Consider the following 144,179-nt stretch of genomic DNA (forward strand, 5'->3'; position numbering starts at 1 on the left):
TCCGGAATGCAAGCTCACAGCTACGCGAGCCTATCCACACGGCCGTCTCACTCGGTTGTTCAATTCTAGGGATGGGCTTGAGCATAGCTGAAGCAGCTAGAGCTGATGACGTCATTGCTCAATGCAGGTCGAGCAGTACTCGAGCAGTAGTATGGCCCGCCACATTTGAATGATTTCCTTGCACTAAATCAGTTGCGTGGCAATCTTATTTGCTCTTTGATGTCAAATACCACATGTTCGTGGTAAAAAAAATTAGTTTATAGGCCTATCTAATATACTGAATTATTAATGACTAATCCACTACAAGTACAAGAACATAATACCACTCCTATGTGTCCAGTGACGCATTTTCGCCACAAGCAATATATCTACACATTGTGAGATGTAATTTAAGAAAATCATGAAAGTTCAGTTATACCGTAGGTATCCTATCGGACTCAGGACTTCAGTTCTATTCAGAGTTTATTATTATTATTATTATTATTATTATTATTATTATTATTATTATTATTATTATTATTATTATTATTATTATTATTACTATTCTCCCTCCTGTCCCTTTCCCTAATTAGCATATACGGCAGCAAAATAATTATAAATGGAATGGGTACAAATTAAATATCGAAGGTCCCATCATACCAATGGTGTGTTGTACATAAACACGTCTTCGTGTAGGAGAAATAGTAGTCTGTCATAGCACTATAATAAAACTGAAAAGAATGTATTATTAAAATGATACATCCAATGATCAGAAGAACTATAAATTGAAGTAACGACCAAATAACGACAGGAAAACCACAGACTTATTATCACTATGCAGAGCTCATCTTCATGTCGAGCACTCAGTTCAATTTGATAACAAAATGTTATTCTTGTTATATACGGGTTTAATAAACCGATGCGTCCACTACGACTTATGGTACGTAGGCCTACCGGTTAAGTACTTTTGTAGAATGCTCGCTAATTACTCTACGGTACTACAATGTAGTGCCGGAATGTGAATACCAAAGAGAATGAGCGAAGACGGAAGTGTGGCTCGAGTCACAACACACACGCCCTGCTTAGAGCGCAAGCACGCCTCCATCACGAGGGAATTTTGTACTGCTCGATCTTGCTCGACCAAGCTCGACACACCACTTCGTGACGTCAGCACTCGAGCAGGCGATCGAGTGGCACATCATTAATTATTCTCAAATAGTATCCAACGTATAACAGTATAAACCGCTTTACGTCAAAGCGACACAGATAGGTCTTACGGCGACGGTGGGATAGGAAAGGCCTAGGAGTAGGAAGGAAGCAGCCGTGGCCTTAATTATTGTACATCCCCAGCATTTGTCTGGTGTGAAAATGGGTAACCACGGAAAACCATCTTCAGGGCTGCTGGCAGTGGTGTTCGAACCCACTATCCCCCGGATGCAAGCTCACAGCTGCACGCCCCTAAGCGCACAGCCAACTCGCCCGGTGAAAATATAGTAAAGGTTAAAACGGATGCACTGATAATACGCATATGTTTATCGCAACGTCATATAGGAGTCATGAGAAAAGAATTAGATTTTTCTACACATTATCATGCATGTTTAACGTTTCAGAGTAATACTTATGAAAACAACAATATTTCGTCGAGCCGCCACGAGCTGCACGCCATGGCATGGAATCAAACAGACATTGAATGTCTGCTAGGGAAATTCCTGGACAGACTGCTTGCATGTAAATCCACAGGTCACAAATGCTGGCTACTGGAGGACTTCGATGGGCTAGTTGTCTACATATTCAATAGGCAATATATCTGGCGAACGAACAGGCCATGGAAGGAGTCGGATCTGTTGTGCTTCAAAGGAAGCTTGAAAAATTCTCGAGCTTTGTTTTGCTGGGATATAGTGCCAGAAATGCGCTGAAGAAATGGTATGACTTTTGCCGCAACAACTTCCCTGATGTACCGGTTGCTGGTAAGGTTACCCTCAATACGTAGCCGCCAAGATTGTGAGCGATACTCAATGGCGCTCCACACTTCCACGCCTGATGTTTGACCAGCACGACTGTTCGTAGCAATGCATGTATGACGATAACGCTCACCAAGAAATCGTCCAACGCATTTGGTAGTCCAACTTAAAGCGGGAATCGTCCGAAAAAGTGTGCATGCCACTGTATGTGTTGACGAGCTGATTGGTGCCCGTGACGGCGATGGTGCAGGGTCAATAAAATTCACTGAAAAGGACTGCGTGCAACCAGTCCTTTTAAAAGCAGATGTCATCCAAGAGTGGCAGCAGACAATGTCGTACCGTTTCAGTGCTGGGTCCAGAAATGTAAAGTTATTCTGCACTTGCTTGCAATATCCCTTTCAGACGTACGTTGTTTGTACGTCAAGAACTGACTAAAATGCTCCTCAATACACATATTAAGAGTTTATTTTACAAAATAAAAACTAACATCCGAAAAACAGGACCCACACAATTGTGCGTATCAAAATTCAAAACCTCGTTGTATCACGTACGATGGTGTAGCTTCAAAATTTACGTTCACTAACCAAAGTACACACTTCATTGAATATATTCCGGTATTCAGTAAAGCTTCTAGATTAATATAAACGCAGTAAATAAATACTTACTTTCGGCACTACTGCTTCCTGCCATCTCGCCGATCAACTGTGCTTTTTAAACTCTTCTTCCTTCGCCCTGGCTGTCAAGCGCATACTAAAATCAATTGAAATACACGCCACGTGTCCTGCACAATCACTGCAGTCCGGTGTAGCGCCGAAAAAACATCAAATACGGTCAGGGATAACTAAAATACGAACCCGCACAATTGTGCGTACTCGGTCTGAAAGGGATACCCTACTTTGCGTTTACTCTAAGTGTTACATATGTTTCTATCGCCCTTTATGGCGATGCAATGTTCGTACACTTGAGTGTATTTCTCTTCATTAGTAGGTGTAATCATTGGAAAGATAAATGATGTCAAGGGTATAATTTATATTCAAATTTGTAAATGTACAGCATCTCGGATTGGAACTTTCAGCTGGAAAACCACGTAGAGTCAGGAAGGGTATTCAGCTTTAAACCCTAGGCCAAACGTGGAGGCAGGATGGCTCAGTGTCCTCAGGAATATCTGGGATACATTTCAGGAAGAAACAGAGTCTAGTTTTTATTAAATATGTTACGACAAAGATGAAGAATGAACATTTAGCTTTCACGACCACAATAGACTTTTACTTTATTAGGTAGTGGTGAGAGCATTTATTATAAGCCGAAAAATGTTAGTAGAGGGAAAAGGGACAACCTAACACTGGTGGGTACCAAACCCACAAACTTCGGATTTCACGTCCATTAAACAGTGGCTAAGGCCATTCTTGTTCTGTTCTGTTTTGCAGCCTTGAGTTCGTGATCGTTTTGCAAGCGCTTAACCATCAGAAATTTCTTTGAGAGGCCGTAACAGTTGGAAGTTACAAGGAAACGGGTTTGGGGTTGTATAGTGAGTGATCAAGAGCCTCCTACCACTCCTTCACTAACGATTCTAGCGTGAAGTTTGAAACACATTGCTGTGCATTGCCGTGAAGAATAACAACATCGACTATGACATACCGGGATGCTTCCTCATTGTTGCTTGAGTGTTGATGAGCTCGAAATTGTCGTCGTACTTGTTCACTTGGCGCGCAGCAGGCTTGGGAGTGGGTATCCACCTTGTGGCTTTACAATGATGTAGTTATAAGACCTAATATTTCTTATGTAAACATGCCATTGAAGAAGGGGGAAATCATGGGTTTATTTTAAAGAATTCGCTTTTCTTGTTCGTATTTTCTTACCTTACTTCTCCAACATCTTGTGGGGTCGCAGGTGGGATGTGTTACACATGTAGATCTTGCCCAGTGCTACGCTCGGGAGCCCTTCCTAACGCCCTAAAGCGATGTAATCACTAATCACTAATGCACGCTACTGTGATAGTTGTGTGTAAATGAAGTGAAGGTTTGAATATTAAGACGGATACGAGATGTCCAGTCCTCTAAACCGAGGAAAAAACCAAATACGGTAAAAATCACCCTCTGAACTCAAAGCCTCATTGCTGACCATTAACAATTTAATTTCGGCTCATTGTTCAATTCATTCATTTACCTTTCGCCGAAGTTTATGTACATGTACTAAATTGTAAAAATATGTTCGTTTTTCAGTACTAAAGAATACATTCAAGTCCTGTACACACTAATATACAGTATTTTCATTTTTACTGTCAGAACATTTTAAGCAAACCTTTTTTGAGTTAAAAGCTTTATTTCGTGGATATATACAGTATATGTACGTATGTCGGAATCGTTGGCTGAGTGGTCAACGTACTGTCCTTCGGTTCAGAGGTTACCGGGTTCGATTCCCGGTCGGGTCGGAGATTTTAATCGCTTCTGATTAATACTTCTGGCTCGGGCACTGGGTGTTTGTGCCTGTCACATCACTCTCCTCTTCATATTCATGCAACACACCATATTAACAACCACCACAGAAACAAGTAACAGACATCACATCCTTCCATATAGGGTTAGCGACAGGAAGGGCATGCGGCCGTAAAGCAGAGCCAAAACCAAATGTGCTACACGGTTCGCACCCGCGACTCCACTGGTGTAGGAAAAGCGGTAGAATAATAATAATAATGAGAAGAAGATATATATCACCGTACAAGGTCAGCAGCGAACAAGAGACACCTCAGGGTTGCTCAGTAAAGACTGGCATGAAATAATTACAGTGAGCGCAAGTGGCAGAAAAATAGTAACGATAGTTTCGACAGTGAAAACGGCGATAGAGATAGAACGTTTACACACGATTTCTTCAGAATAAAATGAAAATTTGCCATCCTGACTAACTATGATGATGTGAATGATCGCTATGTTAATTTGAATTAAGCTCTTGAGGTAAAAAATAGTTCAAACAAATGAGATGATACAGGCAAATTTCATCCTAACCTTTCTAACTGAATTGAAATGTGACGATAATTTCGTTCTTGAAGAGTCTGAATAATTAAATTATTTCATTATTTCTTGAGAAACTAGGCTGTCGAGGAAAAATACTCGAACACATCTGAAAAATACATCGAATAATCGTAAGAGACTTGAAATATAAAATATGTTATAAAAATTGTATACATTCAAAGTACTAAATTTTCTTGTAATGAACATTTCACTTGAAATTACATAGTGGGAATTTAAAATTAATTTTGATAAACAATTTAGTTTTATTTCAATACGCTTTCAAAGTAGCTCAACTTAAATCGAGACTTCAAATATATATCTGTTTAGAATAGGTTATCTATTAATTAATCAATCAATCAATCATTTAAAGTTAAGTGGCCATTTCAAGTAAAACAGAAATAAAATAAACATTTCTTCTAATGACCAAAATTAATCATCAACGCTGGAACATGCACAACAACGTAGATCATAATCCCTACGCATAGGAACACAAATAAATCTGTCCACGTGGCACACACATAACGTCTGAAATAAATCACTATTCCTAATTACATCTCCAGCAACTACAAATATACCACAATTCTACAATTCAACTACTAATAATAATGTACAGAAGAAATATACTACAATATCTACAAGTTATGAAATACTACTCACACTCTCCAATCACTTTACTCCGTAAGTGGCAGGTACAAATGATGAACATGGTCCTGGGTTCGAACGATTATGAATTTAGTTTCGCTTTTAATTGAACAAACACATGTTCTAATTTACTAATATGAAAGAATCCATCCCATAATCCAAATAATTCTCGGTAAATAGCCAACAAACACTCCTATACTTGGCAGCTGTCAGTAACTTCACATCAGGATAATTTCATTCTCACAGTGACAAATTCTACATTCAGGAGTACAACTATAAGGCGTATTAATATTAAAAACTCTGCTAATGTGATCACGATCACGTATACACGAAGACACTGATATTTATCACCTATGACATTCAAATCCCGCACATTCATCTATATACACTGACTGACAGAGCAAATGCAACACCAAGGAGGAGTGGTTCGAAAGGGATGAAAGTTGGGGGGGGAAAAACAGAGACGGCACGGACGAATAATTGATGTTTATTTCAAACCGATATGCAGGTTACACAATGCGCACGGCATCGACTCAGTAGGATGTAGGACCACCGCGAGCGGCGATGCACGCAGAAACACGTCGAGGTACAGAGTCAATAAGAGTGCGGATGGTGTTCTGAGGGATGGTTCTCCATTCTCTGTCAACCATTTGCCACAGTTGGTCGTCCGTACGAGGCTGGGGCAGAGTTTGCAAACGGCGTCCAATGAGATCCCACACGTGTTCGATTGGTGAGAGATCCGGAGAGTACGCTGGCCACGGAAGCATCTGTATACCTCGTAGAGCCTGTTGGGAGATGCGAGCAGTGTGTGGGCGGGCATTATCCTGCTGAAACAGAGCATTGGGCAGCCCCTGAAGGTACGGGAGTGCCACCGGCCGCAGCATATGCTGCACGTAGCGGTGGGCATTTAACGTGCCCTGAATACGCACTAGAGGTGACGTGGAATCATACGTAATAGCGCCCCAAACCATGATGCCGCGTTGTCTAGCGGTAGGGCGCTCCACAGTTACTGCCGGATTTGACCTTTCTCCACGCCGACGCCACACTCGTCTGCGGTGACTATCACTGACAGAACAGAAGCGTGACTCATCGGAGAACACGACGTTCCGCCATTCCCTCATCCAAGTCGCTCTAGCCCGGCACCATGCCAGGCGTGCACGTCTATGCTGTGGAGTCAATGGTAGTCTTCTGAGCGGACGCCGGGAGTGCAGGCCTCCTTCAACCAATCGACGGGAAATTGTTCTGGTCGATATTGGAACAGCCAGGGTGTCTTGCACATGCTGAAGAATGGCGGTTGACGTGGCGTGCGGGGCTGCCACCGCTTGGCGGCGGATGCGCCGATCCTCGCGTGCTGACGTCACTCGGGCTGCGCCTGGACCTCTCGCACGTGCCACATGTCCCTGCGCCAACCATCTTCGCCACAGGCGCTGCACCGTGGATACATCCCTATGGGTATCGGCTGCGATTTGACGAAGCGACCAACCTGCCCTTCTCAGCCCGATCACCATACCCCTCGTAAAGTCGTCTGTCTGCTGGAAATGCCTCCGTTGACGGCGGCCTGGCATTCTTAGCTATACACGTGTCCTGTGGTACACGACAACACGTTCTACAATGACTGTCGGCTGAGAAATCACGGTACGAAGTGGGCCATTCGCCAACGCCGTGTCCCATTTATCGTTCGCTACGTGCGCAGCACAGCGGCGCATTTCACATCATGAGCATACCTCAGTGACGTCAGTCTACCCTGCAATTGGCATAAAGTTCTGACCACTCCTTCTTGGTGTTGCATTTGCTCTGTCAGTCAGTGTATATAAAGTAACTTGTCCTCCCTGACTGACTGACTGACTGACTGACTGATTCATCATCGCCGAGCCGAAACCACTGGACATAGAGAAATGAAATTTTGGGGATACATTCATATGAACATGTAGGTGCTCGCTAAGGGAGGATTTTTGTATATTCCGTCGTTAAGGGGGTGAAAAGGGGGGGTGATTTTTAAAATGAGAATATCCATATCTCAAAAACTTAAAGGTTTAGAGTAATAAAAATTGGTATTTGATTTCTCCTTTAAAAATAAAGAAGCACGTATTTTTTTGTTTTCGGGAAATCCGATGAAGGGGGGTGAAAAAAGGGGGGGAGGAAGAGTTGAACATCTTTTATGTGGAGACTTATATCTCAAAAACTGAAGACGTTATAGTCATAAAAATTTAAATTTGGAACCACCTTTAAAAATAAAGAAACACGTATTGTTTTTGATTTTGGAAAATCCAAATAATGGGGGTGAAAGGGGGGGTGAATTTTTAAAATTATTGTATGTATATCTCAAAACTGTAAAAGTTTTCAAACGTAGAAATTGGTATTTAGTATCACCTTTCAAAATAAAGAAACACGTATTTTTTTGTTTTCGGAAAATCCCAATAGGAGGGGCGAAAAGGAGTGAAGAATGGATTGAATGCCTTTAATGAGGATACTTATATCTCAAAAACTGAAGATATTACAGACCTGAAAAAAGGTATTTGGGATCTCCTTTAAAAGTAAAGAAACATGTACTTTTTGTTTTTGGAAAATCCAAATATTGGAGGGTTGAAAGGGAGGTGAATTTAAAAAATGAGTTTTTCTATATCCCAAATCTACATATTTAGAATCTTCTTTCAAAATAAAGAAACACGTAACTTTTTTTCGGAAAATCCCATGAAGGGGGTGAAAAGTGGGGGGGGGGGGTTGAACACCTTTCATGAGGAGACTTATGTCTCAAAAACTGAAGTCATGGAAATTTAAATTTGTAACCTCCTTTAAAAATAAAGGAAAACGTACTTTTTTAGAAAATCCAAATAATGGGGGGGGGGTTGAAAAGTGAGGTGAAATTTTAAAATGAGTGTATCTATATCTGGAAACAGTAAAAGTTTACAGACGTAGAAATTGGTACTTAGAATCACTTTTCAAAATAAAGGAACACTTATTTTTTTGTTTTCGGAAAATCCCAATAGGAGGGGTGAAAAGGAGTGAAAAATGGGTTGAATGCCTTTAATGAGGATACTTATATCTCAGAAACTGAAGATATTAACAGACCAGACAGTTAGTATATGGAATCTCCTTTTAAAATACAGAAACATTTACTTTTTTGTTTTTGGAAAATCTAATTAATGGGGGTTAAACAGGAGTGACAAATTGGGGTGATTTTTTTTTAGAAAGACTATATCTATAGTATATCTCAGAAACGTACAATGTTACAGACGTAAAAACTGGTATTTAGAATCTCCTGTTGAAGTAAAGAAACAGGTATTCTCGGAAAATCCAATTGAATTAATTGTATGAGGATACTTACATCTAATAAAAATTAAAGTTGTTACAGACGTGAAAATTGGTATTTAGATCTTTTTTAAAAATAAAACGACGCGTTTGGGGGGGGGGCGAGTGTGAAAAGGAGTTGAATTCGTTTCATGAGGACACATATCTCAAAAAATGAAGATAATCGGTATTTTGAAGATCCTTTACAATTGAAAATGAAAACCTACAACCTGTTTTCCAGTCATTGGCGGGGCAGGGATGTAATGAATGAAACTTATATAGGCTGTTATCACAATGGGGTCGCCACTCCCAAGGTGATTTATTAATGAGTGATAAATGCTATGAAATGATAATGGAGAGTGTTGCTGGAATGAAAGATGACAGGGAAAACCGGAGTACCCGGAGAAAAACCTGTTCCGCCTCCGCTTTGTCCAGCATAAATCTCACATGGAGTCACCGGGATTTGAACCACGGTATCCAGCGGTGAGGGGCCGACGCGCTGTGAGCCAAGGAGGCTCTATCCTTTACTATTAAAGAAACAAATATTTTCCCCCGGAAAATTCACTTAAGGGGGGGGGGAGTGTGAAAGTAAGTGAAAAAAGTGAATTATTTTTATGGGAATACTTATATCTCAAAATTGAAGTAAACACACGTGATCATTGGTATTTGGAATCTCCTTTAAACATAAAGAAACACGCCTTTTGGGGGGGGGGGGGTTGTAAGTCAACTTAACCGCGGTGGGGTGGAAACGGAGGTGGGACCAATTGCTTTTACTGTTCCTAATGTACTTATAAGGAGCCTCCGTGGCTCAGGCAGCAGCGCGCTGGCCTCTCACCGCTGGGTTTCGTGGTTCAAATCCCGTTCACTCCATGTGAGATTTGTGCTGGACAAAGCGGAGGCGGAACAGGTTTTTCTCCGGGTACTCCGGTTTTCCCCGTCATCATTCATTCCAGCAACACTCTCCAACATCATTTCATTTCATTTGTCATTCATTAATCATTGCCCCAGAGGAGTGCGACGGGCTTCGGCAGCCGGCACAATTCCTATCCTCGCCGCTAACTGGGGGCTTATTCATTCCATTCCTGACCCGGTTGAATGACTGGAAACAGGCTGTGGATTTTCAATGTACTTATTCTGATCATAACCCGATCATTTTTAATCTTTCCTGGGTTCGTTTTCAAGAGCCATCTTTTCCTTTGGAGAACCTTCTTAGATTAAAGTAGATTCTTCTGGCATATAAATAAAAATTTAAACACATTTGAAATAAACGATAGGAATGAGATTGACCGTGCAATTGTTCAACTCTTAATAAGGTCAATAATGCACGGAAGTGTCATTCGTATCGCCAAAAGTCCTGCGTACTTGCCTACGGGCGACAATGGTGCTGGTCATACTATCATCATTGACAATGGCAGCAGATGTAATTTACCGCCAAGTAGCGGTCTTGCATCTTGCTGTGAAGTCCAGAATAATAATAATAATAATAATAATAATAATAATAATAATAATAATAATAATAATAATAATAATGTGCGGACCGCGCTGGAAACGGCTCCTGAACGGGTAATGACTACGATTGCAGTCCGGCCGCCGGTTCAGTACTGCAAGGCACCCAAGACGACACCACGCCGGATCTCCTCAAGGATATGATCCACATTAAAAAAGCTTATAGGAAAAGATGGCAAAGATTTAGGGACCCAACTGACCGGATGGAATACCTGGACCTAGCCCGGGAAGTACGAAATCGATTGTTGGAAAGAAATATTGAAAAATGGGAGGAAACTTGCCGTAATCTATTAGAAAACGAGTCAGATCGCGAATTTTGGCGGATTCTCTTAGAAAACCACTCAGATCGCGAATTTCGGCGGATTAAGTATAAAACAATAAGCATTCAATTATAAATTTCATTATAATGCCGTAGCGAAGCACGGGTATCTTGCTAGTCTAATATATCACCACATAGCCCAACACGCGTCAGAATTCAATTATCGGAGGACTAATTATAACTCTCATATTAAATAATCAATTAATTCAAGAAGTTCACTCAAGAAAGACTCACAATATCAATTACTGTAATCCATTACGGTATTTCACATAAAACACGTGGTCAGAAAATAAACTCTAATTTTTTAAATTGATATCGAAGACTCAATCTAACATTTATTGCCATACACTTTTACTAAAGCACTCCAGAACTGAACGATTACCTGATATCTGAATTAACATCTCGATGACACTGAGTTCGATCACCACAAGGCGTGAGTGTAAGCTCCAAATATTACTGTAATATTACTCGAAAATGAAAAATATTACCATATTAGATTCAAATTACTCATGTCAGTTCTCAAATAGCATAACATTCTTTAAATGTTTGACGATGACCGAGATAACACACGGATAAACTATCAGTGATTCACCGCTGTCATAAGAACGTAACGTGTAGTTACGAAAAAAACCTGCTATTCCGCGTGAATAAAATATTCAATGTTCGAAATCCACATTTTGACACAATTCAGATTGAGAAGTAATTAACAGAAGAAGTATAAAGGAAATAATAGCAAATTATTAACTACAAGTCCACACCACAGAAGTGAGTAAAAATACAAGTACATAGAACAAATATCTAGTATAAGGGCAGAAGTTTACAATGAAGGCCGCAAGGACTAGTAACACGAGCCACCGCTAGGTTTAGGCGGGGCACGCGAGTCCACTGTCCCACTAGTAGTGCTGAGAGAGAGCGCCGAGAGGAACGGCAATGCTGCCAACTGTTGCTTGGGAGCGCCGAGAGCTTTATCGTTGGTGTTGATTATTGTTTTTCTTGCAATTTTCTTTGCATAGCTTTGTCTTCTTGCTGGTTTGCAATGGCTGTGTGTTGATGTTGTGACATTAAGGTAAACAAGTTTTCAAGCGATTATAAGGAGAACCAGACTAATTTAATTCTGTTCCTTGAAACACATAATCTAATTACTACCACCAGAAATTGCGGCAAGTGTGGTCGCAGTGTTAAATTGTGTACCTACAGAAACAAATTGTTTTTACGTGCCGTCATCGCGTACAAGGCGGGAAAGAGTGTGGGTGGAAATAGACTATGAGAAAGAACACATTCTTTGCTAACTCCAAACTTGCGATATTTGACATTTATCTATTTTGTGTCCTTTGGTGCAATCTGCCCAAGCCTATCACTCATTTCATCAAACAAGAATTAGGTTTTCTTCCAAGACTGTTGTGCACTTTTTGTCGACAGATGTGCATTCATTGGGTACACACCAACAAGCTGAAGATTGGTTGTCCCAACGTTTTCGTCGGAATCGACGAAAGTTAGTTCAGGAAATCGAAACACAACAGAGGACGACATACTGAGGAACAGTGGGTGTTTTGCGGTGTTGAACGGGGCAACTGCAAAAACTTTTTTGTTGTGCCTATTGAAAGACGCGACAAGGATACGTTGCTTGCAGTTATTCAAGAATGGGTTTTGCCAGGAAGTATTATAATCAGTGACTGCTGGAAGGCGTACGATTACCTGGAGGACGAAGGTTTTGTACATTTACGAGTTCATTGATAGCGGTCGCAACGGGCGAGTGAGCAGACGCAATAGGATGGCATGCCTAATGAAGGCCACTTGTTCACACACAAAATATTGAAAATAGGTGGCGCCACATGCAGCATGGGAGTTTCTCGATTCCAGGATTTGGAAGGAAGAAAGCACACTTTGTTGGGTATCACTCTTACTCTTCAAATCCAACTTTCCGTTAGAAATTCGTGTGCACGAGTTTTTTAAGGCCGCTGGTGAACTATACCCTTCTCTCCATTAAGTGAAGTGTAAGTTATACCCTCCTCTCCATTATGTGAAGTGTATGTTCGTTTCAATGATTAATACATATTTTCTTGCCAGTGGCTTTACGTCGCACCGACACAGATAGGTCGTATGGCAACGATGCGATAGGAAAGGCCTGGGAGTTGGCAGGAAGCGGCCATGGCCTTAATTAAGGTACAGTACATCCACAGCATTTGCCTGGTGTGAAAATGGGAAACCACGGAAAACCATCTTAAGGGCTGCCGACAGTGGGATTCGAACCCACTATCTCCCGGATGCAAGCTTACAGCCGCGCGCCCCTAACCGCACGGCCAACTCGCCCGGTTTAATACATTTTGAAGTATTTGAGGAAAAGTGAGGTTATCGTGATTTCTTGTATTTTATATATTAGGCCTATTTCAGAACAGCAAAGGCGGTCTGGGGGCCTAAGCTCCCAGGTAGGAGGATTCGAGGAAAAGTGAGGTTATCGTGAAGTATTTATTGCATTTTACAACTACTAAATGACATTTTTCTTGCCATGTGGACAGTATGCGCCGCGGCGATAGTAAAGAGTCTCTGGAAGGGACTGCGGCCCCGTAGAGGCCACTGTTCTCATGACAGAGGTTGACTTGGATGTGCAAAAATGCGTTAAAGCTAGTAAATGACCTTTATTTCTCGCGCCGTGACTCTTTCAAACTTCCCTGGCCGCTTCATAATTTTTTCTTTTGCAATGGTTGGTAACAAAATGTCGGACTCATCCTAGGTGTCAATGACGTCATCCTCTTCCATACGTGAACCAATCACCGTTATAAGCAATGGACTATGGCGTCTAAAACGGTACTTTTAGTTATAAAAGAAAATCTACTTCTGGGGGCGGGCGGGTTGGTCCCTGGCAAGCATATTGAACACATCTCTCTTCCACAATAATTTTAGGTGAGAATAGCAGCATTTAAAGTAACTTACCGTGAAATAATCCTTGCGGCCCTCTTTGTAAATTTCTACCAATCCTGGACGCAGTTTCTTTTCAAATGATACGTACCTTCTCACAAGTGATTGATAACATTCGACGTCTGTTTGTTTAGCAAATTTATACTTTTAAATAATTGAATCATGTAAGCGAGCTCACTTCCATAAGTAACTGTTTGACTAAAATGTGAGTAGCTCCAGTCGGGCGTCGAATATGTCCCTCCAGCGTCCACTGCGACGGCCAAACTTAGAATGAGAGTTCGTTGCGGCAGTGAAAACCAATTTTCGTGTGTTTTTTTTTTTTTTTTTTTGCTTTACGTCGCACCGACACAGATATGTCTTATGGCGACGGTGGGATAGGAGAGGCCTAGGAATGGGAAAGAAGCGGCCGTGGCCTTAATTAAGGTACAGTCCCAGCATTTGCCTGGTGTGAAAATGGGAGACCACGGAAAACCATCTTCAGGGCTGCCGACAGTGGGGTTCGAACCCACTATCTCCCGATTACTGGATACTGGCCGCACTTAAGCGACTGCAGCTATCGAGCTCGGTGTTGTTTGTTTGTTTGCGTGTTAGTTTGATTTATTGTGATCTCACAGGAAAATTGCTAAGCAAGAATTCTCGAAACCGAGGTGTGCACTAGAATGTGCTGTGCATTATTTGATTAACATAAGAACGTTAAAGGGACAAAAACAGAAAACAATCCGCTAATATTAGCAGCATCGAAACACTGTACATAAATAATCTGTGTAAAATATAAAGCCCTGTACTTTATGTTTCATGCGAGTTTATAGTGCGAAGAATAATACTGGTAATACTCGATATTCGCAATTATTACATGTTTTTACAAACCTCCAAGTAGGTCTATCTCTGGAATTGCCAGTTATACCTAAAATCTCTACATAGCAAAAGTTATGCGAACTACAATTTCTGATCATTTATGTCTCATACACTTTTGTACGTACGAGTTATGAAAACAAAGTTAATCACGACTTTAAATTTTTACCGCCAAGTCAATCAATGCTGAACATTGATAACATGGAAATATCGTTGAATCGTCATGGTAACGTGTTTATTGGCGATGTCTTGACAAGGTGCAAATCCACGTAGTAATCAGCCCGTATTCATCATGGAGATAATGACGATGACATCGAAACTACAAGGAAAATGTGAATAAGAAGAAGAAGAAGAGACGTGAAAGGAGGAGAAAATGAAATACTCGCTTGACTACGGCTGCCCTAATATCGCCCAGCATTAAGTAAACAAATGTCATGATCTATAGCGACCTAGGGCCCTGAGACTCATCAACATTGATTATCTTTATTGTTAAGGTGTGCTCTGTTTCTTCTGCTGCCACTTATCATGGCACCGGGCGAGTTGGCAGTGCGCGTAGAGGTGCGCGGCTGTGAGCTTGCATCCGGGAGATAGTAGGTTCGAATCCCACTATCGGCAGCCCTGAAAATGGTTTTCAGTGGTTTCCCATTTTCACACCAGGCAAATGCTGGGGCTGTACCTTAATTAAGGCTACAGCCGCTTCCTTCCAACTCCTAGGCCTTTCCTATCCCATTGTCGCCATAAGACCTATCTGTGTCGGTACGACGTAAAGCCCCTAGCAAAAAAAAAAAAAAAAAAACTTATCATGGCTATGTGGCATTAAGAAATCTAACCCGACAACGACAATTAAACGACAGCTAGCTATGTCTAAATTCTAGGTTTCCATGGTTTATTCGTATCTCATATAAAACTTGTCATGTCAGCACAATGTGCAGTTTCACACATTGTGTCATTTGATAGTTAGTGTGAATAAAAACGGGTATAACAGGTGTCTGTTAAAATATTATGTTAGAAAAATTGTATTTCTATATAATAGTATTAATATTTATACTAAATATGATAGTGCGAAAACATAAATAAATAAATAAATAAATAAATAAATAAATAAATATCATCAACCAATTATATTAAAATGATATGGCCTAAAAGTCGTAAGTTCAAGTAATTCTCTCTAAATTCCTTCCAACGATTTTCCAAATATCTCATCAGTTGGGTGTAGTTTTCCTCCTGGTCTCTGTTGATCTTCCGGACTTCACTGCGGTACCAGTTTTCGTCCATGTGTCGTCTTTCTTGGGAGCATTTCAGGCTGGCTGTTCTAAAGGGCGTTATTAATCTTTCTGACCTCCACCTATCTTTCCGCGTAAAACCGAACATTTACCTCTCTACAGCTCTTTGAACTGTTCTGAGTTTTCCTTAAGTGTCCAGCCAGAAGTCAGAACGCAGAGAATGCACCAGTCAGAGACCGTTTACTTCAGATTTGCAGGTATATAGTGTCTAGTGCTTATTTCGAAATTCTGTAGTCAATAGTCGAAGTCGCAAGAGCTCAATACTCTCTACTCCTATCTTGTTATATGTCAGTATATAAATTACAACGTAAAACTCATCTTCATATTTCTAGAATATTTATTGATTTACATCCGAGTATTTACCACTTAAAATTCAGTGAAATTAAAATGTTTGCAGTTCAGGTAAAACAAATTTAAGCAAAATTTAATTTTACACAATAGCATTCATTCATTAGTATGAAAAAATGTTCACATTTTTGAAATCCTTATGATTACTTGTACCAATTTTATCAAATTTACATTATATACTTTTTCCAACAAAATGTGTTTACATTGTAAATAGTAAAATTCATTCAATATTTACAGGATTCTTTTACGGAAATGATTTAAAGGCCTATGTTAATTACATACTCCAAGACCTCCAATATACTGCATTCCGTCAGGAAATAACATTTATCTTAAATGTTACCTTCCATATAAATGTTATTATATAATTTATGCGCTACTAATAATTTTCTAAAAGCTACACTAAATTACATATGTCAAAGAATATAGCCTAGAGCATATTGTTATTACAAATAAAATACAGTGCCATGAAGAATTTATGGCAAAAATCTTTAATAATACTTTCAGTGATGATGACAACAATATGTAAAGATAAATGAAGCATGTAAATAAATTACGGGTCAAGCGCCAAATTCGTAGTTTCGAGATGATCAACGAAAACTCCATAGCGTGTGAATAAAACAGTTTGGAGAGTTGAAACATGATTAATGAAAAATATGCATTCAAAGCTTTTATACTATAAAATACACTAGTTTATTCTATTTGAATTAGTTTTCGTGTAAAAGGTAACATAATTTGAAAAATTTGAAACGGAATATGTTCAAATGTGGTAATATTTAAAACGATTCAAGCTCCACAGCATAAACTTCTTCATTTCACTAGGAAAATGTTACATTTTATCATCATTACTAGGAATCGTGTCATTTAAGTACTATCTTTCCTTCATTTTTCCAGTTCACGTAATGAGGTAATTTTAAGAGCAATTTACTTCAATAAGTCCTAGTAAAATTATTTATATTCATTTTTATGAAAGGAATTATTTTAGACAAGTCCCTCTTCTTCTCTTTCGACAGACTCTTTGCTTCCTGAAGTGCTTCCAACGCTGCTTGCCCAAGATCAAAAGATGAGAAAATGTATATTTATTTAAAATCTTCCATTTCGTTTAGTGTCGATCAAACTTGCAGCACTCCCGGATGTTCAGTTATCAGCCTGATGCACTGTGGTTTGAAAATATGAACTTGGAGACGTTAACCTATCTGTCAGCAGCTGATTTGAAATTAAAGAAGTCCTCTTGTTGCATAGGAGTCACTACAAAAAGGATTTAAGTGTTTGGTATCCACAACGAAATGCACTGAATCGTTCGGGAATGGCTTTAACAACGAGAATCGCACGTTTCAACAGTTAAACATTGAAGCCTAAGCAGGTTAACCAATCCTCGAAAGATACATTTCATTGGTGAGACAGAAGGGCATATTCCATTGTTCTGGCACTGGGCTCACTATCTGACATCATGCTTGATGGATGACGCATGTACCATCTTCTGAATTTTTTTCAAAATACTTGCAAATGCTTTAGCGTGTGGGCCAGAATGTTTACAGTTATTGGTGATGGTGCATATACCGTTATTTTAACATTAGCTCGATGTTCAATATTTGGCGCTGACCCGTTATTTACTTACGTGCTTCAAATGTTACAGAAGACAATAAGAGTATAGGCAAGAGGAGCATATGGCATAATTGGACATTTACAAACATAATCTTCTGAAATAAGGCGATAATTGTTTTCATCAGATTACAGAGGAGAGTGTTTTCTATTAAAAACTAAATGTTAACTCACAGAGGTGGTACCTCCCCATTAATTGTAGTCCAGAGCAGCATCCAGTTCGCAAGAGTGTTTCCTTTTTAATGCTGATCGAAACTTCTCAACTTTGTTGGCCACATCATCGCCTTGATGAGCCAGTCTTTCATTGGTTTGAAATAAATTCCGGCGTACAAAGACGAAAGATCAGCTATACTGTAGCTGGGAAGTGACGGAGAGGAACAGTGGCAACCGGTGGACCCTCAAGTAATTTTTCCCAAAAATCTTTCGCACTGATTCAAGGCTTCCGCATGAAAACAGACTAATTCACTGCTGCCAACCCCCATAAACACCGGATGAAATCCAGAGGTCTCAAATGTTACATTTCAGTATAATTATTTTTTTCTTCTTTAAATATAAACAACAGGGCAAACAAGGTCATAAATTATTACTTAATTTTATTGTATATTTGTATGCAACCAAGGAGATTTGGCTGGCACATGCATGTATAGGAATTTGTGGGGACATCCTTTACTACTACATTGCTATGGACTCTGCCCAAGTGAAAACCTCTTCCTGCATACTTCCTCCCCCCGAAACCATCCAGCAGCGCGCTTCCCCCTTACCTCTCAGCCCCCTCACCCACACTATATCCTCGGACGGAAGCTCGACATTCCGTGCCTTATCTTCAACCTGAAAACTAGTGAACTGCGCGCTGAAAGTCAATCGCCTAAGTTAGACACTTATTGCCGAATAGTCTTCCTTATTGATGAGAATTTACATTTTTGCAATGAAATGTAATTTTCTTAGCGTCGAGTCCAATATTTGACTTCAAATGTCGAAAGAAAAAGGAAGAACGCCGTCTGGGAGTTTTTAAGGGCCGTTCGCTTCTGGAGAAGAGTGAACAAAAAATGAGCCTGAGTCGTTGAAATGCACTACGTGAAAATAAGTATCCCTTTCCCTTGCCTGTTTTCACTTAGTTTCATTATAGTTTATTTTGCAAGTCTCTGTATTGATGAAAATTGTTTCGATTGTATTAATTTCGTATACTATTGTTTTGTGTGTAATAGTTACAACTACAGTCTTATAAAGGAATAAAACTCCTCCATATTGTCTGTTTAATTTAATAGCCTAATCTGATGCTTCATCCCAATGACGAGCAGAAAAGAAAATTGCACTACATGGAAAGAATTAAAACATTTGCCTTCCACTCATCGTATAGAGTAATACTGGGCTTCTAATTAAGCAGAGATATATGATTAATTTTAAATATAGGTTACGATTTTAAACCTATCAAATTGTTTACTTGATCTCGACCTCGCTAGACTCTGAAACTTGTATACATTGACCGCGATCAAAAAAGAGTAGGCTGCCAATCAACACAAGAAAATTGTTAGAACCAGATAGGGGACTGGCACTGGCTGCGACAGTGGCTTTGCAATATTCCACTGCCGACAAAAATCCACGGTTTCTTACAACTGCAAGATTTCGTGCACTCGACTGTACTCAGTTCAATGCGGCATTTTCCAAGGGCCTTCCCGTCGCTTGCCTGTTAGCTCGCTGCTTCCTCCTTATGTAATACCCAACCATTCCTGCGCTTTCACTAAACCAACTATAGCTTCTAAATAAATAAATAAATAAATAAATAAATAAAAAATCATTCATGAAAATTACATTTATTATTCTCTTTATATACACTGTGCGGCCAAAAGTCACGGGACGGGGTGTCCCATTAGAAAATGTGCCATTTATGACCCCTGAGCGTAGCTGAGCAATCTGTCACAGACACCAGTGTCGTGAAGATGGCCACACGTCACGACTTTGAACGCGGTTTGATCATCGGTGCACGGCGCATTGCGGAGATCACATGCGAATTCGGGTTTCCGAGGTCAACAGTGTTGAGGGTGGATCTTCAATATTTTAGGGAGAATGTTACCACGCGCGTAAACCGCCACACAGGAAGACTACAGGTGTTTAACGAACGGACATCACATGGCCTCTGCAGAACCATAGTGGGCGCTGGACGGGCCACTGTGAGTCAGATCACCGCCCAGTTCAATGTTGGGAGGCAGGAAACCATTACTACAAGACTTTAAGGACCGGGTGAGTTGGCCGTGCGGTTAGAGGCGCCCGGCTGTGAGCTTGCATCCGGTAGATAATGGGTTCGAATCCCACTGTCGGCAGCCCTGAAAATGGTTTTCCGTGGTTTCCCATTTTCACACCAGGCAAATGCTGGGGCTGTACCTTAATTAAGGCCACTGCCGCTTCCTTCCTATTCCTAGGCCTTTCCTATCGCATCGTCGCCATAAGACCTGTCTGTGTCAGTGCGACGTAAAGCCAGTAGAAAAAAAGGACTTTAAGGAGCCAACTGCATCGCACGGGCTTCACCAGCCGACGACCTACTCGCGTCCCTTTGCTGAAACCTCGACACAGAGCTCAACGACGTGCATGGGCCCGCGAACGGACCATGGAACAATGGTGGCGTGTGGTTTGGTGCGTTTTAATCCCGGTTCCAGTTGTATCGAGCTGATGGGCGCGTGAGAGTGTGACGTATGCCTCATGAAGCTATTGATCCAGCGTGTCAACAAGGTTGTGTCCAGGCGGGAGGTGGCACAGTTCTGGTCTGGGCGGCGTTCTCATGGCCGCAATTAGGCCCCATTGTCCGGCTGCAGGGAGCGCTAACAGGTGCACGTTACATGGACATTCTTTCAGACCATCAGCATTCCTCTCTGGCCCCTGAGTACGCTGTTGGAGATGCCATGTTTCAGTAGGACAATGCGCCATGTCACCGCTCTGTGGTGACAGGCAGGTGGTTGGAGGAGCACTCCAGTGAAGTTACGGTCATGGATTGGCCTTCCAGATCTCCCGATCTTAATCCAAGCGAGCATATATGGGATGATGTCGATGCTGGTGTACGCTCCATGAACTCTGCCCCAACTACACAAGACCAATTGTGGGTAGTAGCAGTACAAGATGCGTGGCTCCAGATCCCTCCAAAACGATACCAACACCGTATTGCTGCTCGCGGAGAAGCAACTCGTTATTAACATCACACTCAGTGTCTTCCCATGACTTTTGGCCACTCAGGCTATATTTATATTATATTCTATTTGTATTTTAATAATATTATTGATATGACAATTTATTTTGATAACGACCCATGATTAATTACAAAACGTATCTCTACTACGTGGTCCAGTTTCCTGATATGGAGTCGGGGATGAGGAGAGATTAAATTATATGGCTAGTTTTTGGAACCGCATTCAACTATTGAAAATTTAAACTATGGAAAATATTGTTTCAGTCCCACCTAGCCTAAAAATATATTTCTGTAAATTACTAAGTAAAAACATGTAAACTTTTTTGTTATTATTTCGGATATAATTTGGTTTTTTTCAATTTTAATCTAGTTTATATTATTATTTGTGTCTTTGTAGTAGTTTTCATTTTAAATTCCACTCCATTGTACCTTACTAGTTTATTACACAGCTTGAATATTTTTCAATTTTATCTTTTGAATATTATGCACACGTGTCATGTATATAGCCCCTTAAAGCGAGCTTTGCTCGTTGGAGCCATTCCTTAAGAAATAAATATAAAAATATTCAAGTTCAAATCAACGCTCATTTATTACACAAGTATTCGGCGGATTCCAGCAGATACTTCAATGCGCTTAAGGATAGTTCGTGTTCGTGACTTCGTCGAATATCGCATGCAGATGTGCGAATGAAGAGCACCTACAATCTTCAGTCTTTCAAACTTTCCAGCATTCTGAATACACTGGCGGAAAAAATAACCAAACACCAAGAAGGGGTTGTGCTAGATTAACGAACGCTGGTAGGCGTGTGTATATATCTGAAATATGACGTTGTTTCCAATTTCCCAAAAATCGCATTAGCGTGGCGCTAGTAGCGGCCCCATGACGTTGCACATCAGGTATGCTTTAAATACGGGCTGTACTGTGCGAGAGCGCTAGTTACCTGTGAGATTGGATGGAGTGACTGTTAGTGGATCAAGTCTATACGACGACGAAGAGGCCATTGTCAACAGCTCACTGCGGTTGAACGAGACCGTATAATAGGGCTACATGAAGGTAGATTTTCCTTCCGCGCTATTGCAGAAGGACTTGGCAGGAATGTCTCCATTGTGCATCCGTGCTGGCAGCACTGACCACGAGAAAGTACGCTCGCAAGACGACCAGGCTCCGGACGTCCCCTTACCACCACCGAGAGGGAGGACCGCCGTATTCGGCGTATGGCTGTGGCACGGCGGACTGCGTCTGCAGCAGCAATTCGAGCGGCAGTTGGCACCACAGTGAGGCAAGGAACTGTTCGAAATCGGTTAATTGAAGGACAGCTCCGCGCCAGACGCCCTGCGACGTGCATTCCACTTGCCCCAAACCACCACCGCCAGCGACTTCAGCGGTGTCAAGCGAGAGCTCATTGGAGGAGGGAGTGGAGGTTCGTTGTGTTTTCCGATGAAAGCCGGCTCTGCCTTGGTACCAATGATGGCCGTGTGTTGGTTACACGGAGGCCAGGTGAGCGCCTGCATTCCACCTGTCTGCGGCGTCGACACACTTGACCTACACCGGGAGTTCTGGTCTGGGGAGTTACTTCCTTCGACAGCACGAGCACTCTCGTGGTTATCCCACGCACCCTGACTGCATATGTGTGCGTCCGTCTGGTGATTCGGCCTGTTGTGTTGCCATTCATGAACAGCATTCCAGGATGTGTTTTCCAACAGGATAATGCACGCCCCTATGCCGCTGTTGTAACCCAACATGCTCTACAGAGCGTAGGTTTGTTGCCTTGGCCTGCTCGATACCCCGATCTGTCTCCAATTGAGCACGGATGGGACATCATTGGACGACAACTCCAGCGTTATCCACATCCGACATTAACCGTCCCTGTATTGACCGATCAAGTGCAACAGACATGGAAACACCATCCCACAAGCTGACATCCGGCACGTGAACGACACAATGCATGCACGTTTGTATGCCTGCATTCAATAGTCAATTGATTACACCGGTTATTAATGGACCAGCATGGCACATTTGCGATGGTTTTCTCGCACGGTATTAACCCGTAGTCGTGTACCCTTAATCAGTTAAATATGTTACCTCGGCAAATATATTGCCAACATTTCTGTATTCTACATTCATTATTTCATGGTGTTTGCATATTTTTCCGCCAGTGCATTAAAATTTGATGCACTTTCTGTATTTCTTTTTTCTTAAAATCTTTAGGGATGCAACTCGGGACAAGAATTAAGACAAGTATAAGGCCTGACTTGCCAACTGGTCCTGGAAATCGGAAACGGATAGCCATTACTATTTCTCCAGATGTGTGTATTTAAATTAGCTGGCCACGATGACGATTTTCTCACGTTATTGTGTCAAACAACATCGATGTAGATCGTCATCCGTGTTTCCCCTGCCAGTGAAAACGATGAAATATACTTGCGATATTTTCTACAATTTAGTCCTTAGCTAAGTACATAAATACATAATTTATGGACTCTTTCTAATTCCAAGTAAATAAAATGTTGTAAAAATTCCTTTATATCAATCCAATAATCCATCTTTCTCGAAAAGGGGAAGCATACGTTTCATTGCATTCACGTAAGCTTTGTTTTCGTACATATTTGCATTCCTTCCACTAGAGCCTTCACTCTTAGCCAGAGCTCCTTCAAAATCGAAACTATTTTCGGGCTCCAAGATAACGACAGGTAATAGAATCGTTGAAATAAAAAACCCAAGGAAAGAATAGTCTTTAAAAATTTTCCGTAGCTGCTCTAGCGATATCGAATACTTGGAACAATCTAGAATACTGAGTGTCTCTGTGAAACTGGCATGGTAAATCTGTAACAAGCTGTCTATGTGGTTAATTCGAACTTCCTCGCTAGCACTAGAATATAAGAAATAATGCAGGTCCAGAGCAGGCGATGAGAAGTGCGAGAGCTGCATATCCACTAATCTCATGTCTTCAGGAGTACTGTTTGAATATTTAAACATCATATTGTTGCACCACGTGTCTCCATGGCAAAGGACATTGAGCTCGCCTTCCTTGCGAGTATAACATTCACTAACGCGATGAAATATGGTATCTACCAGCTTGTTCAACTTAGGGACATATTCCTCAAACCCTGGCCACTTAGCCACTTCCTTTCCCAGTGATCGTAGAGCATTTTGATAGAATGGTGTTAATATTTCTCTGGAGTCTGCACGAACTGGGCAGCTGAAACACTTAACTGCCTCAGGATTCTTATCATAAAGAGCCAAGGACGAGGCATGAAATCGAGCGAGTGTTTTCATAGCCAAAGTGCAATGAGCTAGGTCGAACCCTAGCTGTCTCGTGGCTAGAGTAAATCCTGACTGTCGCAAATCCTCCATGACTATAAAAGGAATAGGTTCTTTGCCATGGTAAAGACACTTCGCTGTGAAAGGCGTATATACACCTGGTTTCGCCTGCTCTAGAAGTCCGTGCATTGCTGGGAGTGTCTCTGATAACATTTGTGTTTCTTTGGCATAAGCATCAAGACTTTGAATAAGTTCTTCCCGCTGACCACCCAGTGGCTGACACTTGACGATCACACGGCGCTCCTGTGAATCTTGCAAAGTAGCTTTTATCCGATACATGTAACTGAGGTAACCGTCTCCGTCAGCGTTGGCCATCATAACCTCGTAAGATGTGACGGTGATGGTAGGATCCCCATCTTCTGACCTCAGAACCCTCTGGATGAAGTCCTTGTCCAACCAGGATGGCGGTCCAGGACGGGTGTCTTCTTCTGCCTTCACCATTATCTATTAGAGATAAATTTGCCTGCACAGAAGAAAACAATATATTGTTAGAAAATCATGTTCATGAAGATTCCTTTCTTTCTTTCTTTCTACTCTTATTAATGGTATGAATCCATATTAGGTAAATAATATAGAAGCCAACATAGTGCAGATGATAAAACACTCGCTGGGATAGGAGACTACTTGCCCAATGTCCGTAGTTTACATTTCGTAAAATGACCTGAGATATCAGTCAGGTTTTTTTTTCTGCTATTCGCCTTACGTCGCACCGACACAGATAGGTCTTATGGCGACGATGGGATAGGAAAGGCCTAGGAATGGATTAAGGTGTGAAAATGGGAAACCACGGAAAACCATCTTCAGAGCTGCCGACAGTGGGGTTCGAACCCACTATCGCCCGGATGTAAGCTCACAGCTCCGGGCCCCTAACCGCACGGCCAACTCGCCCGGTCAGACAAGTTTTAGCGCCAGTTACTTATTAGGTTTAGGGGAATTATTACTCGCTGAATGTTCCAAATCGACACGCACATCCTCCTTTATTATTATTTTCTTTCAGTGCCACCTTTCCGATTTTGTATAAGGTATTTGGGATGACCTGGCTGCCCTTCCTTCAGCCACTCACTGGTCCTAGTGAAAATCCCGCCAGAAGTCACGGGTATTCGAACACTGGGATCTTTCGGATCGGTTGAGCGCGCGCGCGCTTAGCTATTAGCTTGCATTCGGGAGGTAGTAGGTTCGAACAACTCTGTCCCAGAAGTCCTGAAGTTGGCTTTCCGGAGTTTCCCATTTTCACACCAGGAAAATGTTTGGAATGCCTTCATTAAGGCCACGTTCACTTCCATCACATTCCTAGCCCTTTCCTATCCCATCGTCGCCGTAAGACCTTTCTGTGTTGCTGCAACGTAAACTAAATTGTAAAAAACACACACATCTATATAAACAAAATCGTAACGACTGTGTGTCTGTATATTGATTATTTCGGCTAAATGTCTTTATAGTTAACTGTTTCAGGTGTAAAGATCAGCGTCCACTTATTTCTATTAACTTTGGTGTCTGTCTGTTTGATTTCTTATAAGTGAGAAACTACTGGACATATTTCAACCCAACTTCATATTCACAGTCCACGTAACCAAAGGTAGATTTTGTTATACGTACCATTTCAAAATCTCCGAATGGACTTAGGGTTTATAAGAAGACCGAAACTGTGATTTTACTCTCCCACAAACTATCCACGATCAATCTTTGAAAGTCTACCAACTTTAATGGAAATCTAAAACATTTTTCTCGTGTACACTTCTACGATAGGAGGACTGCTAGGGAGATATTATTAACGGAATGTTTTGTACTCAAAGTCCTACCGGACATTGCCCAGCAGCGTTTGCGCGCAGTGCTGATTTCTTATAACTGGAAAATATCGGAAACATTTCAACCACACTTCATATCTAGAATTTCACCTATATCTAGAATTCCATGATAAATTATAACGTTCATACCATTTCAAAATCCTGAATGGAATGGGGGTTTATATGGAGACAAAATCACTTGTTTTACTCTGACAAAATATCCACGAGCAGTCTTAACGGAAATCTACAAAACTTATTGAAAATGTTGTTATACATACTTTTACGACAAGAGGACTAATAAGCGAGATATTATTAAGGGAATGTTTTACAGTGTAAATGCCAACGGACATGATCCAAAATCGGTTGCGCGTTGTGCAGATTTCTTATAATTGGAAAATTACTGGACATATTTCAACCAAGATTCATATAGGGAATGCACCTGTCCATAGATAAATTTTAAGGTTAACACCATTTCAAAATCACAGAATGGACTGGGGTTTTATAGGAATATGGAAACAGTGATTTTACCCTCCCACAAAACATCCATGATCGACCTTAATGGAAATCTATTTCTACAATTATTTTTTTTTCATGTCTAGAACTAGAAAGGTCTGCCAAGGCATCAGCCCGGAGGCTGGTTGGACCACAAAAGGCTATGCAGTTATAAGGAATCCGTAATATCCAATGGCGGCGCTATAATGAGACGTATAAAGCAAGATGAAGAGCCGGAAGGTGATATTGAGAATCACCCTTACACCATCTAGACGCACTAGCTATGTCCTAAATACCGTTACTCAGCACCACCCATACATTAGCAGCTTCCACACTGTCACAGCCATAAATCTAACTAGGACTCAAGAGGAATCTACCAGTGTCAGAAATAAACACAGGCGATACTGTAAATTAGCTATGTGAAGATCGGTAACACAGAAAAACCGTATTCGGGTCTAGCGATAGTGGACTTCGTACCCACCTTTCCGCGAATGCAAGAGATCAGTTATTTACTAACCCAAGGTAAGGAATAACTGAAGTTCTTTAACATGTACCTCTGTCAGACTTAAAATAGGTGACCATTAATACCATGTATATTTCTATTCAATTATCTAGTATACTAAATTTATGAATCCGCAATTATTTTCAGGCACATTTTTCAATAATGTAACATTATAATTAGATTAAAATTGGTGTTACAAGCGAACCACCTTTGTGGCTAAATCTACCTTCGGATACTGTCTAGTAAGCAATTCTAAAGCAAAAAGGGAATTTTATAAACTTTGAATTTTTTTTACACATGTTGTTGTTTGGGTCACCAATCCATAGATTCGTTTGATGCAGCCCTCCATGCCCTCCTGTGCTAACTTTGTTATTTATACGTAACTACTAGATCCTACATCTGCTCTAATCTGGTTGTCATATTCATTTTGTATATACGATGTAAATCCCACGTTCTGTATAGGTAGGTTATTATTACATACTCTGTTATCACAAAGACGCACACAAGAAATGCTGTCAATTGGTACACTGTTTTATTTACAAATTATTTACACATTATACACACACAGCTAACAAACTGCCATCATGAACAATACACTGTTACAAAGAAACAGAAGAAGACTGGAGACTGCAACACTTGCATGTCAACCAACTACCAACGTAACAAATTCACATACTCGATTAACGACTTGCACTCATAACTCTCACGAAAACAACTCCACTCACTCCTCCAGACTGCCTCTTTATATACTTTGCCCGGCCAGGCTTCTAGAAGAATATGACACAACATGTTTTGTCCTTAATTTCGAGAGACTCCAATAACCTATTTACAATGAGTGGATTTTTCTGTAACTCTCTAGTTCCAAAGATACGTTGTTTTAGACTATGATCGTGAGTTGCACAACATTGTATTGAATTTATACATATATATACAAACAAAACCAAACCAAACTCCATGGAACTACAGCCCTTGAAGGGCCTTGGCCTACCAAGCGATCACTGCTCAGCCCGAAGGTCTGCAGATTACGAGGTGTCGTGTGGTCAACACGACGGATCCTCTCGGCCGTTATTCTTGGCTTTCTAGACCGGGGCCGCTATCTCACCGTCAGATAGCTCCTCAATTCTAATCACGTAGGCTGAGTGGACATCGAACCAGCCCTCAGGTCCAGGTAAAAATTCCTCACCTGGCCGGGAATCGAACCCGGGGCCCCCGGGTAGGAGGCAAGCAATAATATAATAAAAAATTATATACAATTAATTACGTGTTTCTACAATAAACTCATATTCATATACACACGGCAGATGTTTCATGACATAACCTCACAAATAATACTGTATATTTCATCGTTGCTCGTAAGTTTCAGTTCTCATGTGAACTGTTCTTATACTGTATGTTGTATTGATTCGAGTGTGCTCGTTGTGTTGGGGACTGTTCATAACTTATCGTCGGCGGTCGTGTATTAGTTGTGATATTCTTATTATGTTTTCATTTGTGCGTGCCATTCATGAGCACTGGTTCTAAACATTTTGTCGGTCGTAATGTGCACCAAGTCTGTTTGGACACTCCCCGTTACTACATCTACTAGATCTGTCGTCACGTGTTTAGGTCATGACTCATGACTCACTGGTTATCATTCATGCGTACGAGTTGTTAATCTCGACATGGAAATGGGAGCAGAATACTACAACTGGAATTGTGCATGTGGACGGCGTAGCAGAGGAGAGGTGAACCAAGGTCGACCTTGTGCTGAGCGAGAACCACGGAAGGAAATCAATGAGATCCAATCTTTTGGTCTTCCTAGGTCACAACTACTAAGACAAACGGCAGTAAATTGTAAATACAACGAAGATATTATCGTCCAGTTTAAAATACGGTTGTTTTGATTTTGTACCTTGATTTTCATAGTGTCATTTTATTTTAATACAAAAATATTAATTAACATTCTTTTACACCAGCCTAATTGCACGTTTTTATCAATTTTCTTTCTTTTTCAGGAGATATCAAGTAAGGCCCAGTCAACAAAATACCAGCTCTGCAGCATACGTACGCGACCTGAGATAAAAGCTCAAGGCTCTACCACTATTTTATTATACTGGTATTATCAATATTGAGGGATCCTTTGGTGATCTCTGGCACCCATTTACCTGAATTTTTGGAAAGTTATGAATGATTATTATTATTGTTGTTATATTATTAATAATATTATTATTGGCACATTAAAAAAATCCTGAGCAACAAAATATTGGCACCTTGGCGTCTCCCAAAACCGGCAAAAGCTAGTTAATGGGAAGTAAAAGCAATAACATTATTATTATTATTATTATTATTATTATTATTATTATTATTATTATTATTATTATTATTTCAGACTTTATGATGGTGGGTGGTAGATCAGATCATAACATTCAGAATGTAGGTACACTTTCAGAAACAAACGAGAGTTTGTCAAGAGGCTATGTCTACAAATCAATTCTTCCCGTACATCTCCAGATATTACATCTTGTAACACAGCGAGTTTTGTCATCAAAGATGTCTATAACAGAATCTTTTTTTTTTGCTAGGAGCTTTACGTCGCTCCGACACAGATAGGTCTTATGGCGACGATGGGATAGGAAAGGCCTAGGAGTTGGAATGAAGCGGCCGTGGCCTTAATTAAGGTACAGCCCCAGCATTTGCCTGGTGTGAAAATGGGAAACCACGGAAAACCATCTTCAGGGCTGCCGATAGTGGGATTCGAACCTACTATCTCCCGGATGCAAGCTCACAGCCGCGCGCCTCAACGCGCACGGCCAACTCGCCCGGTTATAACAGAATCATCGAACCCCGTATTTTTCTTACAGATTTTCAGGAGATTCTTCTCAATTGAAATTAATGGCAGTTTTGATGATTCTTGTGTTTGCGTACTTCTTAAATAAGTTTTTATCCGCTTCATAGCCGAGAAAGGTCGTTCGACACAGGCACTGGTAGGAGGAATAGTCAAAATTAAAGAACAGAGTTTAGTTACTTCAGGTAGTGCCACACTTAATCCTGAACGTGTTAAATATTTACAAAGTTCCAGAATACAGGAAACTTTTAAAATCTGTTGATGCATAAAGGTTTTGAGTACCAGTGTGATGTTTGGGACATCACTGTATATTTTTAATTATTGAACTATATATTTAATTGATAAGATGTATATATTTAATCACTGATAGGTCATTTTTAAATTAATATGTATATATATATATATATAGGGTTTTAATCACCCATTTCAATCATCATTTCATTTCTTTGTATCGCGGCTATAACGTATTCTGAACGAACAAATTATTGGGTAAAGTATTTCAACATCACGCATATTTATAACTTGCAGTAAATTTTCCAATAGCCGTTGTGAGGTGACCAGAGTCAGCAGGCTAATTTCAGCCCAGTTCCAGGAAAAGTACGTCATCGAGGTTACGAGAGATATTACCCTCTCCACCTCATGAAGAGACAGTTGATACATTATTAACACCCACTTTTCAAACTCCGCTTCGAGACGCTTTATTTCAGCGGGAAAGTTCAGCCTATGTGAATGAACGTAATGAAGCAACGTGATGGATTCACAGCAATACAAGGGAGAAGGGATGAGACCTCGAATCTTACTGGACCATGTGATATGGCTGATGGAAGGAGACTTTTAAATCGATAAATACCACCGACAAGGGCTGGAGAGGACTTTCGGACTTTCTCATTGATATTCTTATTCATACTCTTACTACGATTCTACGTCTACACATCGGAGAAGATTTTAACTTAGTTCACTTCGCATCTGAGTATATTCTACTCAAAAGTTACTCTCACTGGGACTTGTTATCTCAATGACGAGAGGTAGTCAACGGGAGACCGGCTTTGACTAGTATAGGGCAGGAGAGCTCTTATTATGAATTTAGCTACGCTACTGTTCCGTAATACGGAAGAATACGAATGTATTCTCTCCATGAACATAACCCATGGTGGTTTTGCACTTAAAATTAGGACTCATTACGACTTTATGTAAGGAGTACAATAGGAAGTGTTAAGGACAGGAAATGTAGAAGTAGGACTGGAATCCAACAACAGAGAAGGCAGCCGGTACGAGATCCACACATCATCAGCTTCAAGACAACAGAGTCTACATATGGTGAGCTTATGGCATAAGTTACTGCAAGTCTTCGCGCAACAGTTCATTTTTAAAATTAATTTCATTCAATTTTTCTTTTGCTTCCGTAAGTTCAGATGTCGTTAAAACGCCGTTACGTCACGTTTTTCATCTTAATAAATAGCTGTTCTAATTTGTATTTTATGAAATGATTATTAATGATCCTTAAATTCCAAGTTAGTGTACTTAATGATTTGTGTTCCGTTCACCTCACCCCTGGGAGTTTTTTGAGTCTCATTACGCATTATTATTATTATTATTAATTATCTACTTTTGTTTTCAAGCCATAAGCTTGAAGACTGGCGCCCTTGGGATACTGTTTATGGAGAAACAATGACATATCATTTATTTATTTTAATATTAAAGTGACCCGCCACGTTATAATTTTGTCATTCATCTGTGGGCCAAGTGGGTACGTCACACCAGGACGTTGCAGTACATACTACATGATTTAACGAGAGACTCGAATGGCCGAGCAGGAAAAGAATGTATGTTTCAAATAAGTCAAAATCCAAAAAAGAAAGAAATTTCAAATTATTCACTCCGGAAAAGCGATTGGTTATATGTCCAACCATTGTATCAAGCACTTCACAATACAGTCTACAGTATGCTTTCTTTCTAACGATTTTCACGGCCGGGCGAGTTGGCCGTGCGGTTAGGAGCGCGCGGCTGTGAGCTTGCATCAGGGAGATAGTGGGTTCGAATCCCACTCTCGGCAGCCCTGAAGATGGTTTTCCGTGGTTTCTCATTTTAACACCAGGCAAATGCTGGGGCTGTACCTTAATTAAGGCCACAGCCGCTTCCTTCCCCTTCCTAGGCCTTTCCCATCCCATCGCCGCCGTAAGACATATATGTGTCGGTGCGACGTAAAGCAAATAGCAAATATATATATATATATATATATATCCTGATTATCATCATATGTAACATTACGAAGCACAGAAAAAAGCTGGGATGTTTGTGTTAAGTCCATGGCCTCATCTTCTATCACAGCTACAAATGGTGCTTCGTTGATCTCTTCTTTTATTTTATTTAATAAACAGCTGAGACAGAATCAATTAAGTCGTTTTGGATACCATGGGAAGGACCAAAAAAAGCAGGAGAGGTTTCCAAATGGTTCCGCAATCTTTCATTATAAGTGGTTCTATAACGGAGCAATTCAACAAAACTTCCTCTATTAACAGAGTCGTGGTTTGCAGTATGACTCCTAAAAGGCAGCTCTTGCTCTGCCAGGAAACAAACAGCATCTATTTGACAAATAACTATATACCTGTTTGCTTTAACTTTTTCATTATGTTTATACCGATAAATTCTGAAGGCAAGGCTTAGGAGTTCCTCTATTCTAGTGCTACCGAAGTCCGACTCGTTGGCTGAATGGTCAGCGTTCTGGCCTTCGGTTCAGAGGGTCCCGGGTTCGATTCCCGGACGGGTCGGGGATTTTAACCTTAATTGGTTAATTCCAATGGCCCGGGGGCTGGGTGTTTGTGCTGTCCCCAACATCCCTGCAACTCACACACCACACATAACACTATCCTCCACCACAATAACACGCAGTTACCTACAAATGGCAGATGCCGCCCACCCTCATCGGAGGGTCTGCCTTGCAAGGGCTGCACTCGGCTAGAAATAGCCACATGAAATTATAAATTATTATAGTGCTACCGAACTTCAGTACAGCTACTTTGGAATTGGTATGGTTTACAGACTGTTCATGTCGTTTCTTTAATACATAATAACTGTTAACTTGTCGTCCAGACATTCGGGTCTGTTGAAAATAAAAGGAAATAAAAGTCAAGGCCAGCAAAACAAGGAACACGATTTCTTACAGCCACACAGCCAGGTATCATATGTGTACCAGGAATCATTAAAACGACGCAATTTGCCTATTCTTTCTGCTACCATAGCTGATATACTAGAAGTGGGTCTCCCATTGTCTATGATATTTTTCTTAGCAGAAAAGATTCTGCCAGAGAATGAACGTGGTAACAAGTCCTCACTAACACAGTCGCATTCGTCCTCCATCATAACTGAATCTCCCTTTAACAACAAAAATGCCGTTGCAGGTACAAGACATGCTCCTAACGATCTCCACTGAACACTGCATATGATTACAGTTAAGTTAGCCTCTCGATTGCGGCAAACATGCGAGTCTAATAGCCAGATGGTCATCTCTGTGTCATGTTTCCGAAAGCATTGAATGCACAAGCGCGCCGCGTTTGATTTCAAGCTCCTTATGTATGCCTGAGAGAAACGGCAAACAGAGCGCACAGTCGGGATATCTACATCGTTTGACAGATGCGAAGCTTTCGTCAGTTAATGTTTTATTTATACGGAAGAGAATTAGGCTTTATGGTTGTTATACAGTAGTATACGCTATTAAATAAACAACCTGGCGTGTTAAGATGTGTTCTATGATTCTATTTCTTATTTTTTGGTTTCCTTTGCTGTCTGTTCTATATGAACATTGAAAAGGAGAGGGGACAAATTACAGCCTTGCCTTAATCCTTTATGGGATGCTGCTCATTTTTATATCCCTCGACTTTTAACTCTGCAAACTGATTTTTGTACATATTGTAGACAATTCTTCTTTCTCGATATCAGATCCCGATCATCTTCAGAAGCTCAAATAGCTTGGTCCTATCAGTGTTATCGAATGCCTTTTCTAGATCTACAAATGCCTTGTACTTGGACGTGTCCTCCTTAAATTGACCCTCTAAGATCAGACGTAAAGTCAGGATTGCTTTACCTGTTCCTACATTTCTTCTAAAGCCAGGCATCTTCTCCCAACTCAGCTTCAATTTATCTTTCCATTCTTAGGGCAAATGTTAAAAATAATAACAAGTAATAAACTAATGGTACAGTAGTTTTCACACTTGCCAGCACGTGCCTTCTTTCTTCTGTCTAAAATCGGTTGGCACTTCTCCTGTAACGTACATCTTACACACTAACTGAAAATAAACTTGAAATGTCTGTTTCACCTAAGGCTGTCAATAATTCTGAGGGTATGTTATCAATTCCATGTGCCTTGTTCCTACATAGGTCCCTCAAAGCTCTATTGAATTCTGACCTCAAAATTGAGCCTCCCATTTCATTAAAATCAACAGCCTCTTCCTGTTCCGGAACCTTATCATCTACTTCTTTCCCTTGATACAACTGTTGAATATGTTCCTACCACCTTTCTGTCCGTCCTCTTTCCCTAGAAGTGGTTTTCCACAGGATCTCTTAATGTTCATACACCTAGTTCTTTCTCCGAACGTTTCCTTGATTTTCCTATATGCAGCACCCGCCTTTCCTATAACCTTCAACATCCCTGCACTTCTCATTCAGCCATTCTTGCTGTCCTGTCTTATCTACTTAATTTTCAATCGCTGTATTCTTTTCTGCCATCCTCATTTTATGCGTTCTTGATTCGTACTTGATCTTGCATTTCTACATAACCTTTCTTCAGCAGCCATGCACTCATTCATCATGACTGTCTACTCTTCATCTGTGTTTCTTCCAGCTTTTTCAGTTAGTCCTTGTGCAATATGTTCCTTGAAATAATCCCTCATACCCGTTTCTTTGAACTTGTCTAGATTCCATCTCCTTGCATTCCTTCCTTTCTTTAGTATCTTCAGCTTCAGATGACATTTCGTGACCAGCAAGTTGTGGTCAGAGTCCACGTCTGCTCTTGGAAATGAAATGCAATCCAACACCTGGTTTCTGAATCTCTGCCTAATCGTAATTAAGTCTATTTGATACTTTCCAGTGTCTCCAGGACTCATCCACATGTACAGACGTCGTTTGTGGTGTTTGGATCAAGTATTAGCATGGACTAAATTATGATCTCTGTATAATTCAGCCAGCCGACTTCATCTTTCGTTCCTTTCTTCCATTTCGAATTTTCCTACTGTATTGCCTTCTCTTCCATGGCCTACTACTGCATTCCAGTCCCCCGTAACAATTATCTTCCCGTTACCTTTTACATATTCTATTAAATCTTCTCTCTTCACATATTATTTCGTCATCTACTGAAATAGTAGGCATATATACCTGAACTATTGTGGTCATTGGTATGATGTCTATCTTTACGACAATAATCCTTTCACTACACTGGTCGTAGTAGCATACCCACTCCCCTATTTTCTCATTCATTTTAAACCAACGCATGCATTTCCCTGTTTGATTTTCTGTTGATAATTCTGTAGTCACCTGACTAAAAATCCTGTTCTTCCTGCCAACGCACTTCACTCATACCAACTTCCTTTTCAGATTTTCTAACCTACCACAACAAATCAAACTTCTAACATTCCACGCCCCCACTCGTAGCATGTCAGTAACCATCTTCCTGATGATTGTCCCCTCTCGAGTAGTTTCTACTTGAAGATCCAAGTGGGAGATTATTTCACCTCTGGAATATTTTACCCGGGAAAAAGCCATCATCAGTACACCATTCATACAGAGAGACCTGCTTGTCCTCGGGAATTAGTTTCCCGCTGCTTTCAGCTGTGTAGCAGTATCAACATAACTAAGCCATGTTAAATATTATTATAAGGCCATACCAGTCAATCATTAAGATTGCCGCCCTTGCAACTTCCGAAAGGCTGCTACCCGCCTATCGGATGAGCTATTCGTTAGTCTGGTGTCTCGACAGATACGCATCCGATATGGTTGCAACTACGGTTCGGCTATCTGCCTCACAGGGAAGCACAAGGCACCCTATCACGGCAAGATCATAGTCATATGGTTCATAAGGAAGAATTTCACATATAGTCATTTAATTGATTGATCTTATTAATGTAGCATGTGTGCACATATAATATCTCTTTACTAGAAGTGGATAATGATCACACTCGAAACTCGGGAGACTTCGGTCGAGAATTTCGAGTAGTTCTCAAGACCGATTTCCGGTTATGCGATTTGTGCGACATCCTAGTAACTACAAGCGGAAGCGACACCCGAAGCTTCGTAGCTGGTATATAATAATAATAATAATAATAATAATAATAATAATAATAATAATAATAATAATAATAATAATAATAATAATAATAATAATAATAATAATTGTACCGGGGGTTACACCTTCTCCGGCCCGCGAAACTGCGCGCATTCTATAAGGCCATCTCTGTAATCTACGTTGAACTAATGCATTACTAGATACTTTCGTTTTCAACTGCTAGATGTCTCTATCATCGGGATCAACGATAATAACTAATTATTAAAGGAAGACTTGTATTTACTATTGGCTAACCTTAGGTTTTGAAGATTGTTTTGTTCATGTATCAAAATTATCAACACTTCTGCTGGTTCTTTCTTCAATAGTAATCAACCCATCAGAAATTTGTAAATATTTTCTCTAGCCAATCAAAAGTAGGAATTTAGCCTATCAGTAAAGAGTTCTGGAAGCTTTTCCTCAAAAATACTATAAATGCTGGGTGTTTTATGACCGTATTGTCTTCTTGCTCCAGTTAATTTAGTGCGGCGTGTCCTAAGGGAGGCAGGGGCCGCGGACGGCATTCGGAAGGATCACCAACTCAAGGTAATGGCTGAATAAGAAAACATGTGATAGCTCCTGCGGATAACTTGAGGGGAAGGTTTCAACCTCTTTCTTTTCATGTAAATTTCTAAACTTGGTGGTTTAAATGTAGAATTTTCAGCAAGTCTGAGGAATCCGTTCTATTCCCTACTGGGAAATATGTAGTGTAGGAGAACAAAGAATTACCCTCTGTTGATTCCCATTCAACTTGGCATGGGGTGACTAAAGTTTGGAAACCTATAAAATTCTTAACACTTATTTGGTATTTAATGTTTCTCATGTAGTCACCCCGGTGTAGAATAGGCTTAGCCTCTGTATCACTGGGCCATGAGCCCACTTAGGGTTTTAAGCATTTCTAGAAGGAGTGCAGGTGTTTCGGTTCCTTGCATTTTGTTTATTGCCGGTTACAACCAACCTTTTCTTTTGTCATTAAAGCCATTTAGTATGGGCAACAATGCCCCGAAAATGTATTGTGGTTCTGGTGCGAAGTCTCCTTGAGGGACAGAAAGTTACAAACTGTTGAGCAATAGATAAGCCCTCATCAGGGCTACCTTGTGCAAATACTTTAATTAAGAACAACCTGTACGTTGTAAGTGCGCTATTAGAAACTGATGCCTCTGCGAGGCTGGACTATGATATAGTTGGAGCGCACACTACCCTACAAGTGTGAAGGATAAGAGCAAATCGTGCTCTTGCAAATCTTGTAACTGCCAAGAGCAAATTAGCATTTGTAATTCTCTCAAGTTCTGTACCTGAATTTTGGGCTTTAAGTTATTGTTATTGTTGAAGCTGACGAGCTTATCATATGATTGTTATTTATTCAGATTTTCTATTTACCAATTGCAAATTTGAAAAAAAGGAAAGAAATAAAATTTCAAATTTTGTGTTAAGTTCTGGGCTGGTTAATTCCTTGTCAACCCATTCACCCCTCACGGTTCTTACACCTCTGTGATCTACGATATTTCCTTCATAATAACAATTGTACCGGGAGGTACACCTCAACCCCGCTCATTCAAAACAAGCGCCTTAATGAACTCCTCTATCGAACAAAAGGTGAAATTGCCACTACAGGAAGTTGGGACATTAATCAGAAGATGTCACCATTGAAGTATTGAGTAATTGTGTTATTGTGAAGTTGCCTAAACTGACAGAATTTATTCGCCTTGTGTTTGTTTACTTCAAGAAGTTTGAACTTTTCTCCATAGCTGGAAGTACAAAACTAAGGTCACGCACTCTGGTGCGAGGAAGAACTATTTGTTATTGAAAGAAATTTTGTGTTTATAGGTTTTCTCAAGTAAATTAACTTTCATTTTTTTAAAATATATATTTCAAGGTTTGCAACACTTCTCTCTCAATCCGTAGTTTTTGAATGTGACCAGTCACTAATTTTCTGTACTTATTTTTAAGCCTATCAGAGGCTTCTTCTTGGTTTTTTAGTGTACAATTTTGAATTTGCCAATAAAATTGAGAGGATGTGTCCGGATTACTCCAGATTCCTCTCGAACCTTCCCTTCGGGTATATAAGCTGAGGCTTTTCTGGCTACCTTGTCTATTGATCGTCGTCTTTCTGAGCGTGTGTGTTAAGACAGGAGGCGGGGCGCCTCATTCATCGGCACGCAGAACAACAGCCAGGTAATGGAACGAAAGCAAACATCCAAAAAGAACTAGCCATAAGCTCTCTCTAGTGAACTTAAATTATTATTAATGCCGTAATAATAATAATAATAATAATAATAATAATAATAATAATAATAATAATAATAATATCTGAAACCCATCGAGACATGCCGGTCAACGGGATAAATATTTACTGAAGGATTTCCTTGTACACGACGTTCCTTGTACTTTCCTTTTTTATTATTTTCTTTATGTCGCTTCGACACAGACAGGTCTCATGGCGACGATGGGATAGGAAATGGCTAGAACTGGGAAAGAAGCGACCGTGGCCCTAATTAAGGTACAGCCCCAGCATTTGCCTGGCTTTAAAATGGGAAAGCACGGAAAACCATATTCAGGGCTGGCGACAATGTTGTTTGAAACCACTATCTACCGAATGCAAGTAGATAGCTACGTCACCCAAACCATGCAACTATTTGCTCGGTGCATTCCTTGTACAGTTATCTTTTGGCACTATTGCAATTTTAAAATATCGCCCTCTTGCATTGTAACATTGAACTGGCCATGGCTGAAAACTGGCTGAGGTGAATGCAGACCTTCATGTTCCTTGAGGTTTATTGGTCGTGATACACAATACGAAGCGAACTGGAAATTGATGCCTCTTGAACAGGTGTTGTTAAGTCAATTCGAGCGATTAGAGCTCTCTATCCAGCTTTATCTCCGTTTATTATTCCCAAATCTAAACCATTTTTGTACCTACTTCTTAGAATTAATATTTATCTGGTTCCGTTTAGGGTCGTTCCGATTTCTAAGGAACATAACTATGGCTCCAAGTTTTAGAATAAGTAGTCTATATGTGGAGGCAAACCATTACTTCCAAGGGATTGAAGAATTATGTAGGAAATTAACTTTAATCTCCAGTATTAATCTGTTGACAGTAGTGCATGATTTGGAACAAGCAGGTATAAGCCCCATGACTTTCAAATTAATTAAGAATGGCAACTTTCGAGAAAATAATGACATATTTTGCAGACGTGAACGTTTTGCTACAAATTTCAATCATGACATCATCCAGTGCTAAAATTCCGATCGGTAGTTCAATAACATTTGATCCGTCACAATCTATAGAGGGGTAATCGCCGTTGTGGAAAAACTCCGAAAACCATTTTTTGTTTTGCCTGCATATTTTTATATAAGCGGCGTGTTTTGAATAGGGATCAATGAGGAGATTATTTAATACAATTATAAATAAATAATTCTTTGGCGAAAATCATGTGGCCAAACAGGCAAAACCATTATGAAACCTCCCCAAAGAACAGTAATTTTCCCACCAGAAGGAGTGGAATGCCGTTCACCTGTGGTATATTTTAGACGACGATTCACACACATTAATGAGTGAGTGACTATTTGCCATTGGGGCTCTATCCCATATTGAGCCCTGCTAATCGAATATCATCAGGTGCTTTGGAGTTTAATTTTAGTGCAGACACCGAACTCTCATTTAAATTTAGAGGAATTTCGAATGTAATGTGTACTGTTCAACAGGTGGGCAGCAAAACAGAAGCTATTCCTGTCCACGAAGTACAGCTGATTAGGAAGACGTCTGACTGCGCATGCGTGCTTATCCCTTCCCTACTTCTCCATCGTGACACATGCCTCAGCGCTCTCACGGTTCAGCGGCCTTGGAGCAGTGGCGATCGCTTTGGCCAATCAACATTTCTTATCTCTTTAGTAATTTAAAAATATACGGCAATAAATAGTTATGCTTTTAAAAACACTCTACAAATCTACAGGCCAAGAGCTTTCGTCAGAATGCTTTACGATGTCAATCGGTTCAGCCAATATCTCAAAGTCGCAGTCACAAAAATCAGCCTACTGTTTCAAATATATAGATAATTTAAGTCCCACTAACTACTTTTCCGGTTTTAGGAAATGCTGAGCTGCTGGAATTATGTTCAGCAGGAGTTCTTTAACGTTCAGAAAATCTACCGACACGAGGCTTCTGCATTTTAGCCTCTTCAAATACCATTGGACTGAGCCGGGATCGCCATCATGAGCCCAGAAGCCCACCGCTCTACAGCCTGAGCTACTGAGCCCGGCTGGTAGCTGGCTACTGCGTGATATGACGTCCTCGTAAAGACATATGGCTAAAACATGAATGTCATCAAAACACTGTGTATCGTCGCCGTAAGACCTATCTGTGTCGGTGCGATGTAAAACAACTAGCAAAATAAAACACTGTGTCTGAGTTTTGAATACTTGGAAATGCAATTTTCATGTAACGAGCAAAATATCACTTATTTTACTTTTATTTTTACCAATAATGCCTCTTTGGTACATATTGCATTTCGAGAAGTAGGCAGACTTATTGAAATATCCATGAACTCAGTATTTTAATTCCTGTTTGTGTCGTGAATTAAATAACTTCATGACTAGATGAGAACCTCATTCTAGTGGAAAGTAGCAGTACTATAGTTTTACAGCTGGTAGGCTACAAGAGAACTGTTTCTTTATGCGATTGTATTTTTTAAAATAACACATGTGAATAGAATCCACATTTAGTTTAAAACGTGTGGTGTGTTAAATCGTATTCATGTTTTATCAAATTGATTATGAGTGGATTTCAAAACAAAATAAACAAAAAATCCTCAGTTGTGGAATGTGGAACAACAGAATGAGATCTGTTTATAATCTCATCTTAAAGTCAAAAAGCAGGTACTAAGTATCAACATTATTTCCACATTAGACATACTTTTAAGTTATTATCTTTAGCTGGAGTTGCAAAAGTCGTGAGGGCTAAAGACAGTAAAATTATGGCTACGAAAAATGTATTCAGTTTTATTAATAATATGCATTACATGTGTGCCGATTAATTTTGTCAAAAACACTGTGTCTGAGATCTGAATAGTTGAAAATACCATTTTCATGTAACGAGCAAAATATTATCATTTTTAAACCAAAAATTTATCTTTGTTACATACTGTATTTCAAGAAGTAGGCAGTAGAGCTCGAAGGTTGTAGCGAGCGGAGTGGCCGCGCTATGGCTATGGAATCAAACTGTGCATTCGGGAGACGCGTAGGTTCGAACCCCATTGTCGGCTGTCCTGAGAATGATTTTCAGTGGTTTCCTATTTTCACTCCAAGGTAAATATCGTGACAGTTCGAATTCATAGGTCACAGCCGATTCCTCCTTAAAAAAATTCATTCACTATGATTCATTTCATCTTCATAAGTTCATCAACTGATGTTGGCGTCAGGAAGGGTATGCAGCCGTAAAAATCATGTCATATAAATTCATAGTGTTTCGAAGAAAACAGAATTAAATAATTCTGGTAAATAGATCCTGGTAATGTCCCTTAATAATATTAATATGGATTTGTAAAATCATTTGCATCGATTTAATAGTAAAATAAAAAGATATTAAGTACAATAAAATGATACATTTATTTTAAATTTTGATCCCATGTGGCCTCCGGAGATGCCTGGTGTAAGTCTTCATCGTTTACGCCCATGATGATGATGATGATGATGATGATGAGGTAGGTAGAAGATGAAAGCCGGTACCGGCACGTAGCCTACAACTGTCGCGTGACACCAAGGGGTCTGATCTAGGCTTAACATTCTCATCCGATGGACGAATCACCATCGACAGCGTCATATGCCCTCACTCCATATGAACACAGCGAAGAGATTTTGAATTGAACCCAGGCTTTTGGCACGATATCCCTGCCGGACATCATCCTGATGGAAATATTTTTCCACCAATGCAACTCGAACGAGGTAACCACAGTGGTATACCATGAGCAATCGACTCCTTAACGATTACGGTCACCAGGTGGGCTTATTTCAAACTGAAATATGCTGAGGCATAACATAAGAAAAGGAAAGAAATTATTGATGTAAAGTCAGAATACTTGTAAGGAAATATACAAAATTAACTTAGGTTCATGAATTAGTAGCACTGTTCAAAGAAATCGTTCAATATACCTGAACATATTGTTGTCATTCCTTCATCACTTACAATTAAATGGTATTTACTGTAAAATATTTCAGCATCTTCGCTGTTGGTAGGAACCCAAAATACTTTGCAAAGTAACCTGGACAAACTGAGTTCAGCTTGACAGCCAACAGCATTTTCAGGCAGTCTAAGTGGGCACGAACGCCACAGTTCAAGTTTCCAGAAAAAGAATAAAAATGAAGTTTAATTTGGAAAAACGTGGCGGTTTTGTAATACCACATTTTAGAAATAATTTCGCAATTGGTCGCGTTTTCAAAAACATTAAAGAATGATTTTCAGGTCATGAAAAATGAAATACGAAAGTACAAGCATTTGTAAGAATTTCGCATTATCACTACTTCAAAAATTCACTACCTCTATTAGTAATTTATTACTGTATAAAATTCCTCGCCATAGTGATTAGGGTCCAATAATGAAAACTCAATCGGCTCAACATAGGTGTAACATAGAGTAAACCCAGCTATTGCAACAGATGGCACAATGAGTAACTAATGTTCGGAGTTCTCCTTACAGCCGATAATTACAGATAAAGCTCACTTTTTAATCTCAGCCTCTCGGAGGTCAATGGCTAACATTTTTATTATTTCACACATAGCTAAGTGGTTTACTTTCAGATTATATTTCTTATCGTACAAGAGTGTCTTTTATATCAATTTGCACCTGAACCACGGTCACAGATAAGAATCAGACAGAGATTAATAGGAGTAAACATTCACATTTCCTCGATGGTGTAGGGGAAGCAGGCTTTTATAAACCAAACTAACATTTTCATCTTCGAATGACAAGCTAGGGGAATTTTCACTGACAACACCAATATGTATAATCTCTAGAAAAGAATGAATGCTCGGCATTTTACATTCCTCATGTTTGATATTTTATCAGAATTAATTATTATTAAAGTATAGTTCACCTCACATATGGACACAAGCCATGCGAATACCATAACAGATATTGCTTCTATAGGTTCACTAGTTTCTATGAAAAGTGTACCTAAGAGTAATTTATAAAATACCATGCGCTCATGCTTTCTCTTATTTCATTTTGATTTGGCTGTACAACGGATAGCCACGGAATTAGGAATTTCCTTCAACACTTGTTTTCGTAGTAAGGGATACAGTTCGTTAACTATTGAAGCTTTGATTAATATCTAAGTATTGAGCCGTCCCGACTTCATACAGGAGTAAATTTGAATATTAGGTGATAGATCTCATAAGATTTCCTTTAATAATACATCAGCTGTTTTCCTCTTTACATGTATACGTAGATCAGCGAGTTGCTTTCCCTAAACCCTTCCCGTCACGGGGCTTCTTTCCTTCTTCACGAATTTTAAAACATTCCTTCGTGATAAATGAAAATACAAAATTAGAAGCATCTTTAAGAATTTTTCGTAATCTCGCTATTGCCAAAATTCACCACCCCCATTACTAACATTTTACCCATGATCTTCCTGGCTCTAGTGGTCAGTCAAATGGCGATAATTCCGTGCCGATAACTCCTAAGCCATTTATTCGAACTTCTATTACAACACGATTACTGAGGTGCATAAACAAATTACTCTGATAAGGATTACGGCTTAATCTCAAAATATTGTTAGTAAATTTTCGCGTTCTTATTTTTACTGCAAACTTTAACATAAAATCCCTTACTGTGTTAAGGGTTAAAGTTTTACTGATATATACCGTTGCGGACTATTTTATACAAATGTTTATGCTCTAAAATTCTTCGACTTATACTTTGGGTATATCGTTGACGGAAAACTTAGAGAGCATTTGAATGGCCAATTCCTTGATTTCCTTTATAGAAAAGACCACTACTTGAATCCTTTTTTTCAAATATTGGTATTTCATACATCTAATCATTCCACAATAAATGATCTATAATTAAAGAAAAACTACATCCAAATGCATTAGGCGGTTCTCGAGATCAACAAGCATTTACAGAAATACGTGTGAGAGACCTTATTCTATAACTAACTGCCCGCCCGGGCTTCGCTCGGTCTAACGATTACAAAGGCTCTAAATTTTTATAATTCTTCCGCCTTAAAAAATAGCACATATCTTGTCAAATTATATTGTACATACTTCAAAATGATATGTCAAAGGACCACATGGAAATGGTGAAATTAGGAAGGATCTAACAGAGAGAAGAAGATCAAAACAGACTGAGGCAATGAACAGCGACAACACACTCTAAAGCTCCTATTCACACATTAATGTATAAGAAGCTGTGATAGAACACAGAAACGCTTCTGACCTTCTTGCAGAAGCACGTTTGATCGTATTGCTGTAAGTTAGACTACTGACGGCTTCTTCTATAAACACAATGAACTGCTTCAACACACGATAAAGTTCCTATATATACATTAATGTGCATTATTTCTACAGAAGGAATTCATCAATTTTACTGAAGTTTCTTTGATGGTGACGGTGTTTGATATTACAGGAAGAGGGCCATGGCCTTGGCTAGGATCAAGTTTTGTTGCAATCCTTGCAATTCTAGGCATTTTAAATAGCAGAAGTAAAACTTGGGTGCTATTCACAATCATTATGGTGATAAGAGTATGGAAATGTGGATCCAGTAACCATAAGAGTATCTAGATAGAGTAGTTCTGTCTATGAGTTTTGCCTAGCTGAGTGGCTCAGATCCTGGCTCAGTTCGGTGGTATTTGAAGGTGCTCAAATACGTCGGCCTCGTGTCGGTAGATTTTCTGGTAAGAACTCCTGCGGGACTAAATACCGGCACCTCGGTACTCCGAAAACCGTAAAAGTAGGAAGTGGGACGTAAAGTCAATAACATTATTAGTATTCTAAGAGGTTTAAAATATTTAAACAGAATCTCTTGCAGATAGCCAAACAACATGTTGGCACTATTGGAAATCATTATGCTGAGAAGAGTACGGAAATGTGGATCCAATAAAAATATGTTCGCAGGTTAACGCTAGTTAGAAATCGGCCTTGTAAATAGCGAAAGCACTTTGGTGCTACTCACGATCATGATACTAATACGAGTATGGAAATGTAGATCCAGTAACTGTAAGTATCTCGCAGATTAACGTAGACCATGAGTTTCAACTGTTTAAACAGAATCTCTCCTTGGCCTTTCCCACACTCACGCACGTGCGTACTTCTAACACCAGGCCTGTATCCTAGAACACTTGCCATGTTTACAGCCGGTAATTTCTTGATCCGCTTCCTACAGTGGGGGAGTGTAGGGCCAATATTTCGAAAAAAAATTGTTTTAGAGCCTTAACACATAGTTTAAGGTGTCCCAGAGGAACCTACCTACTGTTCTTCTTCGCATCGTTATGCTTAAAATGAGCTTTGTCTCATCCTTATACGACAAATTCGATATTTCGCCTGTATAGGCTACGGTAATATGCCACAGGGCCCAGATTACTGTTCTCACAGGAACCTTTGATATTCCGAATGATATTACCCTTCAAATGATGAAAGAAATTTCAAAATCGGTTCCGTAGTTTATGAGTTAACTCAAAGTCTCTTTATATTTGTATAGATACTTGCCGTAGCCTACTGTATGTATATATGGTGGCATTAGCCCAAAAGGTAAGGAAATGGAGATTATGATATGCTACAATACACAAAATAAACTTTGAATCGAAATATGATGTTATATCTCTCCAAAGTATGAGAAGAATGAAAAAATAACGTAGGTCAACTGTTCGCTCCTACTAAAAGTGTAATTTCCATTGGTCACAGTAGACCTGGGAAAGAGCTGCTGCAAGAATCGGTAAAGGAAACGGTAAGCATCCTATGAAAATAGTGGTAATGAGTGTGATTTCATAAAAAATAGATTACCTTCAATGTTCAAGATACGGTCAAGAAATAACAATATCTTTTTTTTTTTGCTAGTTGTTTTACGTCGCACCGACACAGATAAGTCTTACGGCGACGATGGGACAGGAAAGGACTAGGAGTGGGAAGGAAGCGGCCGTGGCCTTAATTAAGGTACAGCCCCAGCATTTGCCTGGTGTGAAAATGGAAAACCACGGAAAACCATTTTCAGGCCTGCCGACAGTGGGTTTCGAACCTACTATCTCCCGAATACTGGATACTGGCCACACTTAAGCGACTGCAGCTATCGAGCTCGGTAACAATATCACCAACTACTGGATACATACCTAATTCGACAACTGAAGGCGTGGTCTCTCTCGTTAAGTAGCAACGTTTTTGATGAGCCTTTTTCAATAAAATGAAGAGAAAATGTTAGATTAGACCGGGTACAGCCCAGAACTTAACTATACTTACGGCATATTGAAACACTTCGAAGAGAGAATAAATTAAGTTTAAAAGTTTAACCAAATATCAAACAGAACGTTAGAAGAATGTGTAACATCAAGAAAACATGGAAAGGCTTTCAATTCAGGGAATTAAAATATGACTGAAGTCACTCGATCCAATGTGGGAATACAAAGTACTGAGTGAATTTTGGTTGCTGTAAAAACCTTGGAATGACAGTATTTTTTCTTGTTACTTGTAAGATATTTGTGTAACTAAGTTGTAAACTGGGAAAAATATAGGCCTCAGTAGGAGTTAAAATCTTAAAAATTCCTGATTCGTTTGGCTTGCAAGTGAAGATAGTCTTTCGATTTTGTTACAGCAATATGTATCTTGTATCTTAAGATGTGATAACAGATTGATTATAACAAATATGGTTCATTTCCCTAAAAATATAAACATAAATCGATTAATCAGTCAATCTCCATATACGAACTTCTTCTTCTTATTCTGCCACATTTCCTACACCTTGGTGGTTGTGAAGTATGTAGCACATGTGGATTTGGCCCTGTTTTACGGCCATCTGCCCTGTATGGAAGGATGTATTCACTATTTTTTCGGAGATGTTTGGTAGTGTGGGGTGTTGTATGTATATGAGGAGTTCATTGAGACAAAACAAACACGAACACCCGAGTCACAGGGAAAAAGATATTGAAAAAGCTCAACTAAAATTCCCAAACCGGTCGAAAATCGAATTCAGGGCCCTCTGAGCCGAAGGAAACGAGGCTGACCAATCTAATAATAATAATAATGTTATTTGTTTTACGTCCCACTAACTACTTTTTAAGGTCTTCGGAGACGCCGAGGTGCCGGAATTTAGTCCCGCAGGAGTTCCAATACGTGCCAGTAAATTTACCGACACGGGGCTGTCGTATTTGAGCACCTTCAAATACCACCGGACTGAGCCAGGATCGAACCTGCCAAGTTGGGGTTAGAAGGCCAGCGCCTTAACTGTCTGAGCCACTCAGCCCGGCACTGACCAATCAGCAAAGGAGCCGGTCTACCTCCATATGTAAGCTAAGCCACATATAGCATTCTCTCGGAGTTATTTCCGAAAACTAAGTTTGCTTTCTTAAGATAGAAAGCCATTTTTGATCTTATTCCACCCAAGTGGTTAAGTGTAGCTCATATAATGTGTAGTAAAACCGCCTATGGTACGAAATAACACAGAGAAGACTTGTTGACTCGTATAGAGTCAATTAAAGTCTTATGCAAGCGGTTTTAATTACAGAGCATCGCTCGAAGTTGAAGAAGGACGAGTCCAAGGTTATGAGAACCTGCTAAGTCATTCAGACGGAGATAGGGAATGTAAACCAAAGGAAAAATGTTACTCCCTTCCAATTATTTGAAATAGAATACGTGATATAGTTAGAGCCCTGCGCTGATATACAAAATAGTATTCACATCCGCTCCGCATCTGCACTTCCTCCATCCGCATCCACAATCGCGAATGGTGATCCGCGAATATTGCAACTATTTAACTATATTACGCTCAAGGTATTGAAGTGGACAGATCTGTTATCATAATAAAATAGGCCTGATACGTGGCACCAGTCCCATACAGTGACAGGTTTATGAGGAACGTCCTCTTGCGACAACTAGTGAAATATTGAGCGGTTCTCTTTCGGAAACTTCGTTCCTTACTTTCACTAATTGCAGGCAAGAGCCAGTTAGACTTGGTCACATTTACGGCTTTATGGACTCAAGGCTCTTTATATATCACCATTCCCCCAAAACCAATATCAAAGGACGCTTCACCACAAGCAAACATGGCTGCATGAAATATATGAAAGACTGACTTGTCGAGTATACCTGAGCGAAAATCTATAAACATCATTATTTAGAAATTATCAGCAAAATTAGCAGCATTGCCATACAGTTTTCATCCGCCAAGACACTAACATCGCGGATAACCGCGGATATCCGCATCAGTGCAGGGCTCTATCTACAGTTTCGATATTACGCTTGCGTCAGTAAGCGTTACCAAAACATGGGCCGGCTGAGTGGTTCAGATACGTTCAAATACGTCAGCCCCGTTTTGGTAGATCTATCGGCACGTAAATGAACTCACGTGGAACAAAATTCCGGCACCTCGGACTCTCCGAAAACCGTAGAAGTAGTTAGTGGAACGTAAAACCAATAACATTATTATTATTACAAACTCATGGAAGTTGTAAGATTGAAATAATATTTAGACAATATGGGTGGCGATTGCGCTCTGTATCTCATGTTAAAGGAAAAGCACCAATGTAGCTAACAAGAAGTGTGTGCCATGGTCTTGAGGTACTAAAACCGCCGTGCCGCGTGGCTAACAATTAGAGTAACTCAGGACTCTCAGGAGGTGTCTTGAGAATTGTATCAGTCAGTTCTACAACAAGAATTAAACCAGATAACGAACATTTGAGAATATTGTGGTGAAAAAAAGTGTGATGAAAATATTTCTTTTGTAAATTGTAGTGACGTATGGCTTCAAAAGTAGCGATAACACATTTTAGATGACAGAGCGGCTTGTCAGATCCCAGAAAGTCAAACATCACCAATGTTGAGCTTCAAAAGGCTTATCAGGAACTTGTCAAATTTGAGGTGGCCGAGAGTCATGAGGCGAGGTGCGCGATACTGCAGCCCCAGCCCAGCACATCTACTGCCTTAGAGGAGGAAAATGATTTGGAACTCGCGGGCATGAAGATGTTACATTTATTTAGAATAAAATGTCAACAAAACCCATACTAGAGTAAGTTCCATAATAGTTACCATGTGCCACGTAGTTTAAGAATCGGCCATGACCCCTACACATACCCGTACGAATTCCGTTGAAAGTAGTGAGAATGATTGTTGGTACAAATAGGTGGGAACAATGACAGGAGGTTACTCGCAATAAGGAGATAAAGGCTAAGTTAGAGATGAACTTGATGGATGAAGCTCTACGTAAGAATATGTTTCAGTAGAAGAGTCATGCGAGGCGAAAGGAGGAGAATATCTTACCTAGAAGAATAATGGGTTCAACAATAGAGAGTTAGAAAAAAAGAGGGTGACAAAGGTGGCAATAGTTAGACTCGGTTTTTAAATGTAAGTGATGTGTAACCAACCGAGACTACAGAGCTAAGTGAGAGTTGTAGAGGTGATCAGTTAATTCACAGAGGATTTGCAGACTGAACGCTGAACGGCCTAACATACTACAGAATGTAGTCAACGGTAAAACTTCAGAATTGGATTCCTCATATAGAGGACTTTTGCTTAGCTAGGACAATCTCCCGACTTAAAACACACTAGACTTTTAACTTTGGTGATGTGTAAAGTCTGTTGTGTGTTCGACTGTTGTTGATGATGAGATCATATTTAATACGTTAACAGTGCGTATTCTGTATAACAGTGCAACAAGACTGGGAATGCTGGATTCAAAATTCAAATTCATATTTAAATGTATTTCCTTTAACTGCATTTTACAGAATAGGATACGTCACTAAAAAGCACCCTATGCTTAAGGATGCAGTAGAGATCAAAATGTTAAACTAGCAAACGTACCCGTGCTTTGCTACGGTATTCTACCTCCTACACGGATTTCTACGTAAATTACTGTACATCAGTGTGTAAGATTATATTCAATTCCATGTCTCTTATCGTTATCCGAGAAACAACACGGGGAGGACCCAATACCTTGTTTCCGAAGTAAGGTGCGCATTGGGGAATTTTGAGCGTTATGGCAGACAACGTTTTCTACTGCCATTCACAATCGAGTTCGGGAGTTTCTACTATGATGGCAGATTCACTTGCCTACCGCAATTCACAATCGAGATGGAAGTTTTTGTTACAAATAAGGCCCCTTTTCCTAATGCCAGTGACAAACGTGTTGGAGATATTTAATTATAATATTAAAATGTAGCTCTATCTAACGTATAAGGGATCGAGGTACGACAAAAAAGCCATAGGACCAAAGTTGTAGATCTCTCTAAATTGTTTAACGATTGTGTTATCTGTTTGGTGATACGACTTACCGTTTAGCCAGCAATTACCCGAAATGAAGGTCTGCGCCGTCATGAAGTTGCCTCCATGTTTCGATATTTTTCGGAGCCAAAATGTTATACATTTGAACATCTTGGAATGTTTCCTCAAACGAAAATGTCCAGGTTTTGGGATTAGCAGTAGCATACATACGTAGTAATACAGTTAAGAAAGTCGACATTAATTGAAGATAATAACTTAGGAAAGCCAGATAGGACAAATGTGTAAATACCAAGTGGATGCACTGGAAAATGAAATGTTCCTCACTAAATTGTGATGGTATGAGTTACGAATTTAAGAAAGCGGTAACAGGGGAGAAATTTTCGCGCAAGGATTCTCAGGTAAACATGTACGAAAATGACTTATGGTGTTTTACTTAAGTCTAGGCTAAAGAGGCTACACCCCGCGATACTGTTGAAATATTAACAGCCACCCTTAGTGCTATTCGAAGACGATTGTAACCTCCAGCGGTATTCGGCAAATATCCCGCAGAATGGCAGCTTGACGTCTTTTTGCATTCTACCCAACAAACAACCACGAGTTTATAGGATAACTAGCTGATGTACCCGTGCTTCGCTACGGGATTCTCAGAAAGACTGACTTTGTGGTTTTCCTAACTGAAATCAACATAGGTAATTACAAAAACGTAAGTATGAATGTAGCGATTTAAAGCAATGCTATCATATAAAATACTCGATCAAATGGAAAGCCGCACGTTTTATCACTTTTAACGAACAGTGCTGCGGTTAGATTGTGGTGCCAATCTAATAGTCCAAAGTTCCAGAGCTGGGATGACCAGGCCGCAGATTGCCATGAACACACATCTGCCATTATTCCGTTAAATATGCACACTGTTCATTCCAATCAGTGCCTCAGAGTAGGGATTGAATAGCCCGAATGCTATGATGATCCAGTGTGTTACGTACCGGTAGTATCAGAAAATTTATAAACCAGGGGAATGGCATGCTAAAGAAGAAAGTTATCAAACTCCCCAGCTACTTCCCATCAATATTCAGGCAGGCTGTTACACTCTGTACGACTGGGCGAGTTGACCGTGTGGTTAGCGGTGCGCAGCTGTGAACTTGCATCCGAGAGATAGTGGATTCGAACCCCATTGTCGGCAGTGCTGAAGATGGTATTCTGTGGTTTCCCACTTTCACACCAGTCAAATGCTGGGCCTGTACCTTAATTAAGGCCTAAGGCACTCCTAGCCCTTTCCTATCCCATCGTTGCCATAAAACCTATCTATGTCGGTGCGACGAAAATCAAATAAAAATACTCTGTACGCAGCAGTAATCCTATCTACCGGAGAAGAGGGGCAACCAGAAGACACAAAGCACATCACGACAAACAATGGTCAATGTAATGGTATTGTTGATCAATGTTATGAGCTTTCTATATTGTAGGCCTTCACATTTAGTTTTCTTTCAACTCTGTGATTTGTAAAATATTTTATACCATAAACTTTAGTTTCTTATTCTCCGACTTTACACACCGATTTTCATTAAATACTGTTTACCCATTTTCTCGTTACTCGGTGCTGATATGGACTTAGTAACAAAAATCCAAATTCATGAATATCTTTGTGATCATAGCCAGTACGGTAACAATGTATAAGACATGAATAATAGGAAATTTAATACTATATAATCTTAGTTGTGTAGCATTCACCGATTACACCTCTAATAAGAAATATTTGAGAATTACATTTTAGACCTTCCCCTAAACTACCATTTCACTCAGTGTGAATAAAATAATTTACAGCCTAGACTATAGCGACTTATTTCCTGACTTTACATACCGATTTTCATCAAGATAGGACTACTAATAACAACAATATTTGAGAATTAAATTTTAGGCCTTCCCCTAAACTACCATTTTTCTCAGCGTGAATAGAATTATTGATAGCCTAGATTGTAGCAACTTATTCCCATACTTCACATACCGATTTTCATTAGACCGCTAATAACATAAATAGTTCAGAATTCAATTTTAGGCCTTCCCCTAAACTACCATTTCACTCAGCGTGAGTAAAATGAGTTACAGCCTAGATTGTAGAGGCTCATCCCCCGACTTCACATACCGATTTTCATTAAATTCTCTTCAACCGTTTTCTCGTGATGCGTGTACATACATACAGACAGACAGACAGACAGACAGACAGACAGACAGACAGACAGACAGACAGACAGACAGACAGACAGACAGACAGAAATTACGGAAAAGCAAAAAGTGCATTTTCTTGTTACTATGGACATGACCGATACAGAAATACCATTATTTTGAAATTCTGAGCAATGTACAGAGAAAACTGTTATTTTATATATATAGATGACGAAATTGGCATTACGACACTTCCTTGTTGGCAAGCAGCCAGAGACGTTTTCATAATAACCGGTAGATTCGTTGGCGTTCTGCGTCGGTATCGGTCCCTTCATGCCGACACTAGTTTAATCGAACCCACGCGAGGTGAACTGCACAAAACGGTCCGATCATACAAATATTTTCAGCTACATACCGTGATACAAAAAATAAGGAACAACGGACACCGGTTAATGACTTGTCGAAGCCACTGGATTAATTTATGACGCTCCCTTATATCACCAGAAGTTGAGTTAGAATCACGTAGTCGGATCGAAGCTTTATAACAAAGACATGAACCGAACCGTCAGTCAGTCAGCAGTCAGTCGGAGAGTTAGCAGTCAGTCAGTGTTACTTTCTCAGTACGATCAACCGTGTGCGTGTCCAACCGACTTCGAGTGAACACCAAGTCAGAGCTTACGTCAGTATAATTCGGAAATATAAGTGAATATTCATAAACTGTACTGAGTCACTTTCATTGTGGAGAATAGGCTTTGCCATTGCCTAGGACAATGTACGACTTCATGAGACGAGGTGTAAATACGACGTCGAGATAAAAGTAGTCAGTTTGTTTTAAAAATGTGGGGGTGGACAAGTTAAAATTAGCAGAGACTAACCCAAGATTCTTAGCAGATAGAGGAGGGAACGTTTTGGTAAACGACACGCTCTTGTGTATTCACCAGTCCCGAAGTTCGCTAGCCTATTCTTGAGCTCATTAAGGACATTCCTTTGACCCAACAAGCAGAAGTAAATGAACGAGAATTCGTAAACAATTGCTAGCCAGCCTACTAGGACAGGTATTCGGTTGACCGAGAATTTCAAAGGCCATTTCATTTCCCGCATACCAGACCAGCTGATAGGGAACTACTTATCTGCAGAACAGCATCACACCACCATAATAGAGTGAGAGTATCACCGGGTGTGTGTTAGGATACCAATTAGTATGAGAGCATAGAAATATGATGAAAAACAGTGTTACGTGTGCGCATAAGGAGTGTGTTATCAGTGTATAAATAATATGCCATTTGAATATACACCAATATTAACAATGAGAACGCTAACATTTAACATGGCCTAAATCCAAGGAAGGTGCCGAGGGAAGCCATGAGATAGCCCGACGACGCAGCTTGGATGATGTGAGTACCAGATAATTGAAATGTTGTTTTAATTAATATATAAATAATTAACTGTATCCGTGACCACGCTGTCATCCGATAGATATAATTATGCCAATTTTTTATCTTATGTTTTAGAAAGTACAGCAAAAATGGCTTTAAATGTAAATGTTTAGGTCACGTACCATAAATTACGGGCATGTAGTGAATTAATGTTGAGGGCCCGACATTGAATCATTATCTGCATAACGTGTATGATTTCATTATGTTCAAAATTTTTGGGATATCTCCTGTGTCGCTTAATAATCTAAAATTATATTTCCCGTGCAACTAATTTGTAAACCATAGAAAATAATGATAAGAAGTAAAATAATAATATGTTTTGTTGCGATTGAAAGTTTTAGTGATGGGTCGCGACGATAATAATAATAATTGTTATGACATTTTGATGATGTAATTAACAATAACTATTTATGGAATTTTGTGAAGTCCGATAATAGGAATAATGATGTTGCAATTTGCGTTACTTAGCCAATTCTAAGCTATGAATTTTACGAAGTTTTCAACATGACGTCAGAATAGGTGGATATTGATGTCCATGGAAGGATCTGTCATTGATAGCCATGCACTAATAAAATAATTGGGAACGTATAAGAAATAAATGATAAATGTTTGTGTTGTTTACATAACAGTGAGTTAATTGATACAGTGCTGACCGGATGTGTAGAAATGAGTTATGGTCTGATATAAATGAAAATATCGAGCAACAAGCAAAATTAGAAAGAAAGAAATCCCGCAAAATGAGGACAATGTTACGTTGAGGTACCAGCGAAAGTAATCCTGGATTAAGTGATGAGCTACGCGCCATTATGAGAGTCAATGCCACGAGTAAGGATGGAAAGAATATAAATAAAGCTCCGATCAAATAATAAGAGGGAAATAGTAATAAGAATCCATGTTGAAAATAAAAAATGAAGTAAAGATTGACTAGCCGCTCTGTAATAGAGAAAAGCAGGCGTCTGCTTACAAATGTTCGAACACAGGATATAAAGACCGCCATAATCATATCCAGACGCACTGGAAATATTTAGTTGATATTGAATTGATTTCAGATTGTGTTCTCTGATATGAAGGAGATGTAAATTAATACCCAAATATTTAAACTTTAATTACACCTGTAAATAATAATAATAATAATAATAATAATAATAATAATAATAATAATAATAATAATCAAATGATAGATATTTTTCTCGGGAACATTTTGCTACGGAAGTTAAATAATATTTATGTCCATGTTTTTTGTTTGACCTTTCATTCGTAAATTTATCATGGAAGGATTGTTATTGGGTAGCTTACGAGGATCTATTAACCGGATGTATTGTCCAGCCTATTTAATTTTGTTCTCACTCTTTCGATTTTAAGCGATATTTCAGACTTGTTTAAATTATTATAGACTCTATGATATGAGATAGTCGGACTTGGTCACACATACACCGTCCACAGTGAGACATTACCTAGCCACTGTGACGAGTGAAATCAGCAGAACATTCAGTAATATTCAGTCATTTGAATGACAGGTGCGGTCAGCATCTTTGATGTAAATAACGATCAAATTGGTATGTGATTGTATTGCTCTGTGTAAAAACTATAGGTTAAATATGATGGGTGTCTTCTCTTTCAGAAGTGTATTTGGATGTTAGAATTAGGATAACAGAGGCTTAGCGGATCCTTTCTCGTGTCATTTAGTTTGTTTTATGGACAACGTGGGAGGATTCACACACGCTGTAATTTAAATATGTCAGTAACCTTAGGAAACGAAGGCAGCTTGGTTACGCCTTTTAAGACATCATTTCGCTTACAGTATGCAAGCAAATATCAACTGAATAATTAAATCACTGAACAGGCCTCTGTAAAACATGTAAACAAATAGAACTGTGAGTGTAAAGCTGTATACTTTAATATGCTTATTTAATAACTGGGTAAAATATCCGCAAATCATGCAGACCTGATCGTGGTTAACATTTGAATGTGTTAAATGCTAACATATAAATGTTAGGCAGGTCTGTTCAGCTAATTTAGCTAAAAAAATTAACTTAGGGAATCCATGTTGACAACGCAGTGATCATAAAATGTTCATGGACAAAGTTTGTTTGAGCATTCATCCGATACCAGGTCAAGAAATGTCAGTTGAGGCCATATCTAATTTTATGCTAATTTAGATAGTAGTAATATAACAGGGAGTAGTTAACTCCCAAACTGAGATGTGTTCTCAGGAAACTCCTGTCATATATTGGAGTAGTGGAAATTCATATAAATCAATGTAATTATTTATGATTTTAATTTTGGTAACTTGTCAATTAACTAAAATTAACTTTAACACTGCTCAGAGTTACCGTATGTAACAATTACTTGATTTGACACTTTAAAATGAATTATAACTAAGGTTACGTCAGTCATTTAATCAATACTGCGCTCTTGTGGAGTCAGCAGTTAATTTCAATTTAATTAATTGTTGCTTATGGCGTAACCTAACCATTGGTTGATATTTTTCGGTTTAAGTAAACTTAATGATTTTGTTGTCCACTTAAAATTTATGGAATTTAATTAATTTCACGATTAGAATAAATTAATTAGTAAAAATTGAATCTGTTCCATTCTAATTTAGTAGCGATAGTACCCGTAGAATCTAGTTCCCTTATGTACCAACTTTAGAAGAAGAATGCCGAACCGATCGCGCCCAAACCAGATGAGAGTCTCCGAGCGGTAAGTATATTTTATTACAGAGCACCGTGGCAGAACCCGAGCAGATTACCGCCGATTTGACGTTTCCAAGGGTACAATACATCGCATTTTCTTTTATGAATCAGAATTTCCATGTAACAATGTGAAACACGTTTCAGATTATCAGTACACAAAGTTCAGTTTTGTATCATCATTTATATAATTTAGAATTTGATAGGTACACAGAAATATAAAATTATATACAGCACATGTTTACATCTACATGGTATATTTGAAAAGCATCATAATTCACCTATACAATATAATATTTTGTTTGCTAAGTACGGTACTTTAAAATCTTTTCTTGAATATGGTATCTGACAGCAGTTTAATTCCCTGTGGGAGTTTATTGAAAAACATAACTCCCTTTGTAAAAGCATCCTGTTCAGAAAATTGCTTCCCCTTACTCTAAAATAGTTGCTATGTCCTCTGGTTTCATACTTATGTATGTTACGGTTGGTTACGACCTTCTGTGTGTTATTCCTTACCAGTAGGATAACTTTAAATATATACTGTTAAAATATTGTTGGACTGCACTAACGTCGCTTAAGGTCCGATAACTCAGATGACTTGAGTTACGCATACCGTAGAGCTGAAGTTTGGCTCGGTTCGTAACTTCACGATTGTTTAGTGGGAGGGGGAGGTAGCTACCCTCTGTCTATAAACATTACCTCCCTAGAGTTGTTTTTAATGTGATCCAGCATACACAACAACAGACGCTAAATACTCAGACCAAACGTAAAACAATCACTTCAGTAGACTACGACTTTTCCAGGCAGTAATGACCACACATAAAAAATAATTAATACTCTCTTTAATAACGCTATGACGATGGGCAATGTTTTTGTTCTCTGCTCCAAAGAGAAGATTAAGCATTGCCAAAAGACTAAGAAAGTAATGTAGACGCTTCTTGTATCTGAGTTGCTGTGGGTTAAATAAAGTAGGTTAACTGTGTCTGATATTTTATGGAATATCTTGATCAAGAATAAAACATTAATTGCTTTAATTGTAGGCCTACTTAGGGTAAAATCTCAACGAAGTCTAGATGTAAGACTAGCTGATTCCGCTAGCCGTACAGCAAGCATAGGTCGTGCACGCAATGACGCTTCTTTCCCGCTTGCATCACTCAGCTAATTGAATTATGTCAGACATTCTTGAGTTCGTGAGATGTTGATCAAATGCTTCTCTCTTAATTTGCCCATGGATTCAAATTGCGGAGATTAATTAACTTAGTTAGATAGTCATGTTTTGTCCGCCTCATTGGCTGAATGGTCAGTGTTGAGGCCTTTGGTTCAGAGGATCCAGGGTTGATTCGGCCGAGTCGGGGTTTTTAATCGCGTCTGACTAATTCTTCTGACCCGGCGACTGGATGTTTGTGTTTGTTCCAACATTTTCCTCTTCATATTCAGACAGTACACTACACTACGAACCACCACAGAAACATCCAACAGTGATTACATCCTTCCATACAGGATTAGCGTCAGAAAGGGCATCCGGCCGTAAAACAGGGCCAAATAAATAAATAAATAAATAAATAAATAAATAAATAAATAAATAAATAAATAAATAAATAAATAAATAAATAAATAAATAAATAAATAAATAAATAAATAAATAAATAAATAAATAAATAAATAAATAAATAAATAAATCCATCCATCCATACATACACACACACACACACACACACACACACACACGTGTGTGTGTGTGTGTGTGTGTGTGTGTGTGTGTGTGTGGGCACAGTTAGCACCTGCGACCCCACAGGTGTAGGAAAAGCGGTAAAGCGGTAGAAACAGCTGAAGAAGAAGAAGAAGAAGATTAGATAGTCCGGTTTTAAAGTTGTTGATTTTTACAAGAAATCTGTTCTCGAGAATATCATTTTGATCCAGAAAAAGGAAGGAAGTTTTTTTTTTGGTAGTATCATCATCTTTTTACTACTCTTCGAAACTTACCTGAAAGATTACATTTTATGAGAATTGATATAGATACATTCAACAGTCTTCCTAGTCTAACTAAACCAAGGAAATGGCTGGGTGGTTTTGGGTCACGTAGCTATCAGCTTGCATTCACGAGATAGTGGCTTCGAACCCTACTGTCGGCAGTCCAGAAGATAGTTTGCTGTGGTTCCCCATTTTCAAACCAGAAGGATGCTGGTGTTGTACCTTAATCAAGGCCATGAGTGCTTTCTTTCTACTCCTACTTCCGTATCCCATTATCGAGATAAGACCTATCTGTGTCGTTACGATGTAAAACAAATTGTAAAAGAAAGTGTGTAACTAAGACACCACGCAGAAAGGAAACTTAGAAAAATTGTTATAAAATCATATTCCTACTGTTAAGAATCATTAATTATCGTTAAGCTATTTGATATGTATATAAATTAATTTTACTCTAAGTGGTTATTGCATGTTTATTTATTTATTTACTAGCTGTAGTACCCGGCACTGCCGAGGTATTTTTTGTATGTTCTCTTTTAGGAATTGTATTTCCCATTAATTATGAGTGAAGTGATATTCTGAAGATTGCTTCATTGTGATGTTGATTGATATTTTCTTTCTTTCATTTTTCTTTCTTTATTTCTTTCTTCCTTAATCCGTTTACCCTCCAGGGTTGGCTTTTCCCTCGGACTCAGCGAGAGATCCCACCTCTACCGCCTTGAGCTTCAGAATTTTGAGCGAGGGATAAAACTGGGGTGGAGGACCAGTACCTCGCCCAGGCGGCCTCACCTGCTATGATGAACAAGGGCCTTGTGAGGGGATGGTAATATTGGAATGGATATACAAGGAAGAGGGAAGGAAGCGGCCGTGGCTTCAAGTTAGGTACCATCCCGGCATTTAACTGGAGGAAAAGTGGGATACCATTTCGAGGATGGCTGAGGTGTGAATCGAACCCCCCTCTAGTCAGTTGACCTCCCGAGGCTGAGTTGATCCCGTTCCAGTCCTCATACTATGTTTCGAATTTCGTGGCAGAGCCGGGAATCGAACCCGGTTCACATTAATCACTACACCATAGAGGAGGACAGACTGATAATTTACTAACTCTTTTGTAGTTTTAGAGTTATTGTTATGCGTTTCATTTTTTTTTTAATTATTTGGTTCTGGGTTAAACTTTGTCCTTGTGGTAGTCCAGATTGTATGGGAAGTTGTTGATCTTTAGAAATAAGTAATGAAAACAAGTGATAACTGTATGTACTTACGCGTCGCCCTATAGATATGATGTGCACTCTCACTGGGACTGTCACCAATCAGCCTAGCGACACCGAAAACTGTGGACCTCCCGTGGACGTTTTTTCCCCACACCTCAACCCCCACGTGGATGGAGGCTGAACTTGGACTTAAACGGCATCCAAAGTGTTTCAATTCAGTATCTCTTTTTTTTCATGTAGTAAGTCATATGTGAATCTCGGTCAATTTGGATAATTTATTTTCATCCCTTCTCGCCCCCATGTCGATGGGGATGAACATTTACTTAAATGGCACCCGGAATATCACTATTCATCTCAGAGACCTCGAAAACTGTACATTCGACAGTAACATTGTTCGAGGATGGCTGAGGTGTGAATCGAACCCCCCTCTAGTCAGTTGTGTCTTACCCCCAAAGTATACTTTTCCTGAAAGTAAGCCATTTGTGTGTCAAGTTTAGCTGAGGTTTCTGATTGTTTGTACATAACCCAGCTCCACCCCTAGGGGTGTTACGAGTGTCTTACCGCCGCAGTATCATTTTCGAGATAGTAAGTTATGTATGTACTAAATTTTCTTTAAATCGGTTTTGTGGTTTAGGAAGGCCATCCCCGCGGTGTAGGGGTAGCGTGCCTGTATCTTACCGGAATGCCCCGGGTTCGATCCCGGCCAGGTCAGTAATTTTTACCTGCATCTGAGGGCTGATTCGAGGTCCACTCAGCCTACAAGATTACAATTGAGAAGCTATCTGACGGTGAGATGACGGCCCCGGTCTAGAAAGCCAAGAATAACGGCTGAGAGGATCCGTTGTGCTGACCACATGACACCTCGTAATCTGCAAGCCTTCAGGCTGAGCAGCGGTCGCTTGGTAGGCCATAGCCCTCCAGTGCTGTTGCGCCATGGGGTTTGGTTTCTGTTTGATTTAGGAAGAGTGCGGACAAACATACATATATTTAGTGACATTTAATTATACGAGGATTGGGGCAAAAGTCGTAGCAACTATTTTTTTTCTTGTAGATACGTGAACGGATCACAAACGTATATGTGTCGTGTGGAAGTTCTGCAGGCATTGTGTGTATGCAGAACAACAGATAGCTCTGTGGTAGCTGGTAGTAGCGCAGCAAGGTTTGTGAAATCAGCCAGTTGGTGAAAGTCGTACGAGATGGAAGTAACCCGTGTTGAGTAGTGCGCTTACATCAAAATAGCCGTTCTCCGAGGGAGAAATGCGATGGAATATCACAGTGAATTAGTGGAATCCCTTTGGAGTAATGCCCTACCATACCGTACAGTAGCACGATGTGTAGGAAAGTTTCAGCAAGGACGTGTGTCAACCAGTGATGAGCAACGTTCGGGACGACCTGTCAGTGTGCGGGCCGACATGGCACGTGCCGTCATCGAGCAGCTCCTGGATGAAGACAGGCGATGGACGCTACTGGAGTTAGAGAGGGCAAGTGGCATCGAGAAACGCACCGTCCACAGGATATTGTGTAATGAGCTCCAACTGAGCAAAATCACATCGCGGTGGGTACCGCATGCACTGGCGGAAGTTGAAAGGTGGGTGCGCTATCCAATATGCTCCGACCACCTTGCACGCTGGCAACAGGACGGCGATCAATTCTTGTCACGAATAATCGCCATCGATTAATTTTGGGCCACGGCATACGAACCAGACATGCTGGATCACCAAGGAGGCAGAAGGTCCGTCAGAATCCTTCCCCAGTCAAATTGATGGTGATCGTCGCGTATGACTTCAGGGGTGTCATTGTTTGCCACTTTGTTCCACATGGCAGAACAGTGACCGCACAGTACTACAGGGACTTCCTGGTGCGACAGGTACGACGTGGCGTTCGGGAGAAACGTTCGGATCTTGTGGACAGTGCAATAATCCTGCATGACAATACACAACCACATAAAGCAGAGTGTGTAGGGAAGCTACTGCGACGTTGGGGATGGGAAGTACTGGAGCACCCACCGTACTCTCCCGACATTTCAACTTGTGACTTTGATCTCATTCGTAAGATTAAGGAACCCCTACGTGGTAGGCGGTTTGCAACACGAGAGGGCAATGCTAATGCTGTGCGCCAGCAGATGACCCGATTCACACTTGGTGCGGCAAATGCTGAGGCAAATGGTATTCAGCGCCCCCCCCACATCGTTGGCAGCGTGTGGTGTCAGTAGCAGGGGACTACTTTGAGGGTTTTTAGGCCCAGGTTTGTCATGTCAACTTTATGTGTACTGTGTTGTCATTCTTTTGCACCGGGAAGGCCATATTGCCCTGTATATTACCGTAATAAATTAGTGGGTTACGATATGTCAGTGCTATTCATTGTCGACACATGCAGTTAACACTTTGGCCTTTCGTCTGTATATGTCACATTTTCAAACCGAACTGGTATCTTCAAGAAAAAAATAGTTACCATGACTTTTGCCCCAACCCTCGTATTTGAACTGTTGGCCTTAAATAGACGTACGTATTCATTTTACTAGTTTATCATGTGACTTGTTTTACGGACTAAAACATTGTATTTAAACTCTTCGTCTAGGTTTCTTGCAACTGGAGCGGTATTTAAGCACCTCCTTCCAAGCGGGGAGAATGACAGGACTCGTCCAGAGGGTTAGTATATATAGACTGTAAAGCGACCAACATGCGTCAACGTCAGTGTTTTCAAATGCAGGGAGAGACAGCGAAAATTTACCGCACTATTTAGGAGACTTCGGGGGAACAAATTGCCTGCAGCCCATCTCTAGACTCACTGGTAACGTGTAGCAGTGTGGGCGAACGTTCAGTGCCATTACTGTAGGTCTAAATTATTAGTGAATAAATGAAATTCGGAAAACAAATGTAGATCTTGCCTGTCACCAAAGGAGCTGTTGAAAATGATGCCCATCGTTCACAATACAAATGCTGCATCAGCGTAAAAGAAAATTCCGAAACGCCCTTTGTATCTCCGCCTGTGAAATTTCACGTATCGGTCGTCTGATTTAATTCCCCAGGGCTCGAGAGCACGTGGATTGTCCTGCTACACTTTCTGTTTTGAAGTTCCACAGAAATAAAAATAACACACACTTAGAGAACGATGTGAACAAAGTCCACGACCAATTATTTGCTCATCGAACATCCGTTTTAATGCACGCATTGACAAACGAATTGTATAGGAAATGGCGATTTCCTACTGAAAATAGGGTGATTGCTGTATGATTTGCACATGACGTTCCGAGTTTAACCGTACTATGAAAAAAAAAGTGTGGTCAATTATTCTGCGTGCAGTAATGCTGCAGAAACAAAGATTTTCTGATCGGACTATCCTGAGACAAATTTCATGCTAACACAAATAACACTGAACAACAAAAGTAGGAAAGCAACGCTAATAACGTGGGGATAACAAGAACTTTCCACCGGGCGAGTTGGCCGTGCGGTTAAGGGCGCGCAGCTGTGAGCTGGCATCCGGGAGATAGTGGGTTCGAACCCGACTGTCGGCAGCCCACACATTTTCACACCAGGCAAATGCCATGGCCGCTTCCTTCCCACTCCTAGCCCTTTCCTGTCCTATCGTCGCCATAAGACCTATCTGTGTCGGTACGATGTAAAGCAAATTGCAAAGAAAAACCAAGAAAACTCTCCACTCGTAAACTTGACATTCACGCTAACCATGCTCGCTACACAACTTGACCACGCACTAATTCCCCGCCACTCGGGAACAAAGCAAGCGTTTCCCCAGTCCACCTGACCAGCAGCACCGGCTAAAGTGGAGGTAACTGTTCACTGCCTCTCCCTCTATTTCTAAACATTAATTTCCCCCGTCAGCCGACCATTTGTTATTACCCTTAAACTCTTGCCAGAATACTTCATCAGTCTGTTGTACGGCTTAGTTAGAGGTTACAGAAGTCATTTTCTGAGCTTTCCTTTCACACAACATCCCTTTGCCCACTACGAATTACTACGTTGCTACACGATTCACTCAGCCTAAACCAAAAATGAGTACCATTTCACGGTGAGTTAGCCCCTCGTTTGTACTCGCGTAGCCTGAGCGGACCTCGAATCAGCACTGAGATCTACGTTAAGAAACATGACCTGCCCAGGAATCAAACCGAGAGCTTCCGAGTAAGAAGAAAGATCGTTACCCCTAGACCGCGAGGCTGACTTGATAATAATAATAATAATAATAATAATAATAATAATAATAATAATAATAATAATAATAATAATAATAATCCATTGTTTTCGGTGTTTTCGGAGAAGTCGAGGTGCCAGAATTTTGCCCTACAAGAATTATTTTAACTTCCCCCACCCTCGTAGCCTTTTAGGGCCTAGGTCTTCCCAGGATACTGCTACCCAGCCAGATCGCCTGCTATGTGATCAGCCTGACAGAATCCTCTGCCTTATTGCTTGGATCTTGACCGCGTTGTTTGCCTCTCGTATCAGACAGCTACTCGGTTTGTCCCACGAAGCTGAGGGAATGTTTCCAAATCTCGGCCAAAAATTAAAATCCCTGTATTGGTCGGGAATCAAACCCGCGGCATCGGTGGATAACAGGCAATCTAAAGACCCTACACCACAAGACTGGCATAATTGAAGGTCTCCAAATTCCACACACATATGAGTAGTGATCGAACCCACCAATTTGGAGTCAGAAGGCCAAGTCTAGCGGTCTAAAGAGTGAGCCACTTCTCCCAGCTTTTTAAAAATAAAACAGCAAGGTACTTCTACAGAAATTCCATCAATTCCGTGGTTAGCATTCCAACTCTAAACTAAATACAAGGAGGACGAAAAAAATACGAGTAATATGAAATGAATTGAGACAGCTTAGAGTAACTTACGTTCATAGAAGCTGCGGACTGACACCAGAACTGATGCGAAATGATGAGCTCACAACAGCATTATAGTCTTACTTCATGAAAGTGTCCTTGAAAGAGCCTGTCATCTGTTTTGTTATTTGCCTTGCGGGCTTATCATGGCTCGCCTCCCATCCTCAGGACTCGAGATACCCAGAGCAGTCGTTGGAATTTGAGGTCCGCCGCAGTGGATTAACTTTCATGTTGAAAGAATCCTTTCAGGGCAAGATTCCGGCATTCGACATGTCTAAGGACCGCCAAGAGATGCTATTTGCTTTACGTCGCACCGACACAGAGGTCTTATAGCGACGATGGGATAGAAAAGGCTTAGGGATGGGAAGGAAGCTGCCGTGGCCTTAATTAAGGTACAGCCCCAGCATTTGCCGGGTGTGAAAATGGGAAACCACGGAAAACCATATTCAGGGATGCCGACAGTGGGATTCGAACCCACTATCTCCCGGATGCAAGCTCACAGCTGCGCGCTACTACCGGCACAGCCAACTCGCCCAGTGCCAGGAGATGAAGAAACATGAGCCCTTCTTATTGGTTATATGTGACCTAAATACTTTTACGTAAGGTTACCATATTCATAAGCGTCCGGCTCCGTGGCTAAAGGGTCAGCGTACTGGCCTTCGGGTCAAGGGGACTCGGGTTCGGTTCACGGCTGGTTGGACAATTTTAATCTTAATTGGTTAATTCCAGTGCCTCGGGGAATGTGCGTGCGCGCGCGCGCGTGTGTGTGTGTGTGTGTGTGTGTGTGTGTGTCGTCTTTAGAATTCACTTCAATTGTATAAGTTAATTTCATTAATTTACATTTAGTCCGCCTTTGTGGTGTAGTGGATAGTGTAATTAGCTCCCACCCCTGGAGGCCCGCGTTCGATTCCCAGCTCTGCCACGAAATTGGAAAAGTGGTACGAGGACCGGAACGGGATCAGCTCATCCTCGGAAAGTCAACTTGTTAGAGGAGGGTTTGATTCCCGTCTCATCCATCCTCGAAGTTGTTTCCTGTGGTTTCCCAATTCTTCTCCAGGGAAATGCCGGGATGGTACCCAACACAAGGACACGGCCGATTCATTTCCTCTTCCTTACCCACCCCTTCCAATATTCCCATCCCCCACAAGGCTCTTGTTCATTCATAGCAGGTGAGGCTGCCTGGGTGAGGTACGGGTCCTCCTCCTCAATTTTATCCCAGACCAACTGTCCCACGCTCCAGGACACTGTCCTAGAGGCGGTGGAGGTGGGATCCCTCTCTGAGTTCGGGAAAAAACCAACCCTAGAGGGTAAACAGATTAAATAAATTAATTAAATAATAATAATAATAACAATTAGTAGAACAATATATAATATACTAGTTAGTACTATATATATAAATGGCTTATTATCAAATATTAAAAAAGGGCAAACTGAGTGCGGCTGAAGGTCGAAGAAGACCGAAAGCCAAAAATTTAAAAAGTTCAAAAATCTGAAATCTGTAAATGTTGGTGCATTTTGCGAGTCCATTAATGCGATTTAAGAATATGAAGAAAAGAATACCGATATATTTCATGGATTAGGAGTAATATTGGTGTATCGTTATTATTATTATTATTATTATTATTATTATTATTATTATTATTATTATTATTGTTGTTGTTGTTGTTGTTGTTGTTGTTACTGGGTCACCCGTGGACCAGCAGAGGTGAAAGAAGGTGCCGGGGTGAATGGGTCTAACTACTATGTCAAGAAAGAATTTAAACTGAAATGGAAGGTTATATATTTAAAAAAAACAAGTTAACAAAATTCTCACTTAGTGAGATAACAATGATATCAGGTACCATGACAAAGATTAGACAAAGCAAGAAAACCCAAACTTTAGTGACTTTAGTAACCAGAGCTTCCAGCCCCTCGCTTTACATTTCCTGAGCTCTCAGCTCAACTTTACAAAAGATTACAATTTTACACAAGGGCAGAAATCCCCTAACACATGGAGCGCCGGCTCCCAACTCACAATATCAAGCCTTCAAAAGGCATTCAGTAATCTTACTTTCAAAAGAGCTAACAGGCTCTCAGTTTTCAAGCCAATTCAAGGCAACACCAAAAATATCGTACACCTTTTTGGCCTTCCATGGCCCAGCTTACAAAATGAAACAGGGGTATTTCGTTCCCAACCTATAGGACCTTCGTGTAAAAAGAAATAAGAGTTAAATAAATGTCCCGAACACAAAATGAAAGGAGGCGAATACTTGCACTCCCGGATATGAAGTCTTAAAACCTAAGTGGCGCTAGGCCGATGAAACAGGGCTATTCCCAAACTATGGAGGTGACTCGTATACGAAGGAAATTTAAGACATTACGGAAAGGAAGAAAACCAGTTGTAAAACGTAGTCACCTCAAACCAATATGCAGGGGAGCTCGAGAGGGTACGTCACTCTCTATCCCCGATTTACTGTTAAAGGTTGATGAAAAATTACATTAGCCGGCAGAACTTACATTTTAGAGGTTGGTTACATAGTTAAGGTTTCGGACCTTTCCGTCAGGTTAAACTGCGGAGCTAGCAAAGAAATAAAGATGTTAATTGGCCATTACCTTGCTGAAGAACTGCTGCCTGATGAAAGAGGCGCCTCCCGCGCACCCTGCTTGATACACACACTAAGTTAGATGACGATCAAATGGCCAAGAGACGTGACAAAATCCACAGTTTATATACCCTCGGGGAAGGTTCGAGACTTTTCATGAATAAACCAGCCACACCCTCTCAATTTTATTGGATAACATGAAAAGTGACACTCAGAATCGAGGAAGAAGCCTGTGATAGGCAGAAAATTAATTACAGAAATTCATGATTGGCTAAATTCAAAACTGGCGGAAAGAAAAGTCAATATTGCCAACCCAAAAATGAATGAACGAAATTTAGTAAAGAAAAAACTTATGAATACAAAACTTCTTCAGAAAGGTTCCTTCACTTCGCACCAGAGTGCATGATCATAGTTTTTAGTAGAGACATCTATGAGAGAATGTCCAAACCTCTTGATAAATGAAAAACAAAACCAGTTGAAATTTACACAGTACTGGAAACTTCACAATAACAAAATTACGTCGAATTATGTTAGTGACATCTTCTGAGTAAAAGTTTAAGTAGGTCTAGTTTCAAGTTCACAGTTTCTCCTGTAGAGGAGTTCTTTTAGGCGCAAGATTTAAATGCGCGGCGTTGGGGTGTACCTCCCGGTACAATTATTATTATTATTATTATTATTATTATTATTATTATTATTATTATTATTATTATTACAATTTGCTTTACGCTGCACCGAAACAAATAGGTCTCAGGGCGACGATCCGTTAGGAAACGACTAGAAGTGGGAAGGAAGGGGCCGTGGACGTTTACCTGGTGTGAAAATGGGAAACCACAGTAAATCATCTTCAGGGCTGCCGACCGCACGGCCAACTCGTCCAGTAATAGTCTTCGCGACTTATCACTTACCAACCCTACTGGATATTCTTTAAAATAACCCCACACGATTTCCACACACACAGTTCCATGAAATTCCGAGATAGTGAATTTCGTAAGAAGGCAGGACTGTCACCGCAGTCACGCAGACATTATGCTTCTATGATCTTTTAAACAATGATAACTATTAATAATGTCATTTGCTTTACGTCCCACTAACTACTCTTTTAAGGTTTTCGGAGACGCCGAGGTGTTGGAATTTTGTCCCGCAGGAGTTCTTTTACGTGCCAGTAAAGCTACCGACCCGAGGCTGACATATCTGAGCACCTTGAAATACCACCGGACTGAGCCAGGATCGAAGCTGCCAAGTTGGGGTCAGAAGGCCAGCGCCTCAACCGTCTGAGCCACTCAGCCCGGCAAATAATGATACTACTATACTAACTTGACCGAAATGCAGTCCTGTAACCCAATTTACCTGGAAAGAAATGAGTCACCCAGGACGAGAACGGCTAGTTCTGTGCTTATTTGAAGTTGCTAGCCTGGTGAAGCCCTTGTAACGCAGACCCTCCGACAAGGGTGAGTGATATCTTTGCGTAAGAAAAGTGTTCGTGTTGCAGGAATGTTGGTGACAGCACAAAAAGTGCACTCCTCAAGCCAAAGGAATTAACAATTTAAGATTCAAATCCCTCGATTTGGCCTGGAATCAAACCGGGGCCCCAAGTACCGAAGACCACGACGCTCACCACTCAGCCATAGATCCAGACAATTTAAATATATGGACGTATTGGAATTCAAGTTTCAGTTCATTAAAAATTCTCGCACTGGGCGAGATGGCCATGCGGTTAGGGGCGCGCAGCTGTGGGCTTGCATCCGGGAGATAGGGGGTTCGAATCCCACTGTCGACAGCCCTGAAGATGGTTTTCGTGGTTTCCCATTTTCGCACCAGGCAAATGCTGGGGCTGTACCTTAATTAAGGCCACGGCCACTTCCTTCCCATTTCTAGGCCTTTCTTATCCCATCGTCGCCATAAGACCTATCTGTGTTGGTGCGACGTAAAGCAAATAGCAAACAAAAAATTCTCGCGTGCGTGTTAAAATTTTACAAGTAATGTACCTGTACTGAGAAGAATAGGAGACACAGTACATGAGGAAAAGAAGAAACATCTGGACTGGAAGTCTAGTGGCCACGATTTTTGAGGGTTCTGTGGAGGAGAGAAATTATAGAGGCAGGCCTAGACTGAACTACATCGGGCATCTAATGAAACAGCTGGGCTGGAGCTTAAGTGTTTGGCACAAGACCGGAACTCCTGGAGAACTGTTGCCAACCAACCTCCGGGTTGATAACCTTAGAATAAGAACAAGAAGAAACTTGGTAACATCAGTACCTCAGTGCATTTTGAACCGCATAAAAACTGACCAAGGACTGTCACTGTGCGTCTACGCTTCCGGTCGCTGAATTTCTTCAACGAGCTTTGCATGGCTCCTTGATGTGACGCGAGACAGTACTGTGGATTGCTGCACTTGGTCTGGAGATTTCAACTTCAGTACTTGTGCATAGTTTTTAGACAACTTTTTGCTATCAGAATCATATGTCAAATAAATAATATGCTGTGTTAGTGCAGTCCAGGAGAAGTAATCACAAGAAGAGCTAAAATAGGATCTAGAATAACACGAATTGTTTAAATCATTTATTATGAATGGAATATCACATACAAACCAACAATGACAATATTTAACAAGTTGGAACACAAAGTAAACATTCAGTTACAACGATTATGGGCGATGTCTGTGAAATTAGCTGTATACTGGTTACCATTAATAGTGTTAGGTTTACAGTCAGTCCTTCACGCTAGAAGCGATAATGTTGTGCTTCAAGTGACTTCTCAGTTCTTCTCTACCCATGCAGTATTCAGCAGTCGCCACGGCCACTCAATCCCCAGCCTTTGCGTTGTAGCGGAACATTTGAAAGCTATTAACGACGTGAGGCCGGTCTTCTAGCTGCAGATTGTTGCCGAGCTGGCCCTTGACTCTCACTTGCGCAGAAAGTCGTCTGTTTCTGGAGGCATTTAAAAACAAAAACCGTATCCTCTGCCTGTCGTAAGAGACGACTAAAAGGTGTCTCAGGGGCTCTTAACTTGGGAGCTCGGGTTAGCGACCACGGGGCCCTTAGCTGAGTCCTGGCATTTTTTTAACTTACTTGTGCCGGGCTGCTCACTTTCATCCGTCCTACCGGACCTTCCTTGGTCAACTTTTGTTCTTTTCCGACCCCGACGGTATTAGCTTTGCGAGGCCTCGGAAGTCTTTCATTTTCACGCCTTACGTGGTCCTTGTCTTTCTTTGTCCGAAAACATCTTTGAAGTGTCGGATCTTTTCTATTTTTTTAAAATTTCTCACTAATGTTAATAGAGGAGGGTTGCCTAGTTAAATAAAATAATAAAATAATAATCAAATAATAAAAAATAATAATCACTACCACCACCACTTTTTCAATGATTACGAGTGTTGCATGAACTAGTCATCATCGTCGTCAAGACAATGAGCTCCTCAAATAGAAGGACGACACCTAAACCGTAAGTCAATCTGGTATTCTATTGGAACTTTCTACATTATCTTCAAGAATTCAAAAGATCTGTCATGAGGACATTCACCCCAATCATGCAACACTCTCACCCACAATAACGCCGATACCATGATTCTGTGAGCATTTTAACAATGATAACTTATGTATTTCGTTATAGTAACTCGACCGAAATAGAGTCCTGAAACCTAATTTTCTAATAGTGTGAGACTATTTGTAAATGTTAATATCGGGACCCAAACTGCCCTTTACGTACTAGTTAATTTTCAACCGGAGTAAAGTGTCCTTCTTCTTCCCAATTACCTGGGGTTCATACTTCGTATTGATATAACTCCGTTTTACAGCCGGATGCCCTTCTTGACGCTAACCCCAAGTGGAATATTGCATTAACTATTGCGTGCTTCTGTGGTGGTTTGTAGTGCGGTGTGTTGTATGTAAATGAGAGTGTGTATTGAGAGGGTCGAGCTAAAGAAATTAACCAGACAATGTTAAACTCCCCAATCCGGTCGGCAATCGAACCCAGGGCCCTCTGAACCGTGTTGACCATTCAGCCAAGGATAGAGATACCAAGTGAATAATCCATTTCTATTTAAAGTCTATATAACTAGATTAACGCTGTTGCTTTTTACTTGCATAGTAACCAGTTCACATATAGGAAAAGCTTGTCAGGTGGGGTAAAGTCTTTTTTTTTTTCTTGCTATTGGCTTTACGTCGCACCGACACAGATAGATCTTATGGCGACGATGGGACAGGAAAGGGCTAGGACTGGGAAGAAAGCGGCCGTGGCCTTAATTAAGATACAGCCCCAGCATTTGCCAGGTGTGAAAATAAGAAACCACGGAAAACCATCTTCAGGGCTGCCGACAGTGGGGTTCGAACCCACTATCTCCCGAATACTAGATACTGACCGCACTTAAGCGACTGCAGCTATCGAGCTCGGTACGGTAAAGTCTACCATCGGAATTATTGGTTTCCCGAAACACCGAACATGACCTGAAATAACTTAAATCGTGATTTTAATCGCATTCTTGAATTTATTCTAATCCGAAATTTTACCTTCCAGGTGCCGAATGATTATATACTATGACCTTTCAATGACGTATAATTATATGTCAGGGAGTCATTGAAGGTCATAAGTTAAATAGATGCATGTGGACGGCATGGAAGTAAGATAAATTGTCGACGTACGGCAAGTTTATATGTTCGTAATATATGAGTCGACACAACTCGCAAATTTATGGTAGATCTTATGGACGAGGATCGGAAGATCAAGCTCAGAACCCCGTGGTATACAGCGGACCACATGAAAAACAGGTTAGTCACAAGCGGGTATCAATAAATAATTACGGTAACAACTGAGAAGAAGAAAGGCCAGACATCATATCTAGTCTTAGAGACGTTAAGGAGGCCAGGGAGTGACTTGGAATTATATGCAGCTAACCATCTAACATGGTGTGACGTACTTCATGTGGAGAAGAATAAACAATAGTAGCGTGTGTTCCTTTGTGAATCTCTGTGATAACGAGTTCCTCAAATGTCAAAATCACATGTAATGAAGTTAAGATAGTGGCTCTCTGGTTCATGGAAAGCAACCTTGTTATTATTGTTGTAAATAATGAAGTTAGAATTTTGTTTTTATGCCAATCCTTGAATAATGAAAAAGATCGAGAAGCAAATAGTGAACACAGCTCTTGTATACGTATTTAAACACCCAAAATTGGTAAAGTTGAGGGCTAAATAATATTTAACAAGCTTAAAATAGCTCTAAACGACGTTAATTTATACGCGCCAGTATTAATCTATGAAAGTGGACTTGTAAATCTGTATGAATTCTTTCTAATCGTTTCTGTACGAGTTTCAGGTTGAAGCCAAATATGTTACTTACATTTGTGAACCAGGAAAGCTATATGGAGAAAATGTTCGAGTAAACTGATAGGATCCTGGTGGATCCGTGCTCTGCCGAAATGGATGAGATGGCTGGAAAAATAACCTGACTACCAATACCCTTACGATGAAGTGAAGACCAGATGAGTAGACGAACCTTGCCCTTTTTGCTTTACTAGTAGCTGCTTATAGTAGACGTAGATTTTTTTTAATATCACACAGGTGATATAAAGTGAAATAACTTGAATATTCTAGCGTGTTAACGGTGTTAGTTTAACGTTGTATTATACGTCTGCGTATGTTAGAATATCGTTCACCGTCGGAAAATATTTGAGTTACGCGATCTTTCCTGCGTTATTTCCGTATTATAGAATAACTGTGAAGTGAATGACTGATCATGAATGTTACAGGTAAGTTTCAATGTACCAGTGTGTGAAATAACTGATGTGGTGATCCTTTGATATAAATAATTCCGCGGAGTGTTGTGATGTGTTTATTTAATCAGATTCAGTGTTGGTTGTATGCATAATAGTGAAGCTCTTCAATGACGTTTGCTCGTTTATTTAGGGAATGATGATTATTTTCATTATGCAGTGTATATTGTGTAGCGTAAATATGTAGGGTCATCTAAAGGTATAGTTGACGGTATAATTAGTGAATGATTTATTGAATTGTGTATTGCGGTAATAGATTAATTCTTCGAGATGACCAGTAGGTTAGGATAGTGTTATTGAAAGGTATTTCCGCCGCGTATATTTGAGTATGATAAATGAGCGATTTATTTAGCATTGATTGAATCCGTACGAAGAGATTGGTTAGGCATACGAGCTGACATGAGTTAAGTTTAATATCACATAAATAGCGGAATGTCTTGAGTGAACACATAAGTAGGATCTTCAACAAGCTATTCGAACGTTAGTTGGGTTTTGAGATTATTGACACCTGTACTGTATATCAACACTTGTAGCATTGCTTGAGGTAGTAAGTTGGTGCTGTAGAGTTGTTTTTCAGCAGGTTGGAGAGATGCAGATGCAATGCAGACCTTCTGGCATTTGATCATTTCCTTGTATATGTCAGTAGTTAATACTTGATTTCGGGTGCAGCCATGCGATGCTGTAGGTTGGATGATGACATGCAGTTACCTAATTATGGAACGATAATGTTATTGTTGTGTATTTGGAATGTTTTCGGTGTTTATCAAAGAGCCGTTAGGAAATTCAAGTTATCATTTAGTTAGTTAGGTGGTTATAATGAAGCAAAAGGAAAGAAAAAGGTAGAGCAGGAAGGACAGGTTCGGCTAATAAATGTGTTAGTGAATGAACAAAGAAGATGAAGGAAAAGAGACTTAAACTGCTGATTTCCATTATATTTCATAATTATTTAAATGAATCAAAGTGTTGTGCGATGATGAGATTTGAATTTAATGATTGACAATTTTCAAGAAGGACTTGGTTTTCCAGTGCAGTGCGATTGATAATGCACGAGTATATTTGTTATTACCTTGCTTATCCAGTTGTCTGATTATAGTTAGTTAATTTTATTTTAATTAAAGTTATTATCCTTCCAATTTCTCATTGCAATTCTCATTTTATGCCTAATTTAAGTGAACTTAGTGTATTGAACAGATGTTGGATCATTATCGGATTAACTATTAATACGATGTGACCGCTTTTTCTCCGAAGGGCCATGCCCTGAGTGGAGGATCATGTAAACCACTGAATTCTAGCTGAGCACATTATGAAATTTATTAATATCTTCGAACCAGGCGTCCCACACGAACGGTCACAATACTTTGCATATAGATACATATATAGATACAGACCTTCCCCTCAAAATATGAATACGGCATTCTAATAAATAACGTTCACAAAGAGCACAATAGGTCACAACTCTTTTTTAGAGTAAGATCTAACTACTAAGAGTGAACTTTTTTACCAATCATAATTGGTTCCTGCAATAATAAAGAACTCATAGTGCGTCGTTAAAATGGTTTTTACTTTCCAAGTCATTATTCACTGCACTAAAACCATTCCTTTACCTTGGATGAATTTGCACCACGATAATATTCAAGTTCAAATCAACACTCGTGTATACTACCACACAAGTATTCGGTGGATTTCAGCAGATAGTTCAGTGCGCTTACTGTTAAGACAGTTCGTGTTCGCGACTTCGCCGGAGATTGCATTCAGTCTAAATCGCAAGGCACAGCAGAAACTGACATTGAGTTGAATGACTGGTTATCACATGCCGAACATTGCCAATGAGGTGCGAATGCAGAGCACCTCCAATCATCAGTCTGTCAAATATTCCAACACTCTAAACATTACAGCTTGATACATCCTTCTGCATTTGCTTTATCTTAAAACCTTTAGGGACGCAATTCGGGACAAGAATTACAAAAACATGTACGATATAGATCGTTATCAGCGTTTCCCCTTCCAATGAAATGGAAATTCGTGTGGCATTTCCTGCAATTTGATCTTTAGTTAAGTACATAAATACATAATTTATACACCTACATTCCAAAACGCAGTAGGCCTACAAATTCCTTTATATCAATCTAATAATCCATCTTTCTCGAAAAGGGGAAACAAACGTTTCATTGTATTCACGTAAACTTTGTTTTCGTACATATTTGCATTCTTTCCACTAGAGCCTTCACTCTTAGACAGAGCTCCTTCAACATCGAAACTAAGTTCGGGCTCCAAGATAGCAACAGGCAAAATAGTCGTTGAAATAAAGAATCCATAAAAGGCATAGTCTTTAAAAATTTTCCGAAGCTGCTCCAGCGATACCGCGTACTTGGAACAATTTAAAATTCTGAGTGTCTCAGTGAAACTGGTATGGTAGTCCTCTAACAAGCTGTCTATGTGATTAATTCGCACTTCCTCGCTAGCACTAGAATATAAGAAATTATGCAGGTCCAGAGCAGGAGATGAGAAGAATGAGACTTGTAAATCCACGAATCGCATGTCTTCTAGAGTATCGTTTGAGTATTTGAACATCATATTGTTGCACCACGTGTCTCCATGGCAAAGGACATTGAGCTCATCTTCCTTGCGAATGTAACATTGTACCACGCGATCAAACATGGTATCTACCAGCTTGTTCAACTTAGGGACATATTCCTCAAACCCTGGCCACTTAGCCACTTCGTCTGCCAGTGACCGCACAGCATTTTGATAGAATGGCGCTAATACTTCTCTGGTGTCTTCGCGAACTGGGCAGCTGAAACACTTAACTGCCTCAGGATTCTTATCATAAAGAGCCAAGGACGAGGCATGCATTCGAGCGAGTGTTTTCATGGCCAAAGTACAATGAGCTAGGTCGAACCCTAGCTGTCTCGTGGCTAGAGTAAACCCTGACTCTCGTAAATCCTCCATGACTATAAAAGGAATAGGTTCTTTGCCATGGTGAAGACACTTAGCTGTGAAAGGCGGATATACGCCTGGTTTAGCCTGCTCTAGAAGTCTGTGCATTCTTGGGAGAGTCTCTGATAGCATTTGTGTTTCTTTGGCAAAAGCATCAAGACTTTCAATAAGTTCTTCCCGCTGACCACCCAGTGGTTGACACTTAACGATCACTCGCCGCTCCTGTGAATCTTGCAAAGTAGCTATGATCCGATACATGTAACTGAGGTAACCGTCTCCGTCAGCGTTGGCCATGCTAACCTCATAAGATGTGACAGTGATGGTAGGATCCCCATCTTGTGACCTCAGAACCCTCTGGATGAAGTCCTTGTCCAACCAGGACGGTGGTCCAGGACGGCTATTTCCTTCTGCCTTCACCATTATCTATTGCAGATAAAATTGCCTGCACAGAAGGAAACAATATATTGTTAGAAAATCATATTAATGAAGATTCTTTTCTTTCCTTTCCTTCTCCTACTTTTATTAATGGTATGAATCCATGTTAAGTAAATCTAGACTATGTATATATCCTCCAGGGTTGGTTTTTCCCTCGGACTCAGCGTGGGATCCCATCTCTACCGCCGCAAGGGCAGTGTCCTGGAGCTTAGACTCTGGTGCGGGGGATACAACGTGGGAGGATGACCAGTACCTCGCCCAGGCGGCCTCACCTGCTATGCTGAACAGGGGCCTTGCGGGAGGATGGGAAGATTGGAAGGGATATACAAGGAAGAGGGAAAGAAGCGGCCGTGGCCTAAAGTTAGGTACCATCCCGGCATTTGCCTGGAGGAGAAGTGGGAGACCACAGAAAACCACTTCCAGGATGGCTGAGGTGGTAATCGAACCCACCTCTACTCAGTTGACCTCCCGAGGCTGAGTTGACCCCGTTCCAGCCCTCGTACCACTTTTCAAATTTCGTGGCAGAGCCGGGAATCGAACCCGGGCCTCCGAGGGTGGCAGGTAATCACACTAACCACTACACCACAGAGGCGGACGGCGTACGTATATAGCTGAGATGGGCTACGCGTACCCAGCGGCATTCAAAGAGTTCGGCAAACGTTTCATCTCCCTGGCCACTCACTTGCCTAGTAGGGGGTGATTTATGGCGGCAGTGGGCTTTAAAACGGAAGTTCGCATTCCCCTTCAGAAATCCTCACAGCTCTGTTGCCAATGCACCTCTTGTTAAATAGACGTCAGTCTCTCTTTTCAGCTCAGACAATTCACACTTGCTTCGTTCGCTGTTTGGAAGTTTTGGATTATTTCTTTGCTTCGTTAACTAATATTTGTGAAGTGTGTTGTTTTTCACTTCGCTTCACGCAGTAATGTGGAGGCCATGGGAATCACACCTGGAAATTATCGCATCAGAAAATCCTGAATTAAAACTGCCAGTGCAGGCAAAGGATCCTCAACCGAGCACCGATAACAGTGATATTCGACCGAGTAGTACTGGTTTCGTGTCCGCGAGTGATACTCAGCCGAACAGCAGTGGTTCCGCGCCCGCGAGTGATATTCAGCCGAGCAGCAGTGGTTCCGTGTCCGCGAGGATACTCAGCCGGGTAACAGTGGTTTCGTGCCCACGATTGATATTCAGCCGAGCAGCAGTGGTTCCGCGCCCGCAAGTGATACTCAGCCGGGTAGTAGTCGTTCCGCGGAGAAAAGAAAGACGACTAAAACTTTTAGTAAGCAAAGTCAACGGCTGGTATTTAACGCATATGAATACGTTATGAAGAACAACGTTCGCAAGGGTTATATTTCTGAGACAGCTAAAATGTTGAAACTTATCAGGAAAACTGTATGTAAAATAGTAAAGAGGGGACCTACAACTCCGAAAAAGTGTGGTAATAATAGGGTTATCTTTAATAAAATTGATGATTTTTGCTGTGACTTGGTGAGACGCGAGGTATAGTATATGCATTCTTTACTAAAGGTAAGTCACCAACCGTACAGGAACTGTTAAAACATTTGAAAAATGTGTGTGGCTTTCCTTGTGAAAAAACTGCTCTACGGCAGCTGTTGAAAAAACTTGAGTTTTGTTTCCGTATTCTGAAGAAAAAACAGATTGTAATGGAATCTGCTAGAATAGTAGCTTGGCGATATAAATTCATAGACCGTCTCCGGAAGTTGCGTTCCGAGGGATGCAGAGTTGTCTATCTAGATGAAACTTGGTACGGTACTCATGACATTGTGAAGAAAGGGTGGGATGATGGAACTTGTAATTGCATACTGAAAGCACCAACATCGCGAGGCAAGCGTATTATGGTATTGCATGCTGGAGGCAGTGAGGGCTGGGTTGAGAATTGCCTTTATTTATCGGCTAAAAACATTGTAGACTGCAAAGCTGATAGCCATGACGAATTGACAGCTCAAGTTTTCGAAAACTGGTTTAGGTCTCATCTTCTAGAGAACCTACCACGTGACCGAAAATGTGTAATCGTGATGGACAACGCAAGCTATCATTCGCGGCAGCTGATTAGGTTTCCTTCCATGAACACTAATTTTAAGGACATTATTAAGTTTATGGAGTACAATAACATTCCCGTGCCAAAACCTGTACCCATCAAGGCAGTTATGTTGCAGGAAATCAAATCAGCCAATATCAGTAAAAGGTACGCTGTAGAGGAGATCGCAGCCTCACGTGGACACGAAGTTTTGCGACTCCCTCCATATCACTGTATTTTAAACCCCATAGAAATGATCTGGTTTCAGCTAAAGACGTATGTTAGGAAAAATAATGTTACGCCAACTTTGAGTGCTAGTGTGTGTCACCTTCTTCGTGAAGGAGCTGGAACGATCGGTCCTGAGAGCTGGTCTGCTTGTGTTCGAAGCACCATTAAGACAGAAGTACATGAAACACGACACGGATAGCAACCAAGATAGATTTGTAATTCACCTAGCAGACAATGACGAGGACGACGAATAGACGTAAGGTAAATACTGCATTTGTTTTAAAAGTAGCTAAGTTTGCTGGCTATTTTTGTCCGAACTACATACTCTAATATTTATTATTATTATTATTATTATTATTATTATTATTATTATTATTATTATTATTAATCTGCTTACCCTCCAAGGTTGGTTTTTCCCTCTGACTCAGAGGGATCCTACCTCTACCGCCTCAAGGGCAGTGTCCTGGAGCGTGAGACATTTGGTCGGGGGATACTACCGGGGAGAATGACCAGTACCTCGCCCAGGCGGTCTCACCTGCTATGCTGAACAGGGGCCTTGGTGGGGGATGGGAAGATTGGAAAGGATAGGCAAGGAAGAGGGAAGGAAGTGGCCGTGGCCTTAAGTTGGGTACCATCCCGGCATTTGCCTGGAGGAGAAGAGGGAAAACACGGAAAACCACTTCCAGGATGGCTGAAGTGGGAATCGAACCCACCTCTACTCAGTTGACCTCCCGAGGCTGAGTGGAACCCGTTTCAGCCCTCGTACCACTTTTCAAATTTCGTGGCAGAGCCGCGAATCCAACCCGGCCCTCCGGGGGTGGCAGCTAATCACACTAACCACTACACCACAGAGGCGGACAATTATTATTATTATTATTATTATTATTATTATTATTATTATTATTATTATCCCAGTCCCCAGTTCGTGATTTTACTTTTTCCTTTGCCAGGCGAGTTGGCCGTGCGGTTAGGGGCGCGTAGCTATGACCTTGCATCGGGAAGATAATGGGTTCAAGCTCCACTGTCGGCAGCTGTGAAGATGGTTCACCGTGGTTTCCCATTTTCACAAATGCTGGGGAAGTACCTTAATTAAGGCCACGGGCACTTCTTTCCCACTCCTAGACCTTTCCTAGCCCATAGTCGCCATAACACCTATCTGTGTCGGTGCGACATAAAACAAATTGTAAAAAATTGTTGCACTTTTCATTTCTTTACTGAAAGCGAGACACTGATATTAGCAGCATAAAATTAATACGTATTTTAATGGGCCTACTTTGGTATCAATTTAAGTTTAGTCTTTGTCGAGTTTATTTGCCAATGCCTTCTTCCTGTTTTTCTTTCTTTCTTTCTTTCTTTCTTTCAACATCTGCGACCAGCGCACGGGTTAAGCACGAAACAAATTATTCTGCGATATTGTTTTGTGTTGTGGTTCATTATCAAGTTTTTATATTTATATTTTGACTTTAGAATAAATTAAATGTTAACATGTTTAAATAATCGCCGCAAAATATGACAACCTTGCTTTTGACAGAGCTCGCTTGCCTTTTAAACGACACGCGCCTCTTATGTCCAGAGGAAAGGAGCCGACTGTCAACCCTCATTATCACTAGGGCGGGCAGACTGTCGACCCTCATTATTACCATGGTGGGCCAGGTTTTGAGATCAGAAGATACCGTTGGGTATGCTTTGAGCGTCAGGACTATAATACACAGCTATATCCGTCGGCATGATGTCGAACTGCGTACATCCAGGCTATTAGCACGTTCCACAGATGCATTCAATGGTACTAGTTATGCGTTACAAGAACAATGCAATGATGACCATCATACTTGAACTGTTCAGTGAAAAATACTATGTTTCTGCGAAATGAATGAATCATTTTGGTCTCCATTTTGATGTTTATGACTATGAATTAGAACGAACTAGACTAGTCCACTTGGGGCCGTGGTCGTTAACGCGACGAATCCTTACGTTACGACATCGTGGCTAGGCGGTTCGTGTCGGCGTTATAGAAAATGTTTTTTTTTTTCTGTCAGAATGTTGGCTGGCAGGCCATGCTGTGGTAGTGTACGATTTCTAATCACTAGAATGCGTGCCAAAATCTTGGTTTAAATTCCAAACCACTCTGCAGTGTTCATATGGAGTGAAGGCATATGACGCTAAGATGATGGTGATTTTTCAGTCGGGTGGAGACGTACGGGTGTAGGGGTAGCGTGCCTACGTCTTACCCGAAGGCACCGTGTTCGATTCGCGGCCAGGTCAGGGACTTTTACCTGTATCTAAGGGCAGGTTCGAGGTCCACCCAGCCTATGTGATTAAAATCGCGGAGCTATCTAACTGTGGGATAGCGGTCCCGGTCTAGCAAGCCAAGAATAATGGCATACAACCGTGAGATAGAAAGACTTCCTCTGAGTTTGAGGAATGACATTTTCAAATAGTGATCTCGGATGCTTCGTAGTAGGTGTTTATATGGCAGAGATATAATTCGGTTGAGATGGAATTGCTTTTGTTTGGCTCTTTCTCAAGAAAATACCTCTAATTCATCCCAGCGAGGTTGTCATTTTAAGACAATCTAATCACGTTGGACTGGACCAAGTCCTGCTGCCCGCTTTGATGTCTTCGCATTACAGATACACGTATTACCAAACAACAATGTTCAATATATTTGTATTCTGCGCATTTAAGCAATTGAGTAGTAGACATCCTCTCAATTTGCTCGCACTATAATGGCAGATTTAATGAGTGAATTAAAATCGGGCGACTATTTATCATGATATTGTCTCCACAGAAACATATTTTAGACCACCAAATTCTCTTTTTTTATTGGAGCTCGGAGCTTTGAACTTCGTTTAACCGGCTACACGTCCACACATACAGATAATAATTAGAGGAAATATCAAAACATTGATTTTGTCATGCATTGTACGGGCCTACGTGTCTATATGGTGGCTTCAACATGAATATTAACGATAGTCTGAACACCAATACTTTGGTGTCACGACAGAAGGATTGTATATTTGGGATGCTCCTGACACCTGTCCCATTGTTTATCATCAAGGAGATCATTTGCCAAACATAATCGGTTGTGAAGTTTACGCCATCGCTTTCGCTGCATCCACCACTTCTTCAGAAATCCTTCGGGAGAACATGACGTCCGTGAAGGTATGAGGTCTCACTTGAAAGAATTTTCGATCGTCAAAGGTTGTATGAATTTCGTGTGTTAAATCAACAAATGTTTAAATGAACCGACCATCCAACGTACTAAAACTCCACGAGGAAGACGAAAAGAATAAACTCAGGCAGAAGTGACAACATAAAATACGCAGTTACAGAGACAAACAATTAAAGCTAAAACGATACGTTTCGAGAAAGATGAATTGAGAAAAGTTAAGTCACAGGAAAGAGAGTTATTCGCATACCTCTACGTCTAACACAAGCCAGAAGATACGGAGTAAATGAGACAGATTAAGTTAATGATATGGGACGAGGCAACCATGGCTCCCCTTTACGCTATTTCAGCAGCAGGTCAGCTACATATCATGAACAACAAATCACCTTTCGCTAGAAAAGTGATATTGCTTAGTGCAGACTTCAGACAGCGCCTGGCAGTAATTCGTCACTGCTTAGAACAGGCGTTATCCAGTCAAGTTTTAAATATTCTACTTTATGGCCCAAAATTAAGATTTAACTTCAATTCTAAACCATTAGTCAATTGGTTCTTCTTTTCATCCAAGTCAGAGTACAATGTTTTTCAAAGTAGCAATTTTTCGTCCAAGAAAGGAACAAGTTAACACCATCAACCAATAGGTGCTGAACAGCTTGACAGGTGACCAAATAACGAATATTAGCGTTGCCTCCATAATATGCGATGTTTTGTGCAATGGAACGACATTGAATCTACGGAAGCTAAACAAAAATATCGTTCATGCAGAAATTCAGACGGACTCAGCTTCAGGAAGAAACAAGAATAGGTTTAGCACCTGTGAATCCAGGTATACAATTCCTTCTTAAATGGAGGCAATTTCGTCTAAATTTAGCCATCTCTGTCACAATGAATATCACCAGGATAAATATTAAAGTTAGGGTAAATGTTCCCATTCCAGTGTTTTTGACGGTTGTATGCGTAGCTTTCTCAAGATTACGCAGATCCATAGACGTCAAAGTACAACTCGACATACAGTGCAGTCAAGATGGTTTGTAAGGAAATACTACAATACCTGTTTTGATTCCATTTCAACGCCATATAAAACCTGGAAAGTGTAACATTAATAGTCCATTTAGAATTTCCAATTGCTTTATGTGTAGTAATTACGACTGTCGAAGACAGGCTTATATAGGCCTACTAGTAATATAGAAGCAAACATAGTGCATTAGCTTGAGCAGGAGGCTATTTGCCCAATGTACGTGGTATAAATCTCAGACCAGATCAGTCTAAGATCGACCACAGATGCTTTCCTCGTAATTTTCTTCACAAAATTGCCAGTCAACACGGTACGATATCTTCTAAAAAGACCTGAGATATTTCACAAGCTTTAGCACCAGTAATCATTAGTGCAGGTACTTATTAGATTTTGGGAAATTGTTACTTGCTGAATGTTCTAAACTGACAAAGCTGAAATTGTTGTATCCCTCAGAGACTAGAACCCAGACATAAGTTAGGAAACAGTAGGAAATGGTAGTTCACTCTGACACATATTCTTCTTTATTATACTTTTTAACGCCATCTTTCCATGTTCGTATGAGGTCTATGGGATGACCTGAATGCTTTTTCCACCGCCACTTACTGGTCCTCGTTAAAATTCCGCCCTGAAGTGCTTCCAACACTGCTTGTGCAAGATAAGACGGCTCCACTCCTAGTTTCAAAATGTATATTTATTTGAATTCTTCCATTTCGTTTAGTGTCGATCGAACATGCAGCACTCCCGCACGTTTAGCTGTCAGTCTAATGCACTGTGGTTTCGAAATGAACGTTAGAGATGTTAATGTATCTGTCAGCAGCTCATCTATATATCTTATACAAAATCCACGAACCTGCTACGCAGGCGTAGCAGGGCGAGAGGTGATACTCCCACGTGGCGCGTCCCAGGTGGCGGATAGGGATGTCCTAACCGGCTTGCCGGCGGACTTGAGGGAAATAAAATACCTCTCGCGGACCAAACACACTACCCCCTAAGGGTGGGGGACGCACATGTAGAATACACCCGCGGCATCCCCTGCCTGTCGTAAGAGGCGACTACAAGGGGCGACCAAGGGATGATTGAATTAGAACCATGAAACTACTCTTAATTCGTACCATCATGCGGGGAACACCATGGGTTGCATGTACTTGCGAGTAGTATCACTAAATTGGTACGAAATAGGTTTGTGATTAGTTGCAGTATAAAGCCTGACCTGGTGGATTCCAGTACCCGTCCGTTGTACCCTTGTGGGCAACACCGCGTGTCTGGGCGTTGCCTGTGAGTTGTACCGCTATATGAGCGGCACCGTGGGTCAGCGTTGCCTGTGATTAGTACCCACTATGTGAGGAACACCACGGGAATACCGGCGCCCGTGACTAGTACACCTAGGTGAGGAACCTTACCGGTTTGCGTTGGCTATGAGTGGCGCCATTGTGTGAGAAACACCATAGGTCTGTGTTCCCTGTACGAATTGCAATACTTGTGAGTAGTACCATCTTGTGTGGACCACCGTGAGTCTTCGCTCCTTTTGATCAGTACCCCAAAATGACAAATACCATGGTTCTATTTTACTCGCGACATGTATCATTCTGTTGGGCCTTAGACGTGAATTTAGCACCCCTTCAGACATCAAGCATCATTGTGCTTTATAAATGGTCCCTTGGTCAGTAATACTCTAATTAACTACCTTCTTTTTGAGTCTGATCCACTGTTTTTGTTTGTTTGTTGTTTTTTTGTAGGCTTCATGTCCATCCATTCATTCTTCATGACATTGTTTATTTTATTTTGGTCAGTGGATGAATTTGAATTTTTTGTTATTTCATTTCGTACCATTAAGGGCCGATGACCTCGATGTTAGGCCCCTTTAAACAACAAGCATCATCATCATCATCATCATATATACAAAATAGCATGCCCTGACTGACTGACTGACTGACTGACTGACTGACTGACTGACTGACTGACTGACTGACTGATTCACCATCGCCGTCCATAACTACTCGACATAAAGAAATTAAATATTGAGGATATGTTTATTATACAATGTAGGTGCTCACTAATGGAGGATTTTTGGATATTCCGTCGCTAAGGGGGAGAAAAGGGGGGTGAATTGTTTAAATGGGCATACAGTATCTATATCTCAAAAATTTAAAATTTTTCAGACGTATAAATTGGTAATTAAAATCTCCTACAAAAATAAAGAAACACATGTTTTTTGTTTTCGAAAAATCCCCCTAAGGGTGTGAAAGAAGGTATAAATGGGTCGAATACCTTTTATGAGGACACTTATATCTAAAAACCTGAAGATATTACAGGCATAGAAATTAGTAACTGGAATCCCATTTAAAAATAAACAAACACGTATTTTTTGTTTTTGTAAAATTCAATTAATGGCGGGTGAACAGGAGTGACACAGGGGTGAATTTTGGAAATGACTGCTGTATATATACAGTATATCTCAGAAACGTAAATTGTTACAGACGTGAAAACTGGTATTTGGAATCTCCTGTGAAAGTAAAGAAACACAGATAATTTATTTTCAGGAAATCCACTAAAGGGGATCTGAAAAAGGAGTTGAATTTTTAAATAATAATATCTGTATAAAATCTCATAAACTTAAGATGTGACAGACTTGAAAGGTATTTTTAACCTTTTAAAAATAAAGAAACACGTACTTTTTGTTTTCGTAAAAAACACGTACGGTGGGGGTGGAGGTTAATGATTTTTTTTTCATTAGGATGGTCATATCTAAAACTAAGATGTTACAGAAGTGAAAATTCGTATCTGCAGTTTCCATTAAAAATAAATAAATACGTATTTCTTTGTTTTCTGCAAATCCACTTACTGGGGGGCGGGGGAGAATTGAAAAATTAGTTGAATCCTTTGTATGAGAATCCTCATATCTCAAACATTATTGATGTTTCTGACGTGAAGATTGGTACTTGGAATCTCCTTTAAAAAGAAAGAAACATGTATTCTCCGAGAATTAGAGTAGGCGAAACTTTATCTGACCCTGTAATAATTAAGAAGGGAATTCCTCAAGGCAGTAGTCCACCAGCCGCCACAGATACTTTTAAAAAAATATACAAAATTAGGTTCATGAATCGGTAACATTGTTGAAGGAAATAATTGAACATACCTGAATATTTTGCACTTATTCGTTCTTCACTTACAAAGGCATAAAAATCCTGGCCCTAATGTAGGTCTAATAACCAAAACTCAAACTGTAACACGTGTAATATGGAGTAAACCCAGCCAGCTATTGCAACAGATAGCACAATGAGTGATTAATGTTCGATGATCGCCTTACAGACAGTAATTACAGATAAAGCTCCTTTTGTTATCTCAGCCTCTCGGAGATAAATGACTAATATTTCAGTTCTATTTGCATCAGCGTTTGTCACTAACACCTTGGAGAACACTTAGTTGAGATGCTTACTTTTAGATTATATGCCTTATCTTTCAAAGTTTCGTCAATCAACATTATTTTGCGATGTCAATTTGCACCTGAACCACTGACACACATAAGAATCAGACAGAGATTAATAGGAGTAAACATTCACTTTCCCTCGGTGGTGTAGGTGAAGCAGACTTTTATCAACAAAACCACATTTTTCACCCTCGAATAACAAGTTAGGTGAATTTTCACTGAAAACACAAATATATATTATCTCTAGAAAAGAGCGAATGGACGGAGTTTTGCATTCCTCACTTTTGATATTTTATCGTAATTAATTTTAATTATTATCAAAGTACAATTCACCTCCCATGTAGATGCAAACCATGTGGATACCCACTACTGGTGTTGCTGCTATAGGTTAACTAGTTTCTATGAAAAGTCTACCTACGAGTAAATTATAAAATACCATTCGCTCATTCTCTCCCCCTTTTTTAAATGTTTGATTTAGCTGCACAATGGATAGCCACGGAGTTAGGAATTTCCAGCAATACTTGTTTTCGTAGTATGCGGTACAGTTTGTACACTGTTGAAGCTTTGATTAGTATCTAAGTAACGAGCCGCCCCGGATTCATACAGGAATAAGTTTGAATGCATGGTGATAGGTCTCATAAGATTTCCTTTTAGTCTACATCAGCTGTTTTCCTCTTGACATGTGTACGTAGGTCAGCGAATTGTTTTTCCAAGACCCTTCCCACCACCTGGCTGTAGCCTGCTTCTTTCTTCCCATGCGAATTTTTAACCATTCCTTCGTGATAAATTAAAATACTAAAGCATAAGCATTTTAAACATTTTTGCGTAATATCAATAGTGCTAAAAATCACTAGCCTTACTACTAACGTATAACCACCGGGCCAGTTGGCCGTGCGGTTAGGGGTGCGCAGCTGTGGGCTCGCTTCCGGGAGATAGTGGGTTCGAACCCCACTGCCGGCAGCACTGAAGATGGTTTTCCGTGGTTTATAATTTTCACACCAGACAAATGCTGGGGCTGTACCTTAATTAGGGCCACGGCCGCCTTTCCATTCCTATCAAAGCAAAGCAAACCTCCGTACAAGCCATGAAGGCCTTTGGAAGAGTGGAAGGTAAAGGCTTCCACCATTGTTATCCGCGGCACGTGATGGTGTAGAGTGGTTAGTTCTACGCCCGGCCGCCTTTGTCCCAAGGAATTAACCTGGTACTCATTTTTGGTGTAGGCTGAGTGAACCTCAGGGCCATATGCATCCCCGGAAGTGGTAATCTCGTTTCTTAAATTTTACGACTTCCTGACGGGGATTCGAAACCACGTCCCTCCGGGCGAACCGAGCTCGCCTTTACCGCTTCGGCCAGGCACCCCCTTTCCATTCTTACGCCTTTCCTACCCCATCGTCGAAATAATACCTATCTGTGTCGGTGCGACGTAAAGCAAATAGAAAAAATTACTACCGCTTAACGTTTCTATCTCTAGTGGTCAGTAAAATGAAGATAACTCCATGTCGACAATTCCTAAACCATTCATTCAAACTTCTATCTGAACACGATTATTTAGGTGCATAAACAAATTATTTTGATAAGGATTACGTGTTTAATCACAAAATATGATTTGTAATTTTTTAAATTCGTATTTTGCTGCAAACTTTAACATGTAAACACTTACATATTTACTGGTATATACCGTTGTGAGCCAGCCCCGTGGTGTAGGGGTAGCGTACCTGCCTCTTACCCGGAGGCCCCGGGTTCGATTCCCGGCCAGGTCAGGGATTTTTACCTGGACCTGAGGGCTGGTTCGAGGTCCACTCAGCCTACGTGATTAGAATTGAGGAGCTATCTGACGGTGAGGTAGCGGCCCCGGTCTAGAAAGCCAAGAATAACGGCCGAGAGGATTCGTCGTGCTGACCACACAACACCTCGTAATCTGCAGGCCTTCGGACTGAGCAGCGGTCGCTTGGTAGGCCAAGGCCCTTCAAGGGCTGTAGTGCCATGGGGTTTGGTTTGGTTTTTTTATACCGTTGCGAACAAGTTTCATAGAAATGGTTTTGCTCAAATATTCTTTGACACACATTCTTGGCATATATCGTTATCGGGTAACCCAAGAGAGCACTCGAATGGCCGACTTTTTCTTGACTACCTTAACAAAAAAAAAAAAAAAACCACTTATTGGCTCCTTTTTGTCAAAGACTGATGTTTCACAAATCTAATTATTCCATGATAAGTGCTAGAGAAAACCACACAGAAATACATTAGGCGGTTCTCGAGATCAACTTGCACGAACAGAGTCACCTATGCGAGACATTATTTTATAACTAGATGACCACGCAGGCTTCACTCGGTCTAACGATTACATAGGCTCAATAAATTTTCTGAAGTCTCCCGCCTTACAAAATACCGCATATCTTGTCAAATTATATCGTACAGACTTCAAAATTATATATCACAGGGCCACATGGAAATAATTAAAATACGAAGGATCTAACAGAGAGAAGAAGATGAAAACCGGCTGAGGCAATGACCAGCCACACTACAGAATAAACCGTTTTGAAGCTCGACATTGGTGATGTTGGACTTTCTGGGATGTGACAAGCCTCGCTGCCCTCCAGAATGTGTTTTCGATACTTTTGAAGCCATTTATTGTCCATATGTCACAACATTTTACGAAAGAAATATTTTCTTCACACTTTTTCGCACCAGAGTGTTCTCAAACGTTCATTATTTGGTTTCATTTTGTTGTAGAACTGACTAATACGATTCCAAAGACACCTCACACTACGCTATCACCCCGGAGCCCTGAGTTACTATAATTGTTAGCCGCGTATCACGGTGGTTTTAGTACGTGATGACTACGGCACTATTGCATAGCCCAATGACGTCATACCGAGGTCAGACTCCTGTTACAGTGTACATTGGTCCTTCTCCTTTAAAATGAGATACAGAGCACAGTCATTACCAGTATATTCTCTAGATACTATCTCAATCTTTAAACCCATGTTTTTGTATTAATAATAATGTTAGTGTTTTACTTCCCACTAACTACATTTTTACGGTTTTTGGAGAGTCCGGGGTTCCAGAATGTTGTTCCACAGGAATTCTTTACGCGCCGATAAATCTACCGACACGACACTGGCGTACTTGCGCCCCTTCAAATACCGTCGGACTGCGCAGAATCGAATCTGCCAATTGGGATCAGAAGGCCAGCGCCTCAACCGTCTATGCCACTTAGCTCAGCGTTCCTAGCAATAAAACTAAAAAGTATTCCGGTAGAAATTACGGCAGTTCGATGGTACGTATTCCAACTCTGAACTAAGTACAAGGATGATGAAGAAAAAAATAATATGAAATAAAATAAAATTAGGTACTTAAGAAGTGAGACACTTTAGCGGTACTTGCCTTGTTAGAAGCTGCAGACTGATACCTGAACTGATGCGAAATGAAGATCACACAACAGTACTTATAGTCTGTTATCTGTCTTGGTATTTGCCTTGCGCGCTTCGCAGAGGAGGACCGACTGCTATACTAAAGTGATAACAAGACCGCACACTGTCAGCTGCGCAGTAGCGTGTCACTGGGGAAGCAATGTCCATGCGCGGATCGCCATGTTATGGGCGCTCTTCCGCTCGCCGAGGTGATTGCAGAATGGAATTCTTACATGAACTTGCATTACACAGGCAAAAACACGATAAGAACAGAAATTAATTATATAAATCTAAAATAATATTTTAATCCGGTGCCGCAATAGGATGCAGAAGTTCCGTACGGAATTTCTCGTCAGTTCGTAAACCAAAACTACTGCGTTTTTTAAATTAAATCAAATGCCATGCATAAGTTACACAAATAATCCTGAGGGCTGAAGTGGTAATAGTTGACCAAGAAATGTAACATATTTATGTTTGTACTTTCACAGTGATTCTTGGTGTGTGTCTATTGTGACCGTTCGTAGACGCCTGGTTCGAAGGTAACAATAAACTTCATAATGTGCTCAGCTAGAATTCAGTGGTTTACATGATCCTCCACTCAGGGCATGGCCCTTCGGAGAGAAAGCGGTCAGATCCTATCAATAATTAATCAGATAATGATTCAACATCATTTTGTTTGAGTCATCAGTCCATAGACTGGTTTGATGCAGCCCTCCATGCCACCCTATCCTGTGCTAACCTTTTCATTTCTACGTAACTATTGCATCCTACATCTGCTCTAATCTGTTTGTCATATTCATACCTTGGTCTACCCCTACCATTCTTGCCACCTACACTTCCTTCAAAAACCAACTGAACAAGTCCTGGGTGTCTTAAGATGTGTCCTATCATTCTATCTCTTCTTCTCGTCAAATTTAGCCAAATCGATCTCCTCTCACCAATTCGATTCAGTATCTCTTCATTCGTGATTCGATCTATCCATCTCACCTTCAGCATTCTTCTGTAACACCACATTTCAAAAGCTTCTATTCTCTTTCTTTCTGAGCTAGTTATCGTCCATGTTTCACTTCCATACAATGCCACGCTCCACACAAAAGTCTTCAAATACATCTTTCTAATTCCGATATCAATGTTTGAAGTGAGCAAATTTCTTTTCTTAAGAAAGCTCTTCCTTGCTTGTGCTAGTCTGCATTTTATGTCCTCCTTACTTCTGCCATCGTTAGTTATTTTACTACCCACGTAACAATATTCATCTACTTCCTTTAAGACTTCGTTTCCTAATCTAATATTTCCTACATCACCTGCCTTCGTTCGACTGCACTCCATTACTTTTGTTTTGGACTTATTTATTTTCATCTTGTACTCCTTACCTAAGACTTCATCCATACCATTCAGAAACTTCTCGAGATCTTCTGCAGTCTCAGATAAAATAACAATATCATCGGCAAATCTCAAGGTTTTGATTCCTCTCCTTGGACTGTGATTCCCTTTCCAAATTTCCCTTTGATTTCCTTTACTGCCTGTTCTATGTAAACATTGAAAAGGAGAGGGGACAAACTGCAGCCTTGCCTCACTCCTTTCTGGATTGCTGATTCTTTTTCAAAGCCCTCGATTCTTATCACTGCAGACTGATTTTATACAGGTTGTAGAGAATTCTTCGTTCTCGGTATCTGATCCCTATCATCTTCAGAATCATAAATAGCCTGGTCCAATCAACATTATCGAATGCCTTTTCTAGATCTACGAATGCCATGTACGTGGGCTTGTCCTTCTTGATTCGATCCTCTAAGATCAGACGTACAGTCAGGATTGCTTCACGTGTTCGTACATTTCTTCTGAAGCCAAAATGATCTCCCCCCAACTCAGCTTCAACTTGTTTCTCCATTCTTCTGTAAATAATACGTGTTAAAATTTTGCAGTCATGAGATACTAAACTAATGGTGCGGTAGTTTTCACACCTGTCAGCACCGGCTTTCTTGGGAATAGGTATAACAACATTCTGCCGAAAATCGGATGGGACTTCTCCTGTCTCATACATCTTGCACAGTAAATGAAATAACCTTACCATGCTGGTTTCTCCTAAGGCAGTCAGTAATTCAGAGGGAATATCATCAATTCCAGGTGCCTTGTTCCTATTTAGGTCACTCACAGCTCTGTCAAACTCTGACCTCAAAATTGGGTCTCCCATTTCATCAGCATCAACAGCCTCTTCATGTTCCAGAACCAAATTATCTACATCGTTACCTTGGTACAACTGTTGGATATGCTTCTGCCATCTTTCTGCTTTGTCCTCTTTCCCTAGAAGTGGCTTTCCATCTGAGCTCTTAATATTCATGCACCTAGATTTCCTTTCTCCAAACGTTTCCTTGATTTTCCTGTACGCAGCATCTACCTTTCCCAGGACCATACAGCCTTCTACATACTTGCACATCTCCTTCAGCCATTCTTCCTTAGCTACCTTACACTTTCTATCCACTTCATTCTTTAATCGCCTGTATTCTTTTCTGCCCTCTTCATTTCTAGCATTCTTGTATTTTCGTCGTTCATCAATCAGGTCTAGTATCTCCTGAGTTATCCACTGATTCTTAGTTGATCTTTTCTTCCTTCCTAACATTTCTTCAGCAGCCCTACTGACTTCATTTTTCATGACTCTTCACTCTTCCTCTACTGTGTTTCCTTCGGCCTTTTAATTTAGTCCTTGTGCAACATGTTCCTTGAAACAATCCCTCACACTCTTTTCTTTCAACTTGTCTAGATCCCATCTTTTTTCATTCTTTCCTTTCTTCAATTTCTTCAACTTCAGATGGCATTTCATGACCAACAAGTTGTGGTCAGAGTCCACGTCTGCTCCTGGGAAAGTTTTGCAATCCAACACCTGGTTTCTGAATCTCTGCCTAATCATAATGTAGTCTATTTGATACCTTCCAGTGTCTCCAGGTCTCGTCCACGTATACAGCCGTCGTTTGTGGTGTTTGAACCAAGTATTGACGAGGACTAAATTATGATCAGTGCAGAATTCAACCAGCCGACTTCCTCTTTCGTTCCTTTGTCCCAATCCAAATTCTCCTACTGTGCTACCTTCTCTTCCTTGGCCTACCACTGCATTCCAGTCTCCCATCACAATTAGATTCTCGTCAACTTTGACATATTGTATTAAATCTTCTATCTCCTCATATATTCTTTCAATTTCTTCGTCATCCGCTGAACTAGTAGGCATATAGACCTGCACTATTGTGGTGGGCATTGGTTTGGTGTCTATCTTGGCGACAATAATTCTTTCACTATGCTGGTCGTAGTAGCTTATCCGCTGCCCTATTTTCTTATTCATTACTAGCGAATGTACCCGTGCTTCGCTACGGTATTCTACATTGTATTTGAATATCGACGTAAATAGTGTACATGCAGTAAATAAGATTGTTTTAAAATTGCATGTCTCTTAGCGTTATCCGAGAAAGAGCATGGGGAGGTCCCCGTACGTTGTTTCCAATGTAAAAAGTTTGTTATGTATTTGTAATATAACGGCAGGCTCACTTGTCTACTGCCATTCACAATCGAGTTGGGAAGTTTACATTATAATTGCAGGCCCCATTGCCTACTACGCGGACAGAATCGATTTGGGGAGTATCGTTAAAATGGCAGCCCCCTTTCCTACTTCCAGACAGATTACAGTTGAGGAGTATTTATTATAATGGCAGGCAATTACCCTACTATCACTCGAAGTTGAGTTGTGCAGTTATCATTATAATGCCAGGTCCATTTTCCTACTTCCAGCTACCTTACTGCCAGTCACACCAAGTTGCTGAGTTTCCATCAAAATAGCGTGCCACTATGCCTAATGAAAGTCACATTTTAGATGAGGACATTTCTTTATAATGGCGGGCACCCTTGCCTACTGCCAAACACAATCGGGTAGGGGAGTTATAAACAAAACTGCATGCTCACTTGCCTTCTGCAAGTCAAATCGAGAAGGGAACTATTCATTACAATTGTAGGCCTTCCTTACACAAGAGTTGGAGAAGGAACCCTTTCCTACTGCCAGTCAAAGTCGGTGTGGGGAGTACTGATTACAATATCAGACCCACCCTTTCTCGATAGCTAAAAATCGACATCAGTGAATATATATAGATCGACATACGAAAGTATATGCGTGTTTACAATATTGAAGACCTTCATTTACAGATTAACTGCTACTAAACGTACGTCATATCGACAAAGGATTATACCATAAGACACGCCGGATTTAGTGGCCTAAATGGCTGGTCATATGATATGTCATCTATTCTTGGATCAGATTGAGTTAGAAACGTGGAACAGGGTAAAGGTTTGGTAAGATTATCTCACATTACATTACCTTTCGGATAATTATGTGACAGCTACATACATAGCATTTGGCTCACATATGCCTACTGGGTGGGCCGATTTTCGTGAAGAGTATGATGATTCTGTATTTCATATATGTAACTGAAAGTATGAATTATGCATGTGAAAATTCCAAATTGACTTAACATCGATTAATAGAGAAAAATCAAACATAAATGGGATACAGATACGGCAAAAGTCAAAAGACCAAGGTTGTAGATCATTCCAAATTGAACGGAGATTGTGCAATCCGTTATGTGATAGGAATTTCCGAAGGTCTGCACCATCATTAAAATTGCCTGCATATTTCGATATTCTTCGGGGATAAAAAGTGAAAAATGTAATGATCTGGGATGTATTCCGTTCGTTACAGGCGAAAAGGTATAATTTTGTCAAATTTCAATTATCTTCTTTTTCTTCTGGCAGATTATGCCGCAATCTGGATTTTGGGCGAGGCGGATAAAAATTAGGACTTTCAGGAAACTAAACCAAAAATTATGGAGATGATCATTATTACCCCTTATAACGGAATGCTGTACGAAAATTTCGCCAAAATAGTCAGTGTAGAGGCACACAGTCGTTACGATTTGATTTATATAGATAAGGAATCTGCTCCATGTAAAACACCTTTTGGGCTATGTCCGCTGGACTTAACCTGCAAAAGTGACCATTTATGAAAAATGCACATGAAGAAAAAGGTTTAGAGGTGGAATTCCATCACGTTTGGTCGATTTCCAGTTAAGTTGGTCTTGTTCTGTATATATTGTGGAAGAGTAAAATCACCATTTCGGTTCCCTATAAACCGCCAGTCCATTCCGGAACATGAAATGTTATTTACGTTTAAAGCCTACCTTTGGACAGGTGGATGCTAAATATAAATTTTGGTTCGAATGTCTTCAGTAGTTTTCAAGTTGTAAGGAATACGCTTTACACGCACCCGCTCGTGAGTTAAGTCCGATGGGACTTGTACAGAAAAACGGTCCGTTAATGATATCTCCCTTATTAATCCTGGTATCGAAATGATGCACATGAGAAAAAAGTTTATAAATTAATTTCTACCAAGACAGGTAGATTTAAATTAACGTTGGTTGTGTATATTTTGTGGAAGTGCAAAATTACTGTTTCGGTTTTGTATAAACCCCCAGTCAGTTCAGGGATTTTGAAACAATATTTTCCCTAAAACCTATCAAGGACAGGTGTATTCTAAATATGAGTCTTGGTGGAAATACATCCAGTAGTTTGTAGCATTCGCGTACATACGGCGTAATTAAGGAAGAAAATAATACAGTTAAGAAAGTTGAAAGTAATAGAAAATGGATTATAACTGAGGACAGCCGGATAACGACAAATATGTAAATGCCAAGTTAACGTATTGGAAAATCAAATCCCCTCAATAAATTATGCTAGTGTGTGTTATGGATATAATAAAGCGGTAACAGAGGAGAAATTTAGATCCAGTGATTCCTAGGTAAACAAATAATAAGAAGATGACTAATGGTGTTATTACCTAATCTATTCGAGGGCGGTTATAACATCCAACGATATTCCGCCAATATCCCGCAGATAGGCCGATTGACGCCTCTCTTGCCTTCTACCCGAGGAACAACCACGAATTTAAAAGCATGATGAGGAAAATGGCAATACGTTACTTCCCTGCTGGCATGCAGTCAGAGACGTTGCCATGGTAACCTGTAGGTTCGTTGTCGTTCTGTCGGTCACTCAATGCAGAGCATGATACCAGCGGAAAATTGTAAATTTCTCCGTCATGTGAAGAGTAAGGTAAATTATGAACATAACGAAAGTTGTTTATAATGAAGAGACGTTTCACGTACGGTAAACTAAGTTTACAGAAAATCAATAGTATAAGAGAAAATGGAGGAAAACCATTCTGTTTTTCCTGTAAAACCCCGTCTATTCAAATATTTTAAAATAATATGCATACAGAAACCTTCCCCGGGAGGAGTATACTCTAAATATGAAGTTTAGTTGAGATCTATCCAGCCGTTTCGAAGTGATGGTGGAAAAACCACTCAGGTTTTCCTATAAACCCCCCGTCTATTCAAACATTTTAAAATGATATGCATATCGAATCCTTCCGCGGGATGAGTGTACTCTAAATATGAAGTTTGGTTGTGATCTATCCAGCCGTTTCGACGTGATGGTGGAGAAACCATTCTGGTTTTCCTATAAACCCCCCGTGTATTCAAAGATTTTAAAATGATATGCATATCGAAACCTTGCCCGGGTTGAGTATACTCTAAATATGTAGTTTGGTTGAGATCTATCCAGCCGTTTCGACGTGATGGTGGAAAAACCATTCTGGTTTTCCTATAAACCCCCCGTGTATTCAAAGATTTTAAAACAATATGCATATCGAAACCTTCCCCGGGATGAGTATACTCTAAATATGAAGTTTGGTTGAGATCTATCCAGCCGTTTCGACGTGATGGTGGAACAGACAAACAAACAGACAGACAAACAGACAAACAGACAAACAGACAAACAAACAGACACGAAACGTAAAAACCACCGATTCGGTCTTGAGTTGACCTAAAACGGATAAATATCTGAAAAATTGGCAAAACAAAAGAAATTACAGACAGCGGACCCCCTACAATTTTATTTATATAGATTAAACCAACTCCTGCATTTCCCCTGTTTGATTTTGTGTTGATAATTCGGTAGTCGCCTGACCAAAAATCCTGTTCTTCCTGCCAACGTACTTCACTTATACCAACTACATCTAACTTTAGCCTATCCATCTCCCTTTCCAGATTCTCTAACCTACCACAACGATTCAAACTTCTAACATTCCACGCTCCGACTCGCAGAATGTCAGTATCCACCTTCCTGATGATCGCCCCCCTCTCTCGTGTAGTCCCCACCCGGAGATCCTAATGGGGGACTAGTTTACCTCCGGAATGTTTTACCCGGGAGGAAGCCATCATCAGTACATCCTTCATACAGAGAGAGCTGCATGTCCTCGGGAGGTAGTTACGGCTGTAGTTTCCCGTTGCTTTCAGCCGTGTAGCAGTATCAACACAGCTAAGCAAATGTTGAGTATTATTACAAGGCCGTATCAGTCAATCATCTAGACTGCCGCCCTTGCAACTACCGAAAGGCTGCTACCCCCCTTTCGATGAACCATTCGTTAGTCTGGTCTCTCAACAGATACCCATCCGATATGGTTGCACCTGCGGCTCGGCTATCTGCATCATTGGGACACGCAAGCCTCCCCACCGCGGCAAGGTCACATGGTTCGCAGAGGAGGTCAACATCATTATGTTCCAATATACTAAGTTCACTTAAATTAGGCATGAAATGAAAATCGCAACAAGAAATTGGAAGGACAATAACTTTAATAAAATAAAATTAACTGTCTATAATCAAACAAACCGGATAAGCAACGTAATAAAAAATATATATCCTCGTGCATTTTCTATCGCACTGTACTAGAGATCAAGTCCTTCTTGAAAATTGTCAATTATGAAATTCAAATATCATCATCACTCAAAACACTTTGACACATTTAAATAATTGTAAAATATAATGGAAAATCAGCAGTTTAAGTCTCTTTTCCCTCACTTTGTTTGTTCATTCATTATCACACTTGTTAGCCGTACTTTGTCCTCCCTGCTTTACCTATTCCTATTTGTCTCATTTGTAACCCCTAGCTAGCTAAATAATAACTTGAATTTCCCAACGGTTCTTTGATAAACACAGAAAACCATTTCAAATACATAACAATAACATTTTCGCTCCATAATTGAGTAACTGCATGCCATCAGCCAACCAACGGCATCGCATAGCTGCACCTGAAATAAAGTACTAACTACTGACATGTACAAGAAAATGATCAAATGCCAGAAGGTCTGCGTTGCATCTGCGCCTCTCCGTCCTGCTGAAATAATGCTACAGCACCAACTCACTACCTCAAGCAAATGCTACAAGTATTAACATACAGTACAGGTGACAATGATCTCATAATCCAACTACCGTTCAAGTAGCTTGTCGAAGATCCTACTTATGTGTCCGCTTAAACATTCCACTATTTATGTGATCAAATCTTAACTCATTTCAGTTCATATGCTCAATCAAACTCTTCGAACGCATTCAATCAATGCTAAATAAATCACTCATTTATCAGACACAATATGCGCGGCGAACATACCCTTCAATAACACTATCCTAACCCATTGGTCATCTCGAAGAATTAACTCATTAACGCAATACACAATTCAATAAATCATTCACTAATTATGTCGCATCAACTATACCTTTAGATGACCCTACATGCCTTACGCCACCATAATATACACCGCATAATAAACAATCATCATTCCCTAAAATAAATAAGCAAATGTCATTGAAGAGCCTCACTATTATATGTACCAACATCACATAATCCGATTAAATAAACACCACAAAACACTCCGCGGAATTATTTCATCGAAGGATCGCCACATCAATTATCTCACACACTGGTACATTGAAACTTACCTATAACATTCAAGATCACATATTCACTTCACAGTTATTCCATTAATTCGGAAGCTACGCAGGAAAGATCGCGCCTAACCAAATATTTACCGACGATGAACGATACTCTAATATGTGCAGTCGTATAATGAAACGTTAAACTAACACCATTAACACGTTAGGTTATTCATGTTATTTCACTTTAGATCACCTGTGTAATATTAAAAATCTACATCTACTATAAGCAGCTACAGGTAAAGCAAAAGGGACAAAAGTACGTCTACTCATCTGATCTTCACTTCATGGTGAGGGTAGTGGTAGTCACGTCATTCGTTCCAAGCCATCTCATCCATTTCGGCAGAGCCCGAATCCACCAGGGATCCTACCAGTTTACTCAAACATTTTCTCCATATGGATTTCCTGGTTCAACTGAAAGTAGCATTTTTGGCTTCAACCTGAAACTTGTACAGAAACAGTTACCAATTGCTTCATTTGGTACACCTAAGTTCTTAGTTTCAGATAATGCTAGTGGTTTTACCAGCCACACATTTAAGAAATATTTATTTGACTTATGCATTTCGCATGTCACTACTACTCCCTATTACCCGAACCCTTCATATTCGGAGAGGATGAACAGGAATTTGAAAGCTGCACTAATTGCGTACCATCATTCCAACCAGACCAAGTGGGATACTTGTCTTCATTGGCTGTCATATGCCTTCAATTCAGCAACCCATGAATCCCATGGTAAGACTCCTATGGAATTAATGTTTTGTTTTATTCCATTTTCACCTCTGTCAAACCTCCTTCACATTGAGGAGCTGTTACCGGATCTGTCTACCCCTTGTAATGTCCGTAAGGTGTGGGATGAAGCCAAGGCAAAGTTAGCCGTGACATATGAGAAGGTTCGGAAAAACTATGACAAGGAACGCAAACCCACCAAGCTGACGGTTGGAGATCAAGTTTTTGTTAAATGTTATCCCATAAGCAAAGCTATCAATACATTTTCTTCCAAGTTGGCTCCGAGATTCCAAGGTCCTTGTACCATCTTGCAGTTTTTGGGTCCAGTATCTATGCTGGTAAGTGATCCTATTGGCAAAAGGATAAGGAGAGTTCATCTCTCTCAAGTAAAGCCTGCGTGAGTTTCTGTATAATTGTGTTTGGTATTGCTTAATTCTAAATTTGAGATTGTGAGGGTAATTCACCAGTTATCATTTCGATTTAATATCATCCTTTTTAAAAATCTGAAATATGGTAAAGATATTGTTCGGGGAGTTTATGAACTTGTAGTGTGGAGTATAGAATTTTGAACCATGCATGTGTGTTGACGTTGGGAAGGTCTTGTATTTGGGTTGGACTGGGCTCACTTGGTGAGGCAAGTCCTTGCTTCTTTTCATGTTACCTCTGTGTCATGAAGTATGGGCTGTAATTTATTTATAGGAATCTGCAACCTATCCTTTGTTTCTTAATTGTAAATGCAACCTTCTGATCCCTCATGTGAAGTCTTGTTCCCATCCCATGTTTGCTTGCATAACCTATTTTTCTGACATAATCATGAAACTGTGTTTGTTCTATTGAGTATTGGTTATTAATTTGACTCCTTACCAGCCATTAGATGTTTGTTGGTGGTGTATAATATAGGTTACTGCTCCTTGATTTCCTGTGGTTACCTGGTTTGAGGTAAATTTCTTTACCTTTTCATCTAATCGGGGGATCATTAGGGAGATATATTTTGGGGTATTCCTATGAATTTGGTTAAACGGCTGGTATCAAAACCTTTTCTCTCATGTATTCGATTCCTAAAAACTTCTATCCTTCCCCTCCCACGGTGTTTATGGTTATCTTGTATTGAATTATTACCAATTCTATCTTGGTGCTATGCTTTGCTTGGTGTTATTCGATGAACCTGTTGTTGATGACAAACATAACGCGTACCTTCCATCTAATTGAGCTCGAAGTCTCCAACCGTGTTCATCCTGTTTCTCCTTGGTCGGCATGTTGTTATTTTAAAAACCATAACGTTTGTGGTTTTTCTTATACTTGTTACAAACACTGTTTCTATTCTGCTGGCATGATGATTCCCTACATGCCCCTTTTCTTCCCTTCTTATTCTCTTCCTTTTCTTCTGGGGTATGTATTGCGTGCATTTGGATGTGAACCTGTGCTGCTGTAAACAAATTGCACTACTTGTCACTTATTTTGGGAAATTTTAATGACTCGCTCCGTGGTTGTGCTGTGCGTGAAAAGTTCTGATTTGATTTTGAATTTCTTTTGTCTGGGAACTGTAATGTTATTTAATGATATCCTTTCTCTAGTTGTACCTAGACTAGGTTACTAATTATTCTGAATGATTATGGGTGATGATGATGCCTGATACCTGTTAGTGATGAGGTTGGGATGTAATTGATTGTAAATATTGATGCAATGACTCATTCAGTCGTTTTTCGGTTACTGTCTTTCTTTTCCCCCTATTATTTTTCCTGGGATTTTTTTTTACCTTGTGTGTTGCGAAACAAGGTAACAGTGCCTTCTCTAGCTTGGAGTCCCGAAGTTGTGTTAACGAAGTAATGGATGGTCTAGATTATTTCTATTGAGTTCCGATCATCTGCAAACCATTCTCTTAAAGCTTGGTGTAACATAAACTTTTGAAAGATTTTCATTGACGTGCTACCGGATTGAAAATTAATTGTTATTGAACTGTGGTAAGTTAACTGGTTGGAAGTGCGTTGCCACTAAAGAACTGTGAAACATCATAGACTGAAAGGAGGACAAATTATTAGTAACTAAACTGGATGTCTCCCATATTTGGTCAAACGTCTCTGCTCCTGCTACCATATGTCAAATAAGGGTGACAAATTTAGTTAAAGATGCTAGAGAAGATTTCGATGCGATATCCATCTGTTTAAAAAAATTTCCGTGGTGGGCGGTTGGCCTCACCCGTGTTGAGCTTTTGCTGGGGGAGGCTATGGCGTATGCATATATATCACGCATTTCGAGTATGCATGGACTTGAAAATTATTTAAAGGTTGTTTAAAGCCTAATGGAATTGTACACGATTCATTGGAAGCGGGTTCTTACTAGCAGAAAAGTCGGCTATCAGACTGAGTGTTCCATCTGAACTGCATCCTACTGCCATCTGTGAGCACAGCGTGAAGTTCAGCGCTGCTCTGCCAATTATTGATCGAGTACGACAATATGTGCGTAGTTGTTTTGTTTTTTTCTAGTTGTTGTTGGAGATCGTGAAGCCAAACTGTTGGAACTTGGTCGCAGATACTTGTTTTTTTTAAAGAAACCCATTCATTAAGATGAAGACGGGTGAGATGCGGCTGATTTTCGACCCTGGTTAAATTTGTGGCCATCCGGCCACAAATTCTAGTTCCATTTGTGGTTTGTTTATCAACTTATATTTGCTTCCGAGAAATTGTAAGTACCCTGCATGATGAAATCTGCATGAATACCCTTTCCCACCGAGGTATCTCCACAATCCTCAAGATTTTTGGTTTGGACTGAACAAGTTAAAAAAGTGAATTGCGAGTATGTTTTAAACTACGGTTATCAAGAGGAATTTATTTATCACGCGGTAGCCTTTACTCTGGCGTTAATAAGATGTAATTTTTTTTTAAATCGGGACTCAGATTTCTTATGTTTTGGTAAATTTTCATTTCAAAACTTCTTGTAACAGATAGTTAAGCGTTATTTCGGTGGATCACAGATGAAAATCGGTAAGTTGGAGTTGTTTGGTCGATGTCTATCTGATAATGTTTTGAAGCCATGCTTTAATCGCGACACGTGATTCGTTTCTATGGGAACTGTTGTAAACAAAGATGGTTTCCGTGTGTTGAAAAAATAGCTGATGGCTGTCGATTGTATCTTTGATCCGGTGTGTGGTCTCGTGTTGTACTCCAGTTTACTAATTCTAAAATTGAAATACGTCTTCCTTTCCATGATTTAATTTAATTACTATTGGGTTCTATTTCGCCTAAATCTTGGTAACATTTTTTGCCACTTCGGTTATTTCTGTAAATTATACTGGACGTGTCGAGAAACAAGCCTCAACTTACCGTCAATTATTCCGCTACTGCTCTACTAATTAAATTGATTTATTTGGTTTTCAAGGATTGTGATCCCAAGGTTTATTTCTTATATTTTCAAGGGTCGACCCAAGTTATATTATCTTTTCCTTTAGTATGGTAATTTTCTTCTTTTCTTTTAATCATCGAATTGTAAGTTCCAAGTTATTACTGTCCGTTGAAAACTGAAGTCCAGATCCATTAAAGTTGGTTTAAATTTTAAATCTGTCTTTCCTTTATAGTTAGTATATTCTCTTGGGTTTTGATTCACATAGCCTCTGGCACCGAGTGTCCGTTTTTTATGCCTTTTCTTCTTTGGACATCGTGGTAAGTATTTCATTTCCGTTGTTTTCTTGTAAGGTCCAGTGTTGACAACTACTACCGATTGGGAAGTTTTGGAGATACCAAGGTAGAGTTGGTTGTTATACTGTTGTGTTGTAACAAATTTATGGAACATATCAGGAAATGGCATGATATTCATGCCGTATGTAACATTAAGCACTCTTGCAGGTCAAGAAATGCGGATAAAATTATATTTATGGAGACGGATGATGAAAGACTAAAATGGCTGGAAGACACGTTTCTTCCTTCTTTGGAAGAAATTCAGAAATATGTTGTGAAGAGTCACCGGATTAGTCAAGAAACTTACCATCAAGTCAACTGTGCGGTCCATTAAATATTATCAGTTCGGTTCCATTATATCGTAAGTCGGAACTTGAACAGTGACGATATTGAACTTCTGTTTAGTCATCTAAGAAGAAGAGGGGGATTTAATGATATGATATGATGGATGTGAGGTCCTGCATTTATGCCATGGTGTGGCTAGTTTAACCACTACTCTTATACTTACATCTCCTTCACACAATATAAATAACATTTGTTTGAGCGCCAGTTGCTTTTTTAAGAAAAACAACAAAATTCGGTAGAGCATACCTCTTATATCAATTATCTCAAGGCGTGAGGTGATAAACTCACATATCTGGCAATATACAGGGATATGGATCAGGACAATATTAAATTACTGTTGCATTTCCACAATTGGGAACATGCATCATTTTCAAAAATATTTTTTTTGAAAAGTACACCAATGAAATAGTACGTAAACGTATTACATTGTGGTATGTTGCCTTGTTTTCTACCATTAAAAAAATATTTAATAGTGCCTTTCCGCAAGGCGAGTGAAACGGCCTCTGACGTAAGCGGCGCGCTGTGACGTCACGATCCAGTACCGCATGGAGCTCTATCAGCCGTTGTGCATAGCCGTTGCTAAAAGCCGATTGTTTATTATTCACGATCGCGAATAACTTCGAAATGACAGAAGAAAGGTTCGAAACAGCACAGTCAGACAATCTACCATGTGTAGATGTCATCATTCTTGAAAAATGTGACTTTTGTGCCCGCAGGAATTCGCGGATAACAAGCAAGTTTGTAAGTGGCGTCTTTTATATACGTGCAATGTACTGTAACCCATAGTATTAGGATAACAACGAACGTGGATAGATATCACATCACTTTCAACATTTCCTTCTAGACTGATTTCCCTATTAAAGAACAACATTACATTTTCGGGCTTTCAGCATTAGTAAAGTAAGAAATCGGATTTCAGCACTAACATAAACATATAGGTAGCATTATAGTACTAGTCCGCTTCTGTGGTGTAGTGGTTAATGTGTGCCACTCCCGGAGGCCCGGTTTCGATTCCCGGCTCTGCCATGAAAGTTGAAAACAAATAGTACGAGGACTGGAACGGGGTCTACTCAGCCTCGGGAGGTCAACTGAGTAGAAGGGTTTCGAATCCCACCTCAGCCATCCTCGAAGTGGTTTTTCGTATTTTCCTACTTCTCCTCCAGGCACCTAAGGCCACGGCCGTTTCCTTCCCTCTTCCTTGTCTATCCCTTCCGATCCTCCCATCCTCCAACAAGGCCCCTGTTGAGCATAACAGGTGAGGCCGCCTGGGCGAGGTAATGGCCCTCCTCACCAGTTTCATCCCATACTCAAAGTCTCACGTTCCAGGACACTGCCCTTGAAGTGGTAGAGGTGAAATCCCTCACTGAGTCCGAGAGAAAACCAACCCTGAAGGATACGCAGATTAAGAAAGAAAGAAAGACAGAAAGAAAGATCATAGTACTATAGGGCTATAATCTATCATTCCCAAAAAAATATATATTTATGGTTGGGACAACTGGCCTACCCACTTCCAGGGCCCATAAAAGAGAATTAAATATATTTGTGGAGGGAAAAAGTTAAACATGATAAAGATAAATATGACTTCATCTAGTTTTCACAAGTCGGGCTGAGTGGTTCAGACTGTTGAGGTGCTGGCCTTCTGACCCCAACTTGGCAGGTTCGATCCTGGTTCAGTCCGGTGGTAGTTGAAGGTGCTCAAATACGTCAGCCTCGTGTCGGTAGATTTACTGGCACGTAAAAGAACTCCTGCAGGACTAAATTCCTGCACATCGGCGTCTCCGAAAATCGTAGAAGTAGTTAGCGGTGCGTGAAGCCAATAACATTAATTACATTTGGCTTTTAACAAGCTGAGCATATCAGGAAAGAAAAGTGTCCCGGTGACATTTTAGTCGCTCAATACAGGAATGTCTTTGGGTGCTGTGACTTTTTTTTTTGCTTTACGTCACACCGTCACATATAGGTCTTATGGCGACGATGGGACAGGAAAGGCCTAGGAATGGGAACAAAGCGGCCGTGGCCTTAGGTACAGCCTCAGCACTTGCCTGGTGTGAAAATGGGAAACCACGGAAAACCATCTTCAGGGCTGCCGGCAGTGGGGTTCAAAACCCACTATCTCCTGGACGCGAGCTCACAGCTGCGCGCTCCTAACCTCACGGCCAACTCGCGCGGTATTTTTACCCTTCGGTTTATTGACTTTGCTTGTATAACCTAAAACTTAGGCTAAGTTGGATAATATTTTAAACACCTACATCACTGTTTTCACCTGTGTGCAATTATGTTATTTATTTCATTAATATTATGATAATTATTATAACTGAGCATTGTTAACTTATAAGACCCCAACAGACAAGCATTGGTTTTGTGTAGAGTTATACATTTGTTAAATTCACGTTGTTTCCTTTCATGATGTACACGCCTATTCTTTGTTACATTATAGAGTATTTAGATATAGCCTAAATTTCTTTACCAATTAAGCTCTTCAATAAAGACATACATAACTGTCCCATGCCAAGATATATTGGTAGAATCAGAGCTGTCAAAATGGTTCATAACCCCTTTGATTTATTATCTTGACATGGATCACCCAAAACATAGGTTAGGTTTGGAGAATACTTTAATAATCAGCATTATTTAATGCACTGTTCATTACTTTCATATTCCAAGATGTAATTGAAGCATTTAAATAAAGCATCATACATTAAAATTTAAAGTTTTACCACTAGAACAGCTGACATGGAAAAGTGATTTGAAAATTCAAACAAATTCATCTTACGTTAAAATCTTCAAAAAAAAATAAACTGTAGACTTTTCCGATATATCACCAGCATTTCTCCGGCTCGCCAAAATCCATTTCTCCCTAGTTTTAGCGTCTTTGGAACATTTATAAACAATTTGTTTGGTATGGTATGCGATGTGCTATTGCACATCGGAACTCTACACCATTTATAAGTTTTCTGCCTCACTGTCTGCGCAGGATTCATTTTAAGTCTAAAATATACCACTCAGATTATTATCCAATGTATAGACCTCGAATTTAACCATACTAGACACTAACGTAAAGTAGAAATACGCGAAGTGTATCCTGCTTCTCACAGCACACTATGTGTTACTTCGTCTGCTAATTCAGTCAACCTGTACGATGACGTCAGACCAATGAGATCGCGTGCTTGCGTGACGTGACATTTTCGTAGATTTTTATCACGTTTGGAGTTATTATTTGTACATTCTGATCACATTTTTGAATTCTGCATGAAATTTTGAATCAGATTAGCATATTTTTAATTAAAACCCCGGATCATGCATGTTCCCTATTGAGGATTGTACATGGAACTGGAATCACTTATTATAATTAAAAATAAAACTGAGTTTATGACTAAATTTACGTCACAATGAACAATCATTTACGTCTTTTAATTTAACAAAAGAAATATATCGTGAGATTTGCGGTACAAAGAAAAGGAAAATTTAATCTAAACAAAAAAGCTATTGGCATGAACTTGAAGTGAGATGTGATATCGCCGCTGATTACATTCTTCTTCATGTTATGAATGCATAACATGTCTGATGCTTTAATTACCTGATGTCTGCATTCACCGCTGTTGAACTTGAAATTCTTGGGAAAACCTGTGAGCTGAAGTCGGGAGCCGTCTGCTGTAATCTTCTTATGTCACAAGGAGTTGGCCTACATACCATGTACGCGTGTAGGGAGCTCCAATGTAATTACGTCCACTCAATATATTATAAGAAATTGTAAAATATTCTTGAAGCACCTTGTGAAGTCCATCCTCACAAGATGATGATGTTTCTTTATCAGCATAGTACCCGTCTCTGCTCGGATACAAGCACCACTTGTAGACCTCCTCGATTATTACCGGACCTCTTGAAAACACAACTCTTAGCTCTTACCATCACACTAAGACCACTTCTTCCATTTGATACATCAGACTGTTACATATGATCTGCACGATATCAACTGCTTCTGAACTGAGTAAGAACAGAATAACTGAGTACTATCAACTGATTGATATCATCTGCCTCTCTCACTACCGTTGCCTCGACTTATATCACCTCGCGATGACGACTCATCTCCCCACTCACTGTTCATCCCTTCCACTTCCACATACAGTAGCTGGCGAATACTGACACTTGGTTGCAATCACGTGTCCACGCACTGATGTCATCAGTCAAGCGTCGTCTAAGCGTACCCAAGCGGTCCGAGAATGACTGTACCGAATGCGTCACCGGGAAATCTTCTTGTACACAACATTCCCAGTTAAACATAGCCTCGATTGCAAAATACTATGCCAGCTCATCTAGCCAAAGTTACAAGCCACAGCATGACAATATGAAACCAACAAATCTCACTTACTACAATACAGAATAATTACAAACATATTCACTTAACCTATGATGAAATACAATAATATACGTGATACCTAATTATTACAGTCTAAATGATGAGAAACAGAATATATAAAATCTAATGAATCGGGTTAATAATAATAATAATAATAATAATAATAATAATAATAATAATAATAATAATAATAATAATAATAATAATGATAATAATCATAATAATAATAATAATAATAATAATAATAATAATAATAATAATAATAATAATAATAATAATAAATACAGAATGGAGTCTGTAACCCTGTTGTACGGTTACAGAACGCCTCCCTCATGAAATAATCGATTAAATGAATCGATTGATTCATGAAATATCTACACAATCACCTGAAATCGAGTACACCATAGATACATGTATAAAAATGCCCTTTACAAATTTGGTACATAGTATCATCCATCTGGATGTTCGTTGTTACACATATAAAACATTTATCAATTATCATTTTCACTTTGATTATACAGTATTATTTACATACAGATTACATTTCTTTCTCACTTCTGTCGTTTCAAACGTTCATTGAGTGTTCAAAAGTAATTCTCGAAGACATTTCATTATATACACAGTCTCCAAGCACTGGAGTTTATTGCACTGCCGTGCCTCACTTATTATCACAACACACGCTAATTTCACTGAAGCCCTGTTCGCAATGCCAGCTTCATAAAATATGGTGAATTAACATAATAATGAAAATTAATCAACAAACTCACATGATATATTTCTTAAGATTTCTTATATTGTATGTGCCTACGATATTTCCTTCCTTGTCTTCTAATGAATAAGCACATTTCCCAATCCGTTTCACTACGGTGAAGTATCCCTGATATAACAAGAAAAACTTAGAAAATTGACCAGCTTCTGCTGATGACGGGAGTGGCACTCTGAGTAAAACCTTGTCACCAAGCTCAAATTCATCCAATATAATCTTACAAAAGTTATCATGCACAATCTTACCGTGTTACCCTTCTTAGGTATAATAACAAGTGGATTCAAATTAGGACTACATGATGGTTCAATTATATTATAATCTAGCATAATGTCAATCTGCTCTTCAACAGCGCTAGCGTATTTTAACGGAATGGGATATTTCGGTCCTACAAAAGTTGAGTTATCAATAACATTAAATTTGTGTTCGTAAAGATGTGTTCTACCAGGCCGATCGCTAAAAACATCACTATGTGATATCAATAATTCACACAATTCGCCCTTCTGACTTTCCGCTAAATTACATTTCTCCACTGTCTCATACAATTCATCTCTAGAATCTCTCTGTATGGACACATGGCAGACATCAATATTTTTCCTAATATTAGGAATTTCACAAGATCCTTCCGTACTAGAACACACTTTATTCGCACTAATTTCTGACAAAACATCATATGGTAAACTGACTTCCCTGCTACTCTTTCCCCAAATAAGATTGACATTACACAGATCAAAATTTAATTTAGCCTTGTGACACGTTAACCAGTCGGTACCTAAAATAACGGCATAAACTAAATTAGGCACAACTAAGCATGGTTGGAAAATACATTCTCCACTTATGCTAATGGGGACAGCTATTTGTTTATTCACTCTTTGAGACTTGTTTCCAACAGCTGTTACGATGAACGTATTCCTCACTGGAATTTCCGCTACTTCATTCTTCTCTCTTAAAACTTCCTCATACAGCTTGGAATTTACACATGACTTCTCACTACCAGAGTCCAACAAAATCTTAACTTTTCTGCCCCATATCAGCAGTTCAATCGTCGGGGTAACAGTAACACTACTTAAATTATCCTCATTACATAATATAAGATCACTTAACAAATCTTGCCTTATATCTAAATTTAAATTACACTTATAAAATTTATTGTCTACGATTAAGTCGTCACTTAAAACATTTGAATTATTGCTACTTAGGTCACAATCATGTTCACTTACAACTATAGGCTGGTCGACATTAACATGCTTATCTACCTTATACGTGAACTCACCATTTACGGACTGTCTCAGTGACCTGTTTATACAGTCCGTTGCGCGTTTAAAGTACTTGGTTCGGTTACGACTTGTTGGTTACACACCTCAGTCGGCCTCCCCTGTTGCCTATTTCCTCTAGCTTCATGATTATTATTATTATGGCCTGTATTCTCTCGCCTCCCAGCTTCTGGTTGATTACCATAATCACGCCTCCCAGTCCTGAAATTTTCCGAACTATTTTGATAATTTCTCTCCCTGTGGAAATTATTATTAGGTCTCTCCTGATATTCTCTTCTGTAGTTACGATTATTCATAGGCCTGTCCTGATTATTAGATTGGTTACCCCTTCCTTCTACATTCCTATTTAGTGTTCTACTATTATTCAAGCTACTACCTAAAGCATCAAAACTTTCCAACAAAATCTCCATTTCCTTAATAGTCTCCACTCTTTGCATACAAACAGCTTCTCTTATTCTATCGGGATAGTGCTTAGCCATAAGTCTAACTATATCAGCCTCAGGTCCAATACATTCTAAATTTCTCCACACCAAAACATGAGCTAAAAAATATTCAGTCATTCTAACACCCTCGTTAGAATTATACCTGCCAAACATTACTCTCTCTCTCTCTCTACTCTGAACACCTTCACTCCAAAATTTAGCCATGAATTTCTCCTTAAATTCAGTTAGACTAGACATCGAGCTTTTATATACTTGAAACCAAGACTTAGTTTCTCCTACGAAAGCATTAGATAAGATCTCCAATACAGTTTCCCAGCTAATAATATTTTTTCTTAATTGAACAGCAAATTTCTTCTCTACTACTCTCATAAATTCCATCGGGTTAAATTCTTTCCCAGAAAACTTAGGTAAGTCATGATCTCTAGTGATTAAACCATTATTTACAATTATTTCGCGTACATTTCTACTATCACGCACTTCTTTCTGGAGTACTCTCTGGCAACTCAGAAATTTTTCTTCCAATGTTTCCTCAGCCTTTTCTTCAATTTTTCTTAACTTCTCCTGTAATTTTTCTTCCGATTCTCTCACCTTCTGTGATAATGATTTTTGTTCACTCTCTAGATCACCTACTTCTCCAAGTTTTCTTTCCACCTGTTCTACCCTACTAATACATTTCCTAGTTTCTTGCCCCACTGTATTGGTTATCTTTTCAAACCTTTCTTCTACTAACTCATTGATTTCTCCTTTATTAGACTCGATCTTGGCACCTAATTCATCAATCTTATGCCCTTGTTTAATGCATGTCTCACTAACTTGCTCTATTTCCGTATGGAGATTGCTCCGACCCAATTCCATCTCAGCTCTGATGTCACTACACTCCCTATTTACCTTACTTTCTAAATTATTAATTTGCTTACTTATTTCTAACACCTTATGATCTATCTTATTACTAACATCATCGATCTTCTTATTAATACTAATACCCTGAGCTTCAATTTTCTCACTAATGACCGCTTCAATTTTCTTACTCATAATATTATTCTGAGATTCAATTTTCTCACTCATAATAATATTCTGAGATTCAATTTTCTCACTAATGACCGTTTCAATTTTCTCACTCATAGCATTATTCTGCTCAGTCATTTTGGACATCAGCAAATTAAATAAACCAAGGTCAATCACCCCTTTACTTTGATCTTGCATGACAGCGTTTTCCTCAGTTTCTACTATTTTCTGACTTTCAGCAGGTCCCACCTTAGTCACCAACTTCCTATTTATGTTACCACCTTGGATTTCCTTGGACACAATAACCTCAGCCTCATCACCTGACTGCATATTGCTATCCTTGTCCATCTTCGGTTTCCTACTAATTTTTCGCGATCTCAAAGCTATTTCCCCTTGCAATTCCTCTGACATTACCCCTTAAATACAAATTTCAACAAAATGACCTTCCTAACATTACTCGGTGAATTTAACATGTGCGTACTCATTAAAAGAACTGATCCATGTATATTGCCATTCAGAAACACTTTTTCTGAACCTTTCGAGTCCCACGTTACTGGCGACACGTTGTGGCTACTCCAACCACTACTCTTATACTTACATCTCCTTCACACAATATAAATAACATTTGTTTGAGCGCCAGTTGCTTTTTTAAGAAAAACAACAAAATTCGGTAGAGCATACCTCTTATATCAATTATCTCAAGGCGTGAGGTGATAAACTCACATATCTGGCAATATACAGGGATATGGATCAGGACAATATTAAATTACTGTTGCATTTCCACAATTGAGGATTGTACATGGAACTGGAATCACTTATTATAATTAAAAATAAAACTGAGTTTATGACTAAATTTACGTCACAATGAACAATCATTTACGTCTTTTAATTTAACAAAAGAAATATATCGTGAGATTTGCGGTACAAAGAAAAGGAAAATTTAATCTAAACAAAAAAGCTATTGGCATGAACTTGAAGTGAGATGTGATATCGCCGCTGATTACATTCTTCTTCATGTTATGAATGCATAACATGTCTGATGCTTTAATTACCTGATGTCTGCATTCACCGCTGTTGAACTTGAAATTCTTGGGAAAACCTGTGAGCTGAAGTCGGGAGCCGTCTGCTGTAATCTTCTTATGTCACAAGGAGTTGGCCTACATACCATGTACGCGTGTAGGGAGCTCCAATGTAATTACGTCCACTCAATATATTATAAGAAATTGTAAAATATTCTTGAAGCACCTTGTGAAGTCCATCCTCACAAGATGATGATGTTTCTTTATCAGCATAGTACCCGTCTCTGCTCGGATACAAGCACCACTTGTAGACCTCCTCGATTATTACCGGACCTCTTGAAAACACAACTCTTAGCTCTTACCATCACACTAAGACCACTTCTTCCATTTGATACATCAGACTGTTACATATGATCTGCACGATATCAACTGCTTCTGAACTGAGTAAGAACAGAATAACTGAGTACTATCAACTGATTGATATCATCTGCCTCTCTCACTACCGTTGCCTCGACTTATATCACCTCGCGATGACGACTCATCTCCCCACTCACTGTTCATCCCTTCCACTTCCACATACAGTAGCTGGCGAATACTGACACTTGGTTGCAATCACGTGTCCACGCACTGATGTCATCAGTCAAGCGTCGTCTAAGCGTACCCAAGCGGTCCGAGAATGACTGTACCGAATGCGTCACCGGGAAATCTTCTTGTACACAACATTCCCAGTTAAACATAGCCTCGATTGCAAAATACTATGCCAGCTCATCTAGCCAAAGTTACAAGCCACAGCATGACAATATGAAACCAACAAATCTCACTTACTACAATACAGAATAATTACAAACATATTCACTTAACCTATGATGAAATACAATAATATACGTGATACCTAATTATTACAGTCTAAATGATGAGAAACAGAATATATAAAATCTAATGAATCGGGTTAATAATAATAATAATAATAATAATAATAATAATAATAATAATAATAATAATAATAATGATAATGATAATAATAATAATAATAATAATAATAATAATAAATACAGAATGGAGTCTGTAACCCTGTTGTACGGTTACAATGGAAAGGACTTTAATTACGGGCATGATAAATCCATCTGACTCTACGAACGTAGAAAGAGAGGCTTTCAGGACATCAGCTGCAATTCGTCAGAAAGAATCAAAAGATCAAGGCAAATTAGGCCTGGAACCTACTGCTCTTTCAACAACAGTTTTGGAATTTCTTGATGGGTCGCTCGAAGGTAAGCTAACTAATCAATTCGCAATTATTGTATTTTCTTTCTGACGTATTATTTTTAATAGGCCTCAAAGATCTGCGTGGTTTTTATTATCTTAGACGCTATTGATATTAAGATTGATACCATACCGTATCTTTTCAGAGAAACCTGTCACTCTGGAGTTGTCTTCCTTGGCCATGATAGGTGGTTATCTTGTTCGAGTTGCTGAAGAAAATTCGAATTGTGAATCGTGCTTGGGACAGATATCCTCGGCCACTAATGACAGTCTACTGATGTCCCTCATTAGGATGCAAGATCGTAGAGCATTACGCTACCCCTCAAGAAAATTTCTTTACTTTCTACAAAATACTTTGAATTTTACGCGTCACTCCTTACGTTATCTGGCCAATAAGAATTTAGTTTAAAAACTTAATGTTTTTGTTGTTCCAAAGTTCATTGAAACATTCAAATGTGATGAACGTGATCAGAGAGACTGACTGTAAGTCTCATTACAAAACTTTTAAAACCAATTCTCGACAATGAAGCTCGTAAAATTACAGATGCTCATGACATGGAAAAGAATTGAGGACAAAGCCTTTAAGTCGGAAGATCTTAAAAATATGAGATATACGAGCAGTGATATTGGTAAGTCATTTTAATGTATTACTTTTATTGTTTATTGCACTTAACTTCGCCTAAAATAATTCCAAATATCACTTAAATGTGCTTTGCATTACATCAAATCACCCTAAATCACATTTAGGTGGTTCTAACTACATTATTTGTAGTTTTTATGTGTTTAAAAACGAACATGTACTATTAACATCATGTATTTCGCGCGTTTAGCATAGCACGATGTCGAGACCTCTAGCGGACGTTCGTGAAACTTCTTGCGACCCACAATTCTACCGGCCCACTTCCAGTCCTTGTATATCTCGTAGGCAACGGCCCGAGTGCTGAATTCAGCACCACATTTTGGCGTGTGCTGTTACCTGACGGTCGATATTAAAACTAGGGTGGCGAAAGCACTGCAACAGAATAAAGCTTGCCAGCCTGACAGAGTGGGTGCCAAACTTACAGACCAAAGTTCGATGCTCACAAGAGTGCAAGTTTACCATTACAGGCTAAACCTAACTGGAGAAGATGGCCGCTATAATTGTTCTTACGGGACATTGTTGAGTGTGACCTCAGGGCCCCTCAGTTGAGCTTCGAATTCTGAACAAGAAACCGACTATACATTGTTCTTAGGGGCTAGGGTGGTAGTGTATGGGCAAACCCATATGTGTTGCTTTTATAGGACTAAATCTGGAGGACAATCTTAGGGCCTCGGAGCTCAGCTTGGGATTCTGAACAAGACGTTGACTATACATTGTTCTTAGGGGACTAGGGAGGTGATGTAAGGGCGAATACGTATGTATTGCTTATACAGGACTAACGCTGGAGGGCCACCTCAGAACCTCGGAGATGAGCTTGGAATTCTGAACAAGATGGCGATTATACATTTTCTGGGGGACTAGGGAGGTTGCGAAAGGGCTAATACGTTTACATTACTGTTATAGGTAACTCTGAAGGGCAACCTTGGCTCATAACTTGTTAGTTCGAGTTCCACACCTTAATTAACCTCGCAGACTCGTAGGTGCTATAGGGAACGTGTATGGCCACTCCTAGAGCCTCCAGCGGAAGAAATCGACGAGATCTTGGTGAGCCAGTCTTGAGCGGTCAGTCCAGGCTATGGGAGTGGGAGTGGGAGTGAAATCGTGGTAGCAGTAGTATATAAAACTACCTAAATCAAACAGAAACTGTTTTACAGTGAACTGCCACAATACACGAAAAAACACGCATGGAAAAGAAATTACATTTCATAGATTTTCTGTTCTTCCACGGGAATCGGACAGACGCAGGAAGTTGATTGTAGCTATGGGAAGAATAATGGAAGTATAGTAGCTTATTTCATATGTGATGTGAATTATTTATTATTGCCAAATCATTATCAGACACCTCTGAAATTACACATTTCAAAGACACGAGGTATGTCAAGTCAGGAACACGTTCATTTAAGTATACTTTGAAATAGTACATCTCATTTCAAAGATGCATTGTAACAGGTTCGTATATCTGTTTACATTCACTTCCTTCCATGTACACGTGTCTTGATGTTACCGAATATTTACGGCAATATAACAATAATAATAATAATAATAATAATAATAATAATAATAATAATAATAATAACCAAACCGAACCCCATGGCACTACAGCCCTTGAAGGGCCTTGGCCTACCAAGCGACCGCTGCTCATCCCGAAGGCCTTCAGATTAACAACAACAACAACAATAATAATAATAATAATAATAATAATAATAATAATAATAATAATAATAATAAACATAATAATAATAATAATAATAATAATAATAATAATAATAATAATAATAATAATAAACAGAAGACCTGGAAATCTCCAAATCACCACCTTGGTGAATTCCAGATTGATCGCACGGAAGGCTCAAAGAGAAATTCAGAATATGAAAGTTGTAATAATATTAATAATGTTATTTGCTTTACGTCCCACTAACTACTTTTACGGTCTTCGGAGACGCCGAGGTGCCGGAATTTAGTCCCGCAGGAGTTCTTTTACGTGCCAGTAAATCTACCGACACGAGGCTGTCGTATTTGAGCACCTTCAAATACCACCGGACTGAGCCAGGATCGAACCTGCCAAGTTGGGGTTAGAAGGCCAGCGCCTTAACCTTCTGAGCCACTCACCCCGGCAATGAAAGTTGTAAGAAATGCAAAACTGGACTCAGATCACTATTATATCCAGGATAAAAATCAAACTGCTCCCGAGCAACCCAAGGAGAGTTCGAGCCAAAAAGATGGAAAGATTTGGTAGGGAAAAACTAAGATCTAACCATGAGTTCACGCAGAAACTACAATCCATAGACGCAGAGAACTGGGAACAACTGCGCGAGGCCCTGGTCGAAACAGGTAAAGAGACGGTTCAGCCTACTAAATCCAGGAAACATGCTTGGTGGAACAGTGAATGTGATGTGGCGATAAGGCAAAGACAGTTCGCCTGTAGAAATGGAACTCGCTAAAGAACGAAGTCAACTGGGACAAATTTCTTGAATGAGAGAAAGTGTGCAGCTAAAACCATCCGCATCGTTAAATGTGCTTTTGATAAACACTACCTGGATCAAATTAAGCAGGATTTCAAGAAGGTCAATCCACGCGACTTTTATAAAACATTTAAAAGCAACTTGAGGAAATACGACCCACCAAGCCTACAGTTCAGAGATTCCAATTGAAAATTAGCCCATAACGACAACGAAAACTGCCGGGTCCTTGCAAAATACTTTGAATCCCTTATTAACTGCGAGGCCCCAATATCCAGATTCACATTTGAAGATAAAACATAGGTCCACCCAGATTCTGCTCCACCCACGAAAGAGGAAATCAGACAGGTTATCCAATCCTTGAAGAACAATAAAGCGCCGGGTGAAGATTCGATAATAGCTGAATTGTGGAAGTTTGCTAGTGGTAATACAATGGAGAAATTAACGAACATCATACATGAAATCTGGAATACCGAAAGACTTCCAAGTGACTGGACATCTGCACTAATCCACCCACTTCATAAAAAAAGGCGACAAGTCGGATGTTAACAACTATCGCGACATCTCCCTCCTACTCATACACTACAAAATTCTCTCGAAAGCTCTTCAAATCAGGGCAGAGGAACATCTAGATCCAGAGCTGGGTGATTACCAAGGAGGTTTCAGGAAAGTATGGTAATGTGTGTAGCAGATTATGAACCTGAAATCTGTCCTTTCATATTTTAAACTAAGGAGCAAGCCTTTCATAGTAACGTTCATCGACTTTAAGAAGACCTATGATTCAATTGACAGAACTACCTTAATCCATATCTTAAGGGAATTTGGCTTGGACGGAAAACAACAGCGATCATCCAACAGACTCTCACCAACAGGATTCAGGAGGTCAAATAGACTGTATCGCGATTGACCTGTCTAAAGCATTTGATAGGGTGGATCATGGGAGACTACTGGCAAAAATGAGCGCAATTGGACTAGACAAAAGAGTGACTGAATGGGTTGCTATATTTCTAGAAAATAGATCTCAGAGAATTAGAGTAGGCGAAGCTTTTTCTGACCCTGTAATAATTAAGAGAGTAATTCCTCAAGGCAGTATTATTGGACCTTTATGTTTTCTTATATATATAAATAATATGAGTAAAGGAGTGGAATCGGAGGTAAGGCTTTTTGCGGATGATGTTATTCTGTGTAGAGTAATAAATAAGTTACAAGATTGTGAACAACTGCAACGTGACCTCGATAATATTGTGAGATGGACAGCAGGCAATGGTATGTTGATAAACGGGGTTAAAAGACAGGTTGTGAGTTTCACAAATAGGAAGAGTACTCTCAGATTTAATTACTGCGTTGATGGGATGAATGTTCCTTTGGGGGATCATTGTAAATATCTAGGTGTTAATATAAGGAAAGATCTTCATTGGGGTAATCACATAAATGGGATTTTAAATAAAGGGCACATGGTTATGAGGGTGTTTCGGGGTTGTAGTAAGGAAGTAAAAGAGAGGACATATAAGTGTATGGTAAGACCCCAATTAGAGTAGCCTATGGTTCCAATGTGTGGGACCCTCACCAGGATTACCTGATTCAAGAACTAGAAAAAAATCCGAAGGGAAGCAGCACGATTTGTTCTTGGTAATTTCCGACGAAAGAGTAGCGTTACAAAAATGTTGCAAAGTTTGGGTTGGGAGGACTTGGAAGAAAGGAGACGAGCTGCTCGACTAAGTGGTATGTTCCTAGCTGTCAGTGGAGAGATGACGTGGAATGACATCAGTAGACGAATTAGTTTGAGTGGTGTCTTTAAAAGTAGGAAAGATCACAATATGAAGGGAAAGTCGGAATTCAAGAGGACAAATTGGGGCAAACATTCTTTTACAGGAAGGGGAGTTATGGATTGGAATAACTTAGCAAGGGAGTTCTTCAACAAATTTCCAATTTCTTTGCAATCATTTAAGAAAAGGCTAGGAAAACAACAGATAGGGAATCTGCCACCTGGGCGACTGTCCTAAATGCAGATCATCATTGATTGATTGATTGATTGATGATGATATTTAATTACAGGAACAACAATCATTTGATGCCATTTAGGCTCCCTGCTCCTCAGTTTTGATGTTCTATAACACACACACTCTCGGTGGGTTTGAACTCGGAGACTTATGATTGTAGAGGCCGACACTCTACTACTAATACCTAGAGGAATAATAATAATCGCATATTCTCAACTACCAGGTTCAAGCATTTGAATTTGGTGCCATTTAGGCTGCCTGAACATCAGTTACGATGTTCTATTTTACTATATGCAGCTGTACCTCCGTAGGAGATTTAGATTTCTATTATTATTATTATTATTATTACTGTTATTACGAAAATTCTGTGGCTTACAGAGGTGTAAGAAGGTGCCGGGGTGTATGGGCTGACAAGCAAATGACCAGAGCATAAGTTAAAGCACTAAATTTTGAATTTTTATTTCTTTTCTTTTATCTTCCTTGACTTTAAAATTCGACATAGCTCGCCACGATTACAATTTCCTCTTTTTATTGGGTCAAACGATGTCGATGTACATCGTCATCAACTTCCTTATCTGAAAGAAAACACCTGTGAACATTTCTATCATTTGATCCTTACTTAAGTACATAATACAAAATTTATGGAAACTTCTCATATCCCATATAAAGAAAACTTAGCAAAAATTCCCTTAAGCTAATCTAATAATCCGTCTTTCTCAAATATGGGAAGCAGACGTTTCATCGCATTCACGTAAAGTTTGTTTTCGTACATTTTTGCATTCCTTCCACTAGAGTCTCCGTTTTCAGCTAGAGCTTCTTCAACATCGAAATTATTTTCTGGTTCTAAGATAGCAATTGGCATGACCGACGTTGAAACAATAAATCCACAAAAGGAATAGTCCTTGAAGATTTTCCGTAACTGCTCTAGCGATATCGCATACTTGGAACAATCTAAAATACCGAGTGTCTCTGTGAAACTGGTATGGTAGTCCTCTAACAAGCTGTCTATGTGATTAATTCGAACTTCCTCGCTAGCACTAGAATATAAGAAATAATGCAGATCCAAAGCAGGAGATGAGAAGAATGAGACTTGTAAATCCACGAATCGCATGTCTTCTAGAGTATCGTTTGAGTATTTGAACATCATATTGTTGCACCACGCGTCTCCATGGCAAAGGACATTGAGCTCATCTTCCTTGCGAATGTAACAATGTACCACGCGATCAAATATGGTATCTACCAGCTTGTTCAACTTAGGGACATATTCCTCAAACCCTGGCCACTTAACCACTTCGTTTGTCAGTGATCGCACAGCATTTTCATAGAATGGCGCTACCATTTCCCTGGAATCTTCGCGAACCGGGCACCTGAAACACTTAACTGCCTCAGGATTCTTATCATAAAGAGCCAAGGACGAGGCATGCATTCGAGCGAGTGTTTTCATAGCCAAAGAGCAGTGAGCTAGGTCGAGCCCTAGCTGTCTCGTGGCTAGAGTAAACCCTGACTCTCGTAAATCCTCCATGACTATAAAAGGAATAGGTTCTTTGCCATGGTGAAGACACTTAGCTGTGAAAGGCGGATATACGCCTGGTTTTGCCTGGTCTAGAAGTCTGTGCATTCTTGGGAGAGTCTCTGATAGCATTTGTGTTTCTTTGGCAAAAGCATCAAGACTTTCAATAAGTTCTTCCCGCTGACCGCCCAGTGGTTGGCACTTGACGATCACACGCCGCTCCTGCGAATCTTGCAAAGTAGCTATGATCCGATACATGTAACTGAGGTAACCGTCTCCGTCAGCGTTGGCCATGCTAACCTCATAAGATGTGACAGTGATGGTAGGATCCCCATCTTGTGACCTCAGAACCCTCTGGATGAAGTCCTTGTCCAACCAGGACGGTGGTCCAGGACGGCTATTTCCTTCTGCCTTCACCATTATCTATTACAGATAAAATTGCCTGCACAGAAGAAAACAGTAATATTTTGTTAGAAAACTATTTATGAACATTAGTTTCTTTATTTTCCAACTTTTGTTAATGATATGAATACAAGATAATTGCATAATACTGAAGCCAAAAACAGTGCAGCTGGCAAATCATTAGCTTGAGTACGGAGGCATTTGCCCAACTTCCGTAGTTTAAATTACATTCTAGGCAATAAAGATCGACTTGAGGTACTTTTTGGCGCAATTCTCTTCACACGCACTGCCAATCGAGAGTGGTAGGAAATATTGTAAAATGATTTGAGTTATCTGTTAAATGTTAGTGCCAGGGATTAAAAAAAAGGTTTTTATTAGATTTTGGAAAATTTTAACTTGCTGAATGTTCTAAATCAACAGAGCTGAACCTTTTGGGTCACTTAGGTACTAGAACCCGCGATGAAGCCCAAATATGTAAGGAAAAAGGGGAAATAGTCTCTCTCTCTCCCGCATATACACATACGTTCGTCTTTATTATTTTCTCATCGCTATCTGTACGCGTTTATATGAAGTCGGTGGGATGACTTGACTGCCCTTCCTGCCACCACTTATTGGTCCTAGTGAAAATTCCGCCCGAAGTTACCGGGATTCGAATACCTAATCATTAGCATTGAGATGCATATAGCTACCTCAATGCGCCAATGCAGCCTCTTCACACACACACAACATACACACGCACAGATATCTGTACTAGCAGAAGTACCCGTTCTTCGTACGGGTTATCAGAAAATGGCTTTAGTTACTCGTACTATCGGTGTGGCTGACTTCATAACATATTTATATCACTGGTGTATTTACTTAAGTACGTAGAAATTATTTGTCATGTTTGGAATTATAGTGTATCTTCTTCTACTTTTCTTCATTGGGGCCTCTAAATATTAGTTCCTAATTAGCGTCGACCTCTAAGATCTTTTGTTACCACCTTTTTCCATCATTCCCACCTAGATATACCTGCTCCCTTCACAAAGCTGCAGGTTTAGTGTAAGTATAGGTCTACTTCCGCTAGATAGTACCACAAATATAAATATTATTTAATGTATTTGTTTGAGGGCACCCCCTCCTTGAAAAAGTGCAAATGGGCAAAAGAAGACCGTCTCCTCATCTTATCATAAAGAGCCAAGGACGAGGCATGCATTCGAGCGAGTGTTTTCATAGCCAAAGAGCAGTGAGCTAGGTCAAGCCCTAGCTGTCTCGTGGCTAGAGTAAACCCTGACTCTCGTAAATCCTCCATGACTATAAAAGGAATAGGTTCTTTGCCATGGTGAAGACACTTAGCTGTGAAAGGCGGATATATGCCTGGTTTCGCCTGCTCTAGAAGTCTGTGCATTGTTGGGAGTGTCTCTGATAGCATATGTGTTTCTTTGGCAAAAGCATCAAGACTTTTAACAAATTCCTCCCGCTGGCCGCCCAGTGGTTGACACTTGACGATCACTCGCCGCTCCTGTGAATCTTGCAAAGTAGCTATGATCCGATACATGTAACTGAGGTAACCGTCTCCGTCAGCGTTGGCCATGCTAACCTCATAAGATGTGACAGTGATGGTAGGATCCCCATCTTGTGACCTCAGAACCTTCTGGATGAAGTCCTTATCCAACCAGTCTGGTGGTCCAGGACGGCTATTTCCTTCTGCCTTCACCGTTATCTATTGCAGATAAAATTGCCTGCACAGAAGGAAACAATATATTGTTAAAAATCATATTCATGAAGATTCTTTTCTTTCTTTCCCTTCTCCCACTTTTATTAATGGTATGAATCCATGTTAAGTAACTCTAGACTATGTATATATCTTTCTTTTTTTTTTTTTTCTTAATCTGTTTACCCTCCAGGGTCGGTTTTTCCCTCGGACTCAGCGAGGGATCCCACCTCTACCGCCTCAAGGGCAGTGTCCTGGAGCTTAGACTCTGGTGCGGGGGATACAACGGGGGAGGATGACCAGTACCTCGCCCAGGCGGCCTCACCTGCTTTGCTGAACAGGGGCCTTGCGGGGGGATGGGAAGATTGGAAGGGTTAGGCAAGGAAGAGGGAAGGAAGCGGCCGTGGCCTAAAGTTAGGTACTATCCCGGCATTTGCCTGGAGGAGAAGTGGGAAACCACGGATAACCACTTCCAGGATGGCTGAGGTGAGAATCGAATCCACCTCCACTCAGTAGACCTCCCGAGACTGAGTGGACCCCGTTCCAGCCCTCGTACCACTTTTCAAATTTCGTGGCAGAGCCGGGAAACTAACCCGGGCCTCCGGGGGTGGCAGCTAATCACACTAACCACTACACCACAGAAGCGGACCTATATATATAAAATCCTAAATTCTGTCTGTCATTCAAAGCGATTTTGAGAAAACGGGAAGGTATTAACAGCTGAAATTTGTACCAGTTATACATATCTAAGCCTGCGTGGCTCAGACGGCAGCGCGTCGGCCTCTCACTGCTGGGTTCCGTTCTTCAAATCCCGGTCACTCCGTGTAAGAATTTTGCTGGACAAATCGGAGGCGGGACAGGTTTTTCACCGGGTACTCCGGTGTTCCCTGTCATTTTTCATTCCAGCAACACTCTCCAATATCATTTCATTTCATCTGTCAGTCATTAATCATTGCCCCAGAGGAGTGCGACAGGCCTCGGCAGCCGGCACAATTCCTATCCTCGCCGCGGGATGGGGGCTTCATTCACTCCATCCCTGACCGGGTCATTGACTGGAAAACAGGTTTTATAGATAACTAGATCTTCTTTTCAAGAAAAATACAATTAACCTCTCACGCCCATGACGTTTGTAGTTTTTTTAAGAAAAATACGTTTCTATCAGCGAAGTCATGGCATATTCGCCATTATGGCGTAGGTATAATCATCATCATCATCATCATCATCTGTTGACCCTCCAGGGTCGGCTTTTCCCTCGGACTCAACGAGGGATCCCACCTCTACCGCCTCAAGGGCAGTGTCCTGGAGCTTCAGACTCTTGGTCGGGGGACACAACGGGGAAGAATGACCAGTACCTTGCCCAAGTGGCCTCACTTGCTATGCTGAACAGGGACCTTGCGGGGGGGGGGAAGATTGGAAGGGATAGGCAAGGAAGAGGGAAGGAAGCGTCGTGGCTTAAGTTAGGTACCATCTCGGCATTTGCCTGGAGGAGAAGTGGGAAACCACGGAAAACCACTTCCAGGATGGCTGAGGTGGGAATCGAACCCACCTCTACTCAGTTGACGTCCCGAGGCTGAATAGACCCCGTTCCAGCCCTCGTGCCACTTTTCAAATTTCGTGGCAGAGCCGGGAATCAAACCGGGGCCTCCGAGGGTGGCAGCTAATCACACTAACCACTACACCACAGAGGCGGACGGAGTAGGTATAATACACAGCGTCGGCATGATGTCGAACTGCGTACATCCAGGCTACTTATTACGTTCCACAGATACATTCGGTGGTACCCGATATGCACTGATGACAATCATACTTGAACTGTTCAGTGAAAAATACTATGTTTCTGCGAAATGAATGAATCATTTTGGTTTCCGTTTTGATGTTTATGACTATGAATTAGCACGAACTACACTAGTCCACTTGGTGGCCGTGGTCGTTAACGTGACGAATCCTTACGTGGCTAGGAGGTTCGTGTCGGCGTTATTGAATTTTTTTTTTTTTTTCTTCAGAATGTTGGCTGGCAGGCCATGCTGTGGTGGTGTACGATTTCTGATCACTAGAGTGCGTGCCAAAATCTTGGTTTAAATTCCAAACCACTCTGCATTGTTCATATGGAGGGAAGGCATATGACGCTGTTGATGGTGACTTTTCAGTCGGGTGGGGACGTACGGGTGTAGGCGTAGCGTGCCTACCTCTTACCCGGAGGCCCCGTGTTCGACTCATGGTCAGGTCCAGGATATTTACCTGCATCTGAGGGCTCGTTCGAGGTCCACTCAGCCTACCTGATTAAAATTGAGGAGCTATCTGACGGTGAGTTAGCGGCCCCGGTTTATAAAGCCAAGAATAACGGCATACAACCATGAGATAGAAAGCCTTCCTCTGAGTTTGTGCAATGCCATCTTCAAATTGTGATCTCGGATGTTTCGCTGTAGGAGTTTTTATGGTAGAGATATAATTTGGTTGAGATGGAATTTCTTTTGTTTGGTTCTTTCTCGAGAAAATACCTCTCATTCACCCCAGTGAGGTTGTCATTTTAAGGCAATCTAATGACGTTGGACTGAACCAAGTCCTGCTGCCTGCTTTGATATCTTCGCATTACAGATACACGTATTACCAAACAACAATATTCAATATATTTGTATTCTGGGTATTAAAGTATCTGAGTAGTAGACATCGACTCCATTTGCTCGCACTGTAATGGCAGATTTAATGAGTGAAAAAAATCGGGGGATTTTTTATCGGGAAATTATGTTAATTACTTTTTCATGATATTTTCTCCACAGAAATATTTTAGACCACCAAATGCTCTTTTTTTTATTGAAGCTCGGAGCTTTGAACTTAGTTTAACCGACTACACGTCCACAAATACAGATAATAGTTAGAGGAAATATTTTTTAAAAAGTTGATTTTGTCACGCATTGTACGGGCCTACGTGTCTTTAATGATGGCTTCAACATTAATATTAACGATAGTCTGAACACCAATACTTTGTTGTCACGACAGAAGGATTGTATAATTGGGATGTTCCTGGCACCTGTCCCAGTGTTTATCAACAAGTAGTTTATTTGCCAAACATAATCGATTGTGAAGTTTACGCCATCGCTTTCGCTGCATCCCCCACTTCTTCAGAAATCCTTCGGGAGAACATGACGTCCGTGAAGGTATGAGGTCTCACTTGAAAGAATTTTCGATCGTCAAAGGTTGTATGAATTTTGTGTGTTAAATCAACAAATGTTTAAATGAACCGACCATCCAACGTACTAAAACTCCAAGAGAAGGCGAAAAGAATAAACACAGGCAGAAGTGACAAGAAAAGTTAAGTCACAGGAAAGAGAGAGTAATTCGCAGACCTCTACAGCTAACACAAGTCAGAAGATACGGAGTAAATGAGACAGATTAAGTTAATGATATGGGACGAGGCAACCATGGCTCCCCTTTACGCTATTTCAGCAGCACGTCAGCTACTTATAATGAACAACAAATCACCTTTCGCTAGAAAAGTGATCTTGCTTAGTGCAGACTTCAGACAGCGCCTGGCAGTAATTCGTCACTGCTTAGAACAGGCGTTATCCAGTCAAGTTTTAAATATTCTACTTTATGGCCCAAAATTAAGATTTAACTTCAATTCTAAACTTCGAAAACGGTGAAGTATACAAAATGGCACTATTGAGATTCAAAAAAGTGTATTTCAAATTAATTTTTCCATTATTTAATTGGTTCTTCTTTTCATCCAAGTCAGAGTACAATGTTTTCCAAAGTAGCAAGGTCTCACTTGAAAGAATTTTCGATCGTCAAAGGTTGTATGAATTTTGTGTGTTAAATCAACAAATGTTTAAATGAACCGACCATCCAACGTACTAAAACTCCAAGAGAAGGCGAAAAGAATAAACACAGGCAGAAGTGCCTCCATAATGTGCGATGAATTTAATGAAGCTGTTTTGTGCAATGGAACGAGATTGAATCTACGGAAGCTAAACAAAAATATCGTTCATGCAGAAATTCAGACGGACTCAACTTCAGGAAGAAAGTGTTTTGTACCAAGAATGGTTTAGCACCTGTGAATCCGGGTATACCATTCCTTCTTAAATGGAGGCAATTTCGTCTAAATTTAGCCATCTCTGTCACAATGAATATCACCAGGATAAATATTAAAGTTAGGGTAAATGTTCCCATTCCAGTGTTTTTGACGGTTGTATGTAGCTTTCTCAATACGCAGATGCATAGACGTCAAAGTACAACTCCGAACTTAAGTGCAGTCAATATGGTTTGTAAGGAAATACTACAATACCTGTTGTGATTCCATTTCAACGCCATTATCAACCTGGAAAGTGTAACTTTTATTCATAAAATACATTAATAGTCCATTTAGAATTTCCAATTGCTTTATGTGTAGTAATTACGACTGTCGAAGGCAGGCTTATATAGGCCTACTAGTAATATAGGACCAAACATAGTGCATTCGCTGGAGCAGGAGGCTATTTGCCCAACGTCCGTGGTTTAAATCTCAGTCCATATCAGTCTAAGATCGAGCACAGATGCTTTCGTCGTAGTTTTCTTCACAAACACCGCCAGTCAACACGGTACGATATCTTCTAAAATGACCTGAGATATCTCACAAGCTTTAGCACCAGCGATCATTAGTACAGGTACTTATTAGATTTTGGGAAATTGTTACTTGCTGAATGTTATAAACTGACAAAGCTGAAAATGTTTTATCCCTCAGAGACTAGAACCCAGACATAGCCGTAATAAGTTATGAAGCAGTGGGAAATGGAAGTTCTCTCTGACACATATTCTTCTTTATTATACTTTTTAACGCCATCTTTCCGTGCTCGTATGAGGTCTATGGGATGACCTGAATGCTTTATCCGCCGCCAATTACTGGTACTACTGAAAATCCCGCCCTGAAGTGCTTCCATCACTGCTTGCCCAAGGTAAGAAAGCTCCACTCCTAGTTTCAAAATGTATATATATTTGAACTCTTCCATTTCGTTTAGTGTCGATCGAACTTGCAGAGCTCCCGCACGTTTAGCTGTCAGTCTGAGGCACTGTGCTTTCGAAATGTGAACGTTGGAGATGTTAATGTATCTGTCAGCAGCTCATCTATATATAAAAAATAGCATGCCCTGACTGACCGACTGACTGACTGACTCACTCACTCACTCACTCACTCACTCACTCACTCACTCACTCACTGACTGACTGACTGACTCACTCACTCACTCACTCACTCACTCACTCACTCACTCACTCACTCACTCACTCACTCACTCACTCACTCACTGACTGACTGACTGACTCACTCACTCACTCACTCACTCACTCACTCACTGACTGACTGACTGACTGACTGACTGACTGACTCACTCACTCACTCACTCACTCACTCACTCACTCACTCACTCACTCACTCACTCACTCACTGACTGACTGACTCACTCACTCACTCACTCACTCACTCACTCACTCACTCACTCACTGACTGACTGACTGACTGACTCACTCACTCACTCACTCACTGACTGACTGACTGACTGACTGACTCACTCACTCACTCACTCACTCACTCACTCACTCACTCACTGACTGACTCACTCACTCACTCACTCACTCACTCACTCACTCACTCACTGACTGACTGACTCACTCACTCACTCACTCACTCACTCACTCACTCACTCACTCACTCACTCACTCACTCACTCACTCACTCACTCACTCACTGACTGACTCACCATCGCCGAGCAATAACTACTCGACATAAAGAAATTAAATATTGAGGATATGTTTATTATACAACGTAGGTGCTCACTATGGAGGATTCTTGGATATTCCGTCGCTAAGGGGGTGAAAAGAAGGGTGATTTTTTTAATGAGCATACAGTATCTATATCTCAAAAAAATGTTCAAACGTAGAAATTGATGATTAAAATCTCCTTCAAAAATAAAGGAACGCGTTGAGCCCAATTGGCTCATATCATTGTCTTTAAAAATATTAGAAATTAAAAAAAATGGCATATGAGGGAATAGCCGCAGTTACATTATAGGCCGGATGTGTGGCGCCATTACGCTTGCCCAGGTTTAAAGATAGTTCCACGTGTCAAGGTCATCTTGTGATGAAATGGAAAGCATTGGAATATTCCATGAGGTGTGATGACAAAAGTCACCAGATTTAAGTTGGCAACATTTTCAGGCAGCGAATCGCAGCAGAGCAGGTTTTGGAATGATGGGGGTAATTTAAAGATGGGTGCCGCATAAATGACTTCTAAAATAATTAAATCCACCAGGGGATAAGGTGAAAACAAGATTAAACCATTTTGAGAACAATAATTAAAGACGGCGTATTTGCAACAACTTATTGGAATAAATAATTGCAGGCATATGTGACGGGACGTTACATCATTGTTAATGGGGTTCCCCGAGCTCACTATCCAAGATCCGGCGTGCATGAAGGGACGCGTGCCGCTGAGAACAGGCACTCTGCTACGGAAATTTGAACGTGTCGGACGTACGTGTATGTGGTTCACGAGAACCCTAATCTAGAGCATTTCCTATCAAATAACTAGCTGTCGAAGATACTACGGGTCCGATAGACTTTGCATTTAACTCAATAATGACCGAAATTTTTGTAAATTCAAGAAGGTGAATTTTTACAACATTAACTGAAAAATTAGGATCGGAGCGAGATCAAACAAGGACGCATCGCAGTGCCACGTGTAAACTCGCGGAAAGCAGAGACAAAGTGTATATTACAATTGTGAAGAAGTGTATGTGCTAGAATAATTTAACTTTATCTGTGTTTTTTATATGTATTTTAGTGTAGTAGGAAGCGATGAGCGTGTGATTTCATGAAAGCAACAAGAGTGAAGACCATGGGGTGTGGAGAATGGTATGGGTTCAGGTTTTGAGGCCGTTAGCATGATGGCTTAAGTACATCATGGGGCCGACCTGAAACCATGAGGCCGTGGAGCTGAGTATGGAGCGTCGCCGAGTCGATAAGTACCCTGATTCATTATCTAGCATGTGCATGATTAGCTGTTAACTGTAAATAAGTTAATGCATGATTATTCGTTTATTTTCCTTTTTAAGTACTGTAGCAAGGATAGTTAGGTTTTTTTTTAGGTTTTATTTTATGCTGATGCCTAGGGGGGTGTACATATTGTGATATTAGCGTGTGGTAAAATATGGTCTTCGCGAGTGTGGAAATAATGTGTGTAAATAATGATTTTCCATTACGGGTGTGAAACATGGTTTTTTTTTTTCAGTGCGTGATCTTCTAGCAAATATTAGCGTGTGCGTGTGTGAATATTTAATGACGTAGGAGGCATCAGTAAGGATTAGTTAGAGGGAATAGATAGATTAACCTGGCATGTCGCATGAAAAGTTCGTCAAGAAAATTTCACTGACCCAAGTTTCGAACCCGGACTGTTTGGCACATTACAGTGGGATTTTGGAAAATATATGTCATCAGTAAGTAACGTGCACCGTTAATCAATGAGAAATTTTGTGCTGAAGGGAATAATTGTCATCCTAAAAATGTCCGAGAAGTAGTTAGCTAGTGTTGAAATAGGGACCTCTAAGACACAAAATGCCGACCGCAAGAGTCGAACCAATGATTGTGTAGCGCCATATATATATGTAAATACCGGCATAATGATATACGTGTTCCTGATAATGGAGTGAGAAATGTAGAATAATACGTGAAATATGAAATGAATAAAATATATTGAGAGTATTATATAATTAGTAACTGTTCGCACAGGCGCATGATATTGTGGAGGAACATATGGCTTCATTTAGAGTAGAGAGAGAGAGAATTTAAGTGGGTGCGAACATGTTAGAATGCCGTGTCAATGAAATGAGTCGGGCGTGCGATAAGGCTACAGACCAGGACGGCGCGTTGTGTATTAGAGAGGCTATGGCAGCTGTAGTAAGGTCTTATAAGTAACAAAATATTGCATTCATCCGTAAGAAAAATTCTGTTTGTGGAACTCAGGACAGCACAATTAGATTAAATAATGATAGCTAGACTTCGTGACAGATCATTGCGGCAAGCATAATGATAGGTCACTGTAATGATGCCATGTTGAGGGTCGGAGTTCGATGCCCGGCCGAGCCAGTGTATAATGATTTCCCCTGTGACTATATGATTGAAATTATGTTGTGTTTGTTTATGTTATATGTTCTTCAATATGTGGGCAATGCAAATTTTGATTTTGCAGTTGCAATATTTTTTTTTTGATGTTGAATTCAGTTCATGTGGTTGTTTATACTTGCGGCAATGAGGTTCATCCCATTGTCTGTAGAATCAGTGTAGGTTAAGATGTATTTAATATTATAGTATAGGGTTTCTTGCTACAGGGTAGGCATATGTTTTGTATATGATAAAACAGCTAATTAAGCATATGTGAGATATTTATCATTTTAATGAATCGGTAAATTAATTTAATTTATTTATGTCAGGGTTACTTTTCGATTTCGTGCGTGCGTTCCATATTATCAGCATTATATGAGGGAGGATGGTATTGAGAAAGAATAAGTTAAATAGTTTCGGACTCAAATCATAATAGGGACTATTTTTTTTTATATAAAATTTGTGATGAATAATTTTATGATATATAAAATTTTGGATTGAATTACCAAATCTAACAAACTTAATTGGATAAACTTATGATTTTCAAGGTAACAATTATACCGACATTGATAACTGCGAATTTGTAAATCATAATGAATTTAATGGATTTAATTAATTAAAGATGAGTTGTGAATTACACGGCGGATGTTGCTTAATGAATTTACACAGCCTCATACATTTCATTTCGAAGAGTGTATTTAAATAAATAATTTGGTATTTAGTAAATGGTAACTACAAGGTTTATAATATGGTGAGGAAATAACTTAAAGGTATGGAGAGCAAATACGAATTTGTTATTCAAAGAATGAACGGAAGAAGTTTTGGTTGTATTAACATTTTAAAAGGTACTTTGACAAATTAACAAAGGTCATGATGATAGATTATTATAATATTTTATTATTGAAAATTTTGAAATATGGTGGTACTAAAAAATGAGTGGAATGGAATTGGATTAAAAAAAATTTGAACTACTGAAGTAGAGTTGATGAATAAGATGAAAGGGAATTGTAATAAGATGAAGTAATGTGTTTAGAAGGATTTGAAATCTATGAGTCATGAGGTTGATATTTTATAGTCGAGGGTGATAGAGGTTGTGAACAATATTTGGTCCGAAGAGTCTATTGTTTGTATAGAAGTATATTTGCTTTGCCAAAGTTTAGCCTTTTTCAATAAATTTTGCATTCGTAAATGTTCTCATTCGGATTTTATTTAATTATTTTATTTCTTCTCTTTTATCCTTCCCGCTTGATTAATTTAAGGTTAGTTTATAATATCTGAAGATATCTCTGAGGGTAGTACCCAGTCAGCGACCCTGGGATGTCTCGAGCCGGCGCCACATTTCAAAGGCAGGAAGGGTAGAGGGTTGAGTTGTCGCCCGTGACGTGGGGCACGATTGTGTGTTTACCCATTAAGTGGAACCAAGTTGATCATGGTGATGATAGAAATTTTGGAAAATTTTTTGGAAAATCCTAAATTTCGGGTTTCACGATTTTTGTTAGATATTTTATGAGTGACATGTAAATGCAGATTATTTTGCGAAACTGAATGAGAACAGATCGTGAGTACCATTGTTATGGACATAGGCTCATGGCAGTCACTTAATAGAAATGCCCAAAAGAATAGAGGGATTGTGTTAAATCCAAACGAGGTTAAAAATGTCTGGTTTATTCTTCAAATAAATTCAGCCAGGGGCAATAGTTAAGAATAATTGTAGATTTTCGTGGAAGGATGAGATGACCTCGGTCTCAAGTTGTGGAAAATGGCAGTGACAAATGTTATGGTGTCAGTTTACGACGATATGGGCCATTGTTTCGGTCATATCCGCCGTAATGCTGAGGGCATGTGTTTGTATACTGGCATGTACTGTATGTGAAGTACTTAATAATTCGAAAGCCCAATGGTAGTATCGCGATATTCGGTGGTTCAATGTTAAATTTTTTTGGGGCTGTGTTAATTATTTGTTAGCGAATTTTTTTCGGGTTTTGCTTTCTTTGTATAGAAGTTTGGCAAAATGTAGATGAAATAGGAACAGCTTCTAGATGGCAATGTTTGGCCAAATTTTTGATTGATATTATCCACGTAACGTAAAGTAAAGAAGCTGGAATTAGATTATATAATAGTAATTATGGAAATTTGAACTTATTCTTTCTCATATCCACGGCACATGGTTAGAGGGAAGGCCCGTTTTCTCAGAAAGATAATATGGTAGATGTGGAGGTGATGAAGGGTCTTATGATCGAACTCATGAATGAACTGAGGGAGGACATGAATGAACAATTTAGGGAAGCGAAGGAGAGCACTAATGAACAATTTAGGGAAGTTAAGGAGAGTGCGAATGAACAATTTCAAGGTGTCAATGAACAATTTAAAGAAGTCAAGGAGAGTGCGAATGAACAATTTCAAGGTGTCAATGAACAATTTAAAGAAGTTAGGGACCAGATGGTCAGTATCAAAGATCAGCTATCGACAGAGATAACTATAGTTAAAGAGGGCTGCGATAGGAATGCTCAAAGATTAGAGAAGCAGATAGAAGAGGTCCGAATGGAAGCAGTTACCCGCAGTGACAAGGTGGAAGAAAAGATAGATCAGGTCGCTTTAACAGTATCGCAAGTAGATGCCAGGTTGTCGGAGAAACTGAGTCAAGTCGAAATAAACGTCGAGGGTCAACAGAAAGCTGTAAATTCGATCAAGGATAAGATGGTTGATATTGAGGAAGCGATCGTATTGACAGACGCCAAAGTCACCAAGCTACAAATAGAAACACATGAATCGTTTGTCAAGACTGCCGAGGGATTCAATGACCGGTTGTTGCAATTGAGAGATAATGTCCATGGAGAAGTTAAGAAGGTAGAAGACCAACTGAAAGAAGAGATGGCTGAAAATAGGAAGGAACTCTTGGAGGAAATAAATGGAGTGCAAGCGGATCTTCGAGCTGAAGGTTGTGAAGTAACGAAGCAAATTAGTGAATGGGCTCATAAATGCCATAAGACGGAAGTGAAGGTAGACATACATGAAGAATTAATGAAAGAAATGAAAGAGGAGATCGGACAAATCAAGGGACTTAAGGAAGATGTCGAGATATTGAAATTACAGGAGACTAAGGGAGAACTGCTCATGCGATCGATGATAAATAAACAAAATGTCTTAGAGCAAGCAGGAAGCCCTGCTAGTAGTGTAGGATTGGGAAATGGAGTAGATCAGACCCGTTTACCTGAAACTACCAACCAACCATTTGAAGAACGAACTTCAACGCCACAGATTATGGGACCAATTCCATATTTTGAATTGATGAGATTATCAGAGGGAAAGCCAAGGAAATTTACTGGCGGGCCCGAGATAACACCGAAAAGTTTCCTTAGAGAGATGACAGAATATATTCAGGACAATAGAATTCATCCGGATAGACAGTTGAGGATTGTAGAGCGATTTCTAGATGGACAACCATTGATCTGGTTTAAAGCATTCAAATATTGTTTTGATGACTACGAAGGTTTCAAGCGTGCCTTTTTACAAAAATACTGGGGTCAGGAGGTTCAGCAAGGACTCAGACTTGAACTGTATTCACGAAAATACCAGAGCACAGTACCCACGAGATACGCAGACTTTTTCAGTGGGCAACTTTTGAAGCTTAGGGAGTTAGACTGTCCGCCTCCAGAAGAAGAGTTAATCGCATCAATCGAAAGACAGTTACCTGTGGATGTGCAAAGGACATTGATAGCTGCGAACGTGAAAACAGCTGTAGAGGCCGAAGTATTGTTGAGGCAATTAGATCAAACATCGAACTTGTATCATCCTAGGAATCGGAATATTGAAGCAGTCCATACTATTGATTTGACCAAGGAAGAGAATTCATCAGAGAAGAAGACCCAGGGAACCAACACGTACAACAATAAGAACGGTGATAATCAGAACAGAGAGTATCGAGGAGGATACCAGGGAAGAAATTGGAAAGCTCAATCCTTTGGAAGAGGACGAGTCAACGATAGAAGTTATGAGTCAAATTATAATCAGAATTATGGAGGAAACAGAAGACAAGGGTACCGATATAGATATGGAAGGTTTGGAGAGATGAGAAGACCATATCCACCATATAATAGATCAGGTGATGCAAGAGGTCGACCAAGAAGAGAAGAAAATGACAGAATGGATCTTCAAGAACGCAGGAATGAGTCTAGAAGATATGTTGAGGAGTTGGCCACGAAAGGAGTATCGTCAGACCAGTGGAAGAGTGCGATTCAACAAGGGAATCAGGACAGAAGTCATGGAGCTGAGAGTAGGGAATATCAGGCTCATAGACGTAGAGAGGAATCTGGTGGATTAAATATAAATGCCCCGAGGTTTTCAATGGAGGGAAGTGGAGCTAAAAAAAAAGCCGAAATGTAGTATTCCAAGATAGTGCAACCGCAGGACGTCGCCATCAGGATAATCATGGATGGGCAATTGCAACCATTGATTCTTGGATAGCTAGACCAGAAGATCTTGTAGAGGATAAAGATAGATTTGTGAATAATGAAATAAAGAAGTTACCTGTCATTTATGTCAGAGTTGGGAGTCTGAGGGTCAGGTGTTTGGTGGATACTGGGGCCAGTGTCAGCGTGGTATCACAAGTTTTAATCGATGAATTACAGAGGAAATGTCAAATACCAATTATACCAGTAGCGTCAGTTAAAATTCGAGGCATAATACCAGACAAAGTTACAACATGTAAAAGTCAAGCTTATGTAGATGTAGAAGTTGGAAGTAATATCATGTCTCACCCATTCATTATAATGAACCGAATGGAATTCAACATGATTATAGGGGCTGACTTTCTCCGAGAATTTAAGGCAGTTATTGATATGGAAAAGGATGTAATAAGCTTCAATCTCAGTGATGATCAGTCAGAAATTCAGTTAAACCAACTACCAAACGTTGAGGGAGAAGAAAGAATTTGGTTGGCAGAACAATCGGTGGAAGATATAGTTAGAAACATACATCAAAATCAGGATGCTATTCTAGAAGAATTTGAGGAAATGATTTTCGCATTGGAAAGGGAGACTGAGTTACCAGATTTCGGGGACAAAGTCAAAAATAAAGTATCAGAAGCCATGATAGGAGAAGAAGATAAGTCAAAATTAAAGGGGATTTTAGGCCACCATAAAACAGTATTCGGATCCAAACCGGGGAAGATTCCAAATTATAAATATGAGCTGAAAGTAAATAGTTGGGAACCGTTTAAGCAAAGACCTTATCCAGTAGCAGAGAAGTTTTACCCTAAAGTTAAAGAAGTAATCAAGGAAATGGAGGATAACGGTTTAATATCTAAAAAACCTACACCATTTTTGAATCCTTTGGTAATTGTTGAAAAACCTAATGGAAGCATCCGTGTTTGCTTGCACGCAAGGGCCATAAATCAACGACTTGTGCCTGAATATGATAAGGCCCCTCCTATCAAGGAATTGTTGAAAAAATTCCGAGGCAAACGTTATTTTACGACTATTGACTTAACGTCATCGTATCACCATATTGAGTTGGATGAAGCTACTAAGGTTTTGACAGGATTTTTGTTCGACCAACAGACGTATATCTTTAATCGATTACCTTTTGGTTTGAAGACAGCTGGTTCTGCTTTGATCCGAGCCCTAGATAAGAATTTAACGCAGGAAGTCAAAGATTCTACGGTCAGATATGTAGATGATATCATGATTGCAACGGAGACTTTGGAAGAGCATTTTGATGTATTGCACAAACTTTTGGAAAATTTAAATCGTGCAAATTTTAAAGTAAATCTTGAAAAGTCCCACTTTTGTCAAAGAAGTATTATGTTTTTAGGTCATATTGTGGACGGTAATGGCGTCAAACCTAGTCCTGTAAAGATCAGATCAATACAAAATTTCCCCAGACCCATGAGAATCAAACATGTTCGTCAGTTCTTGGGAATGTGTAACTTTTTCTCAGACCATTGTCCTTTGTATACGGAAGTTGTTGCACCTCTTCAGGATTTGTTAAAGAAGGATAAGAAATGGAAATGGGATGAAAATTGTGAAAATGCATTTTTGAAGACGAAGGAATTATTAGCTAATAGTGTGAAGTTGGGGTACCCAGATTTCGGAAAACCATTTATAGTTCAGACAGATGCTTCAGCTGTGGGAATTGGAGCAGTCTTATATCAAGAGTCGGAAAGCAAAGATCACCAAGTAAATTATTTGGCCTTTATGAGTCGGAAATTGCGGTCTCACGAAATTAAGTACACTACGACGGAGTTGGAGATGCTTGCCATTGTTACAGCATTGGGACATTGGAGGAAGTATATTTATGGCTATCCTATTATCATTCGGACGGATCATAAAGCCTTAACCTTCCTTTTCAAGACAACTATGTCAAGCGAGAGGGTTAGCCGATGGGGCTTATTTGTTCAGCAGTATGATGTTACCCTTGAACATTGTGCCGGCAAGTTAAATGTGATTGCAGATGCGTTGAGTAGAAATCCTGAATCTGGAAAAGCAGAAGTAAATTTGATTGAAATTACACAAGAGGATAATCAGTTTTTGGAAAAACTTAGGAACATTTCGGAAGCACAAGAGTTGTGGGATGAGACCAAGAAATTGAGGGATTATTTTCAGAAGAAATTGCAGTCGGGAACAGTTGAATATAGAGAAGCAGAAAAACAAGCTATAAATTACAGTTTCTTTAATGGCATACTTCACAAATTCATTGATGAAGAGCACACGAAATTGAGAATTGTTGTACCACCACAGTTGAGATGTGAATTGATCTGGCTTACACATCATTCGATAGGACATGCTGGGATTGATAAGGTGACGGCGACCATTAAGGAAAACTTTATTTGGCCAAATTTGAAAGACATGGTGCGGAAAGTCATAATGACATGTGATATATGTCAGCGAATTAAACCTTGTCCATTTTTAATGAGACAAATTCCTAGGCCAGTGCTACCCTCTAAGCCTAAAGAGTTGTTTGCAATGGATTTCTACGGCCCTTTGCCACGTGCAAGTAGAGGATTAAAATACATTCTGGTATGCGTTGATGTGTTCACAAAATTTGTGACATTATGCCCTATCCAAAGAGCAACTACGAAAGCCGTTATTAATCAAATAAAGAACAAAATTATACCTCAGATGGGAAAGCCGGAATTTGTACTAACGGATCATGGGACTCAGTTTACGTCCGAAAATTTTAAAAGGGACACTCAGAATTTGGGAATAGGACATGTGCTCAGTTCAATTAGAAATCCCCAGTCAAATCCTGCTGAGAGAATTATGAGAGAGATTGGGAAGTTTTGTAGAATTTATTGTCGGAATGAACATTGGAAATGGATCAGAGTATTGCCAATCATAACTGAGAGTATTAATTCAACGATACATGAATCTACAGGCCAGATACCCGCTGTCGTACACCATAATGAGTATCCAAAAAGACCATGGGAAGGTATAATCCCGTTACCAAGTGATCCAAGACCTTCACATGAGCTTTGCGTCCAGAATACATCTCAACATCTCAAGGAACAAGCTGAACGACGTTTACGAAGAATGCGTAATAAGAGGTTCCACCGAAGTTTACGTGTGGGAGAATTGGTGCTCGTGAAGAAACCTGCAGTCTCAAATCCTAGTTCAAAATTTTATCATAAATTTGCTGAACTTTATATTGGGCCATATGAAGTCATACAGGACTATGAGAATAATTCTTATAAAGTCAAAAACTTAGAGACAGGAGTTGAAAGCACCTATAATGCTGGAAATTTGAAATTATATTATCCCACAAGGAGAAATATTGACCAGGAAACAATGGTTGACGAAGACGATCTTGAAGGACATCCTGAAGAAGATGAAGGAGGAGAAGAAGATGGTGGAGAAGACGATGAGATGGAAGATGAAGAAGAAGAAGAAGATGTTATGTTAACCCACGATACTACATACGAGATGCCCAGAGGAGAAATGGATGAAAACGAAAGTTCTGGCGGAGAATGTGCCTGTGAAGAATTAATTGAATTAAGAGGAATGATGGAGAAGGTGGTTACTAAGTTAACAATGAATAATACTCGTCTTAAGGAAGAAAATTTGAGTCTAAAATCTGGATTTGTTAAGTAAATAATGGAAAGACAATGATATATTTGGAAGATGTGTGGTTGGAAAAATCCCTTGTCAGTAATTTTTCCAAAAAGAAAGTGGGGGAAAGATGAGCCCAATTGGCTCATATCATTGTCTTTAAAAATATTAGAAATTAAAAAAAATGGCATATGAGGGAATAGCCGCAGTTACATTATAGGCCGGATGTGTGGCGCCATTACGCTTGCCCAGGTTTAAAGATAGTTCCACGTGTCAAGGTCATCTTGTGATGAAATGGAAAGCATTGGAATATTCCATGAGGTGTGATGACAAAAGTCACCAGATTTAAGTTGGCAACATTTTCAGGCAGCGAATCGCAGCAGAGCAGGTTTTGGAATGATGGGGGTAATTTAAAGATGGGTGCCGCATAAATGACTTCTAAAATAATTAAATCCACCAGGGGATAAGGTGAAAACAAGATTAAACCATTTTGAGAACAATAATTAAAGACGGCGTATTTGCAACAACTTATTGGAATAAATAATTGCAGGCATATGTGACGGGACGTTACATCATTGTTAATGGGGTTCCCCGAGCTCACTATCCAAGATCCGGCGTGCATGAAGGGACGCGTGCCGCTGAGAACAGGCACTCTGCTACGGAAATTTGAACGTGTCGGACGTACGTGTATGTGGTTCACGAGAACCCTAATCTAGAGCATTTCCTATCAAATAACTAGCTGTCGAAGATACTACGGGTCCGATAGACTTTGCATTTAACTCAATAATGACCGAAATTTTTGTAAATTCAAGAAGGTGAATTTTTACAACATTAACTGAAAAATTAGGATCGGAGCGAGATCAAACAAGGACGCATCGCAGTGCCACGTGTAAACTCGCGGAAAGCAGAGACAAAGTGTATATTACAATTGTGAAGAAGTGTATGTGCTAGAATAATTTAACTTTATCTGTGTTTTTTATATGTATTTTAGTGTAGTAGGAAGCGATGAGCGTGTGATTTCATGAAAGCAACAAGAGTGAAGACCATGGGGTGTGGAGAATGGTATGGGTTCAGGTTTTGAGGCCGTTAGCATGATGGCTTAAGTACATCATGGGGCCGACCTGAAACCATGAGGCCGTGGAGCTGAGCATGGAGCGTCGCCGAGTCGATAAGTACCCTGATTCATTATCTAGCATGTGCATGATTAGCTGTTAACTGTAAATAAGTTAATGCATGATTATTCGTTTATTTTCCTTTTTAAGTACTGTAGCAAGGATAGTTAGGTTTTTTTTAGGTTTTATTTTATGCTGATGCCTAGGGGGGTGTACATATTGTGATATTAGCGTGTGGTAAAATATGGTCTTCGCGAGTGTGGAAATAATGTGTGTAAATAATGATTTTCCATTACGGGTGTGAAACATGGGTTTTTTTTTCAGTGCGTGATCTTCTAGCAAATATTAGCGTGTGCGTGTGTGAATATTTAATGACGTAGGAGGCATCAGTAAGGATTAGTTAGAGGGAATAGATAGATTAACCTGGCATGTCGCATGAAAAGTTCGTCAAGAAAATTTCACTGACCCAAGTTTCGAACCCGGACTGTTTGGCACATTACAGTGGGATTTTGGAAAATATATGTCATCAGTAAGTAACGTGCACCGTTAATCAATGAGAAATTTTGTGCTGAAGGGAATAATTGTCATCCTAAAAATGTCCGAGAAGTAGTTAGCTAGTGTTGAAATAGGGACCTCTAAGACACAAAATGCCGACCGCAAGAGTCGAACCAATGATTGTGTAGCGCCATATATATATGTAAATACCGGCATAATGATATACGTGTTCCTGATAATGGAGTGAGAAATGTAGAATAATACGTGAAATATGAAATGAATAAAATATATTGAGAGTATTATATAATTAGTAACTGTTCGCACAGGCGCATGATATTGTGGAGGAACATATGGCTTCATTTAGAGTAGAGAGAGAGAGAATTTAAGTGGGTGCGAACATGTTAGAATGCCGTGTCAATGAAATGAGTCGGGCGTGCGATAAGGCTACAGACCAGGACGGCGCGTTGTGTATTAGAGAGGCTATGGCAGCTGTAGTAAGGTCTTATAAGTAACAAAATATTGCATTCATCCGTAAGAAAAATTCTGTTTGTGGAACTCAGGACAGCACAATTAGATTAAATAATGATAGCTAGACTTCGTGACAGATCATTGCGGCAAGCATAATGATAGGTCACTGTAATGATGCCATGTTGAGGGTCGGAGTTCGATGCCCGGCCGAGCCAGTGTATAATGATTTCCCCTGTGACTATATGATTGAAATTATGTTATGTTTGTTTATGTTATATGTTCTTCAATATGTGGGCAATGCAAATTTTGATTTTGCAGTTGCAATATTTTTTTTTTGATGTTGAATTCAGTTCATGTGGTTGTTTATACTTGCGGCAATGAGGTTCATCCCATTGTCTGTAGAATCAGTGTAGGTTAAGATGTATTTAATATTATAGTATAGGGTTTCTTGCTACAGGGTAGGCATATGTTTTGTATATGATAAAACAGCTAATTAAGCATATGTGAGATATTTATCATTTTAATGAATCGGTAAATTAATTTAATTTATTTATGTCAGGGTTACTTTTCGATTTCGTGCGTGCGTTCCATATTATCAGCATTATATGAGGGAGGATGGTATTGAGAAAGAATAAGTTAAATAGTTTCGGACTCAAATCATAATAGGGACTATTTTTTTTTATATAAAATTTGTGATGAATAATTTTATGATATATAAAATTTTGGATTGAATTACCAAATCTAACAAACTTAATTGGATAAGCTTATGATTTTCAAGGTAACAATTATACCGACATTGATAACTGCGAATTTGTAAATCATAATGAATTTAATGGATTTAATTAATTAAAGATGAGTTGTGAATTACACGGCGGATGTTGCTTAATGAATTTACACAGCCTCATACATTTCATTTCGAAGAGTGTATTTAAATAAATAATTTGGTATTTAGTAAATGGTAACTACAAGGTTTATAATATGGTGAGGAAATAACTTAAAGGTATGGAGAGCAAATACGAATTTGTTATTCAAAGAATGAACGGAAGAAGTTTTGGTTGTATTAACATTTTAAAAGGTACTTTGACAAATTAACAAAGGTCATGATGATAGATTATTATAATATTTTATTATTGAAAATTTTGAAATATGGTGGTACTAAAAAATGAGTGGAATGGAATTGGATTAAAAAAAATTTGAACTACTGAAGTAGAGTTGATGAATAAGATGAAAGGGAATTGTAATAAGATGAAGTAATGTGTTTAGAAGGATTTGAAATCTATGAGTCATGAGGTTGATATTTTATAGTCGAGGGTGATAGAGGTTGTGAACAATATTTGGTCCGAAGAGTCTATTGTTTGTATAGAAGTATATTTGCTTTGCCAAAGTTTAGCCTTTTTCAATAAATTTTGCATTCGTAAATGTTCTCATTCGGATTTTATTTAATTATTTTATTTCTTCTCTTTTATCCTTCCCGCTTGATTAATTTAAGGTTAGTTTATAATATCTGAAGATATCTCTGAGGGTAGTACCCAGTCAGCGACCCTGGGATGTCTCGAGCCGGCGCCACATTTCAAAGGCAGGAAGGGTAGAGGGTTGAGCGTGTTTCTTGTTTTCAGAAAATCTGCCTAAGGGGGTGAAAGAAGGTGAAAATGGGTTGAACACCTTTTATGAGGACACTTATATCTAAAAAACTGAATATGTTACAGGCATAGAAATTAGTAACTGGAATCCCAATTAAAAATAAGCAAACACGTATTTTTTGTTTTTGTAAAATTCAATCAATGGCGGGTGAACAGGAGTGACAAAGGGATGAATTTTAAAAAGGACTGCTGTATATCTACAGTATATCTCAGAAACGTAAATTGTTACAGACGTGAAAATTGGTATTTGGAATCTCCTGTGAAAGTAAAGAAACACAGATAATTTATTTCCATGAAATTCACTAGAGAGGATCTGAAAAAGGAGTTGAATTTTTAAATGATAATATATGTAGAAAATCTCATAAACTTGAGATGTTACAGACGTGAAAAAAGGTATTTTAACCTTTTAAAAATAAAGAAACATGTACTTCTTGTTTCCGTAAAAAAACACTTAAGGTGGGGGTGGGTGTAAAAGGGCTGAATAGGAGGTAGATTTTTTTTCATTAGGATGGTGATATCTAAACAACTGAAGACGTTACAGAAGTAAAAATTGGTATCTGGAGTTTCCTTTAAAAATAAATAAATACGTATATCTTTGTTTTCGGAAAATCCACTTAATGAGGAGGGGGGAAGAACTGAAAAATTAGTTGAATCCTCTGTATGAGAATACTCATATCTTTAAAAATGTTGGTTACAAGGATCATGTCCAGACAGAGGAGGTGACTAATACTAAAGAAGTATTAAAATTTACCTATGACAACAAGTACATTCACTGTAAGATACAATATTTGAAAACTAGAAAAGCAGCCGGAATTGATAAGGTTTCGGGGGATATACTAAAGACAATGGGTTGGGATATAGTACCATATCTGAAGTACTTATTTGATTATTGTTTGCATGAAGGAGCTATACCAAGTGAATGGAGAGTTGCTATAGTAGCCCCTGTGTATAAAGGAAAGTCTGATAAGACAAAAAAACTGAAAATTACAGGCCTTTCAGTTTGACATGCATTGCATGTAAACTTTGGGAAAGCATTCTTTCTGATTATATTAGACATGTTTGCGAAATTAATAAGTGGTTTGAAAGAAAGCAGTTTGAGTTTAGGAAAGGTTATTCCACTGAAGCTCAATTTGTAGGATTCCAACAAGATATAGCAGATATCGTGAATTCAGGAGGTCAATTGGACTGTATCGCGATTAACCTATCTAGGAAATTTGATAGGGTAGATCATGGGAGACTACTGGCAAAAATGAGTGCAATTCGACTTAACAAATTAGTGACTAAATGGGTGGCTATGTTTCTAAAAAATAGAACTCCGAGAATTAGAGTAGACGAGTCTTTATCTGAGCCTGTAATAATTATGAGGGGAATTCCTCAAGGCAATAGTCCACCAGATACCACTGATACTTTTAAGAAAATATACAAAATTAATTAGGTTCATGAATCGGTACTATTGTTGAAGGAAATAACTGAACATACCTGAATATTTTGCACCTATTCGTTCTTCACTTACAATTAAATTGTATTTACCGTAATATATTTCAGAATCTTGGCTATTGGTAGAATCCCAAATACATTGCAAAGTAACCTAGGCAAAATGAGTTCAGCTTGACAGCCAACAACATTTTCAGGCAGTCCAAGTTCTCAGTTCAAGTTTCCAGAAAAAGAATAAAAATGAAGTTTAATTTGAAGAAACGTGGCGATTTCGTAATGCCACATTTTAGAATTAATTTCGCAGTTTATAGCGTTTTCAAAACATATCAAAGAGTGATATTTCAGGTCGTGAAAAATGAAATACAGAAGTACAAGCCTCTATAAGAATTTCGCGTTATCACTATTACGAAAATTTACTACAACTATTAGTAATTTATTAATGCATAAAAATCCTGGCCCTAATGTAGGTCTAATAACCAAAACTCAAACTGTAGCACGTGTAATATAGAGTAAACCCAGCTATTGCAACAGATAGCACTATGAGTGACTAATGTTCGATGATCCCCTTACACTCAGTAATTACAGATAAAGCTCTTTTTG

The 144,179-nt window shown here is 39.8% G+C and overlaps 3 protein-coding genes across 5 annotated transcripts; all 3 read right to left on the reverse strand.

Moving 5' to 3' along the window:
* Positions 1 to 16,091: 16,091 nt before the first annotated feature.
* On the reverse strand, positions 16,092 to 76,532 carry LOC137496878 (uncharacterized). 2 transcript variants are annotated; one of them, XM_068225377.1, is made up of 2 exons: positions 76,416 to 76,532; positions 16,092 to 24,660 (listed from the first exon to the last, which is right to left on the reverse strand). In XM_068225377.1, the coding sequence occupies exon 2, from the start codon at positions 24,636 to 24,638 to the stop codon at positions 23,403 to 23,405; it is 1,236 nt and encodes a 411-aa protein (XP_068081478.1). In that variant the 5' UTR covers positions 24,639 to 24,660; positions 76,416 to 76,532; the 3' UTR covers positions 16,092 to 23,402. The 2 variants fall into 2 exon arrangements, with proteins under 2 accessions (XP_068081478.1, XP_068081479.1); XM_068225378.1 differs by lacking the exon at positions 76,416 to 76,532 and adding an exon at positions 64,842 to 64,872.
* LOC136876079 (uncharacterized) lies at positions 69,962 to 89,922 on the reverse strand. 2 transcript variants are annotated; one of them, XM_068225375.1, is made up of 2 exons: positions 89,813 to 89,922; positions 69,962 to 76,557 (listed from the first exon to the last, which is right to left on the reverse strand). In XM_068225375.1, exon 2 carries the CDS (start codon positions 76,533 to 76,535, stop codon positions 75,300 to 75,302), a length of 1,236 nt encoding a protein of 411 aa, XP_068081476.1. In that variant the 5' UTR covers positions 76,536 to 76,557; positions 89,813 to 89,922; the 3' UTR covers positions 69,962 to 75,299. The 2 variants fall into 2 exon arrangements, with proteins under 2 accessions (XP_068081476.1, XP_068081477.1); XM_068225376.1 differs by lacking the exon at positions 89,813 to 89,922 and adding an exon at positions 86,135 to 86,247.
* Positions 89,923 to 119,013: 29,091 nt separating this feature from the next.
* LOC136876087 (uncharacterized) lies at positions 119,014 to 122,351 on the reverse strand. The gene is made up of 2 exons (XM_068225225.1): positions 121,671 to 122,351; positions 119,014 to 120,586 (listed from the first exon to the last, which is right to left on the reverse strand). The coding sequence occupies exons 1-2, from the start codon at positions 122,136 to 122,138 to the stop codon at positions 119,348 to 119,350; spliced, it is 1,707 nt and encodes a 568-aa protein (XP_068081326.1). The 5' UTR covers positions 122,139 to 122,351; the 3' UTR covers positions 119,014 to 119,347.
* Positions 122,352 to 144,179: the final 21,828 nt, after the last annotated feature.

The sequence above is a fragment of the Anabrus simplex genome, chromosome 1 (assembly GCF_040414725.1).
Source record: "Anabrus simplex isolate iqAnaSimp1 chromosome 1, ASM4041472v1, whole genome shotgun sequence".
Classification (NCBI taxonomy): Eukaryota; Metazoa; Arthropoda; class Insecta; order Orthoptera; family Tettigoniidae; genus Anabrus; species Anabrus simplex.

What these genes read in the sequence shown, in the direction of transcription:
- LOC137496878 (XM_068225377.1), bottom strand. Translation starts at nt 24,638, where the DNA reads ATGGTGAAGGCAGAAGAAGACACCCGTCCTGGACCGCCATCCTGGTTG.
- LOC136876079 (XM_068225375.1), bottom strand. Translation starts at nt 76,535, where the DNA reads ATGGTGAAGGCAGAAGGAAATAGCCGTCCTGGACCACCGTCCTGGTTG.
- LOC136876087 (XM_068225225.1), bottom strand. Translation starts at nt 122,138, where the DNA reads ATGGCCAACGCTGACGGAGACGGTTACCTCAGTTACATGTATCGGATC. An exon ending in TCAAGGAGGGGGTGCCCTCA is followed by an intron (nt 120,587 to 121,670) that starts AACAAATACATT and finishes TATCTGTAATAG; the next exon opens with ATAATGGTGAAGGCAGAAGG.